The sequence below is a fragment of the Pinus tabuliformis genome, chromosome 7 (assembly GCF_031772625.1).
Source record: "Pinus tabuliformis cultivar Carrire ecotype Pingquan chromosome 7, CPIR1, whole genome shotgun sequence".
In the NCBI taxonomy this organism is placed as follows: domain Eukaryota; kingdom Viridiplantae; phylum Streptophyta; class Pinopsida; order Pinales; family Pinaceae; genus Pinus; species Pinus tabuliformis.
The window spans coordinates 834,773,813-834,917,991 of NC_142293.1; the positions used below are offsets into that span (position 1 = coordinate 834,773,813).

The 144,179-nt window shown below is 38.8% G+C and overlaps 1 protein-coding gene across 2 annotated transcripts; it reads left to right on the plus strand.

The window, feature by feature from the left end:
* Positions 1-13,136: 13,136 nt before the first annotated feature.
* Positions 13,137-106,801, plus strand: LOC149250203 (transcription initiation factor TFIID subunit 11-like). 2 transcript variants are annotated; one of them, XM_089458954.1, is made up of 3 exons: positions 13,137-13,318; positions 17,030-17,140; positions 105,647-106,801. In XM_089458954.1, exon 3 carries the CDS (start codon positions 105,674-105,676, stop codon positions 106,325-106,327), a length of 654 nt encoding a protein of 217 aa, XP_089315080.1. In that variant the 5' UTR covers positions 13,137-13,318; positions 17,030-17,140; positions 105,647-105,673; the 3' UTR covers positions 106,328-106,801. The 2 variants fall into 2 exon arrangements, with proteins under 2 accessions (XP_089315080.1, XP_089315079.1); XM_089458953.1 differs by having other exon boundaries at positions 17,042-17,140.
* Positions 106,802-144,179: the final 37,378 nt, after the last annotated feature.

Here is a 144,179-nt window from a genome sequence, read left to right on the forward strand (position 1 = left end):
TGAAAATTCCAACCAAGTCAAGGACTTCCACGTACCACTTGACTATAGATTGGGCTGCACCAAACCTCTCTTTTATCCAATCACCCTAGCACCATATTCCAAGCATGAATGTGGGATCTCATGGAATGAACCAAAATAAAACAAAACCAAGGCTTCCAGAGGACAAACCACCTCAACCCTTAATCACAGTGATTTCACCTCTACGATTTGGAAATCATTAAAATAAACCAGCTTTGTCTTTACCCAAGTTGTACAGGGCTCTAGGAGCTAGTAACTCAACCCACATCCTTCCAGGGCTCTAGAGTTTTTGTTCCAACCACAACTCCAGGAACTAGTAATTCAACCCACCAAGGTCTCTAGAGCATTTGTCCCAACCAACGACTCCAGGAACTAGTAACTCAACCCAAGTTGTTCCAGGGCTTCCAGAGTGTTTGTTCCAACCCACATCCATAAGGAACCCAAGCACCAATTAAAAAACAAGTGGAAGAAACCCACAACACCATGGATATCTAGGAAATGGCAAGGCAACGCTAAAACCCACTATCAATCTAGGCAAATATCCATGCCAATGACAACACATAACCAAAGACTCACATGCATATACCATACATCCAGAAATCAACAAGGAAATCACGCATGCAACGTGTTACCTACAAAGCAATCCAGTTGTAGTTGTTGATCCCTCTGTTTCCTTGCACTTCCCTACTTTCCTTTGCCTTCTTTCTCCAAATCCAAGTGAATTCTCAAGTGCTCCAAGAATGCTCCAAGATTTCTCTAAGTGTGCAAGAGTATGGGAGAATGAGAGAATGACTAAGAGAGCCAAAATTGAATTGACAAAAGCTCAAACTGAAAAAAGTCATGAATTGATCCTCATAAGCCTTTTTATCATTAAGGCCTCTATTTTCTTCATTTTCCTTCAATTTCCTCTAATTTCATTAGCATGCAAATATGTGTCTCTTCACCTTCCTTTCCTCATATTTTCCTTTATTTTCATAAATAAATGCTAATTATTTCCTCTTTTCCTTTGTAAATTTCCATAGCCATTATTAATTACAATTGATGCCCACTAAAGTCTTTTGTCCAACATTCAACTTGGAATACATGTCCCATGACCTTGGTCTTATTTTATTTACATAGAAAATCAACCAGGGATTGTTGCAAACCCCTCCCCCTTGGGGAAACACTGTTTACGGTGTTCAATGACACCTATGACCAAAAAACAACTGAAAAACAAAACATATTTCCCATGGAGCTTTATAACATAGCTCGATGTAGTATTTACAATGACATCCTGTTGAAAACAAAACAAACATACCGCTTATTGGAGCTTTATAACACAACTCATTGTGGTATTTACAACAACATCCATATACATATACATATACCAAAAACCCATTTGTTTGAACCAGCAAATAATGAAGGATATAAAGACCACATATGATCAACCATCTCCCATGCTGCTTCATCGGGCCCAGAGTGCTTCTACTGCAACCTGCTTGATTGCTCTGTTTCGGAGCATGAGTTATTTTCATTGCAATATGCATTGTGATTCTAGTTGGAATTCTCCCTCTGGTTCTACTTGCAATACAAACCAGTCAATCACATGATCAACATCATGGATGTATCCCTTAAGTAATGAAACATGGAAAACATCATAGACTTTTACTGTTGGAGGCAGTGTAAACCGGTAGGCCACTGGTCCAATCCTCTCAAGGATCTCAAAAGGCTCGCAATATCGAGGTGCCAACTTAGCAAATGATCAAATCCTCAAGGAGCTCCTCTTGGGTTTGACGTGCAAGTACACATGCTCCCAACCTGAAACTCCTTAAATGCCCTGTGTTGATCTGCATAACTCTTATTCCTGTCCTGTGCTGCCTTCAAATTCATCTTAAGAACCTACATTTCCTGTTTCATCTCTACCAACATGTTCAGTCCAATCAACACCTTGTTCATTGGATCACTCTAGCTGATAGGAGTATTACAACTCCACCCATAAAGAACCTCAAATGGAGTCATCTTCGAGGATTCTTGATACCCATTGTTATATGCATACTCCACCAATGGAAGATACTCTTCCCACTTTCGATGATGATGCATGACATACATCCTCAACATGTCCTCAAAAATCCTATTGACCCTCTTTATCTACCCATCTGTTTGTGGATGATAAGTTGTACTAAAAGCCAACTATGTCCCCAAACCTACCAACAATTCCTTCCAAAACTTGGAAGTGAACTTGACATCTCTCTTGATATAATCTTCTTGGGAACACCATGAAATCTCACTATCTCCCTGATGAAAATCTGAGCTACCTCACTCGCTGAATCCGTAGACTTAATTGCAATGAAGTGCACTACCTTACCTAATATGTCAACCACAACCATGATGGAATCATACTGTCTCGATGTCCTCAGCAAATTGGTAATGAAGTCCATAAAAATGACCTCCCATTTCCATTTTGGAATCATAATCGCCTGTAGTAAACCACCTGGATGCTTACACTCTGCTTTTACCTGCTAGCATTCCAAAAATCTAACGAAAAAATCAACCACCTCCTTCTTCAAGTTCGGCCAATGATAGAACTTCTTAACAGTTGTCCGAGTCTTCCAATATCCCGATTGACCTGAATACGACTTGACATTGATTCCCTCAAGATTAGCTTCTTGAGCTCATTGTCATCCGACACATAAATCATGTTCCTAAATCTAACCAAGTTATCTGCTGTGAGATGATACTCCTCATCTTTATCACCTTCCATCTCCTACTGTAACATGTGTCTCAACTGTTGATACCTGTCATCATACTACCCAGCCTGCAAGTTTGTCCCATAAGAAATCACTGTTGCAATGTGATTCACCTACACTCTCTTGTTGAGAGCATTTGCAACTTTGTTCTCTTTGCCCTTGATGTACCTGATCTTGAAGTCAAAATCATTGAGGGTAGCCAACCATCTAGATTTCTTGAAATTCAGATTGGGTTGGTCAAACAAGTACCTCAGTCCACTATGATCACTCATCAAGACGAACCTCCTTCCAAGAAGATAATGCCTCCACATCTTCAAGGCATGAATGATATCTTCCAACTCAAGATCGTGAGTCACATAGTTATGCTCGTGCTCATTCAAATTCCTTGAATCATAGCATACCACTTGTCCTTCCTGCATCAAGACTCCACCAAGTCCTCTCTTGCAAGTATATGTACAAACCACAAACTCCTTATCAACGTCTACAATCTTCAAGACCGAAGCATTTGTAAGCAAATGATTCAATTGCTCAAAGCTAGTTGTACACTCTTTAGTCCATTCAAACTTATTTCCTTTTTGTTGCAAAGATGTAATAGGATAGGCAATCAGTGAGAAGTTCTTGATGAACCTCATGTGGTAACCTATTAATCCCATGAATGATTTGATCTCATCAACATTCCTAAGAGTTGGCTACTCCATGATAGCTTTAATCTTTTTCGGGTCCATTGTTATGCCTTCCTTGGAAACAACATGACCCAAGTAGTGAACTTCAGACTGAAATAAACTACACTTGCTAAGCTTGACATACAACTGATGCTATCTCAACAATCTTAATATTGTTGTCAGGTGCTCTCCATGCTCTTCCTCATCCTTAGAATATATCAATATATCATCAGTAAACATTATCATAAACTTGTCAAGATAAGGACACAACACATTATTCATCATGCACATGAAAGTAGTTGGAGCATTAGTAAGACCAAAATGAACCACCACAAACTCATAATTCCCATACCTGGTATGGAATGTGGTCTTGTAAATATCTTCTTCTTTGATGCACACCTAATGATATCTTGATCTCAAATCAATCTTTAAGAACATTGTTGCTCCCTTCAACTGATCAAACAAATCATCAATCCACGACAAAGGATACATGTTCTTGATAGTCACCTTGTTCAACTTCTTGTAATCAATGCACAACCTAAGAATATCGTCTTTCTTCTTTAAAACAACACTGGCCCACCGCAAGGTGACACACCTGGCCTAATGTATCCCTTATCAAGCATTTCCTTAAGCTACAACTTTAACTCCACCAACTCTGGAGTGCCCATCCTGTAAGGTTTCTTTGATGTTGATACTGCTCCCAACATCAACTCAATAGAAAAGTCCACTTCCCTATGAGGAGGCAACTCTAAAATTTATGTTGGAAATACATCCTAAAACTGTTGCAAAACATGATACCTCTTCAAGACTTCAACATCCTCAACATCCTTCCCTTTGTCATTGGAAATATGAACTGCAAACAATACATCCTTTCCTATAACCGTGCTTTGTCTGCATAGCTGTAACCATTCTCGCTGATGTAGGCTTTTCTTTCCCTGTAAGATTCTTCTTTCCCCATCATCAACCAGACACTCAATAGCCTTATCGTAGCAATCTACCATAGTCCTATGAATGTACAACTAATCCATGCCCAAAATCATGTTGTGTGAACTTAAAGGAAGCAAATTTAGATGTGTTGATGTAGACATACCATTCAACTTAAATGCACAAGATCTCACCCAATGATGAACTCTTTTCTTGGTCCTTGTAGCCAACTACACCAACCAAGATTCTGCATGCATTTCTTTATTCAAGCCACACTTATCCATCAAGTTAGGATTGATATAACTATAGTTATATCCAGGATCAATCAAAATAGAAACAACTTGGTCACAAATCTTACCTTCCATCTCGATAATAGATGTCTGATGATCAACCTAGTTATTATCCCCTTCTGCATCAATCTGAGGAATGCTTTGACCTATATCCCCAACTATTTGCACCTTTCGAGCACTATAAATATGAGGTCTTCCACCCTGATGTTGTAGACAATCTCTTTTGCGATGCTCTCCACCACCAGTCCAACACTGCAAAGGCTTCATGCCATCGCCTTTGCTATGCTCCTCGGGGCTGAGACCCATGTCCTATGTCAACTGCATTGAACTTCTTATACGGTGTTGCATTCTCCATGTTACCTACATCCCGAGATCTTCCTCGCTTCTTATCCCACTTTCCTTTAATCTTATCACTCCCCTTCCAATCATGCTTAGGCTCAGACTTACACTTAGATTGCTCATAACAATGCTTCAACTTTCCAATGAATTCCTCCAATGACCGAGGTTCATCAAACTCAATCCGATCCTTAAATGTTAAAGGCAACCCACAGATGAATCTGTGAACCTTTATCTTCTCATCCTTAAGATATAGCACATACCTCAACAACTGAAACTTGGTCGTATACTCTTCATCTGTCATGGATCCCATCTTCAACTCATAGAACTCCTTATCCTTTCCATTGTAGTATCTCTCAGACAAGTATTTCTTTCTGAAAAGTCTTTTGAACTCATGCCAACTCAACTCCTCTATCTTGATGCCTCTGACACACTTCACATCTTCCCACCAAATGTTTGCTTTCCCTTTGAGACTAAAAATAACTATCCTAGCCTTCATATTTTCTGAATAATCATGTAGCTCGAAGAACTTCTTCATCCCAAGTAGCCATGCTTATGCATTTTTCAGTTTCTTCAGCTTTCCATCAAAGGTAGGAGGCTTGGCTTTCTTAAACTCATCTGGAAAGTATTGCATCTCACTCCTCCTATAAGGATGATGGCGATGATGACCATGATGTCTCTCTAAATCAAAACTATAATAGAACCCATAACCAATACTTCTCATGTCAGGTGTATCCATCCATCTACCACCTCAAACTATGTCATTCCTATCTGACCTATGCACTTCGTGAGACCTACTACCATATGCCCCATTTTTCCTTTCCTCTAGTCCATAACTGATTCTTGGTTTTTCCAGTCTCTGCAAATCTCATAAGCTTTGAAGAATCATTGCATTGACCTCTGTTTTCTTTTCATAAGCTCTGGCAAGCCTTTCTTGTTGACAAAATTATCCTGTCATTATCTGTCTTGCAGCTTCTGATTTTTGCCTCCAGACTTCTGAAGATATCTGCTATGTCAGAAGAGTACTCTTCCCCATGTTGCTTATTTGATTTGTAAGGAGAGTCACGTGAACTATATTCCACCATTCTACTTGTCATCTATGATATTCTTCTTCCTACAAACATACCATGTCACATAAACCAAATATAAACATAATCAAACATACCTTAGTGAAGTTCACAGGAGGCTATTTCGTCTACACAAATCAATCCATATTAACACAATATACATGTATATACACTCATAATGACACCAAAATATCGAGTTATTGACATCATGCACGATAACTCAAATTGTAACATTGACGATATAAATGGAAACCATAACCACTATAATGCATGCATGCGACTGACAGGCATGCACAACAATCACATCTTGCCCATCTAGTCCAAGTGTTTGAACCTGGAAGTTATGATACTAATATGTAACCACCCCTCCAACATTTACCCAAATTCACAAGTTCATTGGGGTAAACATGAGACGAGTGTCACTATGAAATGACCCAACCAACAATGTTCCAATTAAGGAAGTGGGGCGTACAAATTGACCACAAACTGACATCCTACAAGGACTACAGATCACTCGGGGACTGGACAACCACCCTAGGTGGTCAATCCATGAGCTGAAACTCTTCTCCACTAACCTAGCACCCCAATTGCATGCACAACAAGGTAAGGATGCAGTTATAGGCCTCCAACTGCACGCATAGGCTTGCTTCGATGCATTTATAGCCTAAATTCCTTAGTTCAGTGCCTGCAATCCTGAGATCTAAGCCACTTTTCCAGGCTAGCCTCTAGACCACCGCCCAAAACTTCTTGTAACTTTCCAGAATCATATTTAACATAATGGCAAAGCTAAACATTCAAACTTGAATAAACAAACCTAGAACACATTAGAAATTTCGTCAAACATATGGAAAACATGTAAGCTACAGGTCATGAATGCATATCTGATCATAAACTGATAGTCTTCATCTAAGAATCACCAAGAAGGCTCCAAGCTGTCTTTAACTAACTGCAATAAAACTTGTTAGTCCATGCACTCATCAATCATTCCATAACTTATCAAAACATGTCAAAAACCATAGATGGAATACATCATATGACTAGTAAATAACCAACATAGAAACCATGGCAAATTAGCCATAACATCACCATCATAATTAATAAAAATGCTCATTGATCACAACAGGAAAATATCTCATATTAACATGTGAAAATGTCAACCAAGTCAGGGACTTCCACGTACCACCCGACCATAGATTGGGCTGAACCAAATCTCTCTTTCAACCAATCACCCCCATGCCATATTCCAAGCATGAATGTGGGATATCATGGAATAAACCAAAACAAAACCAAACTAGGGCTTCCAGAGGCCAAACCACCTCAACCCTCAACCACAGTGATTCCACCTCTACAGTTTGGAAATCACTAACATCAACCAGATCAGTCTTTACCCAAGTTGTATAGGGCTTCAGGAACTAGTAACTCAAGCCATAACCTCCTAGGGCTCTAGAGTGTTTATTCCAACTATGATTTCAGGAACTAGTAACTCAACCGACGAAGGGCTGCAAAGCATTTATCCCAACCAACAAATCTAAGAACTAGTAACTCAACCCAAATTTTTCTAGGGCTTCCAGAGCATTTGTTCCAACCCACAACCATAAGGAACCTAAGCACCAATCATAAAAACAAGTGGAAGAAACCCACAATACCATGGCTATCTAGGAAATGACATGACAAGGCTAAAACCCACTGTCAATTTAAGCAAATTTCCATGCTAATGACAACACATAACCAAAGACTCACATGCATATACCATGCATCTAGAAATCAACAAGGAAATCACACATGCAACCTGTTACCTGCAAAGCAATCTAGTTGTAGTTGTTGATCCCTTTGTTTCCTTGCGCTTCCCTGCTTTCCTTTACTTTCTTTCTCCAAATCCAAGTGAATGCCCAAGTGCTCTAAGATTTTTAGTGTGCAAGAGTATAAGAGTATGAGAGAATGAATGAGAGAGCCAAAACTAAATTGACAAAAGCTCAAACTAAGAAAAGCTGTGAATTGATCCTCATAAGCCTTTTTATCATTAAGGCCTCTATTTTCTTCATTTTCCTTCAATTTTCCTCTAATTTCTTTAGCATGGAAATTTGTGTCTGTTCACCTTCTTTTTCTCCTATTTTCCTTTATTTTCACAATTAAATGCCAATTATTGCCTCTTAGCCTTTGCCAATTTTCATAGCCATTATTAATCACAAGTAATTCCCACTAAAGTGTTTTTCCCAACATTCAACTTGGAATAGATGTCCCATGACCTTGGTCTTATTTTATTTACATAGAAAATCAACCAGGGGTTGTTACATCTGAATTGGTTTTTATCTTGCTAATGATATCGTCCATTCATTTCTCTTACAAAGTAGATTGTCTGAACTAGTGCTTACTTGTTAATGATATTGTCTCACATTCAAACATTATAAAACTAATTGATGCTCATCTTCCTCCTCATTGCTACAATTCTAGTGCATAGTTTAGTTAGTTAACATACTCAATTTTTTGAACGGGTTGTAGAACTAGCCCATTGAATGTTCTTACAATGTAGGTTGTTTGAACTAGTTCTTATCTTGCTAATGAATTTGTTTATTCATTGTTCTTACAATGCATTCTACCTCAAGTTCGTGCATTGTTAAAATAATTAATACTCATTGTCCTCATTTTTACAAATTTACTATATACTTTAGTAGTTAACATATTCAATTTTGTGATGGGGTTGTGACTAGCCCATTCATTGTTCTTACATGATAGGTTGTCTGAACTTATCCTATTAATGATACTATTTCATGTTCATTTTTTTTTTGTCTCTCTTTCTCTATATTCAATGCCATCAACATGCTAGAAGAATTAAGAAGCAAGTGTCTTGTTTTTGTTGGGGATGCCATCAATCGAAACTAATGGGAATCCATGCTTTTTCTTCCAAGTGAAGTTGCTCCCAACGGAAGATGAGTGTATGAAAACCATCATCAAAAAATTATGAAAAGGAAAGAGGATTCTATACATTCATGTTTATGATAAGTCTATCGTGAATTAAATAATGTGGGACATGTATCTATTCTATTTGCATGAATGTATAGTAAATTTTAAGAATAAAAATCTCATACCTTTGAATTCTTTATTTGGTCCTTGAATGAAAAAATGCCTTCATTCCTTTTATGTAAATCTAAAAGCTATATTTTTCTATTTCCCCATCGAAATTTGTGATTCTTTCAATATGTCTATAGAATTTGTGAAATCGGTCTAGGAATATCATTGCACAATTGAATTCTATGTTACCCACTTCTTGGTTCAAGAGGACGAGGCTAGAATTGGAAAGAATAAGAGACAAAAATTGTGAAGCAACAAGATTAATACAACTTCCTCTAAGTGGAAATATGTTGATATTATGATATTAATTTTGCACATTGGTGGGCTCACACCAAGACATCATAAGGGTATTCCTTAGAATCTCTTCAAATGGTAGAACTTAGTTTTATGGACGCTCGGGAAATTCTTAACTATATTTGTTTGCAAGAATTTTAGGATGTTGCAAAAGTATTTTCTTCTATATGCATCATGGTACACACTTGTAGACTATAGAAAGGCTCATGTATTCTTTTAGAGCTATTCACCATCACATTTCTGTTGAGACAATTTGACTCTTTGCTTGCACTACTGGGGATTCTATATTTCTCTTGCAATTTGTCTACTATGACCTGATACTATACGTTTGGATGGAAATAAGGGGTGGGCAATGGAATTTAGGGAGAAGATGTGTGGGTGAATCCTAGCCTATCTTTGATGACACATTAGTTGGTTATTGTCTTGTACAATGAAAATAGTGGAGGAGGTAATAAAACAAATGAAAACTCCAATAACTTTCTTTAATATCACAAAGCTGAAAGAATTTCGAAAATATGTTCACCCCTCCGTGTATGGTAGAGGATTGGTTGAAAATAAAACCATGAATTCTCAAGATTGCAACCATTGGTGCCTGTGGGTAATTATTGGGGTTCCAACTGGTAGTGACTCTGTGGAGTCCCTAATTCTTGAAATGAGTCGTTGTGTGCTTTCTTAGGTTTGAGAAAGAAAGCCATTCCTAATTCATGAAATAAAAAATATCTTTATCTTTCCTGAAGATATCCAAACTTTGATTTATTAAATCCTCTAGCTTAGAGATGTGTTTTAACTACTTATTGCATGCCTTCTTAGTTTTGAGAAAGAAAGCCATTCCTATTCATGAAATAAAATATATCTTTATCTTTACTAAAGATATCAAAATTTTAATTTATTAAATCCTCTGACTTAGAGACGTGTTTTAACTACAAATCACCACATCATGTGTTTTAATGGTTTCCATTAACTAACTAATTACACAGACACTGAATGCAAACTGTGTGTAGGGCTACGTTAACCAACACAAATCATATCTTACGAGAAATGAGGCTCCTTTGATGGAAATGCTGATGCAAATCATGTATTGAATTGTCCTCGCCACAGGGAAGGGGTTTGATCGAAGAGCAAATGCTACCATGGGATGGTGGTGCCATTCAAATTCAAATGGCATTATCTATGACAATTTTGTCTAGACGACTATTTCTTGTTGGAATTTGGCCATTGTTTTTTCAGAAAATCTGATTGTGGGGGTGTTTGAATCACTTTTTTTATAATGGGGTTGTGACTAGCCCATTCATTGTTCTTACATGATAGGTTTTCTGAACTTATCCTACTAATGATACTATTTCATGCTCATTTTTTTTCTCTTTTCTCCATATTCAATGCATCAACATGCTAGAAGAATTAAGAAGCAAGCAGCTTGTTTCTATTGGGGATGCCATCAATCGAAACTAATGGGAATCCATGCTTTTTCTTCCAAGTGAAGTTGCTCCTAACGGAAGATGAGTGTATGAAACCCATCATCGAAAAATTATGAAAAGGAAAGAGGATTCTATACCTTCATGTTTATGATAAGTCTATCGTAAATTAAATAATGTGGGACATGTATCTATTCTATATGCATGAATGTATAGTAAAATTTAAGAAGAAAAATCTCATACCTTTGAATTCTTTATTTGGTTTTCGAATGAAAAAAATGTCTCCACTCCTTTTATGTAAATCTAAAAGCTTTATTTTTCTATTTCCTCATCGAAATTTGTGATTCTTTATATGTCCATAGAATTTGTGAAATCGGTCCAAGAATATCAGTGCACAATTGAGTTCTATGTTAGCCACTTTTTAGTTCAAGAGGGCAAGGCTAGAATTGGAAAGAGTAAGAGACAAAATTTGTGAAGCGACAAGATTGATAAAACTTCCTCTAAGTGGAAAGATGTTGATATTATGATATTAATTTTGCACATTGGTGGGCTCACACCAAGACATCATAAGGGTATTTCTTAGAATCTCTTCAAATGATAGAACTTAGTTTTGTGGATGTTTAGGACATTCTTAACTATATTTGTTTGCAAGAATTTTGGGACGTCGCAAAAATATTTTCTTCTATATGCATCCCTATTTTGATGTTATGCTTGCTTTCAGAAGGGAGTTGATGACATGGGCATCATGGGTACACACTTGTAGACTCTAGAAAGACTCATGTATTCTTTTAGAGCTATTCACCATCACATTTCTATTGAGACAATTTGACTCTTTGTTTGCACTACTGGGGATTCTATATTTCTCTTGCAGTTTGTCTACTATGACCTAATACTATATGTTTGGATGGAAATAGGGGGTGGGCAATGGCATTCAGGGGGAAGATGTGTGGGTGAATCCTAGCCTGTCTTTGATGACACATTAGTTGGTTATTGTCCTGTACAATGAAAATAGTGGAGGAGGTAATAAAACAAATGAAAACTCCAATAACTTTCTTTAATATCACAACGCTAAAAGAATTTCGAAAAGATGGTCACCCCTTCGTGTATGGTAGAGGATTGGTTGAAAATAAAACCATGAATTCTCGGGATTGCAACCATTGGTGCCTGTTGGTAATTATCGGGATTCCAACCGCTAGTGACTGTATGGAGTCCCTGATTCTTGGAATGAGTTGTTGTGTGCCTTCTTAGTTTTGAGAAAGAAAGCCATTCCTGATTCATGAAATAAAAAATATCTTTATCTTTCCTGAAGATATCCAAAGTTTGATTTATTAAATCCTCTAGCTTAGAGATGTGTTTTAACTATTTATTATGTGCCTTCTTAGTTTTGAGAAAGAAAGCCATGCCTATTCATGAAATAAAATATATCTTTATCTTTACTAAAGATATCCAAATTTTAATTTATTAAATCCTCTTGCTTAGAGATGCGTTTTAACTACAAATCACCACATCATGTGTTTTAATTGTTTCCATTAACGAACTAGTTACATAGATAACATCGAATGCAAACTATGCGCAGGGCTACGTTAACCAACACAAATCATATCTTATAAGCAATGATACTCCTTTGATGGAAATGTTGATGCAAATATATTATTATTATTAATAATAATATCCATTTTTAAGGTCACGACCAACCCATACACCAATTTGTGTATGAGACCCCCTTGTTTATGGGACAAGGGACCCACCTCCGCGCAGCGATTTGACTGCTAAGTCTACGAAGGCATACATACTCTACCCCCCTCTGGTTTTGAACCTGTGACCTCTTAGGAGGAAACACATGCTCTTAACCATTAGGCCCACTCAAGCTGTCCGAATTGTCCACACCCCACAGAAGGAGTTTGATTGAAGAGCAAAAGCTACCATGAAATGGTGGTGCCATTCAAATTCAAGACATTGTCTATGACAATTTTGTTCAGATGACTAATTTTTGTTGGAATTTGATCATTGTTTTTTCATAAAATCTAATTGTGGAGGTGTTTAAATAATTTTTTTTTGTTTTTTTAATAATAAATTCAACATCATCAAAATCTCTAGGTTACAACTGTAAAATTTTAGTTGCCATAGGTTTTGGGGTTTTGGGTGGACTGAATGTATTTTTACTTTATTGTAACACTTCTACATCAAAATCAATATTTTACAAAATAAAAAAATTCTTTATTGGAGTAAAAAAGTTACCATCAGCCCAAAATGATCGCCTCGTTACGCAACACGCCTTTTGAAGGGCTTGTACGGCCCGCCTGAAAGCAATGTGAAATTGTATTGAAAATAGGGGGCACAAATTCTTTAACGAAAAAATAGTATTGTATTTATGCGCTTCAGTACAGAAAATAGGGGGGGCACAAATTCTTTAACAAAAAATAGTATTGTATTGATGCACCTCAGTAAGGAGCCCCGGATAATCGAACCCCATCGATGTGAAGAAGAAGAATAAGGCGCCCCAAAACTGTCTATAACAGAGTAAGTAGTAGTTGTCATTGCTGTTCCACATACTGCTTCAATACCCATTTCACTGCATGTCTTAAATTTACCAATTTGTATACATTCCAACTATGTATGTTTTACTCCTTTCGAACTCCATTGCTCCGCTATTACGAATGTTATCCGAGCTTTGCTATTTATTTGGATTTGGAAGTTCCTGTTTGGAATGTTCTCTGGAATCCCATCCGTTGCAGATATTTAGTTTAGAGGTTTGCCCCTGTTTGGAAAATTATATTTGTCTCCAAGGCCAGAGCCAGAGAAAAGCATTTGCAATGCATAGTAAGCATGCTTATTTTCATTGAATTTATGTTGGAAGGATGCAACTCGCAGCTTTTCTTGAAAACCAACTAAAACCTATACGCAATTTCAATTCATTTCGGTCGTGTGTATACAATAAAAAATCACCTGGCCTGATTCTATAGAATTTTAATTCATTCACATCTGGAATCATTCCATTAAATACAATGTGGTTCATTTGGTTTCTTCCATTACATTTCAAATTAGGTTGGCTCCCGGCTCTGTATGTGCAATTTAAAAATCAGCTACGCTTATTGGATACAATTTTAATTCACATGGGATCTGTCTATACAGTGTGAAATAATTTTGATTTACTGTATACAATTTCAATTCATGTGGATTATCTCATTTACAAACAATGCCCGTTTGTTAGCTTTGGTTTTTAGTAGATTATTGGAGTCAAAATTGATCAGTCGAAGAGATAGAAGGTGCATTGTTTTCTCCTATTACAGAAGTATCCGGAGACCTGCACGTCTACCCCTTCCAGATTAAAATAAATTGTCCAGACTCCAAGCTATTCTCAAAAGATCACAAATTACGACCTTGGCAGAATCCTTTTACTTCTTATCTATCCTCCAGCTTGTTCTTATTTTATGTTTGCTGTAATTCATATTAGTTTGTTAGACAGGTTAATTTACTCCTAATGTACTAGTGACTGAAAGTTATTATTCTGCATTTACCATATCTCTTACCTGTTCCAAAATTCTTATCTCAAGACCAGATCTTTTTTCTTCCATGATTTGTCAATGACTTCATGGGCGGAGCAACTATCCTTTGCCCTTGTTGCATTCCTGTTCTTCTCCAAGGCTGAACTTTCTTGTTTATTTACTTCTGGATATTTGCTCAACTCAGATGATCTTCATCTTCCATCTTTACAATATCTAAAAGTACTTGGATTTTGTTCTCCCGTTTATCAAAGGGATTAGATTCACCTGGGTCATTTTTACCTGGGTTTTTATATTCCTTCCCATAAGTGAACACAGGTCTTCTGCTGCATATTTCCCCCTGGCATTCTTCTCCTACTGGATCTCATGCCTTCCATGTGGCAGTAAGGCTATCACCCTCCCAAACGGTTTTCTCCTTTTCTGTCTTACTTCTTCAAGACTGTCTCCTGTCTTGGTTTTCTCTCCAAGGAAATTTCACTCCTTCGGCTAATTTCTTTTGAGCAGATTACTGCCATATGCCTATATTTATGACAGGTTCTGCATCTGAATACCACATTTTTCAAGATCCAAATTTGGTTTCAGTTTACTGACACAAATCTATTATCATTACTTTTGGTCTATTTGTACATTAGCTTGGGCACAGGTACCCTTGATTTTCTCCGTTGGACTCTCACAGATTGGGATGTGCTTTCCAATAGGGTTGCTAAAGCCTGATACAAACTTTCTTGACTTAAAAAAGTAGGGGTGAATTTGGCAGCTCCACCCATATTAAGTAGGCAATGTCACGAAAGTGGCAGAATAAAAAACTGGCAAATCATGGCTCTACGTAAACAGCCCCCTTCTAAAACCGGTGTCTGTAAGCTGAATCTCCAAATTCAACAAAGAACCCTCTAGAGCACCGGTGCACCAAATGTTTCATCGACAAAAACTCATACCAAAGCTTTCTAATTGAGTCTAGCAGTGGGCCCTGGCCCAGGCCACAAGCTGTTGAATCGAAAGATCAGAGCAAAGTCTATCACTAAGTAACATGACTAATAAAATGGATTAGATTGCAGTTCACATTGGATGTTTGTATAATAAATTGAGAAATCAATCCTGTGTTGAATATTCAAGTGAAATGTTATGTTTTCTTCATTGCATTTTTTGATTGTGTGCTTATAGGTCAGGATTATGTTGTTTTTAGTTGGCTTCAAATTTGATTTTTCATTTTATAAGGTCGATTCCTCAGCATAATAAAGAGAAGAACATCTGGATTTATAGGACCTATCAATAAAGAGAAATGATTCCCTAGATAGCTGCTTCATATAGTGAAATTAAGTTTGTTTATCTAGATACAACTTGAACTAGTTTCCAAGAGGGGGTCTATCTTTAAGTGGAAGGCGTACTGCCCCACTCTTGTTAGATTCAAATGATGCTTCCGAGGATGGAGCTAATGGCTAAGTCTGCCACTAAATCAAGCTAGTCTGCCAGTCCTTCCAATGGCTTCCTAGTTTTAGGTGTTCATATATTCTCTTTGGTTCTTATCCCAACCCAAATAGACAAGAAGAGAATAAATAAGTGCTATACATGCGAAAAAGAATAGATTAATTTTCCTACTTTTTATATTGGTAAGTGACATACATAGCCAAAAGGATTAGGATACTTGTACTGTACTATTGGTGTCGGACAAATACCTTCCAGGGTTGTCAAATCCTTTTTATTGGTTTAAAGGATTTGTTCTTGTCAGATATGCACTAGAAAGTTGTAAACTGTTGGTGTTCCACATTGCATGTAATACATGGTGTCATTCGATGTTGCATTTCATTCAGTTTGGTTGAGACATTTAGAATCATTGAAACAGCCATTTGATGCCCTAGCTATCCATGAGACTTTAAGACTAGCTATCCATGAGACTTTAAGACATGGCATGATGTTACTTGTTTCAATAACAATAGTGAATTGATTCTGCATGGTGTTGTTGAAGTTTGTATTCAAGAAGGATCTAGTTTAAAGATTGCTTGAATGTTTTGGTTGGTTTCTTTGCTCAACAACAATTTGTGGCACACTTTTGACATGCATTTTACATTATATCTAATATGTTATAAATGACATGCTCACATTGCATGTCAACAGTAACCGAGATCTTATGCTCCAAGAATGTATCACTAAATAGGCAGGGATCTCCATAATTAATAAGGTCCATGGTTAAGTATAGGTTATGGAAAATACACATCACCTGAATTGCAAAACAGGTACTTTTCAGCTGCCATGATTTGCTTAGCAATACTAGGTTGCTTAGTGTTTGTAGCGAGGGAGGCTAGATTTTGAAAAAAGAACTCATGTAAGGTATGGAATTCACTTCGAACAAGGATTGGCTTATGACTCATAACTGAAATCTTTGGATCATTCTTGTTTGTCGATATTCTCATTTATTATGTTCTATGGCATAATAAGTTTTGAGTTTTGAATGGTGTAAACAGAACTGGAGGAGCTGGAATTTTCATCAAAATAACTGTTGACACTAGATGATTGCTCTACAATTGTCATTAGAGTCCTAGTGGTTTATTACAAACTTCTAACTTCATAAATTTTCCGAAGCTTCTAACTTCATAAGTTGTACAGGAAATAATTGTCTTTTATAATAGTTTATTTTTATGGCTAATATGACAAACAACAAAAGCATATTGTTTGTTTGCTTAACAAGTATAATATAAATTGAAATATATCTTATGCCATTTTTCTGGTGTAGCGAATTTTGCAGGTTTTAAAGATAATTTGGAAAGAATAAAAAGTGGCAAGGTTGTGCCAAGGTTTGGATTGGTTTAGTGTGTCGATCATCTTGATTCCCTTGGAGCAATTGGTATGCATATAGTAGATTTTTTTTTTTCTCTTTCTCTGCATTGTTTTCAATAAAATTGAATGAAAAAATCTCTTCTTTACTTCTAATACTTTGAGTGCCTACTCGTTACAATTAAAAACCTTGGTTAGCTTATTTGTTTTTCACTATTTCTATAAACTTTCTTTGAGATTGTTATGGTGTCCATACTCTTTTAGGGTATTTTATCTGTGCTGTGCTATGTCAAACAATATTCCCCTCTTTCAAGAATTTTTCAAATATTCTCTTCTTAGATTTTTTTCCCTTGGAAATCTTAATCTCCTTATTAGACTGAGAACCTTTTCCATCTTTATGATCAAGATCCTTTGTTTTCCGCTTGCCTTTCTTGTTATCATCCTTCACTATAAGCGTATACAGTGTGGAAGGCTTAAGAACCCCAATATGTATGAGCTTATTGTGCTCATGTATTATGGACTCAATGAAATCATCCCAAAATGGCATTGTCCAATTCTTACCCATGGAGAATTTAGCAGCATGAATTGAAAAGACAAAGATAAAATATTGACGACCTAGTTTAGAAAGTACAAAAGGATAAGTTGTTCCTCCTCCCTATCAATTCCACAATTTTTGGCCTATGTCACCATAGTCTTGAACTTGGAGAAGTCTTGTAGGGTCTCAAAATGGTTGGGATCTAGAGAAATCAACTCATTCTGCAGCTGATATGTCCTCTGATGTCCTCTCAACTCGTCTTGCTTGCCAAACAATCCCTCCAGTTTTATCCAAACTTCCTTAGGTGTTGAGCATAACTGAAATGAAAGAGTAGATAAAGTGAAATAGACAAACAAATTACTCCATAGGCTTCATTCATCCTATTGAAGTATTTGATTTCTCATTGGCTGATGTAAGCTCAATTTCAGTACCCATTGGAATCCTATAGAGTCCCTTACTGCGCAGCAATAGAAGGATCTTTGGCTTCCAGTCAAAGTAAATGAAAGGAATGAGAATGACAGTGAGCTAGTCCATTCTTTGTTGGTTGTTCTAACTTGTAAAATATGCAATAAAATATCAATAATTTTCACAAACTCAGTTATTCTCTGATACCATGCTGGATTTAAGCACAATCATAGGATCTAAATTTGAAAAAATACTCGACTAGCTACATGCAAAACAAGAAAGAAGAGAGAATAAAACTATCAAGAAATTGACTAATAAACCAAGGAGAGAATTTGAATTACTCATAAAGTCTGATGATATATTATTGTTTGACATGAATACAGTATATAGACTCTCCAAGAGGAATAGCCAATTCGAATTAGGTTGGGGTTCCATGTGCATGCACTTAGTATAACTCAAAAGCACTTTTCCTAGTTGGCAAACAAGTCAAAATTAGACTAGGAGACCCAAAATTAGCAAAATATCCTAAAATGGAGTGAATTGGAAGTAAATTAGAATCAATTAGAACTAATTAATAACACTCACATGCAAAAACTTTCCAGTTAAATTCATTTAAACCCCAAAATAGGAGCAAAAGTAAACTAACAAAGGGAGGAGAACTGCTAAAAATTAGGAAGTGTGTACTCACTCTAGTAAGGTCCCATGCGTGAGGTAGTACAAATTAATGGAATGGAATTATCCATGTTATCCTCCAACCAGTATCCAGTCAGCACCACATGTCATCCTAGGTGGCACCCCTACTAAAATTGGATCTGCTAAAATTGAAAACCCTAAAAACAGAAAATTTGCCAAATGATAGGGAATGGCTAGTAATGCATGAAAAGTGGTCATATTTGCCCCTAATAATGTATGAAGAGAATCTGTTGATGGCTAGAGCGTAGGTTCTGATGAGGTCCTAATGAACTAATGAGTGCAATGTACCCCAACAAGACTTTCATCCAAACATCTCAATTCCTTGTGTTGTATCCAACGATAAAATCATATGGGAGCATCAAGGTGGGTGGTCTTAGAGCAATGTAAATACATTGTATTGTAACAACGATAAACTATACTTCTAGCACTACCTTGTGTAACGGGCTGTACAATAACAATTTTGTGAACTATACTTTGAGCACAACCTTGTGTGATGGGTGCTTCTTATGGTTTACCATTGCTGTTGCTATATGACAATGCTTTGGTTGGGGCCTATTATGACACTTTTGTAAATTGCAACTTTACTGAATTTCATGACTGCAACCATGTAAATTGTCTTATTGTAATTGGTGTTCGATACTCTTGAAACACTATTAATTGTCTATGTCATGACATCACTTGGCTTCAGTGGGCGCTACATGTGGCATCATTTTGTCAAGTGATTATGTACTTCCTTATCCACTTCGTTGTATCTTAGTACATAAAAATAGTATTGCTGGAAAACACAAGTTGCACATGGCTAATGTCATAAGAATCATTATGTATGAACTTAGTGTTAGAACACAACAACTAAACCAAGTAAAATTGTAATTAGTCTCTTTTATGGGAATAATAGCAAATTTATGACTTATATTAGGTCCCTAATAGTGATACATGTTTCCTCAAAACACCCAAAACTTAGCCATATCATGCACCATTTGGGGTTTCATTTTTAAAATTTAGCCACACGAAGACCATAAAATTCATCTCCTTTGTGGTTACTAACTTTTGACATTGAAGTTGATAACAAAAGACGTAGGAACCTCTGAAATCAGATTCGTTCTTTTTTGGCCACGTGTCCGAATCTTGCGAATCGGATTTGATTCACCCTAAATCGTGTCCAAATTTCGTGACACGTCGTGTCCGAATGGGACATGATCGAATCTGGATCGTGTCCCGTTCAGACACAACGTGTCACGAAATCCGGACACGAATCCGGCAAATTGGGACCCACGGGCCATTAAAAGGGTGAAATTGCTCATTTTTTTATCATTTTGTGTCATTCCTTTTGCAAGAAGTGAGCTGTGGGTTTGCTGTTAGAAGTTTGGAGCAAGGAGCCAAGGGTTTGGAGCGTTTTCAAGGAGATTCAAGCAATAGGTAAGTGCATTTCCTCTCTATTTTTTTGCATTTGTATTACAACAGTTTGTATATGCATTTCTTTTACAAATTTGTGCATGTTTTGTTTATTTTTTTACAGTATTCATGGCTCAATCAAGGGCAGCAGGTAGGGGGCAAAGGAAGGGGAAGAATGTCCCCATTGGAGATGCCCCTCCTCCCCCAATATCATCAGAGTTTGCTGCAAGTAATGTTGAGGGAAGACTTCCTCCTAAAGGTAACATTGAGAAATATCCCTTGTGGAAATATGTCACAAGAGAGGATGGGCCAAGCAGCAAGGGGAAGGGAGGAGGCAATGTGAATTGGAGATGCAACTTTTGCCACAATACTTTCACAAGCACATATTTTCGTGTGAAAGGCCATTTGTTGGTTTTACCAGGTTGTGGAGTTGGAGCTTGTACACAAGTTTCTTTACAAAAGAGGAAATAAATGGAAAAAGAGTTCACTGTTGGTATGGCAAATGTGGCTGCAAAATAAAAAAAAACCAAGAATGATGACCCCTTTCCATTTTTGAGGAAAGACACCACCAACTTTCCATTTGAGAGTTCTATTGGGGGACAAGCAACAAAAAGAAAGGCGATTTCACTTGGTCCAATGGACAAGATTTTTCAAAAAGAGAAACAGGAAGAGCTTGATCTCACCATTGCCTTTTTTTTCTATAAAAACTTCATATCCTTTAATGTTGCACGTTCACCTCTATTTATTGAGATGTGCTGAGCTCTAACTCACGAGTCACGGGTGTCCATCATGGTATGTGCCTCCTGGTTCAGAGAAGCTTAGAACCACATTGTTGATGAAGGCAAAAAAAGAGGTGCAAAAAATACTTGAGCCTATTAAAACATCATGGCCAACATCTGGGGTTAGCATTGTTTCTGATGGATGGACAGATCCAGCACGACACCCACTTATCAACTTCATGGTGTCTTCCTTGAATGGTCCAGTTTTCTTAAAAGCAGTGGATACACTTGGAGAATACAAGGATGCACAATTTATGGGTGAGTTGTTTATTAAAGTTATTGAAGATGTAGGTGTTGATTCTTGTGTGCAAATCATTATAGATGATGCACCTGTTTGCAACGCTGCTGGCATGATTGTGGAAGCTAAATATCCACAAGTGTTTTGGACACCTTGCATTGTCCATTCATTGAAATTAGCACTGAAATCCATTGCTTCTGATGTGCTTTGGATTGGTAACATTATTGAGGATGCACGACATATCCGTAACTTTGTGCAAAATCATACAAATGCCCTCACTATCTACAAGGAGTACAACAATCTATCATTGTTGAAGATTTCTGATACACGGTTTGCCCCTTCATTCATCATGTTGAAGAGGTTGAGGGAGGTCAAGACCGCTCTTGGGGCCATGGTTATTTATGAGTTTTGGTCTTTTTGGAGAAAGACAGATCAACCAACCTCTAAAGGAATGAAGGACACAGTGCTAGATGATGTTTGGTGGGAGAGGGTAGATCTAATTATTCTGATCATGGACCCTATCATTTCTTTGCTTCGATTTGCAGATATAGACAAACCCATCCTAAGAGGTTTATGAGGGATGGGATTCCATGATTGAGTCTGTGAGGAGCATTATTCTACAGAGTGAGTACCCTGAGTATGAGACATCACCAGAGGCCTTTTGTGGTACTATACAGGATATTCTTGTCAGCAGATGAGACAAGAATTGCGCACCTTTACATTGTTTGGCTCACTGATTGAACCCAAAATACTACATCCACGAGTGGTTGAATGGTGGACCTTATTGTAGATTCCCTCCTCACATGGATGGTGAAATCTCACAGGGGAGGAAAGATGCATTCAGGTGGGTTTTTCAGGATAGAGCATTGCTTGATGAGGTGGAGGATGCCTTTGCAGAGTTTTCCACTGGCACTGGTCGATTTGCAGGATATGATGTGATTAGAGACAGGGGGCTAAGAAGCCCTATTCTTGGTGGGAAAATCATGGGGCAACAAGCCCTCCTCTTTAGTAGTTAGCCATGAGGCTCCTCTCTCAAGTGACTTCATCCTCTTGTTGCGAGAGGAATTGGAGCACATATGGGAATTTGTATAGTGTTAAGAAGAGCAGGCTTGAGCAGTCCAGGGCAGAGACAATGGTGTATGTGCACACCAACCTTCGTTTTATTTACAGGCAGAGGGAAGAGTGGTTGAAGGGAAAGACAAAGATGTGGGATGTCTTTTCTGATGATATGGGTCTAGACAACAATGTTGAATTGGCATTGGCCAACATGGATCTCAATGATCCAGTGCTAGAACCTGTTAGATTTGATGACGGTGATACTGTAGAGGGGTCATCCTCCACACTAGCAGATGCAGAGGCAACTATGGATACAAGGGAGGAGGAGGATGTAGAGGAGAGCAGTGGTGACCATGATGATGAGTACAATGATGTTGATTCTGATGATGACTATGAGGATTGATGACTCATGAGTCATGGGCTACGTACTGCCTTGAGGCTTGTATACTTGTAGTTGTTTTGTATTTTCTATTTCTATTTGCCATTGGTATTGCACTACCTATGTAACACATTTTGATTTTGATGACTTAATGAGAATACTACAACTGTCAGTGTCTTTCTCTTACTATCTTGTCTTTCTCCTATTGGATCATTGATGAATTGAATTTGTATTATGATTTATCATTTATGAATTTAGAATTTATGATTCATTGATTTATCATTTATGTGAAATGTATTTGAATTTTGTATGTACTATGCATGCTACAATGTTACTAACTTACTTTGTCAACAATAAAACTTACATCTAGATGAAGATCTATGTTTGAAATCAATGAATTTGTATCATTAATGAGAATTTGTGTAAGAAATATCTAATTTTTAATATATATATATATATTTAATAAAATAATATATAACGTATCCTAACGTGTCTTGTTCCGGGGGGTCAACGTGTTCGAATCCGACACTCGAATCCCCGTATCCTACAAATCCCGAATCCCCGTGTCAGGTTACTTAAGTAGGAACCTATATATTATTATAAAGAACTAGGGAGTAGAGGGAGTCCATACGAAAATTTTGTCTATGCCTAGTAAAGTGTTCCAATGGGTTGAGCTGCCTCTTGTGTTTCAAGATGCAAGAGTTATGACTGGTGAACACTGAGTGCTCTTATACAATTTCAATATCTAAGAATGAAAAACAAATATGAACCCCGTTTAAGAGTAGTAGCACTGTATTCATTTTAAGGTGCAAATTAACTTTTAGTAAATCAGGGAACTAGGTTCTATGGATGGGTCTTATCAATCATTTAGTAAAATTTTTGTTGTAGGCAACTAATGCTTCCCCTATTTGTAATTTGACACTAACATGATGTTGGCATAATTTCATAGTTGAAGTATAAATGGTCATAAGTTTCTCACACATTTTTCAAGGTACAGAGTCACTTGATTCAAATCTAATATGAAACCCCATGCCTGAAGTATCAAATAAGGAATAAAAATTGCTATCTACGATCTCTAAAATCTTATAATATTTTCGTGGCACAATCATGTTATCCCTTTGCATTTGAACTTTGAAGGCTTCATCAAGATTGCATTTTGTGATTGCGGACTAGGCTTAGGTAGAAAGATTGGAGGAGGATGGATGCCCCCTTTTGTCTTGGCTTGTATGATAAAGTTAGGTTTTGTTTATCTTGCTTTTCTTTCTCTTGAAATGTGTTTTTCTCTTCAACTTTGCAATCTTTTCAAATATCTAATTTTCATGTTTTTGGTTGACAAAATAACTATCTCTTTCTTTGGTTGATTTCTATGTGAGTTTGGCTTTTTCCTCCTAACTTTTTGGAAGCCAATTTGAGACAACTTTTGGCTTTGGTGGAGTGACAATGTTGGTTAGCACCAAGCTTCTCTCTTCTTGTGATCGCTTGATCATCACATGGGAAGTTGCAACTAAAAGTTCGGTTTCAAAGCAAACTTTGCATTTGTAGGTGTTAATCCAAAATCTATTTACAATTATAATATCCAATGCTCAAGATCACCATCTTTGGCAACCTTTTACTTAGATCCCCTCCCACACATAATTGGATACTCATTTTGTCTTCAACAAATGAATGGGTAGATTTGAAGGTCTTGCCCGTACTAGAGTGGTAGTATAGGTGTCTTTCGAGATTGAATTATGGAAATTAGGGCTTCAAAGAGTCCCGCTAGAATCAAGGCCATTCTAAGATGTTCTTATCTTCAATGTTTTATCCATTTTATTAGAGCCTTTGAAGGCTTCCCAGTCCCATTAAATTTGCAAATCAATGCATTCTCCTTGGGATCCTCCAAGGATTCTAGAACTCCGTTTGAATATATGCTTAAAACTTGGACCTTCTTTGATTCATCTTCCCTAAAGGCTAAAAGTACTTTTGCAAGACACATTTTTAGACCACTTTCAAAGGTGAGAAGGGCCTTTACTATGATTGTCCACATCTTTAAATGATCTTGGATGTGTTGAGAAATTTACAAAGCCTCCAACATGGGGCTCAATAGGACCCCTTCTTGTGCCATGCACCATATCGATTGCTACAAGAAAAATGCTGGTTGTTGATGAGATTTTTTTTGATAAATGCTTCTTATATCCTAATGTGACAAGCATGCACCTTTTAGATATAAGAAAATTATTTGTCTAAGCAAAGGCAAATTACAACATTCAACTACTCAAGCTTTTGTTGGCCAAGTAGCCATGAATGAGGGGTATCTATTTTCGCCAAAGTTATCCATTGCCCAACTCCAACTGTTTTCACTTGCATTGCAACAAATACGAGGATGAGCACAAGTAGGAGCATATCATTGGAGAGGCTTCAACCTTGTGGGGGCAATATTAAAACTCCACTTTCATTGACTTGACGATCCATTGTTGTCTTTGATGAGAATTTTAAAGTGGACTTTGAAATCTTTGCACTAGAAGGTTTGGGGCTTGTGTTATTCATTGCACGCCACTTTAAACAACCATTTGTGGAGAGCCCAATTTAGGAGCTTGTGAACATGAATCCTCCATTGGCTGTGCATTTGTAGATGTCTTCACCTTGTTTATTAGGAAATATGAAAGCACTCCTTTGTCTTGAGTGGGTTTTTTTCTTCTTTCTTAGCTGTTGATGGGGCCTTTGTCAATGTCAAAGAGGTTTGCCTATGGGTTGTTAGAAACACTTGCCAGATGGGAGAAGCCAAAAGATCTCAAACAAAATGATTGGCTTTTAGTTTGAAATGATAAGATGAAATTCTAGTGCCATGGATTAGTAGTTGAAGAAACTTTGGATTGGGAGAAACCTTTGCCTCTTGCTGCAACCCATTGCCAATCCCATTTTTTGCCTTATACATTAATAACCATGTTCACAAAATTGTCCACACTAATTTCTTTACAAAGTATTTTGGTGTACTTGGGATTTTAATGTGAGGCTAATTCCTTGGCTTCCATGGTTTTCAATTGCCCAACCTACTAGGCTTATAACACCCTATGTTGTAGTAATTTCCTATTGTGCTATCAACTTTTGCATTTTCGAGCAATCGTCTGTAAGATGGCCATACTATTAAAGTCTGTCATTTATTTGTTTCGTGTGTTTATGGATTACTTTGATATTTTCTACATTCCATCTAAATAATTTGTAGAGTCTACTGTTTTTGATATTTGCATAATATTTCAACCTCATTGTGAAGATTATCCAATAGTGCTTGAACTTCAAAATGTATTCCTAAAAGATTGTCAAGATTACTTTTAACCAAGTGAATTATAGTTGAATTAACATGTGGATTGTAGCTAGCTTCTAAAATACATTATTGAATGGCTACATTAAAATTAGTTAAACTAAAGATGCCATTGTAAGAACTATTGGTTAAATAAGAGATCCGTCTTACCCCATATGTCTCTCTAGGGAACTTTAATGTTGTATGCTATGAAGAAACATGATATCTTTTCATTGTTATAAACTAATTGAGATAAATATCAATGGCGGAAATCCATCGTTGTCGATAGGTGATTTATTTGACTGGAGCTCAAGCATATATTAGGATTGATTTAAGTTTAGATATTGCTAAATTTGGATAGGGTCGGGTATCACCTTGGACTCATTTATTTCTTAATGGATTGGTAATGGGCCCTATAGTGTACATTTAAGGCACAACGCTCAGAGTAGGGGTTGTCTCTCCGATCCCTACCCACTCCATTTAGACTCTCTCCTAGCTAATTCAAGGGGGCAGCCCCTAAAATCGATGATGAGGGGAACTTGGAACAAGTAGTCCTATGAGAATAAGGGCAAGGCAATTACTTCTTTCAGTAACTTGAATTAAGGATTATTTAACAAGTGTGATTATGAGATGATCAATGTATATGTTCACAAGATGAATCTCAATTAGATCAATAAGACAATAGTCAGATAAACAAATAAAGACCAGTGCCTTGATAACAATGATCAATAAAGATGTAACACTTCCAAGAGATAATATTTCAAGTTACATGACAAGTAATGCTGCAAGACAAATGTTAGTATGGAAGATATTGAAATATGAGCAGAGAAATACAACTTGCGAGATGAATGAAACTTGTACTTTAGAAATATGCCTCAATGAGATATAGCAATTACAGTGAACATGCAAGTGGAAAGTTTACAAGTAAAGATATGCTCACAATTCAATAATATGGCAAGAGGGATGATGTTAGAATGAATGCAAGACTAAACTATGTGAGATGCAAAGATTAAATCTAATATGTAAATGAAGTGCAAATTTCAATGCAATTAAAACAATATGCTTCAAATGGAATGCTTAGGATATATGAAGATGCCAATCCACTTATAATCGATATTATTTCAATTTCAAAAGTAAGATTAGTTTAAGGCAATAACCAAATGAAGCAACAAGAAATCACTGAATGAAACAAGAGATGGCAATTAGAATTAGGTGTTGGAGAAACAATTCAAAACGCCTTTAAATAAAAGTGTCTTAGGATTTTATTTATGTTAGACAATGAAACCAAGTAATATTTATGATGAAAACACAGTTAAACAATGGCAAATGAGATTGCTAATCAAATAAGATTGAACAAATAGAACATCTTATGACAACAGTAAGCTAATAGTGAATTATTTATACCCAATGTGTCATTTAATGAGCAGTAAACCTTCATGACAATAGTAAGAAAAACTTTATGACAACAATAATATGACAATGAAAACAGTGAGCTATCAATGCTATCTTTATGCCAAAAATTTACCGAAAATTTTCCAAACTTGCCCACATGAATTTTCAAAATTTTCAACCTGTTATGATGTGATTTCCAGAATTATATCAGATCTGATATACTTATTACAGTCAGCAAATAAAACATGAAATATGCTTAATGATGGATGTCCAACTCAAGAAATTAATTCCTTAATGTATTAGACAACTTAGGAATTGATTTTAGGCTAACCCACATGAAATTTTGCCACTGTTATATTTCACACTTCAGAAACATAATTATTCAGAGATAACAGTCACCCAAAAATGTAGATCTAGGCCAAATTTTTGATACCCATCAAACATAAGTGACTTATTAATGTATTTAACAATTTTTTTATTTTTATTTTTTATATTTTATTTTATTTATTTATTTTTTTAGTTAATTTCATACCACTTAGATGTGTTTTTCACTACTATTAGAAAGGTTTATGACTGCTGTAGCAAACAATGAGGAAAAATAGGGTTTAGATATCAAATCCTTAGAACCTAGGCCTTAAAGGTCACTTGCCCAAGTTGCATTTTTTTTTTCAATACCTGAAACACAATTTTTTACCAATTTTTTTGCAAAACCCACCAATAACCAGCTTCAGAAAATTAAATATTTAGATCATAAATGGAGTAAAGAGAAAAAATGGCCAATGAGGACTAGCACTAGTCCTAATAGGGCTAGCGTTGGGCTGAGAGAAGGTAGATCTGGGCTTAGGAGTCCAAAACTTGAGACCTTTGTTCTGAAAAAATTATTTTGCTTCAGATCTTCAGATTTGTTGCAAAATCTTCAATGGCTTGCCTTGTAAAAATTTTGGAGACTAAATCTTATTTTCAAGGGCCTAGATCCAGCTCGATCCATCTCTTTCCACTTGATCTCATCTGCACAAATGAAAATAAGAATACCCAAAACCCCAATATGTACACAAATTTAAAAAATAATTGAAACCCCAAAAACTCCCGTTGCAAAACCAAGATTAGAGAAATAAAATAATTTACGAGATTTATTTTACAAATATAATCATATCTATACAAATATTATATAGATTTACTAGATCTAAGGAGTATGAATCCAACTTCGCTCCCAAATCAGTAGAAATAAGCTCTTCCTAGCCAGATCTATTTAATGAGCACAATATATAAAAGATAAATGAGTTTAAATGAGGCACTAGCCAAGAAACTCTGCAAGAAAATATTCGTTAGATAAATCTTGGGATTCAATCAGGAAGGCTCTTCAGTTCTTATGCTTTGGGAGTTGGCTGGTCCAACCGAGGACTTCTCCTCACGCCCAAGTTTTTGAATATAAAAGATCTTTGCACACTCAAGATCAAGTTATTAGATCGATAGAGATATAAAATAACAATATAGTCCTCAAGAATAAGAGATACCTGCTAATTCAATTAAATTAAAATGTTACTTTAGATCCAATAACCTATGCAAGATACCTGTTCAATAAGTTATTCCACGAAAGCTAATAATTAACAACTTCTAAAATATATTTCAGCAGAACATTAGGAACAGTGTTACCATAAGAAGTAGGAGAGAAACACCACCATTAATGAAAACCCCAAAGACTTTGCGTTATTATTATTCTAGAAAAATTACAAGAGAGCTTCGAGAGTTAGTACACGATTCAAAGATTGGATCATTTGTGAGACAAATGACCTTTAATTTATAGATAAATTCTCCAAACAGCTAGTTGGCTTGATCCCCGTCAAAGTAATCTCGACTGTTGATAAAGATTTAATTATCTTTTAATCTCCACCGTCGAAATATTTATTTTTTGAGGAATTTTCGAATTTATCTTTTAATTCCTTTTTAATTAGCTCAAAATTAATTATTTTGAGCTAATTTCCTCAAAAAATTGACTTTGACTTAACCACCAAGGCCCAAGGGTCCAAAATTTCTTGAAATTTTCAATATTCCCTTGGTGGGGGACCTCCAAAAATTAATTTCTCTAGAACCCACGAATTTTTTATTTTGGAGAATTTATTTTTCCTAAGACTTAATTTTGACTCTAATTAATTAAATTTCTGGCTTAGGATTTTTAATTTATTTTTGCTAAAAAATTTAATTAATTGACATATGAGGGGATTAATAATTTTTTCCAACCCTCTAATATTTTAGCACCATGGTTAAAATATTATTTACATAAGATAATTACATCTAACCCATGAAGGGGGAACACCCGTTCGTTATAGACCCTCAATTATTTACCTAATTCTATAACTCAAATATGATCTAGTAGATCAAGTGATTTGTAATAAAATAATTTAGCTAATTACTTAAAATTATTCCCAAATCACTTTACAGAAGACTCGACTAGAACACTAGGACTTACCTAAGATTTTGATGACAAAATCCACCCTAGCTTTGGGGTGAGGTTGGAGGAAAATATTTTGCCGATCATTTGTGTTTAGAAACACAGATGAATCGGTGAGACGAAAAACCTCATAGGATGAAAATCGTCATCAAAATAATAGTCTTACCTAGGTTGTTACATACATTATGGTCTTACTAAGATCATTTACATTATAAACTTGCAGAATGGGTTTACAACTTTGACAAACTGATGACTGATGAATCCAAGATGATCTGAATGCTCGAACATGATGGAATTTATTTGGGAAAATGTGTATTGTTATAGGGTAGTTGACATAGAGTGGTCAACATCTGGCTCTACTTGGGGACACGTTGCTTCACTGAAGGAATGTGAGTATCCATAATTTTCACCCAGGCAATACACAAGTTCATATAAATAGCGTCCATCTGAATATAATCCAAAAATCATCATATAACATTAAACACATGAAATAGAAACTCTGTATCCAATAACAATTCTTCTAACATGAAATATAAATCTAATCTAAAGACAAAAATGAAATGCTGAAATAACAAGGAATAGGGTTATAAATACAATATAGAGGATGCCCTATGACATCAGATGTGTTCAATGAAGTCCTTCTTGAGCATATGCCCGCTCTTTGGCAGATCCATAGGTTGTTTCTTTGATGTGCCATGTGCAATCCTAATCATTTTAGGACTCTGACTTATCCCAATGTTGTGTTTTATATGGACATCAGATTTGTCAAGCCTCTTTTGTTTCTCTTCTTCTTCATACTTTTCTTTGTGGTGGGCTGTGTGATGCTGATCATGTAGAACATTCTGCTTGATTTTGAAAATTTTCAAATGAAGTATCCAAGATATTCGTGACATGCTTTTCTTCATTTTGCATTTGTTTTGTCAAGGGTGATGGATTGAACTTATATGTATTAACCTGATTTCCTGCAGTTTCCCTTTTATTCGGATCACCTTCAATTAACCACTTTTCAATGGAACAAATGACCTCCTCATAATAAGATGGAGCTTGCTTCAGCAAACAGGGAGGCTTATGATTTGTTGACGACTCTTTATTATTTGACTTGGGTTGGAACTTCTGTATATGTGATCTTTCCATTTTGTCCAACTTATTCTGAATAACAATCATTTGATTAGAATGCTTAACTTTCATAACACTGATTCCCTTAGCATGATTTTCTTCTATAGTCTTTATCATTTTATCATTATTCGCTTTCATGGCCATGAAACAATTTTGCATAGAATTCATTTCTTTGACATGATTTTTCTCTATGGTAATCAAATGATTTTGCATGGTAGTCATCATGGTTTCCATTTCATTAGCATGTTTTTCTTCTATAACCAACAACCAACTGTGAAGAGATATCTGACCAGTTTCCATGTCCTTTATCATTGTGTTATGATTTACTTGAATAACACTCATTTCTTTCTCATGATTTGCTTCCATGGTGATCAAATGATTCTGCATGGTGGCTATCTGATTAGAGTGATTAACTTCCATGATCTTCATTTCCTCAACATGTTTTTCTTCTATAGCCAACAACTTGTTTTGCATAGAACCCATTTCCTTGGCATGATCTGCTGTTAATCTAGCTTCTATGGAACTCATTTCTTTCTCATGATTGGCTATTAATTTTGCTTGATTAAGTTCCATGTTCCTGATGAGTTGAGCCTGGTTAACCTCCATATTCAGTTGCATTCCTTTAACCATTTGAGTTAATTCCTTGATAAGAAAATTTTCAGCTTCTTTAGTCTCCTTTACTTCAACTTTCGCTTTGACCTTTCTCTTATCTCCATATTTATCTTCAAAGGCATCAATGATTGATTGTAGAGAATCAAAAGTGTTATTGGGGAACTCAGTGAACCAATCCAAAGCATCATCACCTAAGGTGAGAATGAAAAGCTGCATCTTCACATCTTCATAGTCGGTATATGGGCGACACTTGCTTATGCAAAGATTGACATTCTGGATGTGAGTCTCGGTAGTAATGGCTTTGTTACCTCGAAAAGGGGGCACCTCATCGATGGCCTCGCCAACTGAAGGTGGGAAATCGTGTGGAGCTCCCTGAAAGTTAGTAAAATCACAAGGAGCAAACAAGTCATCCATGATGACTTGCTTAAAGGGAAAAGGAGGGGCCAAATGGATGCTAGAGAGAGAGATCCTTGCTCAAGAAAATCAAGAGATCCACAAGAAGCGAGCTTCTAGCAGAAATTCTTGTAAGAAATGAAAGAAGTGGAGTCGCCACTTGAACATGAATCTAGCTCCAAGATCCAAAAGGAAAAAACCGAAAGGTTAGTCGAGGAGAAATAGATGGATATCAAGGAGGGCTTTTTGTTTGAGAAATAATGGATGAATAAGTGGAGTCGCCACCCAAACAGGAAACCAACCGAAATGTCCAGGTGTTAAAGGTGCAGATAGAGAAGATGAAAGGATTAGTGAGAGGAAAAAGATAAGGTGATGAAAAGATGGAGTTATACAACGACGCCAAAAAATGTTGTGTTGCTTGACGGGCTAATGAATGGCAGAAAAGATTAGATGATTAGAAAAATGTCGTGAGGATTGAGGACAGAAAAAACTCTATCACCGACAACAACGCCAAAAAATGTTGTCGCCCAAAGTTTACACTTAAGGTGCAACGCTCAGAGTAGGGGTTGTCACTCCGATCCCTACCCACTTCGTTTAGACTCTCTCCTAGCTAAGTCAAGGGGGGTAGTCCCTAAAAACGATGATGAGGGGAAACTTGTTGGAACAACAAGTCCTAGGAGAATAAGGGCAAGGCAATTACTTCTTTCAGTAACTTGAATTAAGGATTATTTAACAAGTGTGATTATGAGATGATCAATGTATATGTTCACAAGATGAATCTCAATTAGATCAATAAGACAATAGTCAGATAAACAAATAAAGACCAGTGCCTTGATAACAATGATCAATAAAGATGTAACACTTCCAAGAGATAATATTTCAAGTTACATGACAAGTAATGCTGCAAGACAAATGTTAGTATGGAAGATATTGAAATATGAGCAGATAAATACAACTTGTGAGATGAATGAAACTTGTACTTTAGAAATATGCCTCAATGACATATAGCAATTATAGTGAACAAACAAGTGAAAAGCTTACAAGTAAAGATATGCTCACAATTCAATAATATGGCAAGGGGGATGATGTTAGAATGAATGCAAGAATAAACTATGTGAGATGCAAAGATTAAATCTAGTATGCAAATGAAGCGCAAATGTTAATGCAATGCTTCAATGAGATGCAATTAAAACAATATGCTTCAAATGGAATGCTTAGGATATATGAAGATGCCAATCCACTTATAATCGATATTACTTCAAGTTCAAAAGTAAGATTAGTTTAAGGCAATAAACAAATGAAGCAACAAGAAATTACTGAATGAAACAAGAGATGAAAATTAGAATTAGGTGTTGGAGCAACAACTCAAAACACCTTTAAATAAAAGTGCTTTTAGGATTTTATTTATGCTAGACAATGAAATTAAGTAATATTTATGATGAAAGCACAACTAAAAGATGACAAATGAGATTGCTAATCAAATAAGATTGAGCAAATAGAACATCTTATGACAATAATAATCGAATAGTGAATTATTTATACCCAATGTGTCATTTAATGAGCAGTAAACCTTCAGGACAGTAGTAAGAAAAGCTTTAGGACAACAACAAACAAATGTTATGACAATGAAAACAGTGAGCTATCAATGCTATCTTTATGCCAAAAATTTACCGAACATTTTCCAAACTTGCCCACATGAATTTTCAATTTTTTTTTTTCAGCTTGTTATGATGTGATTTCTAGAGTTATATTAGTTATGGTATACTTATTACAGTGAACAATAAAACATGAAATAGGCATAATGATGGATGCCTAACTCAATAAATTAATTCCTTAATGTATTAGACAACTTAGGAACTGATTTTAGGCAAATCAACATGAAATTTTGCTATTGTTATATTTCACACTTCATAAACCTAATTATTCATAGATAACAGTGACCAAAAAATGTAGATCTAGGCCAAATTTTTTATACCCATCAAACATAAGTGACTTATTAATGTATTTAACAATTTTTTCAGTTAATTTCAAACCACTTAGATGTGTTTTTCACCACTATTAGAAAGGTAAACGACTGTTGTAGCAAACAATGAGGAAAAAGAGGGTTTAGAGATCAAACCTTTAGGACCTAGGCCTTGAAGATCACAAGCCCAAGTTGCCAAAGTTTTTTCAATATCTGAAACACAAATTTTTACCATTTTTTTTGCAAAACCTACCAATGACCAGCTTCAGAAAATTAAATATTTAAAGCATAAATGGAACAAAGAGAATCTAGGGCCAATGAGGACTAGCATTAGGCCTAATAGGGCTAGTGTTGGGCTGGGAGAAGGCAGACCTAGGCTTAGGAGCCCCAAAACTTGAAACCCTTGTTCTGAAAAAATTATTTTGCTTCAGATCTTCAGATTTGTTGCAAAATCTTCAATGGCCTGCCCTGCAAAAATTTTGGAGACTAGATCTTATCCTCAAGGGCCTAGATCTAGCTTTGATCTAACTCTTTCCACTTGATCTCACCCGCACAAATGAAAATAAGAATACCCAAAACCCCAATATATACAAAAATTTTAAAAAATAATTCAAACCCCAAAAACTCTAGCTGCAAAAACAAGATTAGAGAAATAAAATAATTTACAAGATTTATTTTACAAATATAATCAGATCTATACAAATAATATATAGATCTACTAGATTTGAGGAGTATGAGTCCAACTCCGCTCCCAAATCAGTAGAAATAAGCTCTTCCTAGCCAAATCTATCTAATGAGCACAATATATAAAAGATAAATGAGTTTAAATGAGACATTAGCCAAGAAACCTTGCAAGAAAATCTTCGTTAGATAAATCTTGGTATTCAATCAAGAAGACTCTTCAGTTCTTATGCCTTGGGAGTTGGTTGGTCCAATCGAGGACTTCCCCTCACGCCCAAGTTTTCGAATATAAAAGATCTCTGCACACTCAAGATCAAGTTATCAGATCGATAGAGATATAAAATAACAATATAATCCTCAAGAATTAGAGATACCTGTTAATTCAATTAAATTAAAATGCTACCTTAGATCCAATAACCTATGCAATAAGTTATTCCACAAAGACTAATAATCAACAACTTCTAAAATATATTTCAGCAGAGCATTAGGAATAATGTTACCATAAGAAGTAGGAGAGAAACACCACCATCAATGAAACCCCAAAGACTTTGTGTTATTAAAAAATTTCAAGAGAGCTTTGAGAGCTAGTACACGATTCAAAGATCAGATCTTTTGTGAGATAAATGACCTCTAATTTATAGATAAATTCTCCAAATGGCTAATTGGCTTGATCACCATCAAAGTAATTTCGATTGTTGATAAAGATTTAATTATCTTTTAATCTCCATCGTCGAAATATTTATTTTTTGAGGAATTTTCAAATTTATCTTTTAATTCCTTTTTAATTAGATCAAAATTAATTATTTTGAGCTAATTTCCTTAAAAAATTGACTTTGACTTAACTACCAAGGAGCTAATTTCCTTAAAAAATTGACTTTGACTTAACTACCAAGGCCCAAGGGTCCAAAATTTCTTGAAATTTTCAATATTCCCTTGGTGGGGTACTCCAAAATTAATTTCTCTAAAACCCACGAATTTTTTGTTTTGGAGAATTTATTTTTCCTAAGACTTAATTTTGACTCTAATTAATTAAATTTATGGCTTAGGATTTTTAATTTATTTTTGCTAGAAAATTTAATTAATTGACATATGAGGGGATTAATAAATTTTCCCAATCTTCTAATATTTTAGCACCATGGATAAAATATTATTTACATAAGATAATTACATCTAACCCATGAAGGGGGAACACCCGTTTGTTATAGACCCTCAATTATTTACCTAATTCTGCGACTCAAATATGATTTAGTAGACCAAGTGATTTGTAATAAAATAATTTAGTCAACTAGCTAAAATTATTCCCAAATCACTTTACAAAAGACTCGACTAGAACACTAGGACTTACCTAAGATCTTGACGACAAAATCCACCTAGCTTTGGGGTGAGGCTGGAGGGAAAAACTCTGCCGATCATTTGTGTTTAGAAACACAGATGAATCAGTGAGATGAAAAACCTTCTAAGATGAAAATCGTCATCAAAATAATAGTCTTAACTAGGTTGTTACATATATTATAGTCTTACTAAAGTCATTTTTATTATAAACTTGCAGAATGGGTTTACAACTTTGACAAACTGATCACTGATGAATCCGGGATGATCTGAATGCTCGAACATGATGTAATCTCATTGCGAAAATGTGTATTGCTATAGGGTAGTTGACACAGAGTGGTCAACAGGCCATATTGATGGGGGGAAATGTCTCGTCAAATAGCAACATGATTTAATCGTTGACAACTAGCTTCGATGGGATTTAATGGTTGAGATAAATATAATTAACTAATTTAAGCTTCAAAGCACTCTACTGTGAAAGATATGAAATAAAACAACCTATGGTTTAGCAAACAAGATTAGTCCAAATTCACGAGAGCATAACATCACAAACTATATTAACTGTAGAGAAAGAAAGGCTAAGTTAAATGATAGAAATCGAAATAACTAATCTATATGAAATTGATAAATGGAAATAGTGGTTATTCTAGTATGCAGAAGAATAGATACATGTACAAAATAGTTCAACAATATGCAAATACATGCTACATAAGTCCATAGAGATCACTATTCAGAATAATCCTTATGTGAAAGCATGGAGCATACTAGTATCTAAATTAATTTGCATAATCTTGGAATAATAAGAAAGGAACAGATCTGTTGATAGGTGGTTGTCATTGATGCCAACGCAAGCAGCATCAGGAGATGCCTCGCCTTTGTTGACCAAAATGACATGATAATTCATGGTTCTTCGAGTCCGAATCATCTTTGTTGGATTCTCCTTGTTGAGTTGATTTCGGTGGTATGTAGCACACCACGAGAGGCCTCACGGTTTGTAAGTTATGCTTGTTTAAAGTTGAAGGACCCAATTTGTGGGTAACAATCCCAAAGGAAGATGATGTGGCAATCCCTCATTGGCCAACATATCATCCGCGTCAAGGACTTTAGGCTTTCATCCAAATTTTATGGCTAACGCATTTCTTGAAGGGCCTTAAAGACTATTTTTATATTTACAAGGGGTCTTTGGCTTCAAAGAAAAGTCAAATCCTAACTCCTAAAAGGTAACAACTACATCTTAAATGAAATTTAAATTTCAAAAAAGTATTTCCTTCCTTAAATCCGTCCAATGGCTCACCTATTGAAGCCCTTTTCAATCCAAGAAAAAATCTATAAAAGGACCTTCAATTAGCCTTCATGTGACATGAATTGAATGTTATCTTGTGAATTGCACTCTGAAATACTTCGGCCCTGTTGAAGATAGACACATCAGACGACAGGCTTGGAGTTTTTTCTTTTCACTTGACTTTGTTGGTATTCGTTGGTCACGTATGCAGGAAAAAGGAGTGTTCGGCCCTCATTAGGGCATCAAGTTCTGGGCTTTAGTATCTTGATGCAGGTCTACTTGTGTGGGATTTTTTTGTAAACCTGGTCGCAGTGAACACACCAATCCAAGGTCATATTCTGGAACATTTTCTGCACTGTTTTGATGCTTGTTTGGATCTCTCTTGAGATATAATACTTCAGGCTTGACGTTGTTATTTTCTGAGCATAAGGGCTCTTTCTTCTCTGAAGATTCAGACCAATTCTTGGTTTCTAAACCCTACGGTCATCATCATTTCAAGGCCTATTATATCACTGGAATTTCCGAAAGATGCTTTCCTACCAGGTCTCAACCCTCTAGAACATCAAGGTCTGAAGCAAGGGCTTATCTCAGCAAGGCTTCTATTTTATATTGTACCACCATCTCAACCTGAAAAGAATGTGGCTATTGGTTAAATCTCCACGACCCTCCTTCTATGCCCTTATCACAGTTTGAATCAAATTCGACAAAGGCATTCTGGGCATAAGTTTTGTGTAAGGTTACAGGTCTCTAAGGTAAGCTCCAAGGCCAGCGAAGATAGTACATTTACAGGTTTCTATGGTAAGCTCCAAGGCCAGCGAAGATAGTACATTTACAGGTCTCTAAGGTAAGCTCCAAGGCCAGCGAAGATAGTACATTTCTGTGGCCAGTGAAGAAGAGTATTGCTTGTTTGGCAGACCTCATTCATTACACAATTCTAAAATAGTGCGAGGTTATTTGAAGAGGAGTTTAACGTGATATACATACCTATTCCAGTGCCTGTCAAACAAGTGAAACTGACCTAAACGACAGTCCAAACTTGATGACAGTATAGTGTGGAAGCAGATCAAAGCAAATACCCTTAAAATTGAAGAAGATGGTTTAATAACAGTCTTGTTTTTTAGATTTTGCTCCCATCTTCCCCAATAAGATAAGAAGATTGGAAAGGTCTGATTGGTGGCTATAATAGTCTTGTGCACTAATGACATGGCCAAAACAGAGATGCCACTAATGATGTCTAGTTACAGTAATGAGGAACAAGCACATTGTTTTGATACAATAATCAAGGATCCACATTAGGTTTCGCACAACAGTGCTCTCCACTCATCTATATAGAAAAGGTTTTGATTTTATTTGCAGCATTATAAGAGGCAAGGTTACATCATTATAGGCAGTAAGGGTTTTCACATCTAATTCATCAAGGATCTTAGTTTGAACTTTGAAGTGGCAGTGATTTATCTACATTGTGTTCTATCATTCGATTGCAGTTGTGTTGCACTGACCATATTCAAAGATATGGTTTGAGAGACTTCATGGCATCTGACTTAAGGTCTACAGCAGTGAAGTAGCTATATCATCTTGCAGCAGTTTATGTCAACATGCCTCGGTGAATCATCTTCAACAGATCAATCATCAGTAAGGATATCATCTGACAGAGGTACAACTGTCTGCACTACAATGGTATCATATGTTACAGATGTGTGAAAGGAAGAGTCAATTGTTTTATGACTTGTAAGGGTTTCCTGCCTTCATTATTGTAAAGCTTTTTTGTAAGGGCTTTCATATCAGAATTTATTGTAAGTAGGCCATTGTCCATGGTACGAGAGCCTATAGTAGAAGATTGTTCATTGTAAGTGGGTCATTGTCCCTGGTACGGGAGCCCACATTAGTGTATCAAATCTATTATCATTTTCAGGGAGGTTAGGTGGTGGGCAGGTGATTGAAGACACCTTCAAGTTGGAGCTTGAAAACACTTTAGGGTGGTAGGGTGGTGCTAGGGCAAGTTGAAGCTTGCTAGGGTGTTGGAGCATCCTTTCAGCTGATAAAATCGGGTCGTTGGAACGTCCTTCTAGTTGGAGCTGGAAAATTGAATGCTTTTCTAGAGTACTAGGGAGTTGGGGCTTCCCTTTTTAGTTGGAGCTAAAGCATTTGAGGTACTCATAAATTATTAGAGAAGCGTTCGGTGGTTTTTGTCCTGAAGGGGGTTTCCACCTAACAATTCTTGTTTCTACTGTCTACTGCTTATTTATGTTTTGAATTGATGCCAAAGATTAATTAATGCTCTGAAAAGATTAATAAGTTACTAATTACTAAGAAACACTGATTCACCCCCCTCTCAGTGTTTCCAACATTTGGAAGTAGAGCATGTTCCTTCACTAGCAGTTTAACAACTGGAAGGAGATCATGGAATGGAATAAGCTAGGAATTCTAATATTTAATGGGAACAACTATGCATTTTGGACTGGAAAGATAAAGGCATATCTTTAAGCTCAAGGATTTGATGTTTGGAATGTTGTTTTGACCGAATACAAGGAACCTTCGACTCACCCTTCCGATGATGATGACCAAAGGCTTTACGAGAGAAATGCTAAACCTAAAAATGCCCTCATGACTGGTGTGACAGATTCTATATATATATATATATCAAAATAATGCACTGCAAATCAACAAAAGAAATTTGGGACAAACTTGAAAATACATATGAAGGAGACAAGGAGGTAAATAAGGCTAAGCTCTAGACTCACTGAGGACAATTTGAGCAGCTAGAAATGAATGAAGAGGAAAACATTGCAGTCTACTTCCTCCGTGTTGATGAAATAGTGAATGCTATAGAAGCATTGGGAGAACCAATGGAAAACAAGGTAGTTGTCCGAAAGGTTCTAAGATCTCTTCCAGAGAGATTTGATGCTAAAGTCTCTGTGCTAGAAGAAAGAGATGATTTGGAAAAGCTCAACATGGACCAGCTGCATGGAATACTTACGACATATGAAATGAGGAAAGAACAAGATGGTCCATCTAATCGAGAAGTAGCATTCACAACATCCAAGAAGACTGGGAAAGACAAATAGGAATCAAGACCAAGCTCCAGTTGTTGCGAAGAAGAAGAATACTTAGATGAAGAAATTGCTAACTTTGTGAGAAATTTGAAAAGAGGAATAGGTAAGTTCAAAGGTAAACTTCCATTAATATGTTTCAATTGTGGTGAGATTGGTCACTTTGTAGCTAAATGTCCTCATAAGAACTCTAACCACGAAGATGAATCACATACGAAAGGGAAGAAGGTTCAAAGAAGATTCGACAAGCAAGGTAAGAAGAAAGGCTAAGAAAAGCTTTTTCTCTAAAGAAGACAACTCCTGATCTGAAGAAGAAAGTGACACTGACGAAGAAAATGACACAGGAAGAGTACTATTCATGGCTAGGGACAACAGGAAGGAAGCACCTGAAGAAGAAGAAGGAGATGAAGAAGAGATGGATGAGATCGAATTTCAAAACGAGATGGTTAGAATTATAAAGGATCTCAAGGTTGAAAGAGGAAACATCAAATCTCTCGAAGTCAAATTGAAGATAGCAAAATAACATGCCAGAAACCTCAATAAGAAGAATGAAGAATCAAAGGAAGCCATTATCAGCCTTAAAATACAATTGGAAGAAGCCAAAAAAATTGAAGATTTTCTTAGAAGAGAACTTGAAGAAAGCAACAAGGCAAAGGAAGATTTAGAAGCAGAGATAGTCTATTTGTTAAAGAGAAATGTTCAACAAAATTTTGCAAACAACTCCAGAGCATTAGATGAGCTCATCAACAGTCAAACACCGTATAGTGACAAGACAAGATTGGGCTACAAGGAAATGTTTGTAAAAGGCTCAACCTCTTCCATGACAGAAAAGGGAGATGGACAAAAAACTTATGCAACAATTGCTAGAGGATCTATTGAGAAGGAAAGAGGATTCCCAGCAGAACAAAAGGTTCAAGATCAACAAGAAGGATTGTGGAGAATAGTATCACGAAGGTGGTCTCCCCCTCTCAAGTATCAAAATATCTTTCTTGGTGTTTGTTATTCATGTGGAAATTTTGGACATAAAGCTGTAAATTGTCAGGCCTATGGTAGGAACAAAAGCAACTTTGGAAGGTCTTTCAGGAATGATTATCCCAGAAACTCGTGGGAGGATTACAGGAAAAACTACAACAGGTTTGGTTATTTAAGCAATGAAGTAGAATGCCATAAATGCAACAACTTTGGACATTTGGCTAAAGATTGCAGGTTAACCGCTCCCCCAAGGGAATCACAACAAAATCAAAATGCTCAAGTCTAGAGGAAGAAAACTAAAAGATGCGCACTTGCCCTAAAAGCTCAAAGCAAGAAGAATGTGTGGTATGTTGATAGTGGCTGCTCAATGCATATGACTAAAGACAGGAATAAATTTATATCTCTGAAAGAAGGAAATGATGGAACAATGTCTTTTGGAAATGACGGATCTGCAAATGTTATAGGAATAGGCATAGTCAAGCTTGGAGGCAAGGATGCTACAACAGAGGATGTGCTTCTCATTGAAAATATGAATCATAGTCTGCTAAGTGTAAGTCAAATGTGTGATCAGGGACACACGTTGCTCTTTGATTCAAAGAAATGTGAAATAAGGAGAGAAAAATCCGGCAAGTTGGTGGCTACTGCAACTAGGACTCCAAATGACATATATACTTTGGATGAGACTATTGACAAAGGTTGTTTCTTGGCAAAAGAAGATGAAAGTTGGCTCTGACACAGACAGATGGGACATATAAACTTTGATAACCTTGTCAGAATCAATAAAAAGGAGGCAGTGAGAGAAATGCCGCAGATCTCAATACCAACAAGCACTACATGTAAACATTGCAGGCATGGAAAACAGACGAGTTGAATTCAAGACCAAGGGAGACTCTACCTTAAAACCATTGGAATTGATACACACTGATCTATGTGGACCGATGAAGACTAAAGGACTAGATGGTGAACAATACTTCATGCTAATGATTGATGACTATACCAGGATGACAACAATCAACTTTTTGAAGAAAAAGTCCGAAGCATTTGAATGTTTCAAAATCTACAAGGAAATGGTTGAAAATGAAACTGATTTGAAGATCAAATGTTTGAGATCGGATAACGGTGGAGAATTCACCTCCAAAGCATTTCAACACTTCTATGAGGAACATGGAATAAAGAGATAGTTCTTAGTAGGTAGGACACCACAACAAAACAAAGTCGTCAAAAGGAAAAATAGAACAATAGAAGAAATGGCCAGAACAATGTTGAATGATTCAAAATTGGACAACAAATTTTGGGTTCAGGCAGTTGATACAACAATGTACATTTTGAACAGAGGATTGCTTAGAAGCAACTGTGATAAGACTCCATATGAACTATGGAGGGGAAGACCAACGAATGTCAAACATTTTCAAGTCTTTGGAAGCAAATGCTACATTAAAAGGGAAGACCAGAAGACAAGAAAATTTGACTCTCGGGTAGATGAAGGCATCTTTGTTGGTTACTCACGCAAAAGAAAAGCATACAGATGTTATAATCAGAGACTCAACCAGATAGTTGAAAGCATCAATGTAACGTTTGATGAAGCTTGTGGACCAAAGATTGAACAAGGAAGCTCGTATTCAGGCAAACCAGAGACGCAAAGGGCAGAATTAGAAAGGGTCAAAGAGCAAGTGCAATCAAATGAGGAAACAACTGCCAACCGGGAAGAGACAAGAAATGAACAACAGGTACCTTCGAAGATTCCTAAGAAATGGCATCAAAAGAGCCATCCTTCAGATCAAATCATTGGGGACCTCAATAAAGGCATAGGTACTAGAAGAAACTTACAGTTATGCATGCAAGAACAAAGAAGCTAGTCACGATGAGCATTGGGTAGCAGCTATGAACGAAGAGATGGATCAAATTGAAAAGAATGATACTTGGGAATTGGTTCCACAACCAAAGAACAAAAATATCGTGGGCACAAAATGGTTTTCAGGAACAAGTTGAATGAGGATGGATAGGTTACCAGAAACAAGGCAAGATTGGTTTGCAAAGGGTATGCGAAGGTTAAAGGAATAGATTTCGAAGCGACATTTGCACATGTCGCCAGGATGGAAGCCATTAGAATGTTCTTGGCCTATGCATGTTCAAGGAAGATCAAAGTGTATCAGATGGATGTAAAATCAACCTTTCTGAATGGAGAATTAGAAGAAGTATTTATAGAACAACTTGAGGGATTTTTGCTCACTGACAAGAAGGATTATGTTTGTAGGTTGAAGAAAGCATTATATGGTCTCAAACAGGCTCCTAGAGCTTGGTATGTAAAGGTTTAACATGACAGTTTGACCATTATCGAAGTATATGTGGATGACACAATATTTGGGAGTGAAGATGAAGGTTAAACAAGAAGTTTGCAGCATATATGCAGAGTGAGTTTGAGATGTCACTACTTGGAGAATTGACTTTCTTCTTGGGACTTCAAATATCTCAGGAAGACAAGGGCATATTCATCTGTCAAACCAAGTATATCAAAGAAATGTTGAAAAGGTTTTAGATGGAAGATTGCAAACCAGTCAACACCCCAATGGTGACTTGTTGCAAGTTGAGCATGGATGATATATCCAAAGATGCAAATCAGAGGATGTATAGATCAATGATTGGCAGTCTACTGTATGTGACAACTTCTAGGCTAGATGTGATGCAAGCAGTTGGATAGGTGGCACATTTCCAAGCAACACCAAAAGAATCCCATGTTGTTGCAGTGAAGAGAATCTTTCGATATCTCAAAGGAACAACAAATTTTGGCTTATGGTATCCAAAAGGTAATGACTTAACTATCACAACTTATACAGATGCAGATTGGGTAGGAAGCGTTGATGATCGTAAAAGCACCAGTGGAGCAACTTTCTATCTAAGTGGTTGTCTTGTTCTTGGTTGAGTAAGAAGCAATCCCCAGTCTCCTTATCCACAACGGAAGCAAAATACATCACGGCAACAACATGTTGTACTCAAGTTCTCTAGATGAAACAAACGTTGCAGGATCTTCAGGTGAAGTTTAATGAGACCATTCCCACATTTTGCGATAACACTAATGCCATTAGCATCTCCAAGAATCTTGTCATGCTTTCAAAAACAAAACACATTCCTATCAAGTATCATTTTGTTTGAGAGCAGGTTGTAGAGAGGAACATAAAAGTGGAATATATTGGGACAAGGAACAAATCGCTGACATTTTCACAAAACCTTTACCGTGTGAGACGTTTGAGAATCTTCGACAAAAACTTGGGATTCTCCCAAGTTCTCATTAAAATGATTTTTATTAGCCAAGCAGACAAGGGTAGCAGAGGTAGGTTATAGGCACACAACAACAAGAATATTGTTAGGGGGAGTCACCCTTTGCCATTGATGTCAAAGGGGGAGAGAAAGCAGGACATGAAGATCAGAGGCATGATGTCAGGGGGAGCAGTGATCACAAGGGGAGTACGTATGTTGCCATCAATTTCAAAGGGGGAGATTGTTGATAGGTGGTTGTCATTGATGTCAACCCAAGCAACACCAGGAGATGCCCCGCCTTTGTTGACCAAAATGACATGATAATTCATGGTTCTTCAAGTCCGAATCATCCTTGTTGGATTCTCCTGCTGATTCTGGTGGTATGTAGTACACTACGAGAGGCCTCACGGTTTGTAATTTATGCTTGTTTAAAGTTGAAGGACCCGTACAGTGATGTGTGGTTTAACGGTAAGTCAAACGGGCGAAGCCCGGGAGACCAAAGTTCAAATCTCATTGAGTACAGTGACCTGCTGTGGTGGCGGCTAGAGGGGCGGACCCCCCCTCCCGCGGGTCTGCTCTTGCTAAAATCATAGGATCTTAGCATACCCGACTTGCAGGTGGTTGGTTATGCTCTTGGTGTTATAGTGGCAGCCATGAGGTTTGATCCTGGATCTCCCGTGGATTAAACTTGATAGTTACCGATTCACCATGTGGTTAAAAAAAAAGAAAGTTGAAGGACCCAATTTGTGGGTAATAACCCCAAAGGAAGATGATGTCGCCATCCCTCATTGGTCAAAATATCATCCACATCAAGGACGTTAGGCTTTCATCAAAATTTTATGACTAACACATTTCTTGAAGGTTCTTAGAGACTATTTTTATATTTACAAGGGGTCTTAGGCTTCAAAGAAAAGTTAAATCCTAACTTATAAAAGGTAACAACTACATCTTAAACGAAATTTAAATTTCAGAAGGGGAATTCCCTCCTTAAATACCTCCAATGGCTCACCTCTTTCCTAGCAGGTCTCGTTCCTCTAAAACATCAAGGTCTGAAGCAAGGGCTTATATCAGCAAGGCTTCTATTTTATATTGGACTGCCATCCCAACCTTGAAAAGAATGTGCCTATTGTTTAAATCTCTGTGGCCCTCCTTCTATGCCCTTATCACAGTTTGAATCAAATTCAGTGAAGGCATTCTGGGCATAAGTTTTGTGTAAGGTTACAGGTTGCATTCTGGGCATCAGTTTTGTGTAAGGTTACAGGTCTATAAGGTAAGCTGCAAGGCCAATGAAGATAACACATTTTTGTGGCCAATGAACAAGAATATTGCTTGTTTGGCAGACCTCATTCATTACAGAATTCTGAAAATGTGTGAGGTTATTTGAAGAGGAGTTTGACGTGATATACATGTTCTAGTGCCTGTCAAACAAGTGAAGCCGATCTAAACAACAATCCAAACTTGATCACAGTATAGTGTGGAAGCAGATCAAAGCAAATGCCCTTAAAACTGAAGAAGGTATGGTTTAATAGCAGTCTTGTTTTGTAGATTTTGCTCCCATCTTCTCAAATAAGATAAGAGGATTGAAAAAGTTTGATTGGTGGCTATAATAGTCTTATGCACTAATAACATGGCCAAAACAAAGATGCCACTAATGATGTCTAGTTACAGTAATGAGGAATAAGAAGATTGTTTTGATACAATAAGCAAGGATTCACAATAGGTTTCTCACAACAGTACTCTCCACTCATCTATATAGAAAAAGTTTTGATCTCATTTGCAGCAATATAATAGGCAGGGTTACATCATTATATGACAGTAAGGGTTTTCACATCTAATTCATCAAGGATATCAGTTTGAAGTGGCAGTGATTTATCTACAACAGTTACTTCAGTGTTCTATCATTCGATTGCAGTCGTGTTGCACTAACCATATTCAAATATATGGTTTCAGAGATATCTTCATGGCATCTGAATTAAGGTCTACAACAATGAAGTAGCTATATCATCTTGCAACAATTTATGTCAACAAGCCTCACTGAATCATCTTTAGCAGATCAATCATCAGTAAGGATATCATTTGACAAAGGTACAACTATTTACATTTCAATGGTATCATATGTTACATATGTGTAGAAGGAAGAGTCAATTGATTTATGACTTGTAAGGGTTTCCTGCCTCCATTATTGTAAATGTTTTTTTGTAAGGGCTTTCTTATCAGAATTTATTGTAAGTAGGCCGTTGTGCCTGGTATGGTAGCCTACAATAGAAGATTGTTCATTGTAAGTGGGTCATTGTCCCTGGTACAGGAGCCCACATTAGTGTATCAAATCTATTATTATTTTCAGGGAGGTTGGGTGGTGCTAGGTAGGTGATTGAAGTCACCTTCAGGTTGGAGCATGACAACACTTTAGGGTGGTAGGGTGGTGCTAGGGCAAGTTGAAGCTTGATAGGGTGTTGGAGCATCATTTCAGCATTTGCTGATAAAACCAAGGCGTTGGAGCGTCCTTCTAGTTGGAGCTGGAAAATTGAACGCTTTTCTAGAGTACTAGGGAGTTGGGGCTTCCCTTTTCAGTTGGAGTTGAAGCATTTGATGTACTCATAAATTATTAGAGAAGCATTGAATGGTTTTTGTCCTGGAGGGCGTTTCCACCTAAAAATTCTTGTGTCTATTGTCTATTGCTTATTTATGTTTTGAATTGATGCCAAAGATTAATTAATGCTTTGAAAAGATTAATAAGTTACTAATTGCTAAGAAATATTGATTCACCCCCCTCTCAGTGTTTCCAACGCCAAGAAATACTGATTCACCCCCCTCTCAGTGTTTCCAACACAGAGCTAATTCAATTTGCAAAAGAGGCCACTTTACAAAGAGTAGTCCAAATACACATGATTCTCCTTTGCAAGATTTTGGCTGTGAATGGCTTCTAAGCATTCAAAATTCAACAAAAATCGGTACAAAATTCATCAAGTGTGACCCCAATTACAAAATTTCCCAAACCTCCTATAACAAAACATGTTCTATCCCTTTTTCTTAGGTCACTTCGCTCATTTATAGAATTACTGTAGCCTAATCTTCTCATGAGATGGAGTGGGCCCATTCATGAAACCAAATTGGTTTCAGAATCTGACAAATAACTAACTGAAACCAACTGAATTGGCTGGAGGTGGCATAGAAGATGTGCTTCCTTTGCTAGTTATGTGGTTATCCCATTCTCTATGAATTTTTTGATTTTCTTGGCACATAGTGGGGGCATTTGTTCCAGTGTCATCTCGCTCTCTTCCACGACCCAAGCAATATATTGATGTGCTTCCTTTGCTAGTTATATGACTATCCCATTATCTATGGATTTTCTTGATTTTCTTCGCACATTGTGGGGTTATTTGTTCCATTGATATCTTACACTTTTCAACGGTCCAAGCAACAAATTTGAGCTCCCTTTTGACGATCTTCCTGCAAAACATCAAATAAAGGACCTCCTCTAATGGGGAGACAAGGTAGTCTAAAAGGGGTAATTGGTTCGATCAATTCAATTGTTGCATTGTGTTTGCTTTCTCCTCCAATCGTTGAACCAATTCTTCAAATTCCTTTAGGGCTTGGGTTGGGTTCAATCCAACTATGGTGGTTGCATCGATTCGGTGACGAGTTGCTCAATAGTTTCCCACAAGCTGGCACACCCCCTCGTTATTGCATTCAAGATTATATCTAACTTGGGGGTGGTCTCCCTTTAAGAGTCGAACAGGGCTTAATGTCTTATCAACTCCATTCGACTCAATCTAGGGATGCCAGTCAAGTTCTCCTTGAAATTTGATAGGTATTCTTATTCCTCTACTAGTCTTATTGAACTTTATCTTGCTCAGCTTTATGTGACTTCCATCGATCTCGGAGTTCGATTACATCTTAGTGGCAAACTTGTACAACTCTCATTTGACCAAAGAATGCTTCTCGAGCTCTTTTAAGATTATCAGATGTTGTCAAAGCTAGAGATTGGAATTCCTTCAAACTTTTTCATTTTGCATTTTGGGAGGCTAACTATCCTTTTAATGTGGATAGCTTCTGCTGATGTTGGTCTATTATCTCTTGTAGACCCTTCTCATGCAACTCCATAATTCTCGCCCATTGTATTATTTCTTCTCTTAGGGTTATGGTTTTCATGTTCATAAACATTGTAAAGGCTTTTTGCTTGAGCTTTTGAACTTGTAAAAATTCCTTTTGTTTTATCTGCTCTTTTAGGGTGGCAACTAAGCTTTGCAGTTGGTATAGATTAGTAATTAACTCTTTGACATAAGAGGCTTTTGATTGAGTGAATGCTCCCAATATCAAAGTTGTCTGAGAGGGCTCTTTGTTTGGGATTTGGTACTTACCGTTTCTAATTCTGGAGGAATGCCCATCTTCTTTCACTTCCTACACCTCTTTATAATGATACATTGTTGTTTGGAGTAAAAGTACTCCTTGAAGGATACTATGTGCTCCTCGATGGCATTTGTGCCGTTGACTTCAAGGCCCATAAGCATGTGTGTTTTAACAATTGTTTTTATTTGTGTGATAGGGTTAGTAGGCTCTTTGCCTGCTCCTTAGAGCTTGTCTTCTTCATGTCTTTGGAGCGCTTCGGCTTGTTCTTGTCTTTTATCCTCTTCTTTCTAACGAGCATATTCAAGCTTCTTCTTACTTCTGCTGCTCACCTAACCATTTCTTCCCTTTTCTCTCATTCCTTAATCGCTGGCATTTCTTGTTATTTGTTCTTCTTCTCTTCTTTTGTTGCTTTGGCTTGAGCCGTAACCTCAACTTCTTTCCTCTTCTTATCCATTTCTACCTGAGCCCTCAAGAATTTGGCCTTTTCCTAATCCTTTTGTTCTTGCTCGAGCCTTGCACATTTGGCACTCTTCCTTTTCTCTTCATCAAATTTTCTTTGTTTTTCGGCTTCTAAGGCCTGTTGTTGTAGGTACCTTTGGCCTTTTGGCATGTTGTTAATTATTTCCTTAACTTCCTCATAAGACTAAGCTCCTTGAAATATGTCTTCCTTTGGCGATCCTTGATGACCATAGGGCCAATAGAATTTGATGTTTCGACAATGATCGATGACTACTTTTTTCGGATCCTCCATTTGTAAAGTTTAAACTTTTCAATATGTTTGGCTTCCAAACTCGTGTGTTGGTTGTTCTGTTCTGTATATACCTCGAGGTTGATAGGGTATGATGGCCAAAGTGCTTATTTCTTTGAGCTAAGAAGGTGATGACACTAGCTATGGCTATTTAATATGCAATTTTTTTATTAGAAACCTACCTAGGATGAATTTTGGTAGTAGATGAGGAGCCTTTAGTGACATCGAAAATGTGAATGAACCAATATTGTTTCTCTATAAACCAATTGTGAATAGGTCTGATTTCCTCTTGGATTTCTTTTAATAGTCGAGTAGGGGGCTTACTGAAGAGTAATTGATATATTGGGGCCATGAAACCATCATATATATATCAACAAATTGAGGCTTGACATTGGCCCACAAATCTTTGCAGTAAATGTGGATGGGGGATTTGGCAGGAGTACATTTGTAACCTATGAGGGGGAATGTGCACCTTGTGCATACGAGGTCGACCAGAAACTATCGTTCTACGTGAACTCTCCCTTGGCCTATCAAATGATGTAGTTATGGAGGTTCTTTGAAATGATCATTGTGGAGTTAAAAACTATGCCCTTGTTTGTGATTTTATCGATCAATGACACTCATTTTAGCTTGAGGTGGGATGCATCTATTTCTTCGTCGAGTTGACTGACAAGGTGGATGGATATATCCCCTTGTCCTTCATAGTGAATGCTAGTCAGCCACTCCACCACTCCTCCAAAACTTCCACTAACGAGGGACACTTTTTCGTATAGGTTTCTAGGAGTTCTCTATCTGATTGTCGTTCTGGGGGTTGGAGCTTTTGTAGGTGCTCGATTCTTCCCCATTGTCACTAATCATGGTGCGGGTTCCAATCTCAGTGTGTTAAGGAGCCACTTAGTTGTTTCATGGCATGGAAGAATGGTTGGCTTGGTTGTTATGAACTTGAAGCTAGATTTTGTGGTGTTCTCATAGGCTTCACAATCCACTTTTCTTTCTTGAAGGATTTCTTCTTCTAATTTTCCTCCAAGTAACAATTTTATGCACCCTTTGATCTTCGGATGCTTGACATGTTGGAAAATTTGATAGATTGCAAACCAATCTAGGGAATTGGTGTGTCCAGTGGTTAGGGATGTATCTAAGAGCATTCCTGTGTTGGGGTTCTTACTTTTGTCCATCATTGGACTTTGAGATGGCCTCCCTATAGCAACCTTTCCTTTGATAGGTTTTATCATGGCAACTTTCGAATTCCTGCAAACAAGGTGAACCACAAATAATCATGATAGAGACTTGATAGCACAACAAAGAAGTCATAAAGCATTCAGGGTATAAGCAATTGAACCTATTGGGGATGATTGAAGCTAAATTCAACTTATTGAACCTAAGAAAGCTTTTTGTTAGTGAGCTTTGAATGAAAAGAATGTATTTTTGCTTTAAATCATTTAGGAAATGGAAATGTTTGGAAATGACCTAGCTATGGCTTTATTGCCAAAATTGAGGTGGTAGTGACTTTCCTATGAAAATGTTTTGTCATTCTATATTAATGGAGTGTATGTTAAGGCAGAGTGCACCTGTTGGCAAGATTTTAATTGTGGTGCCAACATTAATGGTGAAATTTAAATCTCCTAGTGGCGCAGTTCTCATGTAGGACACCTGACGATGAGTGTGAGCATTGTTGATGTTTGTAGCTTAGGCAATTACTTCTGCATAGTTTTTAAGTGTTTAGTCGTGTAGAAGTCACCTAATTAACCCTTAGAAATTACTTCAATTATTAAAGCATTGATCTTTATAATATATAGTGAATTTAATGAAATGCAAAGGTTATATGCATTAGTGAATTAGATGGATCTCAAATGTTGATCTCAAGTGATGTTGAGATTTGATCTTAACCGTCAATATCTTTGGAGATTAGGGTTGTGGATTCAATCAATAACTCAAACTTATAAAAGGAAGGCTAGGCTAAGGGAGAAGACACATCTTTGAGCACAAGACATAGTGAGATAGTGAGATCTCAGTGATTGGGTGAAGAAGGACTTTCATCCAAGTGTGTAGGGTTCAAGGAAGAGTGCAAGGGACAGTGAGGGAAGGATCTAGATCAACCAATAGATTGAAGGATAGGTCAAGGGTTTGATTAGCTGGATCATTTCCAGGTTTTGTTGTATTTGTGTTTTTCCTCAAAGAGCCATTATATCATGATGGGACCCCTTGTATGCTGTAGATTATTGTTAATGAAACAACAAATGTTGAAGGGGAAAAAATTATGTGTGCATGTGTTTGAGATTGGTTAATGTTTTTTTTTGTTGTTATCTATTTTATTTACGTGTTAAAATCTCATCCATGGATTTTATTTAGTAGATTTGCGTAATATCTACTAGGAAATAATTAATCAAGTTGTTGGGTTTAGAAAATTTAATATGGTACCAGGGCATTTTCTCTGAAGAAAAACCAATGATAGCAGAAATTAACCGTATGAGTGGTAGAGTGCAAGTAGTTGAGATAGAGAGTTGGTTGTACACGACCATAGGAGCTGCTAGCAGTAATTGCGTGTGGGACAAAATTGACTAGATGCATAGCAAAAATGTTGGGTTGCATGCATAGCAAAAGGATGTGTGGAGGGGGGAGGGCACAAGTAAAAAAAGTAAAGTGAAAGAAAAGGCTAGCCGCCAAGTGAAAAGGCATGCAGAGATGGTCGACTGTACATTGCAAGTGACCTGTGCACGTGAAAAGAAAACCACGTTGTGTTGCAGGGTGAACATAAGTACTTGTTAGAGCCATTGCACATAGTCAGCTGATAGGGAAAAGGGGAACATGAGTGTACAACTGCTAGCAAAAAAGTGACCCAAGCACCGCGTGGGTGCATAGATGGTAGCGCATAAAAAAAAGGAGTGTCGCAACTATACATAGAGTACATGAGTTGTATCGGGTGGTCAAAGCAAAGGACATATATGGCATAGATTGTCAGGGAAACCACGCGTAAGCATAAGTGCAATTTGCAGATTACAACCAAGAATGATTGGTGGAGTTCAGTGTTCAGAGGGAGAGAGGGAGTTCATATTGGTCAAGAGTTTAGTAGCAGTTAAAATTTTGGTGGGTGTTTTAAAGGATCTAAACACTGATCCACAAGAATATCTTAGCAGATCTATAAACCAACAACTGTGGGTGATAAAATGACTTAGCAAATGATGAATTTTTTAATCAGATCTAGAGATGGCAACAACTAATTTGAGATTTGAAGATTGTTTGGATGGAGCATCAAACTTCCTACCTTGGAAGACAAGGGCTACCTTGCTACTGAAAGAGGATGACCTTTGGAAGATTGTTAATAAGGAGATTCGACAACCAACCAATGCAACATAGTTGGCAGCCTATGAAAAGGACATTAAAGCTCAACAAATCATCATCGATGCTATGAAGGATCATTTGATCCCTCACTTGGTAGAGAAGAAGACAACCAAGGAGATGTTCAAGGCTCTAGTGGCCCCGTTTTAGAGTGATAACATGAACAAGAAGATGATCTTGGGAAAAAAAGCATAGATCCATCCAAATGTCGAAGATTGATAACATTAGCAGTTACTTCATGACGATCACCTAGACATGGGATCAACTTGCAGCCATTGGGGGGAAGTGGAGGATGTAGAGCTCATAAGTGTGGCAATAAATGTTTTCCCAAGTCATGGGAACCATTTGTCACACAAATTTGCACTTGGGAGAAACTTCCCAATTGGGAGAGGCTTTGAGATGACTGCACCTAGGAACATACTCGGGAAGAGTCTATGCATAGTAGGCAACGACACGGAGAGGAGAACCTAGCCCTAGTCTGTATGGTCAAGAAGGGCAAAGGGAAGGGTTCCAAGGGTAATAGTGAGGGGGCAACCTCTTAGCCAGGGAAGAAAAAGGACTTGAGCAAGCTCAAGTGCTTCATTTGCCACAAGAATGGGCACTATTCATCACCATGTTTGGAGAAGGATAAAGGGAAGGAAAAGATGCAACAAACAACAACATCAATAGAGGTTCAACTTGATGAGTTTGTAGTGAAGTTTGAGAAGGACTTCTCATTTGTCTCCTGTCTATCTAATAGCACCATCACTGGGAGTGCTTGGTACTTAGATAGTGGGGCATCACGTCATATTACAAAGGCACGAGAGCTATTCAATAGTTTGATAGAGAGAGACTCAAATTTACATGTGGAGCTTAGTAATGATGCTATGTATGCAGTGAAGGGTGTTGGAATGATTAAGTTCCAGCTAGAGTCAAGAGGGATGTTGGAAGCCAAGGACGTGCAATTTATACTAGGACTATGAAGAACTTGCTCTCAGTGTCAATGGAGGATAGAGGATAGAGGATATGAGGTCATGTTTAGGGTGGGTAGGTGTGCATTCGTCTAGAGGAATCTAGCCTAGACACAATAGTGGCCATCAGGGTTAGAGAGGGAAACTTATATAGGTTAAGGGGAAAAGTTGTTTAGTATTTGGTACATGATAATGACAACCTATGCAAGTTGTGGCATAGGAGGTTGTGACACTTACACTATAGGGCATTGTTGATCTTGAGGGAGATTGTCATTGGCATCTTAGATTTCAATGTTGAACAATGGGACATGTGCAAAGGGTGTGCACTTGGCAAGAATGCTAAGGTTGCTTTTTCTAGTGAGAGTAGGTCCAAAGGGATCTTGGATCTCATTCACTCAAATGTACGTGGATTGATGTCAATGGCATCAATGTAGGGAGCAAAATATTATGTCATAGTTATTCATGACTATTCCAGGAAAACTTGGATCTTCTTCATGAAGACCAAGAATGAGGTCTTTAGTTGGTTCCGAGAGTTTAATGCCTAGGTGGAGAACCAAATAGGCAAGAAGATCAAGATCTTGAGGTTAGATAATGGGGGAGAGTACACCCTTAGTGAATTCAAGGATTTCTCCAAGGAGGAAGGGATAAGAGAGAGAGATGATAGTCTTGTACAACCGTTAGTAGAATAGGGTTGCAGAGGGAAAGAGTTGATCCATCCTTTGGGAAGAGGCTTGTAACACTACAATATACGTGTAGAACATGAGTTCTCATAAGACTTGGGGGACGAGACTCCAAAGGAGGCATTCACTGGTTGAAACCAAAGATAAGACATGTGAGGATCTTTGGTTGTCTTATGTGCATCCAGGTTCCTACGAAGAAGAGGACAAAGCTGGAGCCTTCAAGACCAAAAGGGCATATTTGTTGGGTACAATGAGATCTCAAAAGCTTACAGTATCTTCATACTAGCACAAAGGAAAACAATTGTGAGCAAAGATGTTAAGTTCGAGGAGAACTTGGCATCTAGGAAGTCTCATGAGTTGTCACTAGTAGTGACAGAGGACAAAGAATAGGAGGCTCCAAAGGTAAAAGAATGCTTAGAGGCTTCTATTCATGGAGTCAACATTCAGGTAGGGAGGAGTTAGTAGCTCTTTCTAGTTCTGTCGGGAGGCCCAGGTGGTTTGAGTAGACATTGAGGGACACTCGGGAGCATGTTGAAGCTCCTAGGAGCACATTTAGGGAGAGCAGGCCTCCAAAGAAGCTTTCGAACTACATGGCATTGATGAGTAACATTATTGAAGAGACAACAAACTAGAAGGCTTGGAGGAAATCCATGGTGAAGGATGATGCATGGGACATTGTGCTAGGACTGGAGGGGAAGCCAGTTCCAGGTGGTTCTTCTAGAAGTACCTTCCTCGCTAACAGGGATTATTGTTGTTTGTAGTTCAGGCAGGTACTTTTGGATAGGGCTAAGTGTCGAGGCATGTGAAGTTGCTTAATTGACCCTTAACCTTAGCAATTGATAAGAAAAAGTGAGTTAATCTAATGAAATGCAAAGATTATTTGCATTAGTGAATTATATGAGTCTCAACCGTCAATAACTTTGGAGATTAGGGTTGTGAATTTAGTCAATAACTCAAACTTATAAAAAGAACGCTAGGATAAAGGAGAAGACACATCTTTGAGCACAAGACATAGTGTGATAATGAGCTCTCAGTGATTGGGTGAAGGAATTTCATTCAAGTGTGTAGGGTTCGAGGAAAAGTCTAAGGGGCAACAAGGGAAGGATCCAAATTGCCAACAAATAGAAGGAATTGACAAGGGTTTGATCAATTGGATTATTTCAAGGTTTTTGTTGTATTTGTATATTTACTCAAAGGGCCATTATTCCAAGAAGGGAGCTCTTCTATGTTGTAGATTATTGTTAATGAAGCAATATATTTTGAAGGGTACATATTTTGTGTGCATGTGTTTGACTTTGAGATTAGTTAATAGTTTCTTCTGTTGTTATCTGTTTTATTTATATGTTAAAATTTCAGATGTGCTTTATATTTAGTAGATTTGCGTAATCATCAGCTAAGAAATAATTTTCTAGGTTGTTGGGTTTAGAAAATTTAAGCTCGGGATGAGGGATAGGTATCAAGTACAATAATGACACTTCTTAATTGGTTGATGAAGTGGGTGGCTAGATCCACATGCTATTAAGTGTTACGTAAGTGTTCATTGTGAGAGGGTCCACAAACACAACACAACACTAGGATGGCTAGTGGATCATTTGAGGCGACTGGTCATTGGAATAGAAAATGAACTAGTTTCCCTAAGGACCCATTAACGGTGTTGGACCTGCCAACATTCAGGGGATCTCTACGGTATGAAGTCCCAACTAGACCTCACACAGTTTGGTGTAGGAGTCCCATCCGGTACGATGGCCCGGTTGCCATTATCTTAGAGATTTGCCTTAGCTCTTGTTATTCAGCACATGAGAGTGTTATGCTTGTATCTTCAAAAAGCGAAGTGAGTATGCCTAGTGAGTGTGTAATGTAACTTGTGTCCGAGTTCTCTTACTGTAGAAGGAGAGTGTAAAAGTGAGCCTCTAGATGAGAGGTAGTAGTACCACCCAGCGGGAGACGCACACGAAACAACAAGGGTCTGACCAACATCCAACGGAGTAGTCCACGGCAGACCACGACAGATGCGACATTTGTTAAAACCAAAGTGCAAGGGGAAAACACATACACCATCCAACAGAGTAATCCACACGGAGGTGACGGTCGTTATAACCAAGAAAACAAGAATGGTTTGTCTAATGTCCTGCGGAGTAGTCCACACGGATGAGACAACAGTGATAAACAATACAACACATTTTCAACAATGTAAGTACTAAAATAACCAAAGTAGTTCAACTATCTTAGTACAGGTTAAGCAAACATGCATTACAAATGTTTAAAGAGTAGTCTTACAAACATCTAAAAAACATGTGTGGAAAATGTGCTGGCATGAATAGGCTTTTTGAATTAAGCAAAAGTCCCAAGACACATATGTACACCATACATCACTAGTCCCAGTAGTGGGACATTGGAGCCACTCCTCGCTCCTCAAAGAACAAACTACAGACTCTCAAGGCTATGTGGGAGGAGCCAAGGTGAAAAGTCCTTGCTCATACAATGGGAGGGGTATATATAGCCAAGGGTGATGCTTGACCCTTGTGACTCTTGGACTACCCTCATGACTGTTCAACTTCCCATGACTTTTCAACTGACATGACTCTTTGACTTCTTGTGTGCGTCCATTGGACTTCACTTTACATTACATTCAGTTACAATGGATATGGCCCATAATGGTGATGTGGCTGAGACAACTCATGACACAACTCGACATGACACTGTTGACATGTATTGGCTGACTGTGGTGTCCATGTCAAGCTGCTGCGTTGCTGAGTGATGGATGTACTCTTGGTGTGCTTTGTCTTCTCCTCCGCATGGCATAGTGTTGTGGGGTCTTCGATGGTCTTGGTCTTGCTTGATGGTTCAATGCATGTGTTCCTTTTGCTTGTTGCTTGATATGCTTGGTACGTCTGTCCAGCTGCAAGCAAATCTTCTAGCATGTGCACTCCTCCTTCATCTCGTTCGTCGTCTCGCCATGGTCTACCAGTGTACCTATTCCTGCAATTCACTCATGACAGGACGACATCAAATCCAAAACCTCCTAGTCTAGCATGATGCATTGTTCTCGTGTTCCGGGTGACAGGGAGGGAGGACAACTCACTGAGACAGCGTAGAGCGCAACTCAAGTTGGAATGAGGCATTCCGGGAGGACAACCTGCACTGTTGGGAAAACTACACAGTGATCACTAGGAGGCAGGATTGCGCAGTGAAAGTCACTAGTGTCAGTTGCAAGGTGGGACCCTGAGGGGGCTAGTTTCTGTGCAGTTTTCACGGGGAGGATAGAGCGGGGCTGCAGAGAGACTATTGGGCAATTCTGTGCATTTTCCAGAGGGAGGATAGAGCAGGGCTGCAGAGGGACTACTGGTCATGACTGCGCAATTTCCAGAGGGAAGACAGAGCAGTGTTGCAGAGGGACTGCTAGTCATGACTACGCAATTTCTGGGAACAGTGCAGGACATTCAACAGGGGAACTGCCAGACATGTTTGCGCAATTTCTGGAGGCAAGGCAGAGCAAGGGTCAGCTGGGCAACTCTGTGCAATTTTTGGGGAACAGTGCAAAGCAAGACAACAGATGACCAACTAGGTATGCTTGCACAATTTTGGGGAACAATGCAGACCTGGGTCTCAGAGCAGTGCAGGCTCCTGGCAGGCAAGGAGGAGGGTTGATGACTGTGCTTGAGAAATGCGTAGTTCAGTTGGACAGGGAGGTAGTTTCTGTGTAATTCTGGGAGGCAGACGGGCTATTGCTCACCTTTGGGATTGCACATTGCAACTGACCTGGAGGACAACCTCAAGCACTGTGTAGTTTCGAGCAGCAAAGCAGGGTCACTGAGGGCTGAGATTGTGCAGTGCAGCTCAGTCGGGGTCCAGTGGAAGAGGGTTGTCCGGTCGGGCAAATTTTCAGGAAAATGGCTAAGTGTCGAAAGCAAGTGAACTTGTGCAGACTGACATTATGATCATACACTTAGCATACTTGACGACGAGACAACATAGACCACCATGACAAGACATGCCCTTCGTGAGACTGTCTTGGCGCTGAGAGCGACAAGCGCAACACTTGAGATAGACATTCAGACCACTGTGACGACACTTGCGCGACAATGTTTACAACTTTGTGTGTGAGTACGATGGATGTTTATATAGCGAAGAAAACCCAAACACACAAAGACAATCCTTCAAACTCACCAGAATAAGATCACAAGCATGAACAAGTAATCAACATGTCGAAAGACGACCGTTGGTCAAACAAGCAAAAAGGTGAAAAGACTTCACAAGAGCTCATGGGGTGAGCTCGAGTGTTTGCAACCATTAAAGGAAAAACCAAGGAAGGCTCTGAAATTTTGATGTGGGCCAAAATTTTGGAGGGTGCTGCAGCCGTAGCAACACTTGGCAACACACTGGTTGAATACCAACTTCTCTGTTTTGGTTGATTTTCAGCGCAAGGCCTTGGCCTTCCGGGAAGTATTGATTCGTTGTGCAGATCACTTCGGCCTCCCCACTTACCCCGCAGATAGACACAGTTCACCTTGTATTGACTCAATTGAACACAACACAAAAATTCAGCTAGATCATAATGTTTCAGAGCGGGAAGGGTAATTTGGCTTGCAAGCTTAAGATTTTCAGAGTATAAGTTTTCATCTTTGGTGTTGCTTCACTGCCAGCAGGCCTAGATAGTATCCTGACGGAGTCACGCAGGAACACAAACATGGCTCCATTGCCAACGAGCCTGGACAGTACCCCTATGGAGTTGCTTGCTTCACCTCTCTACGCAGGAAGCCTTTCTCTTCTTTTGTCTTTGTTATTTTTTGAAAGAGAACTGTGCATAGGCACTTATTTATTTTGAGACGCAAGAGGGATCCTGACTTATTGAGAGCATAAGAGGTTGTTCCTTTAGAGAAGCATGTAAGACCTCTGATTCAGGTTTGCTCGTTTAGATTTTCCCCTTCTCCGTTTCTACTAGTTGGATAAGCTTGAACACACAGAGCAAAAAACTGAGTATAGGCATGAGGTTCCCCAGACTGGACACGGGTTCATGGTTTGACCAAAACTTTCCTCACAGACAGATTGTATTTTCCGTCAAGACTTCATTAGCCAAAAGTTACAACCAAGCACAAAGAAGACGGACATAGGACTGGCCAAGTGTTGTAGTGTCACAAGACTCTTTGAACTTCAACCACATGCACATTCAGAAGCCGACAGTGCAGGACAACACTTAATTAAAAAACAAGCAACAAAACAACAAAACAGAGCAAATAGGCAAAGCAAAGAAAAAAACAATAAAGCAAAGTAGAAAAAGCAAAGCAAATAACAGAACAATAATGAAAGAAGTATGTACACGGTGCGGGGCGTGGCCCCAGATCATTGAAAATAACATTTTAAGTCTTGGCCATTGATAGGGAGAGTGTCAAATCTTCTCGTCAAGTGATTGTAAACGATACGTGCGTTGGCCAAGCTTCTCGTGAACAGTGAATGGGCCAATCCACAGGGATTGAAACTTCGTATGTTTGCCTTTGTCTTCGTGGGGTTTATCCCACCTCAAGACTAAGTCACCCACAATGAAGCTGGTACTCCCTGCAGACTTCTTGTCGAACCATCTCTTGATATGGTTCTGGTGAAGTGTGAACTTTTCTTTTGCTTTCACCCTTTCTTCCTACAGCTTATGTAATGTGTCCATCCTACACTGAACCAATAGACACGACTTGCCTTGGGATTCTTGGGACAACTGGAGAGTAGGCAAGTAGATATTCGGCGGGAGGATGGCTTCTTTTCTGTATACCAGGAAGTAGGGGGAGGTATTCAAAGAGGGTTTGGGTGTGACTCGGTCAACCCATAGAGCATTCACCAGAGCGGAGTGCCAATTTCGTTGTTCAGAGTAAATGGTCTTTTTTATGATGCAGATAAGATTTTTGTTTGTAGACTCGGCAAGACCATTTCCCTGTGGGTAGTAGTTAGCTGAATGCTTTAACACAATACCATTTTGCAATGCAAAGTCATAAAGTTTTAATGAAGAAAAGTATGTTGCATTGTCAAAAACAAGTGATACAAGAATGCCAAACCTCGAGATGATGTTCTGTCTTAGGAAGCTGATGACTTCCTGGTCATTCACTTGTTTCAGCGGAACTGCTTCTGTCCACCGCGTGAAGTAATCTGTAGTAGTGTTGCTTTGACGAATGTGGGAAAATCTCCCCAATGATGTCCAAGCCCCATTGTTGGAATGGTTCGTCCATTGCATCAGGTTGCAGCGGGGCTGCCAACCTTTGTTTTTTGCTGGCACATCTCTGACAGACCAGACACTTGCGAGCATAGGCATGTGCATCTTTGAATAATGTAGGCCAGTAGAAACTGGCCCGCATGACCTTGTGCGCTGTTGTGTTGCTCACAAAGTGACCCCCAGCTGGTCTGTCATGGAGATCACGTAACACCCTTTTTGAATCCTGTGTGTCCAGGCACCTGAGCAAAATGCCGTTGTGATGTTTTTTGTAAAGCACTCCATGCACCAACTGGTAAGATAAAGCTTTCAGTCAGAGTGCCCTCTTCTGCCACATAGAGAAGTGAGAGGGCATGGTGCCATGCTCAAGGTACTGGCGCACGTCTGCGTACCAAGAGTTTCCGTGCGAAGTGGGGGGGGCTCGCTCAACATTATACATTTCAATTTCTTGCTCCCAACCGACGAGCTCTACTTCTTCCTCTTGCACATGTACTGCTTCAACTGCTAATCTGCAAAGACCGTGACCCTTTATGGTGTGAACTAGCTTGATGTCAAGATCATACTCTTGTAGTCCAGTCATCCAGTTCGCTCGCCTTTCACCTAGCTCTTGCTGAACAAGTAGTGATATGACTGCTGGGTGCAACATAAAGACAATGCAATGATTTTTCAAGAGGTAGGGTCTAAAATGTTTAACCGCCTTGTATACTGCGTATGCTTGTTTGTCCACGGCGGGATAGTTCAGTTCAAGTCCTTGCAAGCTCGCGCTCATGAAAGAGATGGGTCGTTCATTGTTTAACTCGTCTTTCTGAGTGAGCACAACAGCGAGTGAAGTGTCAGAAGCAAACATGTAGAGCAAGAAATCTTTGTTGAAGTTTGGGCTGTACAGTGCAGGTGCCTCTGCTATAGCTTGCTTAATCCGGGCAAACACTTCCTTTTCCTTTTTTCCCCAACTGTACACTGCATCCTTCTTGGTCATCTCTTGAATGGGTTTGACAATCTGCGCATAATCAAAGATGAACTTTATGAGGAAGTTGATCTTCCTTAGGAAGGATTGCATAGCTTTCTTGTTCATGGGATGAGGAATTTGCGTGATGGTCCGGACTCTGTCCAGATATACCTTGATCCCACTCTTGGCAATGATGTGCCCAAGGAGGTTACCCTTAGACACTGCGAAGACGCTCTTCTTGGGATTCAAGGATATCTCGTACTTTCAACATCGCTCAAAGATTTTCTTGAGATGGCGCAAGTGGTCTGACCGCTATCTAGAGAAGACTGTCACGTCATCGAGGTAAATCACTACGCTCTGTCTGGTGAGCCCACGGAAGGTGATGTCCATTGCGCATTGAAATGTAGCACTTGCGTTTACCAACCCAAACAACATTCTATGGTAAGCGAACGTACCCCACTTGGTACGAAATGTTGTTTTCAGTATGTCAAGCTCTGCTACCAGAACCTGATTGTATCCTGAGAAACCGTCTAGCAAAGAGAACATCTCTGCTCTAGATATTGTCTGTAATATGTGCTCCATAGATGACATTGGGTAGTTATCTTTATCCGAGGCACGGTTCAAATTTTGGAAATCAACGCACAGGCAGATCTCCCCGGACTTCTTCCTGACAGGGACTAAGTTTGAAACCCATGTGGAATGACGAACCTTGTAAATGATCCAAGCATCCAACAACTTAGTCAATTCTTTCTGTATGAGGGGCTCAAGTGATGGATGTACTTTCCTTAGCTTCTGTTGGAACGGCTTGGCCCCTTCTTTGATTGGAATGACGTGCTAGATTATTCACGTGTCATATGTTTTCAAGTCATCGTATGTCCACATGAACACATCACGTACTGTTTGAACAGGCAGACAAAAGCTTGCTGCTCTTCTGGTGTGCAACATGTACTGAGATTCACGAACTTTGGATCTTTTTCTGTTCCTAGGTTGATCTGTTTGTACAACATTGTGGAACTGTGGGTTTTGGCATTCATTGGCCCTTGAAAGCGGTTCTTCAAGTCATACAACTTCTCAAGTGATACCACACCCTTGGGGATGAGGTTGCCTTTACTGTCATTAGCTGCACTCTGTAGAGACTGCTCGTGCTCGTCTTCATCTATCGTTGTGTCCTTGAAGACGTCAGCGTTGGCCATGAAATGCAGTATCTGTTGATCATCATAAAAAACACGTAAATTAGTGATGTTATCAGGGATAGATGGCTTATACAAAATTTCAACAGAAAATCTATTCCTAAGCAGTGACATCCTAGCAGCTGCATTTGGCAGAGCATCTGTGGCTGCATTATGCATTCTTGGTACAAAAATAATATTGAAAACTTGGAAGTTAGAGATAAGTTGCCATACCTCTTGTTGATAACTTTTAAGACAGGGTGAAACATAGTGTATGGTGTTACGTACTTGACACACCACAATCTCTGAATCACCTACCACTTTAAGCACAACAACGTTGAGGCTGATGGCTTTTTGTAAGCCCAAAATGAGTGCTTCATACTCGGCAGTGTTGTTCGTGCACTCGAACTCCAAGCAACTTGAGACTAAATGTTTCCTTTGCAACGGGTTTGTCAAAACACAACTGGCTCTAGAGCCCTCCTGTGTCTTGGATCTGTCAAAGTATAGGGTCCACATATTATCTGTACAAGGACCGCTTGCCGCGCTAGTACTACTGTCACTACTACTATTACTGTTACAATCTATGGTACAAGTTTCATTTTCACCAGTTGGGCAAGGAAGGAGACCCAACTGTGTGTCTGGTGGGGTTGGGGCTGGCTGTGCGAGATAACACCCTAGCTGTGTTTCCAGAAAGAAATTGCCGAACATAAGTTTTGCAAAAGCCAACGGTTCATTTTCACCATTCAAGGGAGTAACGTTATGTTTCATGTATCTTTTCGACAACACCTGGATCTGGTTGTTTCTGCCCTTGTGTGGAAGCCATAAGTGTGACCAGTCTGTAGCAAAATACCCTTGCAGCTTGCTGGACCAATCTTTGTTGAGCAATAAGACATATGCTTCCGGGATGTCCACAATCACAATGTTAATGCATTGATGAACTCGTCTGTCGGATGATAACCGGATGATCACATCCCAAAGTTCACCAATGGCTGGCACACATGTTCTGTCAAGTTGGATGATCTACGTAGTTGTACTACTCCATTAAGCATTGATCCTCTTAGCAATGGAGAGTGGCATGACATTGACTGACGCACCAGAATCAACCAAACAGTTGTGGACATTGAAGTTAAATATTTCGAATGACAACAAAAACGGTGGGCAGAGTGATTCCTCCATGCGAAGCGCGTTGAGCACGGATGCGAGTGAGTCAGGAGACTTGCTTGGTCCCTTGCTGGAAGAGGCAACACTATCCGTGGAGGTTTGCCCCAGTGCGCGCAAAAGAATATCGACCCGTGATCTTGGTTAACTCGTAGAGAGAGATGTTCACACGGGTCTTTTTCATGTCTTCAACAATGTTGTAGTCCAGAGCGGGAAGACTCACCGAGATGTCTGGGGGTAGACTTGTGTTCATGTTGTCCGGTGGGTTGCTTTTGTCTTTGCTGCTCACGGACGTGCTTTTAGCTGTAGCTGTCTTCCCGGACTTGCCTTGTGTTTTCTGTTGAGATGACCGGTAGATCAACTGTTCTAAGCAGATGTTGTCTTACTTTTTCTCTCGGTATCTCAAAAATAGTGGGGGCCCCTTGACTCCTCAAACTGTATCGACTGTTTTTCTTTGGGGCCGGACGGTCACTCAGAGGCTCCTTCTCAGTGGTCGTCTGCTGGGCAGTGTGAGCACATTGATACATGTTGATTACATGCCCAACACTTGGAGCTTCATCAAATGCAACATCTTCTTCTTCGTCTTCATCCTCAGGCCGAGCCTACTCACTGGTTGTGAATTGATCAGTCAACTGTGTAGCCAGAGCGCTCATTCCTTGGTTCCATCTTGGGCAAGTCTTCTCTGAATGTCGTTTGCTATGGAACTTGCAATAATGATCTGTCACGATTGCATCCAGGCTAAGCACAATGTTAGAACCCTGCGTATATTTGGTCGGGTGACTGCTGCTGCTGCCCGAAGCTGAGTTCTTTTTCTGCACAAATCTAGGAGGCCTACTATTCACAATTGTCTGGCTCGTCCGCTACTTGAGTTCGGAAACTTCGGTTGTCAAGGACTTGACGAGATGAGTAAGGCTCTCAATTTCACTTGCTTCCTTTTCCTTTGCCTTACTCACAGTAGTCTGAGACCTCCTGCCCGTGTCTTTGGAGTCCTTAGTTGATTCGTCATCTACAATGACTCTAATAGCGCGTAGGTCTTTCTCCACAGCAATTGCCTCTTGGAAATTTTCCAAAAGTGTTGGTTTCACAGCTCGCTTAACGAACTGTGCAATGTTGGTCGGCAGTGCAGACGTGTAGTAGTCAACTGTGATGGAGTCGTGAGGTTTGGTGTCTGCTATGAACTTGTTCAAGATACGATTAAACCTCTGGTTAAAATCTTTAACTTTTTCTTTCTGCTCCATCTTGAGACTACCCAACTCTTTTAGCAACATGGCAGGGGTTTTGTCTTCAGCAAACTTCTCAAGGAAAATTCTCTTGAACACTCCCCTAGTTTTGAATGGAGTTCACAGGAAGGTTGTGGTACCATACAGTTGCTTTGCCATCCAAGGTACATGGAAACAATCTACATGCAACGTTGTCATAACGTACCTCGAGTGTCTGCAGATGTAGGTAGAACGTGTCTAAATGATCTTTTGCCTTCACTGTCTTGTCAGGGTCATACTTTGTTAACAGCTTCTCTGCATGCCTTAGCATCTTGTGCAAGACACCCAGGAGTGCCAATGGGCCCTGAGTCATCCATTCTAGATTTTGATCAGCCATGTTGTCCTCTTCTTTGTCCTCCTGCTCTTCTTCTGAATATGAGGGTTCAACCTTTGAATCTATTGGTTCGTCTCCGTTTCCGCCTCCTTCGCTGCCTTCGTCGAAACTTGAGCCGATGAGTAAGAGGTTATCTTCTTCTCCTTCTTAGAAGAATAGAGGTTCCTCTTCGTTTTCAACAACTTCTGCCAGCTCTTCAAGAGTGGCCAGGATTGCATCTTCAACAAATGAGATTACCACTCCAGTGGGAGTAGTCTTTTGCTTCCTCTGCGAATAGGGAAGAGTGTGTACTCCTGGAATCAGTCCAACTTTAGCAAATTGACGGGTGATGGGACGAACATCGTGGATGTGTTGATACGAAATTTCTTGTTCGGGTCTGGGAGGTGAGGAATAACCAACTTCAGAGTTGCGCGTAGGGGAGAGGGAGTTCGTGTTACTGCCTTGACCAGATGATAGATAAGTGGGGTTGGTAGGACATTCAGCCATAAACTGCTGGCAACCCTCTTTCTAGCGCCAAAAATTTTGACGGTGCTGGATCCACCAACATTCAAGGGATCTCCTCGGTTTGAAGTCCCCACTAGACCTCACACTATTTGGTGTAGGAGTCCCATCCGGTACGATGGCCTGATTTCCATTATCTTAGAGATTTGCCTTAGCTCTTGTTGTTTAGCACATGAGAGTGTTATGTTTGTATCTTCAAAAAGCGAGGTGAGTATGCCTGGTGAGTGCGTAATGTAACTTGTGTTCGAGTTCTCTTACTGTAAAGGGAGAGAGTAAAAGTGAGCCTCTAGATGAGAGGTAGTAGTACCACCCAGGGAGAGACACACGCGAAACAACAAGGGTTTGACCAGCATCCAACGGAGTAGTCCACAGCGGATGCGGCAGTCGTTAAAACCAAAGTGCAAGGGGAAAACACATACACCATCCAGCATAGTAGTCCACACGGAGGTGACGATCGTTATAACCAAGAAAACAAGAATGGTCTGTCTAATGTCCTGCGGATTAGTCCACATGGACGAGACATTAGTGATAAACAATACAACGCATCTTCAACAATGTAAGTATTAAAATAACCAAAGTAGTTCAACTATCTTAGTACAGGTTAAGCAAACATGCATTACAAATGTTTAAAGAGTAGTCTTACAAACATCTACAAACATGTGTGAAAAACGTGCTGGGCTGAACATGCTTCTGAATTAGGCAAAAGTCCCAAGACACATTTGTACACCATACACAATCCCAGTAGTGGGACATTGGAGCCACTCCTCGCTCCTCAAAGAACAAACTACAAACTCTCAAGGCTATGTGGGAGGAGCCAAGGTGAAAAGTCCTTGCTCATACAATGGGAGGGGTATATATAGCCAAGGGTGATGCTTGACCCTTGTGACTCTTGGACTACCCTCGTGACTGTTCAACTTCCCATGACTTTTCAACTGACATGACTCTTTGACTTCTTGTGTGTGTCCATTGGACTTCACTTTACATTACATTCAGTTACAATGGATATGGCCCATAATGGTGATGTGGCCGAGACAACTCATGACACAACTCGACATGACACTGCTGACATGTACTGGCTAATTGTGGTGTCCATGTCAAGTTGTTGCGCTGTTGAGTGATGGATGTACTCTTGGTGTGCTTTGTCTTCTCCTCCACATGGCATAGTGCTGTGGGGTCTTCGATGGTCTTGGTCTTGCTTGATGGTTCAATGCATGTGTTCCTTTTGCTTGTTGCTTGATATGCTTGGTACGTCCGTCCAACTGCAAGCAAGTCTTCTAGCATGTGCGCTCCTTCTTCATCCTGTTCGTCGTCTTGCCATGATCTACTAGTGTACTTGTTCTTGCAATTCACTCATGACGGGACGACATCAAATCCAAAACCTCCTAGTCTAGCATGATGCATTGTTCTCGTGTTCCGGGTGACAGGGAGGGAGGACAACTCATTGAGACAGCGCAAAGTGCAGCTCAGGCTGGAATGAGGCATTCCGGGAGGACAACCTGCACTGTTGGGAAAAAACTGCGTAGTGATCACTGGGAGGTAGGATTGCGCAGTGAAAGTCACCAATGTTAGCTGCAAGGTGGGACCCTGAGGGGGGAAATTTCTGCGCAGTTTCCAGGAGGAGGACAAAGCGGGGCTACAAAGAGACTGTTGGGCAGTTTTGTGCAGTTTCCAAAGGGAGGACAGAGCAGGGTTGCAGAGGGACTACTGGTCATGATTCCACAATTTCCAGAGGGAAGACAGAGTAGTGCTGCAGAGGGACTGTTGGTCATGACTGTGCAATTTCTGGGAACAATGTAGGACATCCAGCAAGGGAACTTCCAAACATGTCTGCGCAATTTCTGGAGGCAGGTGATGAGCCCCAAATTTGGTAACTTGTTGGGCTCATTTGGCCTAATTATTCTTGTTCAATCCTTCATTTTTCATAGCTTATGCATTATTTTTCAGTATGTTTATGTCATTTGTGCGAATAAGGGTAGTCACTCTTCCTAGGTGGCTAACACGTGCTCATTTCAGGTTTTTTGACACATGTTGGAGCAAAACCGAGCAATCATGGTCTAGAAGACAGCCAAGCTTGGGGTGAGGATTCGTAGGGGGGTTGTCTATGGCATTAAATAGCCTTCCTCGGGATCTTCACCCCCAACTCCGAGCTCCAAAGGCCACCAAAACCGGATCTAGAAGGCAGCCAAGCAGATTTTGGAAGGAGCTGTCTACTCACAGTTTGGGCAGCCAAGTCCCATAGATTTAGGAGGCCAGCTAGGGCCCTCGTGGTGTGTAAATGTTAAGGCCCAAGCCTTCATCAGGGACTTTTGGAAACCATTGCATATTTTGCACTACAGTGCTGTTAGCTCTACTTTGTTCTCTTGTAGCCATTTTGGGCATAACTCTTGACTTATGACTATTTTTTGATAATGAGAAGCAGTCCGATTTTATATCAACTCTGAGTTTTCTATAGGAGCCATAGCTCTTAGGGTTGGGCCCAACCTGAGAGCCTAGGGCTTCCTTTTTGTACTGTTACCTTTCCTTTATGCATCGTTGTTCTCCTTTTATGCATTTGAAACGTATTTCTGTTGGGCAGATTTAGTTGTGTTGGTTAAATAGGTCACTGTTTATGAATAGAATTGCTTCAGATGTTTAACATGGATTGGTAGGATAATAACAGGAAGAAGCTCCAAAAAAGGGTCAACAACACTCTCTGTTTCACCTCATCCTTATTGGATCAGGGGTTGGAACTGAAGAAACAGTGCTGCCCCAACAAAAACACTAGTTTGCTTGACCATGCAATCCTTAGTGTATTGTTTTTATTTGCAGAAGTTAGTTATGGGTTCAGATCTCTGAAATGTTTCTTTGCATGATTGATGTACATGGTTTTCTTTCCAAATAAAGCTGCTGTTCATTCGTTTTATTGACAGTTAGATTAGATTAGCTAGGACTTTGATTATTTGTAAGACGTTGTTGATTCGGTTAAAGGTACATTGTGTAGGGCTTCTCTACCTCTCTCTCATCCGCCTAAGCTTCATCAGAGCCAGCTGCTCCATCTCCTAGCTAGGTTCCTCGTCTCACATCTGTCCTCTTGTCCACGTAACCCTACCTTTTTGTGCAGTCATTGTTTCAGCCTTCTTTGAGCCAATTTAGCCATCTACACCTTCTAACCACTCCATCCACCAGTCCCTGGGCCACTTCAGACCCCTATCCTACCTCCATATCCATTCATGCATCTTCCCTCACTCACCCATCCTCCAAAATCCAATTTTTAAACATCCTGTAGAAATTTTTGAACATCTTGACACCTGTAGAAATTCCTGAACATCCTGTAGAACCCCTGCAGACTTCCTGTAGAAGCTCACAAATGAGGTTTCTTGATAGCCAAACCGTGTGAAACTATTTGGAAGGGTGTTAGGGACTCCTTAGACCCTCTCTGAACCTTCCCGACCTCTTCCAAGCATTTCTCCTCCTTGATCCCCCCCTGCACAGTCAAAGAACAGTGAAAGCATATGCATGATGAAATTGACGACTTAAGCAAAAATACAAAAAGTTGTTTTCTGCAGATAGAGGTAGTCTAGACACATGTATTTTACCTTCATAGAAGTAATGGCATCTCTTTCAGTAGTTTGCATTCTCTCCTTTGCATCAGTAGGACTAGCTGGTAGAATTAGGGTTTGCTAGGGTTTGCGTTTTCTTTCAGTTTTTCAATCTCTTTTCGCAAATAGATTAGCTTCCTTCGAGTTAGCTTTCATCCATCAATTAAAAAGCTTCTTCTAAAGAGCTCATAGAAGTTGGCTTAAGCCCCTAGCGGACTTGTGCCAGCTGACCAAGTGACAGCTGCGGCAAGAGCTAGTACTTGTGCATACAGCACCGTCGCTTCCAAGTTTGTTACGAACTACCGGGTTGATAAAAGTAAAGAAGGGAGTCCCAAGAGTTGCAACATTATTGCTGCAATACTGGAGCCCACCATCTTTTTGGCGCCGTTGCCGGGGAAGTGTCAGAGTATTTGTGATTGCTGCTTTTCTTCTATTTTCCTGGTCTCGCCTTCTGCTAAATAGTTTATTTCATTTCCATTCTGCAATTTCATTTCTGCAAAAGTAAAGTAGACACTTCCTGCTTTCATAGATTAGACTTTCAATTCTGCAAGCGTAACATAGAATTTCAATTTTGCAAGCGTAAAATAAAATTTCAATTTTGCAAGCGTAGTCTAGTATCTCTTTCTCGCAATTTGATTTCAGCAGAGTAGATTAGTCATTTCCTGCTTTCATTTCAATTCCGTATTTTCATTCCCGCAAGATAGATTCTAGTTAGTTGCAATTCCATCTGTTTCAGTTTTGCAGGTACAAGCAGAGAAAAAGCAAAAACAACCAAAAATCCTTTCATGCCTCGTAGGAATAGAGATAATACCGGAAAATTCCTACCCAACACCCCCACCACTTCACAGTACTAGGTCTTCCATCTGGACTGTGTTAGGTCATACCATTTCTCGCCAGGGATTACAGGGGGATCCTAACAAAATTGCTCTCATAAAAAAGGTTCCATCTCCTCAGAAGGTAAGAGATGTTCGGAGTTTCTTAGGCTTAGCGGGATATTATAGAAGATTCATTAAAGACTTCAGTAAGCTAGCCTCGCCATTGTTTGGCCTCTTAGCAAAAGATGTTGAGTTTAAATGGACTGACGACTGTTAGAGGGCTCTGAATGAATTAAAGGATAAGTTGGTGTCCGCCCCGATCTTAAGAGGTCCAAATTGGGCCCTACCTTTCCACATCCACACTGATGCCTCGAACAAAGCCATAGGGGCAGCCTTAGGACAAGTCGAGGAAAAACTTCCATATGCCATATACTTTGTCAGCAAAAAATTATCCAAGGCAGAATTGAATTATACTGTAACTGAGAAGGAGTTCCTGGCCGTGGTCCATTCCCTGAACAAGTTCCGACACTACATCACTGGCTATCAAACATTTGTACATACTGATCATGCTGCAATTAGATATTTAATGAATAAACCTGATGTGAATGCTCGTATTATTAGATGGTTACTTTTGTTGCAACAGTTTGATTTGACCATCGTTGACAAACCAGGTAAAGAAAATGTTGTTGCTGACTTCTTGTCTAGATTGGATTTACCTGCAGGTGAAGAAGGAACAGTGGATGACCAGATGCCAGATGAACATCTGTTTGCTATCTCAGTACTCTCTCCCTGGTTTGCTGATATAGCAAACTACCTGGTCTCAGCACAGTTCCCTCCGCATCTATCCTCAAAGGAGAAGAGCAGAATCGTGAGGAAGAGTGCCTCATTCACTTGGATCGGGGGCAACCTGTTCAAACTTGGCCCCGATTAGATCTTAAGGCGTTGTGTAAGGGAGGAGGAAGTCTTTGACATCCTCCTAACCTATCACGATGGGTTGTGTGGAGGACATTTTGCAGCCAAGAGGACTGCCTTCAAAATTCTACAGGCAGGCTACTATTGGCCCACTCTTCATCAAGATGTCAGAAGATATATCAGCCAATGTGACCGATGCCAAAGGATGGGGAAACCGACTCCAAGGGACGAAATGCCTCTCCAACCTCAAGTGACTCTTGAGCCATTTGAGAAGTGGGGTATGGATTTTGTGGGTCCTATCAACGCTACTTCAAGGCAAAGGTCTTACATCATTGTGTGCACAGACTATCTGACAAAGTGGGCGGAAACCAAGGCAATCAAAGCAGCAACAGAAGAAAAGGTGGCAGAATTTTTAAGAGAAAACATCTTCTACAAATTTGGCTACCCAAGAGAGTTAGTCACCGATCAAGGAAGCCAGTTCACCTCCAACTTAATTGAAGACTTGCTCGCTCATCACAAGATCAAGCATCGGACTTCCACCCCATATCATCCTCAAGCAAATGGGCAGGTGGAAGTCACCAATAGAGCATTAGAAGGGATTTTGACTAAGGTGGTGAGTAGCAGCAGAAAGGATTGGGCAGATCGCCTGGTTGAGGCCACTTGGGCCTACAACACCACTTGGAAGACCACAACCAGTTTCACACCTTATGAGCTGGTCTATGGGAAGAGAGCTTTGCTGTCAATCGAGTTTGAGTACAACACATTGAGGATGGCAGCTCAGTTGGACCTAGATCTCAGCCATGCTCAACAAGAAAGGTTATTGCAGCTGAATGGGTTAGATGAACACCGAATGCAGGCCCTCCTCCACTCAGAAGTGGTTCAACTTCAGAGGAAGATATGGCATGACCGGCACCTCAATGACAAACAATTCCAGCTGGGAGATTGGGCGCTGCTGTATGATTCCAGACATAAGGATTTCAAGGGGAAGCTGAGGACAAGATGGTTAGGACCGTATGTAGTGGAGAAGTGTAATGACAATGGTTTTGTCCTCATTCAGACCATTGATGAAGAAGCCCTCCCCATGCTCGTCAATGGGCATCGACTAAAGATCTATAGGAAACCTCTTTTGAGGCAAGAGTTCAACAAAACTGTGGAAAAATCAGTGGTGGTCATAGAGAAGGGTTCTGCCTTTGTTTTGGGCACACCCTGAGCATCATTATACATAAAAAAAAAAATCCTTGAGTGAAAACCTTTCTGAGGCACCCAAGGCAGATGGTAGGGGTGAAAACCTCATTGAGGCACCCCTGCTGTCTCTCTGAAAAAGAATTGGAATAAAAAGATCCTTGGGTGAAAACCTCTCTGAGGCGCCCAAGGCAGATCGTAGGGGTGAAAACCTCATTGAGGCGCCCCTGCTGTCTCTTAAAAAAAAAAAAAAACAAAAAGAAAGGAAAAGAAAAAGAAGAAAGAAGAAACAGAAAAAAAAAACAAGTTCAATCTCTGGAAATTGTTGCAGGTTGCAGGAACACAATGCAAAAAGGAGGCCTCTCAACTCAAGGACAAGGGTCCCTACCAAGCTACCAGGCAACCTCACATACACCCCCTCCATGGACACTCATTTTTTCCAAGGTTTGGACGCAATCTGGTCATGGTTTAGCCTTCTACAGGAAGCTACAGGACTTTCTACAGGAAGTTCTGTATTTCTACAGGAAACATCCTGTAGAGCCTTTGGGCGGGCCAGGACCGATTATGAAGAAGAATTTGAAGCTTGAAGCCCGTTGAGGAGGCATGCAACCACTCTTTTCTTCCATCCTCCACTTGTTTCACCTCCTTTCACCACCTTTGCTGCCATATGGTCGAATATACCTGCACAGTCATACCAGAACTTTGTTTTCTCAGATAAAAAAATTTTGTTTTTAAGGAGGAAATAAAGCATGCAGAGGCTCGCACGCTTTACCTGTCAAGGCAATCTCAGGACCCTGCACCTGTGAACGCGACTCAATGATCTCGGCATGCACCCCAGGAGGAGAAACGGCTACAGGATGTCCTACAGGAATCCTGTAGCAGCTGATCCGGCTGGAGCACATACCATGGAGACACCAGCAGCTCATGAAGCCGGTGCATGCAGCATACACCACCAGGAAATCGGGTCTCAAGGTCTCGTAGCCAGCAGCAGCCAATGAAGAGGAGCTCCAACACCCGTACACGAAGCAGCAGCAAGCAGATCCAACATTCCTCGTCCTGAAGCCTGAAAAAACCCACGTCCACGGCCGCACAGGTAAGTGCCTATCCTTATTTCGTCAAATTACATAAGCTATACTCTAAATGTGCATGACTGTGAGAATGAATGGATTGAACAAGTCGGGTAGCCATTCAACTGGCCACCACAACCAGTCCGACGGCCTCGTCGGATCCGAATGGCCTTGGTTATGTCGAAAAGACGGGCAATTGACACGTGGGAAGCGTCCAGTCGGAGAGAAGCGGCAGTATAACAGGAATGGCGGCGGTGAATGCAGAGGGAAGAATTCGGCGGTCAGGGACATGCCGCGGAATGATGGCTGTGACGTCGGCCAACGGATCGACTGGGACAGCTCACCCCCGCGCCATGAATTCCGCAGCAATTCAAAATCGGCCGGCTGAATCACTTATGATACACTGCAGTCATTTACTCACAACCGTTTTGCAGCCGAGTACGCGTCCTCAATCCTCTGCAAGTTGTTAGCCCGAGTTCTCGGCCTGTTCCAACGTCCTGTTGCTGCTCAGAAAGTCCAGAACCACTGTAACGTTCTCCAGAAGCCATGCATGATTTCTACAGGAAGCTGCGCTACAGGGAGCCCGACATTACGGAGAAGCTTGGACTGTTCACGTCGAGGGTGGCAATTCTTAGTGAGGTAGGCCTGAACATAACTTTCCCATGCAAATGATTCAAAAGGTGGTGAATTCGACGTGTTGAGAGGGTAGGGAAAATGTGAATAAAGTCTGTCTATGAATTCAAAAGCCGTTTTCTTATCGCTGCATGAAATTGTCTTCGTAGTCTGCATGCGAGATTTTCTCCAGGGTTTTGAATTAAAATTGAGCCACTGTCAAGGCTCACCGGTGGAAAATTGTGAATTTCATATGACTGTGTGCATAACAGAGACGTAGCTCTGCGCTCTGTGTAGAAAAATCCCGAAGCTCTCCTTCTGTACACGAGCAGGCAAGTTCAGAACAACAAAAACAAGTTTTTTTACCATGCCGGGAGGGTTCATTAGAAAAGAGCCTTCGGACTCCAAGAAATTATGGGAAACCCCTGAGGTGGTGGACTTGTTTTCCCGTGCACACTGGATGTCATTCTGTGACAAGCTTCAAGGTCACGATGACGAAATTACAGAAGAATTCTTAAGGTCTTTGAAGCCGAAGTCAAAGACATTGGCCGTTGTCAACTTCAGAGGATTGACCCTCAGACTCACCCCACAGCTCATTAGCAGAGTAACTGATCTACCGATGGGGGTACCCTGGGATAAGGAGGAGAGAAAATTGGGTCAGAAAGCTAAAAAAGAGTTCTTCTTGCCAGAGGAACAATTTTCAGAGGACAAGAATGGAGTTCGAAGAACTAGCCTACAACCGTTCTGGAGTGAAGTTAGCCTCCAAATTATGAAGTATATTACGTGTGAGGGGCGATTTAGCATCGTGTATGGCTATCATTTCCGGTTGCTCACAGAACTTAGGCACCAAATGGACCTACCCTCCGAACAAAAATTGAGCATTCCTTACTTCCTCCTGCAATCCATGATTGAGTGTGCCACCAAACTGAGAGAGGGGACACCAGACCAGCTAGCCCATCATGGGCTTATCAAGCTCCTCGTGGAAGATGCACTACACACTTACACTGTCCCTCTCTCTTGGGAAATTTTTCGGAATATGTCTAAAGATGATGACATCCGAATTTTGGCCGAGGAGCTCACTTCCTCCAGCAGCGAGGAGAAGGAGCACACTCAGGCAGGGAAGAAAACTAAAAGACAAGAAACCCCGGGCAAAACACCAAAGAAAGAACAGAGAGGAATGCAAGAAAAAGGCCAAACTGCCAAGACAGGGGGTGGTAAAATTACACCAACACCCAGGGAGAAGAGACTACAGAGCAGGGTAGAAAGGACTGAGAAAGTCCAAGCCAGTGAGGGCATCCCTAAGGTAGCCTCAACCAAGCTAAAGGAAAAAGCACCCTCAGCCAAGCAAGCTAAAACAGTGCCATCCGCTTCTACAGGAAACCAGAAGGCTATATCTACAGGAAGTTTTAAAACGGCTTCTACAGGAAAAGCCAGAAACCAGCCACTACAGGACTTTCTACAGGAAGTCTGGAAAAAGGACAACAGAAGGAGAAATCGGCCGAAATATTAGCTATGGAGGCAGCAGCTGTGCTGGCCACCCTAAGTACCTCTCCCAAGCCAAAGGAAAAACGAAAGAGGGAGATTCCTCTGTATTTTAAAGCAAGGAGTGTGAGAATTAAGACTGGCAGACCCCAGCCTCCATCAAAAGAGCCAATCACAATTGTGGATACCCCTACCACACCAAGGGATAGGTCCCCCTCCAAGACATCCATTACTTATGAGCGGGGGAGCCCGAAAACATCCTCATGGAGGGAAAGGATGGAGAAATTGAACCCGGAAGCCTCTCTACAGGATGCCGAGGCAGTTCTACAGGAAACTTTGGCTAGGCTGAAGGAAACTGAGCAGATGGAGGAAAGAGCAGCTAAGTCACCACAGGAGGAGGAGAAGACCGAGGTCATCGTGGAACCAAGCCCCCAGCCCAGCTTGGGCTCTTATTATAACTTCTTGGAGGCTGGCAAAATTATTCCTCAAAAATTCACAATGCCACTGTTTCTAGCACTAGAGGAAGAAAGAGTATGAACCCACACTTGGATGAGGATCGCTAAATCCAAGGGGGTAGCAGATATAGGGCCTCTAGAGGAAAGGCTCAAGGAAACACAAAGGGAGTTGGCAAGAGTAAGGCATGTGGAAAGCTCCCAACAGGCCAAGTTAAGAGAAGAGAATGAGCTGCTTAGACAGCAGCTACAACTGTAGGGACAAAGGAGAGAAGAGGACACAACAACCAAGGACACCACAACAGAACCGCAAGAAAAAGAAGGAATGCAAGCTGATCTTGAGGAACTAAACCGGCAACTACAGGAAATGGAATTGCAAGCAGGCATAGAGATACAATCTTTGAAACCGCAGATGCAAGAAAAGGAGGCACAACTGGCCTGCATGACCAGTTGGGCAATGGACGCTCTGCAATGTAGGTAGCCGGCCAAATCCTATGGCCTGTACCTAAGGGATCAGTGGCTGCAATTCCAAATTAACACATTGGCACAGAGGGGTATCTCCCAAATCCAAAACCCCCAGCAGTTCATGGATTTATGTAACAGCAGTTCATTAGAAGACAAGGCCAAGCTATCAGAGTTCTACCTTCATAATTTGGCCCTTCCAAATGTAACCTCATGGGACCCCAATACAACAGTAGGTGATATGCAGCTGATGGCAATGACCTCATGGTTAAACCACGAAGAAAAGAGAGCGGCAGAGGTCAGAAATGTCATGAACCGAGAACTACATGAACCACTGCCAGAGTTGCAGGAAGCGCCCCCCCCCGGATCCGAGGCCGGAATCGCGCCCCGTACGGAAGCGTTCCGGAAGCGACAGGCGAAGCGCGATTCCAATTTTGGTGAAGCGCGGTTCCGGTTTTTTTTTGCGCTTCCTGGTTTTTTTGCGCTTCCTGGTGTTTCACGATTCAGTATATCATCGATTTGTGCATTCATCCTTTCGCTGAGCCAGGTTCACGATTCAGTATATCATCGTTGTCTGGTGTGTGCTTCAAGCCTATCCATTCTTACCTGAGCCGTCACGATTCCTTCGTTTACCTTGCCGCCGTCACCATACCTCATCTAAATTTCTCTGCGGCCTCTCAGTAGATGGTTCAGTTCTGAAAAGCGCAGGTTATATGATGCGTAGCTGAGGGTTTCACGCGTTTTTCATCGAGCCCTTCGTTGTTGCACTCATTCAAACATTGCATTGATATTCATGTGGTTTAGTTCCCGTAGGTTAGCGTAGTTCTTTTTTATTGCATTAGATTTAGATTCGAATCTTGTATAGTTTTGTTTTGATTAAGTTTTTTTTTTTTTTAATATGTTAGCGTTAATGTTTTTGTTTAGATTTTAGCCATGTTAAAATTTAGATTTTTAGATTTATGTTTTAAAAAATATAAAAAATAAAAATGTTTTTGTTAGATTTTAATTTTTTTTTTTTTAGTTTTAAAATTTTCCTTAGTTTAGAATTTTAGTTTTAATGTTTTAGTTAAAAATCATTTAATAAAAAAAAATATATATATATATATATATAAAATAAAAAATGAAAAAAAAATATATATATATATATATATAAAAATATATATATATAACAGACGCTTCCGCGGACGCTTCGCTTCCTAGATTTTTGGAAAATGACGCTTCCGCGCTCCGCGCTTCCGCTTCGCTCCCGCTTCGTGCAACATTGACCACTGCTGATTAGAGCAGAGCTAGGGGACCCCACAACATTGATATCAGCCCACCAGCACCTAGCAACCAACTCTCAGGCTTTATTAGAGTACATGGATCGGCAGGCTCAGGCCATAGCACACTTCGAGGATATGGAGCGATTATTAGGGGACAATTGTGTTCATGCTTGCACCCGTAGGTGGAACACATTGTCCCACAGCCTCAAAATCAGGGAATATCACACTCCAACTAGAATGAGGGAGGCCTTGGCACAAGTGCCTCTCTACAAGAAGTCTATGCAGAACCTCCAGGCCAGCTGGATCGGCCTCAAGCTAAGTCCACCTTTGCTTTTGGGATTGTTAGAAGGAAGCACAGAAGAAGAAGAGCATAAGCAGTGGGAAGAGGTGGAAAGGAAGGCCGGATTCCATGACAGTGAGGAGGATACTACTTCAGAAGCCTGGGATGTGAGGGTGGCGATTAAAGCAATGAAAGATGAGGAGCTGGACTAGTTGCTCAGAGGATGAGCAACCCTTTTAGCAGGGGGTGATGATGAGCCCCAAATTTGGTAACTTGTTGGGTTCATTTGGCCTAATTATCCTTGTTCAATCCTTCATTTTTCATAGCTTATGCATTATTTTTCAGTATGTTTATGTCATTTGTACGAATAAGGGTAGTCACTCTTCCTAGGTGGCTAACACGTGCTCATTTCAGGTTTTTTTGACACATGTTGGAGCAAAACCGAGCAATCATGGGCTAGAAGACAGCCAAGCTTGGGGTGAGGATTCGTAGGGGGGTTGTCTATGGCATTAAATAGCCTTCCTTGGGATCTTCACCCCCAACTCCGAGCTCCAAAGGCCACCAAAACCGGATCTAGAAGGTAGCCAAGCAGATTTTGGAAGGAGCTGTCTACTCACAGTTTGGGCAGCCAAGTCCCATAGATTTAGGAGGCCAGCTAGGGCCCTCGTGGTGTATAAATGTTAAGGCCTCAGCCTTCATGAGGGACTTTTGGAAACCATTGCATATTTTGCACTACAGTGCTGTTAGCTCTACTTTGTTCTCTTGTAGCCATTTTGGGCATAACTCTTGACTTATGACTATTTTTTGATAATGAGAAGCAGTCCGATTTTATATCAACTCTGAGTTTTCTATAGGAGCCATAGCTCTCAGGGTTGGGCCCAACCTGAGAGCCTAGGGCTTCCTTTTTGTACTGTTACCTTTCCTTTATGCATCGTTGTTCTCCTTTTATGCATTTGAAACGTATTTCTGTTGGGCAGATTTAGTTGTGTTGGTTAAATAGGTCACTATTTATGAATAGAATTGCTTCAGATGTTTAACATGGATTGGTAGGATAATAACAGGAAGAAGCTCCAAAAAAGGGTCAACAACACTCTCTGTTTCGCCTCATCCTTATTGGATCAAGGGCTGGAACTGAAGAAACAGTGCTTCCCCAACAAAAACACTAGTTTGCTTGACCATGCAATCCTTAGTGTAATGTTTTCATTTGCAGAATTTAGTTATGGGTTCAGATCTCTGAAATGTTTCTTTGCATGATTGATGTACATGGTTTTCTTTCCAAATAAAGCTGCTGTTCATTCATTTTATTGACAGTTAGATTAGATTAGCTAGGACTTTGATTATTTGTAAGACGTTGTTGATTTGGTTAAAGGTACATTGTGCAGGGCATCTCTACCACTCTCTCATCCGCCTAAGCTTCATCAGAGCCAGCTGCTCCATCTCCTAGCTAGGTTCCTCGTCTCACATCTGTCCTCTTGCCCACGTAACCCTACCTTTTTGTGCAATCATTGTTTCAGCCTTCTTTGAGCCAATTTAGCCATCTACACCTTCTAACCACTCCATCCACCAGTCCCTGGGCCACTTCAGACCCTTATCCTACCTCGATATCCATTCATGCATCTTCCCTCACTCACCCATCCTCCAAAATCCAATTTTTAAACATCCTGTAGAAATTTCTGAACATCTTGTAGAAATTCCTGAACATCCTGTAGAACCCCTGTAGACTTCCTGTAGAAGCTCACAAATGAGGTTTCTTGATAGCCAAACCGTGTGAAACTCTCTGGAAGGGTGTTAGGGACTCCTTAGACCCTCTCTGAACCTTCCTGACCTCTTCCAAGCATTTCTCCTCCTTGATCCCCCCCTGCACAGTCAAAGAACAGTGAAAGCATATGCATGATGAAACTGATAACTTAAACAAAAATACAAAAAGATGTTTTCTGCAGATAGAGGTAGTCTAGACACATGTATTTTACCTTCATAGAAGTAATGGCATCTCTTTCAGTAGTTTGCATTCTCTCCTTTGCATCAGTAGGACTAGCTGGTAGAATTAGGGTTTGCTAGGGTTTGTGTTTTCCTTCAGTTTTTCAATCTCTTTTCGCAAATAGATTAGCTTCCTTCGAGTTAGCTTTCATCCATCAATTAAAAAGCTTCTTCTAAGAGCTCATAGAAGTTGGCTTAAGCCCCTAGCGGACTTGTGCCAGCTGACTAAGTGACAGCTGCGGCAAGAGCTAGTACTTGTGCATACAGCACCGTCGCTTCCAAGTTTGTTACGAACTACCGGGTTGATAAAAGTAAAGAAGGGAGTCTCAAGAGTTGCAACATTATTGCTGCAATACTGGAGCCCACCAGCAGGGCAGAGTAACGCAGCAAGGGTCAACTGGGCAGCTCTGCGCAATTTTTGGGAATAGTGCAGAGCAAGACAACATATGACCAGCTGGGCATGCCTGCGCAATTTTGGGGAACAGTGCAGACCCAGGTCTCAGAGCAGTGCAGGCTTCCGACGGGAAAGGAGGAGGGTTGATGACTGTGCTTGAGAAATGCGTAGTTCAGTTGGACAAGGAGGCAGTTTTTGCGCAATTCTGGGAGGCAAACACGCTGCTCACCTTCGAGATTGCGTAGTGCAACTGACCTGGAGGACAACCTCAAGCATTGCGCAGCTTCGAGTAGCAGAGTAGGGTCACTGAGGGTGTAGATTGTGCATTGTAGCTCAGTCGGGGTTCGGTGGAAGAGGGTTGTCTGGTCGGGCAGATTTTCAGGAAAATGGCTAAGTGTCGAAAGCAAGTGAACTTGTGCAAATTGACATTGTGATCATGCAATTAGCATACTTGACGACGAGGCAACATAGACCACCATGACGACAAGACAAAACATGCCCTCGGTGAGACAGTCTTGGAGCTGAGAGTGACTCTTGAGATAGACCTTTAGACGACCGTGATGACACTTGTGCGACAATGTTTACAGCTTTGTGTGTGTGTACGACGAATGTTTATATAGCAAAGACAACCCAAACACAAAGACAATCCTTCAAACTCACTAGAATAAGATCACAAGCATGACCAAGCAATGAACATGCCGAAAGAAGACTGCTGGTGAAACAAGCAAAAAGGTGAAAAGACTTCACAAGATCTAATGGTGTTTGTAACCATCAAAGGAAACACCAAGGAAGGCTCCGAAATTTGGATGCGGGCCAAAATTTTGGAGGGTGTTGCAACCGCTACAACAGGACCCCAACAAAGGAAGCCCAATAAGATGAAGGTCCAACAATATGCCTTGTGGATTAGAGACACATCATGATATCAGGGACTCAAGTTTCTTGGCGCCAAGTAATGTGGGAATATCGTTAATCTCATTGGTGTTGGTAAGGCCTTCGTTTCTCATTGTGTAGTGGTAGATATGTATGTAGATTGTTAGAATGTCTGATGAGAGAGTTGTTAAAGCAAGATACTTTAGCTACTTCCAGGGGGTGTACAAAATTGTCATTACTTTGAGAACTATTTTTTTGCAAAATGAAGGTAGCAATGTCTGTCTCCTCCCATTTGTTGAACTCAAGAGATATCTTGAGCATAACTACTCTCTTTAACGGGGTGCATCACTGCATCATGCCTTAATGCATGTCATTTGTCTAAGCAAAGACACCCTAAACCCAAAACCAACAAAACTCTCCTTGAAGACATGGTTTCAAATTCAATGCAGGGACATGAACTTCCTTATAACCCTTCCTTATGGTTACGAGGGAAGCCATTTTGACCTTTCTTCTAGTTTTAATTTCCTTTTCTCCATTTCCAAATCCAAGAGCATTTTTGGCCTTTCATTTGCCTTTAAATTGTGGTTTTCTCAAAACACTACCACCACCACCTCAGCTTGCTTGTGGGTTTCCTCCGTATGCATTTCTCATCGTGTTGCATGTTTGGAGGGGTTTTGCGTTTTCACCTAAGACCTACAATGTTAGTGATGGAAATTAAAATGGGAGAGTATCTCTTTCCTGTTGATCAGGCACTCTCACGACATAAGATGATTCAATGGGAGATGCAGAGGATGACTTGTAACTGGTGTTGGTTATGTGTTAAGTAGTTCATTTGGGTGTGAACACTCCCCTAGTGACTTGTGTGAGAGAAATCAGGCTTCCCATGTATCCCTTATTCAGATATGGTATTCTTTTGAGAGAGAGAGAGGACATGTTAGTCCACTATCCTTCACCTGGATTGAGGACTATCATCATTACTCTACCCCTTCAGATGATTGGGGCTTCGTTTGATGCATTGGGAAAATCACGAAGATCCAGTAAATTTGAGGAGGACAGATCACATTGTATCTCTTGTGTACTATGTACCTTAGTAATGCTCAATGGCATGAGGCTTATGTCATAGTTTGCATCTCGAGGAATGTGAGGTTATGTGTGCCAAAGGTATGTGGCATATCAACATGGAAGGGGATAATGGGGAATATTGGTAGCATGCTTAGCTAGATGTGAAGAGTCAAAGTAAAGGAGGGTTGTCATCAATGTGACATGTGGCTAGGACATGTGTCAAATGATTGTAGAATTAAATCAGAGGCCATAGATCCACATAAATGCTTCGACTATGAAAACATGCTAGTTGTTCACGTGGTCAGTGGACAAGAAATTGGAGCATCGAATTATTGGGACAAAATTATTGTGGCACAATAAATATAACTTGACAAGAAGAGGCTTAGAGCGTGAGGCTAATAGTGTGCCATGAGGACAAGATACATGTTGCATTGTCCAAGAGTTGAAGAGTTATGGCATCAAGAGGTCTGAGTAGGGAGCTAGGTAAGGAAAAGGCCCAACATAACAAGCTTGATGAGGGATGCCCCTGCTAGCACAACACATACGAGACACACGCCATAAAAAGAGTGAGTTTGAGAGGTGGCATTGAGGCAAAAAGGTGAAGCATTGAAGCAACTTGTTCGATGAGCCTGGTAGCGGAAGCTTGCTAACCCTACGTGTGGATGGCCAATGGAGAGAGCAACAAGTCATTAGGGTGAGATTATTTGAGCATTAGTGAACCACTCGATATCAAAAGCCCGCTGGCCTTACATGTGGATGGCTTGTGGGAAGTCAGACTCTTATGAAAAAAGATGATCAACGACCCATTTTGATCCATCGCTAAAAAACTAGAAACAAAAGTTGACAAAGATGAGGCTAAAAAGAGATCAAAGAGAAAAAAGCAATAATAAAAAATCAACAATTGCTACATGATTCAAGAATTTCAAAAGGCAAGGAGGAGTAATCAAGTGGTACCCTGAGAAATTGGGAATGTTGAAACTTTTTTTGGGCCCTGTTGAGCCTTCAATAGGTCCTCAAATGGTTAAGGTTATCCTTGATTGGCCTCCATCTAAAAGCGTGATTACAATCAGTGCTTTATGGTGTTAAATAGTTATTGTCAAGAGTAGTTAGCTTGATACTAATCCCATGAAAGAAAGGAAGAATTTTAATGGATACCATGTTTGTGTTGGGAGGATTCAACAGTTGATTAAGTAATCAACCATTATACTCATGTGAATTTGTTTGGCATTTATAAGGGCTATTTCATCATCAAGAGGGTATTAAATATTGCGTGGAGAGTTTACTTCCTTGATTTATGAAGGAGAGCCTTAATTTGAAGACTTTGGAGCCTAAGCACCTATTTGCCAACCTTGAAGTATACTTGGGTGTTTGGTGCACATGATTTATGGATAGAGGCACCATTTAAAGGCTGAACATGTACCTTGTGAGTTCACTCGCACACTTGGAGCTCACTAATTTGCTTTAGAGGATGTTTTGGGAGTTTAATTGATGGACTAGTGGTTTAGAACAACCCTTGAAAGTGCTTTTGAAGGCAGAGGAGACTCATCATTTGGAGGTTTTCAGAGGTTGGGCATTGACTTGGAGGCCCACATGTTCACATAAAAGGAGGCCTAGGGTCATTGGAAAACCTATTGAAGTTGGACAACCCACTTGAGGGTTCGTTTTCCCACATTTGGAAGACTTATCTAGGCTGCTATGACATTATGTAACTCACAATGGCCATAACCATGAAGTCCACATGTTCACATTAGAGATCTCTTATGGCATTGTATGTGATTGAAAGACCTTTGGAGGTCAGACATTGCACGAACACATGTTTGTTTCTCTTGATTTGTGGATAAGGATAAATTTTGAGGGCTCATGCCCCTCAACGTTTGTATATGTGGCATGATTCCCTACTTTTGTATATTTGTAGATTAATAAATTAAGGAAGATGGTCTTTTGCCCCACCTTAGGCTGTAATAATTGATTTTAGCCTAGAAAATTATTATTTGAGTGTGAGGGAAGTTGAGAACCTCCTCCATAAATAGCAACGCAATTCCTTTGATTTTGGCATGGTTGGGTTTTGGGGTGAAATCCCTTAGGAGGTATGAAATTTCTACGATTTTTCTCTCTTGTAATTGGGCCATGGATGGACAAGTTGAGTTACTTTTCTTGGATGGAATTGGGATGCGATTTGATCTCTTTTCATGGATACTTATGGTTCATCTTGGATGATGAATGGTGAAGAGTTAGTTTAATTGCCTTATCTTGGCATTATGTTCCACTGGTTTATTTTCCCTCACTTGTTTGAATTTAGTTATCACTCCAATGAAACCCTAGAATTGTTTGATTCTTAGTCTCCATATGCCAGACCCCCACCAATATATATATATATATATATATATAGTGATCATTGGATGCATTGATCTTCTACCCTCCATCGCAAGTTTTTGTTTGTAATCTTTAAAATTGTTTGCTAGGATTTCCAGGACCATTCTTTAATTCCTCAACGGACCAATTTGAGACTATTGGTTGATATTAAGCCTTTGGTTGACCTGTAGGAACTTTTGAGCCCTAATCATGGATCTATCAACCCCTAATAATCTTATCTTAGGGAAAACCCCCCTTGAATTGGAGGAGAGCTAACTATAAGTGAGAAAAGGTTGCTAAGGTGATAGTGGCCTCCTTCTAATGTGCAATGGGTTTTGCACTTGAGCTTGCAGACTTTATCTTGAGAAGTGCAAGATTTTGTTATAACATTTTGATGTCATAGTTGGGGATAAAGTCCAAGTCACAGAAGATGGCAATGGATGAGATTCGAAATTGAAGATCTTTCCATCCAAGTGACTCCATCGAAAGATCAAAGTCCTTGTTCTTATAGATTTTGGAATATTTTGTGCTTGTGAGGTGAGACAAGCACGATTGTGAAGGCATTGATAACTCACCTTGGTAACCCCATTGTTAAAAACGTACTAAATTTCATCTATTATAAATTTTTAATTTGTATGGATGAAAATGGCTCCTTGGGATCTATGTTGGAAAATGGAAGGTGGCAGCTATGAATTCAAATTTTCCATTTTCTTTAATACTTGCTCGTGAATCTTATTTATCTTCTTGTGTTTCTTTATTAGACCTTTTCATCAAACAAATATCAAGCTCAAAAACAATAAAAACAATGGACACAGATATTAGGCTCCAAGCTAGGGAAAAACCCCTCCAAGGGGAAAACCCATAAAATTTCCTCTTCTTATAGAATCTACTTCAAATGAGACAACAAAGACCCAAACCCTAGACCAAGTCATCCTCCAAGTACCAAGTCAACCCTTCAAGAAATCCTTTCAAGTAGATTAGATCAACAAAGCTTGATCTTGCTTCAACCAATTTCCAGCTACAACTCTAACCTCTAGCTTCGACCCTGCAACTTCGACCTGCAACTATGACCTTCAACTTTGGCATGCAACTTCAGCCCTGTAATTGTTGTAGAAACCCTAATCTTGTTTTTCATGAGATCCTCCTTTGAGCAAGAGAGATCCTTCCAAGGTCAACGAGGTCAACACAAATTATATACTCTTCTGGCAACTTGATATTGCAACTCGCTCTCCTGTAATTTAGACTTGCAATTTTGGCCTTTCTGGAAGCTGCAAAAACCTTATATCTTCGCACGTGTGAGAGAGATAGATCCCAAAAAAAATCTTCTTCCTTCTAGATCTTCACTGTCATTTTCTTCTCGCTTCCCAGCTATAGATCGAACTTGTGAGTGAGTGAGTGCCAAATGAGGTTGAATCTGCTCCTTTATATAGCCTTTCCAAGGGGTCGAATTCCCTTCTTTAGGCCGACTTGTACTTTGGAGGTTTCCAAGACTTTCTAGACACAAAATAAATTCTTTCACAAGTTACATTTTGCCTGAAAGGGTCCTATAAAAATGATGTTGACTCTCTTGACTCATGACAACAAATGTTATGACCTAACAAACCCTAGAAGCATGAAGAACATGCTTTTACCTAGAAGACCATTAATAAGGATCATGAAACCCATGCTTTAAAATAATAGCTTTTTCTTTTCTACTTTTATTTGTTACATAAGATACATATTGAAATGAGTACAACAACAATTATGAAGACCGAAACTAGTTACATTTCGAACACTCCCTCTTAACTAGGGAGGTATTCATAATTCTATAACCAGTACAACATCATTCTCAAACTGAAGAGTTCTCATAAGAATAGTCAGATTGATAAGCCATCTGTAAGCATCAACATTATGACCAACACTGTCTTTGAGGCCTAACTAGACTAGTTCAAATTCATTCAGGAGCATTATGCTAGGAGGCTTACGTGTGATACTGCAGTACCTCTACAAGGCATATACCCCATTGGGATGTTCACAAGGTATGTCCTCTTAGGACTATTCTGATCTTGGATTTTAATCTCTAATCCTCAAAGAATATCTGTCCTCTTCAACCACTTTTATCTTGGATTCTTGTCCCATCCTCAAAGAATGTTGGTACCTTTCCTTTCTTGGATGTTCTATCCTCAAGGAAACCACATATGCTTATCCAATCCTCCACCATTCTCTTTCCAAGGCCTTCACTTAGACTTACGACTGTTAGTCCTAGTCAAGTGCATGACACATGAAGAAGAAAATGCACATGTGATGTCCAACATCACTCCCTCTCAACCAGAGAGGATATCCGTATTCCTTTTTATGGAATAGATCCTTGCTTCTTCTCAAGGAGACTCCTTTACTCCCTCTCGAATCTAGAGGAGATTCCTTTCACTTCCTTTGAATTGGGAAGTCACAACCACAAGCTATCTAGCTTGTTTCCATAAGAGTATCAGTCACCTGTTCTTTATGGAGATAGTTGCATGGCTCCCTCTTTCCTTCGCATCTCATTACATCGAGCTTGCTTCCTTTCGGGGTATCATGGAGCCATCTTCTTCCTTCAATCTTGTGACAGGGTCCATGTCATCAATCTTGCACATCACTTTCATCTTGTCATCATTAATGAAGGCATTATATTGAGCCTTTCCAAACTTCAAGTTGTTCATAGCTTCCTCATGAACTTGACCTTCATGTTATCTTCTCGCACTGCTACCTTTGAACCCCAAGATGAACACATCTTGACTTCATAATTGCCAAAATCATATGTTGTGCTTGCCCAAAATTCATCACATATTCCTGCAATAATCTTCCAGGTAGCAAGACAATATGTTAACCAGATAACTAATAACAAAAATATTAGGCTTACCTCATCGTGATGGCTTTCTCATCAAGGCATCAACATCCTCACAATTACACCAACCTTCCTTCATGCATCAGAGTGCCCAAGGATCGATGTTGATAACGATTCTATATAATCTAGTGAGAAAGTCTTGATCCTTTATTCATTCTAGAGTAAGTCAAATTCTTCTTTTAAGCATCATATAACCATATTAATCATATTTTATGACCAACTTCTTTTATAGGATTTTGTTCACATGAATCCTACCCAAGATATAAGTTACCTCAAAATATGCATTTCTATGCTTCCATACAATCATCTAGCCATTAGTCATTAAATGAGTCTGTATCTAATACTTAAAAAGAAATAGATTTTCTTTCCTTTAAAAGATTGCAACCTAACCAACTGCATTCCTTCATCCTTCAAGAGTATTGTTTCCATATTATTTGGCATATATACTAACCTTGTCATAATGCTTCTTCCAAGAGCCTTCCAAAATGATGATTCTTATAGGATCTTGATGATCCACCTAGCAAAAATGACTACCTCTAGCATAATGTAAAAATGACTACCTCTAACATACTGTTTGACAATGTATGGATGAATATTATGCAAAATTGTCCCAAGCTTCTCATTCTTGAAAGACTAGATGATTCCTACAAAGCAACTTAAACCAAGATTCTCTTAGAGCAAACAACAATGCATGCTATTCTAAAGGAAAGACCAACTTTCTAAAGAACCTAACAGGGAGGATGCCTTCTTCAATAGTAAAGATCTTTGACATCTTCTTTCTTCGGCTTCTTCTCAGGTTCTCCCATTTCTTCAGCTATGTGAGCTTCACTTATTTCCTTTCTTTTGTTGTTCTGCTTGTTTGGACAGTCCCTCTTAAAGTGTCCATATTCATTGCACCCAAAACATTGAACCTTGGACATATCTAGCTTCTTCTTGGACCTCCCAGCCTTCTTCTGTTTCTTGGTCCTTGCAATGAAGGCTTGAGACTGTTCATTTGATTCGATATCATCCTTTGCCTTGATTCTTGTTTCTTCCAAGATGCATTGAACCCACAACTCATCAAAAGGAGTTGAGTCTTTCTTAGAGTAGATGCTTGTTGCAAAACTGCTCCATTCTGGTGGCAAAGCATTTAGTACACATATGGTCATTTCAAAATCAGAAATTGTCTCCTCAAGCCCCTGCAACTGATCTCTTATTTGAGAAATCTTCATAAGAAAGGAGGCCATGTCCTCATCCTTCGATTTCTTCATTTTATATAGCTTATTCCTCAAAGACATCTTTTGTCCTAATGTACTTATAGAGTACAAATTTACTAGCTTGTCATACATAGCCTTAGAAGTCTTCAAATTAGCAACAAAGGGAACTAGATGATCCTTTGTGCCCTTACTTCCCCTTTCTTGTATTTTGCTAGCTCATGAGTCTTGTCTTTGCTAGGTTCAGTAACTTCACCGAGGACATATTCCATTACTTCATGTTCTGTAAGTGTCAGGTCAATCCTTTTCTTCCATGCTAGGAAATTTGTTGAGCCAACGAGCTTATTGCTTTCCTTTTAGAAAGAATCCATATGACCTTTAGACCCAAACATAGAGCAACAATATGATACTTGTTAATCAAGAGTCTTCCTTCTCTGATGATGTCTTCAATTATCTTGAGGCTTTTAAGATCTTCGAAGAGGCTTCAAAGATACCTCCAACAACAACTTCAAAGGGTGATGAAGAAGACCAAGATTTCTTGATGTTTCCTTAAAGGATGTTTTCCAATGAGCCTTTGAATAGATTTCCTTCCAAGACAGATCAACAATTTCTTGAAATCTTCCTCTACAGGCCCTCTCTTGATGAGAGCTTGATGTAGTCCTCTTCAATGAAGGCTTGATGTAGTAATCCTTTTTCTAGATCAATAGGTCTTCTTTTTACTTGTGTCCTTTTGCAAATGATTCCCCTTAGCAAACCCTTATTGTGTCCACAAGATGATCCTTCTAGCTGCCTTCTTGTTCACCTTAGCTCTGAAACCATGTTGGAAATTGCAAGGTGGTAACTATGAATTCATATTTTCCTTTTTCTTTAGTACTTGCTTGTGAATCTTATTTATCTTCTTGTGTTTCTGTATTAGATCTTTTCATCAAAAAAATTTCAAGATCAAAAACTGTAAAAGACAATGGACACAAATATTAGGCTCCAAGCCAAGGAAAAACCCCTGCAAGGGGAAACCCAGAAGATCTCTTCTCTTCTTATAGAATCTACTTCAAATGAGACAACAAAGACCCATACCCTAGCCCAAGTCCTCCAAGTACCAAGTCAGCCCTTCAAGAAATCCTAAGTAGATTTGATTAACAAAGCTTGATACTGCTTCAACCAACTTCCAGCTACAACTTTGACCCCCAGCTTCGACCTTGCAACTTCGATCTTGTAATTGTTGCAGAAACCCTAATCCAGTTTTTCAAGAGATCTTCCTTTGAGCAAGAGAGATCCTTCCAAGGTCAACGAGGTCAACACAGAATATATGCTCTTCTAACAACTTGATATTGCAACTCACTCTCTTGTAATCCAGACCTGTAATTTTGGCCTTTCTGGAAGCTGCAAAAACCCTAGATCTTTGCACGTGTGAGAGAGAGAGCCCAAAAACAGATCTTCTTCCTTCTTCTTGCCTTCTAGACCTTCGCTCTCCTTTTCTTCTTGCTTCCTAGCTATAGATCGAACTTCTTCTTGAGAGATCGAACTTGTGAGTAAGTGCTAAATGAGGTCGAATCTGCTCCTTTATATAGCTTTTCCAAGGGGTTGAATTCCCTTCTTTAGGTCGACTTGTAGCTGCTAAGGCCGACTTGTACTTTGGAGGTTTCCAAGACTTTCTAGACACAAAATAAATTCTTTTACAAGTTACATTTTGCCTGGAAGGGTTTTATAAACATGATGTTGACCCCCTTGACTCATGACAACAAATCTTATGACCTAACAAACCCTAGAAGCATGAAGAACATGCTTTTACCTAGAAGACCATCAATAAGGAGCATGAAACACATGCTTTAAAATAAGAACTTTTTCTTTTCTTGTTTTGTTTGTTACATAAGATACATATTGAAATGAGTACAACAACAATTATGAAGACCGAAACTAGTTACATTTCCAACAACCTGCATGTATTGTATCCTACACTGGATATTAAGAATATCTTGGGATGCCTAAATAAGCCTCCTCTAAAATTTTGTTAGGCGCTTTCTAAGTTTGAAGGGGACCCTTTTGTTGTTGTTCTACATGTCTTGTTGCTTTTGAATCATGTGTGAAAATTTGAGGACAAATATGAGGATACCATGATGAGAGTGTTCATTCTTTCTTTGGGACAAGGGCATAATGATTGGTTCAAGCCCACTTGCATTTCCAAAACAATTTCTTCTCTGAAAGCCTTGAATGAAAGCTTTATTAGGTTTTGTGGCTTTAGATTGCAGAAGTATGAAGATACCTAATAATATTTGTTTGCAGCCTTATAGCAGGAAGGCCTCTTTTCACTCGGTTAAACAACACAAAATAATAGACAAGATATGAAAGATAAAACGTTGAATACATCCTATTCACAATGATATACATATTAATACATTTTCCATGACCACTGGATTCATCTTCCAAGGTCTCTTGGACTCCAATGATTCTTCATATTCCACACCCAAAACCCTTACCGGATTAGGTGTCCAACATTCCCCCCTTAATCCGAAGGGGCATATATGAGTCCAAGAAGAGAGTTGTAATACAAAAGTGGTAGCCAATGGTTGAATGTGCTCTCTCAAATGAAGGTATAAGGTGGGAGAACTCGAGGTCTCAACTGATGATGGTTTAAGGATGACCACCAACACTAGAACGCTTAGTGCAGTTCCTGGAACAGTTCCAAATCTGGTTAGAAGCTGAAGTCTTTTGCTAGAGGAAGTGCTCCCTAATGTTTTGAAAAGGGAGACCATTGGGGTCTCAACTTGGAACGCTTGATGTTGTTCCTGGAACTCTTCCAAATCTGGCTAGAAGCTGAAGTCTTCTGCTAGAGGAAGTGTTCTAAAAAAGGAGACCATTGAGGTCTCAACCTGTGGTGGTTTAAGGAAGGTCACCAACCAAAAGCATGCTCATGGGCTTCTCTGTCTTTGGCTACAACTCTGAATCTAGGTATGGCTGACTCTAGGCTCAGGCAACAGGTTCAGGTTGTGGATCAGGCTCACTTGATTTATCTTTGAAGCCTGTAGATAACCATCAATTCCCCCCCTATCAGATACAAGGTGAGAAGATGAAGAAAACTTAACTGCAAGATGTGTCAAAACTTGAGAACAAATTCTGTGGTATGACTGAAATATCTTCTTGATTGCTAAAACCCATTGCCAAGAAGCGATCCATCCAAGGTGAATCTTCGTTCTTGTAGGAGGCTTGTTTCTGAAGCTTTTTTTTGAATGGTGAGTGTGCTTACCGCAATGCTCACAGGGGTGAAGATCAAAACAATGATCTTTCACATGGCCAACTTGATTATAGTGTTGGCATTTGACAATCTTGATTGTGAATGTGAAGGTGCAGGATTTGGAATAGGTGAAGATGAACCGTTCTGAACAAATCTAGCACTTTGAAATTTGATGGGCTTTGAATAATCTGGAATATGAAAGGACACCATGTCATATCCAAGACCGATTTTGTTCTTGTTGTTGACAAGCTCTTTGCCAGTTCTGATGATGGGCTTGGGAACTGTAGGTTGAATTTCTGCATCTGCATGCAAATCTACTCCTGAAATTGGCACTTGATGGGGATTAATGATTTGATCAATTTCTGGCTGCTTATGGGAGTTAACTTTAGACTGAAAAAGGGGATTATTCTGAAAAAAAACAAGTTCAGAATGATGTCTTTTCCGCTGAAGCTAATCTTCTTGTAGCTGAGATTCGAGCTGCAAAAAATCAATCTTTTCTTGTGCACCTTGCAGACATATTTGAATATCAGAGCGTCCTTGCTGATTTTAACTGTGCTTTCAGCAGTGGGCACAATTAGAGTTCTTAATAACTCTAATAAATTGTCAATATGAGCCATTTAAACTTCAAAAGGTTTTTTGCAACTCAATTCATCAGCGATAATCCAAAATAAATAAAAAAGAATCAATTGGAAACCTGTGCAAATCAATATTTAGTGCACTCATATAGCAAACCAAATATTAAGTTGGCTAGCAAATGTTGCAGCGAAAATTGAGATTAGAGCTCTCTTTCTTGAACAAGATTGCTTCACTCTAGTACGCCCATTAAATAATGAGAAAGATCTCCAGCTATTTGATCAGATCTCTTTGGAGAAACTGTAACCATAATTTCAAGCTGGTCCGTATGCATTGATGAAGTTCATTCTTGAAAGAATAAGGGTGAAGCAAGTTGGTGCAACAGTTATGACTGGTCCTATACTTGCAAGGCTTACACAATAATTTTCAGATGCTGTTAATGCAAGAGTTGTGCCAACAATTGCAACTCACTGACAACGTATATATCATCTTTGCTAGAGAGAAGACAAAGGAAGAGGGGCACCTGCTTATAATTTACTTACAATCAAACTATTGACAAATAACAGTGAATCACTAGATCTACCTCCTTGTTGTTCTCTTCTACCAATACCCAAATGTTAATTTTAGTTAACAATGGTATGTTCTATGCTTAGCACAATTTACTTCAATGTTCCTTAGCAACCCAATAACAATTTCCAATTTCCAATAGCAATCACAATAATCACATTGACAGTAAAAGCAAATAGAACATGAAACAAAATGCAGAAGACAAGCCAAGACAAGAGGACACCAGATTTGGCAGATGCCAGGGAAAAACCCCAATGTGGGGAAACTCTTTGATCGAATCTTCTTATTATTATATCAAATGTTCAACACAGAGAGAGAATACAAAAGTCAAATTGACTTGCCCAATTCAAAGTCGAAACAACCCTATAAATTTTTACAGTCAACTGCAGTCAAACTTCAACCCTAACCAAAAAAGTCAACGCTGGTCAAAGCAGCAATAGAATGTCCTCAAAACAACTCGGTATTCCCTAGTCGAACTCGGCCTGATCAGGAGTTCAAAGTCATCCCAAAACAGTGACAAAGTCAACGCTCAAATTGTTGTTTGAAATCTGCGGTCAACCTGCAATTTTGGTTGCAATCAAAGTGCTCAGAATGCCTTGATTTCTATGCCAAAAGATGTGGCCTGCTGAGACAGAAATAACCCCAAAAAATCAAAGTCAAATGATGCTTGGAAGGTCACAATCAACGCTGGTCAATGCTGGTCAAATTGCAGAATTTTTGTGATTTTCGGCCTTGCAATTTTGTCCTCGTGCCACACATGGGAGAGAGAGAATGCCCAATGATATACGAACCAATGAGGGAAAGAGAGAGAATATGTGAGAGATGAAGATGCAAATGAGGTGGGATGACACTTGTATTTATACAAGTCGATGAGGGTGAAGAGTCATGTCTATTGGGCTTCATGAGCCTACATGATGATGTGGCCGACTTGAACAAATTGTACATGAGTGGGCATAAATTCAAAATCATACTTCTGCTTGTCCAAATGAGATGATCTTTATATCAATCTTGGTCCTCTCGAAAAGAGGAATCTAATGCAATCATCATCTCCATCAAGAGAGTTATCCCAAGGTGGAATTTGGCCCTAGTTGCCAATTTTAACACTCCCTCTCAACTAGGGAGAATTCCATCTGTCAATCCATCCATCATCATCGATCATCATGCCATCCTGTCGTCATGAACCATCTCTGTATCTCATCTTTGCTCTGCTGAACACTGATATGAATAATGAAGAAGAATCGATCAAGAGTGAGTCACAAGACCTTACCACTCTCCATTGAAAAAAATCAGTCTAGAGGTAGAACCTCAATCAGACTTGATCCCAGATCAAGTGGTTGGACACCATGCATCCTAGACATAGGGAGTGCGACAGTACACGATGCGTCCATCGATAGTGCTATGGTCCCTATCCATTTTTCCCAACTCATTGGCCAGATGAGAGGTACTTGCCATGAGTCCCAGACTACATGGGTAGGATGTATGTTGGGATAGCAACAGGAGAAGGTGAAACTTTGTCCTGTTCATATGCCATAAGAGAAGGTGAACCGCTCATCCTATGCATATGTCAATCATCGGGGAAGGTGAGCCACTCACCCTACACACATGTCAACCATCATGGCGTATCATAGGGGAAGGTGAACCACTCACCCTATATACAATGCACCAATAGGGGAAGGTGAACCACTCACCTTGTATACAACGCACCAATAGGGGAAGGTGAAACACTCACCCTGTATAAAACGCACCAATAGGGGAAGGTGAACCACTCACCCTATGGTCACTCAAAGCTCCAAGAAGTACCCCAAACCCCCACAAGCTCCCAAAGCTCAAGCTGGACCCTCATGGGAGGGTCTTTCCACGACTCCAAGTCTCTCTCAGAAGGTTAAGAATTTGACCTTCCCCAAGGGCTTCGTGAGGATATTTGCAACGTGCTCATCAGCCTTGATGTGTTGGAGCCTTATTGCTCCCCGCTGTACCATATCTCGGATAAAGTGGTAACTGAAATCAATGTGCTTGGAGCGTTTGTGGAATACAGGATTCTCTGAAAGGAAAATCCCACTTTGGTTGTCACAGAATATCACAGTGGTATCCAGCACGTGCTCAAATAGCTCACTAAAGAGCTTCCTCAACCAAACAACTTCACAACAGGCCATACTAGTTGCAATGTATTCGGCCTCGGTGGTGCTTAGAGCAACCGATTTCTGCTTCCTGCTCATCCAAGAAATTGAAGCAGACCCTAATGAGAAGCAACATCCAAACATGCTCTTACGATCCACCACAATGCTAGCTCAGTCAGCATCCGTATATCCATGCAGCATCAAATTCCCGGTAGTGTATATCAGTCCACAATTGATTGTGCCCCGAAGATATCTCAAGAGATTCTTAGCAACAATCCAATGTTTGTGATGAGGCTCAACCATAAATTGACTCAATGTATTCACAGCGAAGCATATGTCAGGATGGGAGTTTACCAAGAACATCAGGGCCCCCACAAGTTGACTATATTCGGAAGGGTTTGCTAATTCGGGCCCAACAACACTTCCACATAGCTTCTTGCAATCCACCATCCCATATCTCTCAAGCACCTTCACAATGTATTTTCCTTGAGAAAGGAAAATCTTACCCGGCTTTTGCCAGACCTCCAGGCCTAGGAAGTAGCGCATTAAACCTAGGTCCTTCATCTCGAATTCGGAAGCCAACTACCCCTTGCATTGATAAATGAGAGGGTATGTACCTGTCAGAAAGAGATCATCTACATAAAGGACCAAAATGAGAGGCATGTCCTTTTCAACATTGAAATATAGATTAGGATCAACTTTGGTCCTTGTAAATCCTAGCTTCATAAGATAGCTATTAATCCTCTCATACCAAGCCTTGGGGGCTTGCTTCAACCCATAGAGGGCTTTCTTCAACCTACACACGTGTGTCCTTCGATCTTATACTTCTAACCTCAGAGGTTGTTCCAAGTAGACTTCCTCCTTAAACGAGACATGCAAGAAAGCAGTCTTAACATCCATTTGGTGTAGGATCCATCCCTAAGAGGTAGCAAGAGCAATAATCGATCGGATAGTGGTATATCGGGCAACTGGTGCAAATATCTCGTCATAGTCTACTCCTTCCTTTTGAGAGAAGCCTCGAGCAACTGGTGCAAATATCTCGTCATAGTCCACTCCTTCCTTTTGAGAGAAGCCTCGAGCAACGAACATGGCTTTATATTTTTAACACTCCCATCAGCTCCATGTTTGATTTTGTAAATCCATTTAGATGTAACCACAGACTTGTCCTTGGGCCTAGGAACCATGTCCCAGACATCATTCTTCATGATTGATTCGTATTCCTCATTCATCGCATCCTTCCAAACTTGGTGCTTTACGGCTTCTTCGAATGTACATGACTCAGATTGAACAATAGTACTCATAGCAACAAGGTACCCTTGATACCTGTTTGGTTTCTTACTTTCACAAAATTTCCCTCTTGGAGCAATGTCCTTTAGCATCTTTAATAGTATCCTTGAGCCATAAAGGTCTTTTTCTTGAGGTAGAGTGATCTCCGGGTGGTGGATCAATGGGATCCATCAAGCCTTCAACATCGGGCATAGATTCATCTGTTGCAGATTCAACTTGTTTATCTGCAACATTATCATTCTCCTTTCCTGGAATGGGGAGATCTTTGGCTTTCCCAAGGGTAGTGTCTTCATCGAATGTAACATCATGGCTTACTTCCACATCTCGTTGACCAAGCACATAGATTCTATATGCCTTTGAATTTTCATTGTAGCCCACAAATGTTCCTTTCTTCCCGCATGCTCCCAACTTATTTCTCTTCTCTTTAAGTAACATGAAAATACACGGGACAACCAAATATTCTAAAATGAGAAACATCAGGTTTCTTACCAGTGAAAACTTCTTCAGGTGTCTTGAAATCCAATGCTTGATGTGGACACCTATTTTGAACATACACGACAATATTGGCAGCTTCTCCCCATAAGAACTTTGGTAGACCTAGATCATGGAGCATGGCATAGGTGGCTTCCATGATCATTTGATTCTTCCTTTTAGCAACTCCATTTTGCTCAGGAGTGTATACAACGGTTGTCTCCCTCTTAATGCCAGCCTCTCTACAGAAGTCATTGAATTCATTTGATTCATATTCGGTTCCATGGTTGGTCCTCAATATTTTGATTTTCTTCCTTGTTTGATTCTCCACCAAAGCTTTGAAAGAACAGAACCATTTGAACACTTCATCCTTCTTCTTCAAGAAATAGATCCATGTTTTGCGAGAGAAGTCATCCACAAAGATAGCATAATATAAGTATCCTCCCAATGATGTTATGGGCAACATACCAGATAGGTCAGAATGGACCAGTTGAAGAGTATTAGAAGTTTGACTTTCGCTTGAAGGAAATGGTTGCCTTGTAAGTTTCCCAGTTGCACAACCTTAACAAACTCCTTCATGATTCATGTTGAATTCAAGCATATCCGTGACCATCTTCCTTACCCAGGTAAGGCTTTGTAATGAAGGTGGGAAAATCTCCGATGCCATAATTCAGATTGAAGAGAAGTATCGCAAGACATGGCTCCCAAAGGACTTCCTCCAACTTGATAAAGACCATCAACCCTAAATCCAAGTGTAAATGCATCTTTAGGGTTTCTTTTCCAAATACATACCTTTCCATCAATGAATGCTACCTTGAAACCTTTATCTTCCATCGTAGAAATAGATACTTCTTTTTCAAATCAGGCACATACAACACTTCTTGTAGATGAATGGTTTGACCTTGATTCAAGTGAAGAGTGATAGTACCTATGCCTTTTACGAGATAGGTGGCATTATCTCCAAGTATGATCTCCACATTTGTCTTCTTTTCAATCAAATTTGAGAGGGCCTCTTTATACCTAGTGAAGTGCCTTGAGGCTCCACTATCAATCAAACAATGATCCAACGTATCTGGAGGAGAGGCAGTAGATAAAGCGGAAATAAGATAATCATAAAACTCATTTTGTTTTTCTACAACATTACTTTCCTCATACATGGAATTTCTTGATCTTTTGGGAGGTCGACCATTTCCATATCGAGCAGCGGGAGCATTCCTTTTTCCTTTATTGTTGAACTTGTTGTTCCTTTGATTGCCATTGCCTTTGTAATTGTTGTTGTCATCATCCCTTGGAGTATCCTTCTTGTGAGGACACTCTCTCGCATAGTGGCCAAACCTGTTGCAATTGTAACACCTTCCTTTTCTTCTTTCTTAGAATCCCTACTTAGATCCTTGACCTTGTTTCCTTGGACCAACATTGTTCTTCCTCTTATCATGAACGGAGAAAGCAGTAGGATCATTTCCATTTGAAGGGTTATCTCTCTCCATCATCCTTGTTTCTTCTTGAGTGCATCTAGCCAATAATTCATCGAAACCAAGAATCTTATCATTGTTGAGGATGGTCATTCTCTTGCTCTTGTAAGACCTCCAAGTGCAATGAGAGTGAGCTCCATGTCAGCAACAACTTCTCCAATAGATAGAAGGTCATTATTGATTTGTGTGATCCTCATGAAGTAGGATTGGATAGACTCCCCTTTGTCCATTTTGATGTCCTTCAACTTGTTCTTGAGAAAGAGGATTTGATTTGCATTGTTCATTTTTAACATCCCAACCAGCTTGTCATACATATCCTTAGATGTTTCCACATTAGAAATATAGGCAACCAAATGCTTGTGAATGGAGTCTATGATAATTCTTTTAGCTTTGACCTCACCTTTCTTGTACTTTGTTTTTGCAGCAGCAGGTGCATTTGAAGTATGCTCCACCACTCTTCCCTTTACATAGTCCATTGCATCATGCTCTTCCAAAGTCATGTCCAAAGTCATCTTCCATGCACGATAGTCAGATTTGTCCTTGAGCTTTTCCTCAGATTTGAAGTAGGAGAGAGAATGTGTGAGAGATGAAGATGCCAAATGAGGTGGGAGGACATTTGTATTTATACAAGTCGATGAGGATGAGGAGTCATGTCTCTTGGGCTTCATGAGCCTACTTGATGATGTGGCCGACCTGAACAAATTGTACATGAGTGGGCATAAATTCAAAATCATACTTCCACTTGTCCAAATGAGATGATCTTTATATCAATCTTGGTCTTATCGGAAAGAGGAATCTAATACAATGATCATCTCCATCAAAAGAGCTATCCCAAGGTGGAATATGGCCCTAGTTGCTAATTTTAACACCAAAGCTTCCACAAATTTTATAGCTAAAAGTGAATACAAAAGGTCAAGTGCCAACGGGAATTTTGTAACGACGAAGGTTCGTAATTCTTATTGTTCATCACCCTTTTGCAGTTTCATGCGACTTTTCAACAACAACGCATCTGAAGCCCTAAATTATGGTCCACTCAGGCTCTGTGAAAATTGCAAGTCTGATCAATATTGAATGGATGCTTCCTTATGAAAAGTGGACACCAACAATACCAAAGCATGTATGTGGTTCATACTCACTGCGAGCTAGTCCTACAACATCCTCATGTCTACAATCCCAATTCACTGTTTGCTTACAGTGTATATAGGCTGGTCGAACTTATTCCTCTTCTGCCTGTGACAGAGGCATATATGGGCTGCCTGTAGAGTCTCATGTGGGTGGAACAAGTAAACGAACGACTAGGACTCTGGAGCTACAACTACTTATGCACAACTCTATGCAGACAAAGAGAGAGAGGCCAAGCCTTGGCCTATGCTCGCTTGTGTGTTAGTGTGCCATTTCTTCTTGAGATAGCGGTGTTGTGCACCCGCAAGACCTTATGGCTCATGGGTCTCGAGCTTGTTAAAGCTCGACATACAAGGAGAGCACTTGCGACTATTGCAAGACGAATTATAAAGTAACATTCATTGATTGCAATGTGGCTTGAGGACTTCTCTTGCTCTTCGACTTATTACAATAGCATTACTGGTAAAGTACCTTCATTTCCTTGACAGAAAGATTCAAGCAACGCCTAAAATTGGTGCAATTGCGAGGAAATCATCCTATTGATTTTGATGATTTTCGAAAAGTCGTGAACATGAGAGAGACTAGTTTGCATACTCGGCTATGATTTGGCAAAGTGTTGTGGTATGTTATATGCAACGAGTTTGAAAAACATACTTGTCACATGCGTTTTGATGGTGCATCCAACACTGGCAAGTGTATAGAGTGCCCAAAATGGTAGAGTGGGCACATAAACGACGGGGTAAACAGGCCCGAGGAATAGTCTGCTTGAGAAGTGCTCAGGTCAAGCACAAACACGAGTAAAATAGTGAGGTGTGTTAAGTCAAGGAAGCGTTAGGATATCCGATATAGTACGTGACTTGTAACATTGACAAAAAATGGGCACAGACAGTTTGACTAGAGACCAGGCAAGGAAGTAGTTAACAAAGGGACAGGTCTGCACAATTGCAGAGAAATGCCCAAAATCACTGGGCCACAAATCAAGTAGACAGGGTATGGCAACAATTTTGATGAGCAGAGGGCAGAACTGACACGCGCAGTGAGGCGACAAAACCAGTGGCTTAGATTTGAGCAGGACAGGAATTCGCTCGCTCTAATACCATGTTAAACAACACAAAATAATAGAGAAGATATGAAAGATAAAATGTTGAATACATTCTATTCACAATGATATACATATTAATACATTTTCCATGACCATTGGATTCATCTTCCAAGGTCTCTTGGACTCCAATGACTCTTCATATTCCACACCCAAAACCCTTAGCAGATTAGGTGTCCAACATTCTTTTTGAAGGAGATGAAGGTATCCAATTACTTGACTTCATATGCCTCCCAAAAATATATATATATATATATATATATATATATACATATATGACCTAAGGCATTGATCTTCTATCCTCCATCACCATTTTTTCTTTATAATCTTTAAAACTGTTTTGCTAGGGTTTCCTCTCTAAGACCATATGGTAATTCCTTGATTTTGTGTGTTCGTGGACCTATTTGAGAGTATTAGTTGATATTAGCTTTTAGATTGACCCATAGGAACTTTTGAGCCCTAATCTTGGAACTATCAAGCCCTAGCAATACTATTAGGGAAAACCTCCAAAAATATCAGATTATGGCTCAAAAGTTCCTAATCTTGGAAGTATCAAGCTGGAGCTATCCTATCCCAGGGAAAACCTCAAAAATATATGCAGATTATCATATAAGATAGCATCACAGCTTTGCCCTTTACTTGAGCAAGCTTGGAGCTTCAAGTCCTGACAATTAAAGGGGAACACATTCTGGTTTGAGAACATGGTTTAAGCAAGTTGCTTCAGGGCTCTGGCCCTCCCTTTTCTAAATTTAGATCATGTAATCCAAAGATCAGAAAACTTGTGTTTTTGATATACATTAGAGTTGTAAAGACCTAAACTAAACTGCAAATATCAAGCCTTTTGCTCCCTTGGGCCCCATTGATGAGGAAGAAGGCTCTCCTTATCTTCATGGCACTCAACCATGTTGGAGGCTTTGCACATTAACGAATTTCCCCCCCAACATCCAATCAATTATTCAACTTCAAAATATTGCTCTCCCCATTGCATCATTCAAAGCACCAATGTTATCAAAGACTAGGGTATGGCCATCCAACTTTAGCAACCGCCAAACCAGCCTTTTCTTCCTCGTGTATATAATTGTAAGTAATAAGCCTTGATGAAACAAGGGTTTTTTCTTTAAGAAATAATTGGGCAATTTATATTATATAAAGACTATAACAAAAACGACAGCTAGTGTTAAATCCCTCCTGTAGTGTTCATAAAATTTCAAACTTAACTGCATTACAATTTTTAACCAGACCTACAACAAGCCTGCAAGATAAAATAGCTCGGTTTCTAAAGAAAATAGCCCAGATTTCCTCAGTACTGTATACCCCATAGGAGATGCACAAAACTCATGCAAAATACATTAAAATTACCAGTGTGCGCAGTGCTGGAAGCATGCTCCAGGCTTGTACTTGTAGGTTCAGTTTCCTGCTCAGCTGTTGCCATCTCTTTGTCAAATTGACTCACCATTTCTTTGCCCTTCATTTGACCTCTTAACGAGCACATTCCCATCCTCTAACCTGACGCTATACACTGGTCCCTTTTGAGCAAATTTAAAGTCAGGTCACGGAGCAGACTACATTCTGTTTCGACCACTGTTATCTGCTTCATTGAATCCATCAGGGAACCCATTATATCAGCCATCTGTATTAAAGTCTGCTGTTCTAATTCATGTTATTTAGAAACTAGGTTGAAGATAGAGGATCAATTACAATGCACTTGTTCTTCATGGCTTTGAAGAGCCTGATGAATCTCTTGGGGTTCTAAGAATCCATTTAGTTCCTAACTGAACCAGAATCATCAGCAGAAAAAGAGTGTCCACTGCCTCCATTGACCAAACCTTCCTGTAACACCCACCAACAAAAATACCTCTGTGCCCGAGTGACCTCAAACCAGATAATGCCATGAACTTCCTTTGCGAAACTGACCAAGGAGCACCAGATACTCTATGAGCTAGAAGTTCGCCAGGGGGTAGGTTCCCCTGGCAGCCGTCTTGCTCCTAATAGACTTTGAAACAGAAAACAAATGCCCAGGACACTAAAAACAAAGTTTGAGGAACACCCAGAAGAACTGGATACAGGTAGAAACCATTATCCCACAACGAGCCTGGAAAACAAGCACCAACAAAAGATAAACGTGTGAAATTAAATATTGGAGCATGTAGCAGATGAACTCCCATCTCTTCATGTTGAATTGTGTGGGTGAAGAATAATGGCTGGTGCACCATGTGCCAGTGGATGTTTACCATGAGTTTTCCCATGCACCCATTTAGTACAATGCAATGTGTCATTAACTTGATGAGATTTAAGGCATGGATTGTAGTTGTAATGTTCCGTTAACCACAAACTCCCAACTTTTAGTGTCACTCCATAATTGGCTCATCGATCTGTCTAATTGTTGAGCTCACACAATACATGATAGAAGGATATGGAGATAAAAGGAATTTGCATCTCATTTGCTCCTATCCAGATTCCAGAATTGATCCTAAAGAATAATCAACTGGCTCTGAATTATGTACCATATGACTGATATTATTTGTGTAATCTCCTATGACAGTAAGAGATTGCATGTTCAGTGCCTTAGCTACTTGAAGTCCTTGCCATATAGCATAGGCTTCTGCACTGTTGTTGGAACCAATACCAAAGTCCCAAGCAAAATAAATTCTAGATATCCCTCTGGGATCCATGATGATTTCCCCCCGCTGCCACCCACTTCTGCCACCCCTTTGATGAATTAAAGTTGTGCCCTAAGCAAAAAATCAGTAACTTTTACTACTTGCAAACAAGCTGTCTTCAACTCATTAATTGTCTGACATGTGTTTGACAGTGACCTTTCTACATGGGTTCAAAGATCCCACACATTACATGAGAAGTTTTTCCTTTTGGGGATGCAAGGGAGATACCAAATGTAACCTCACCCATCTATTATGTCCATTCCGTCAGGCTTGTTCAAAAAATCATTCATTGTCCTTGGTTTCTGTAGAGGCACTTTGCCTTATTGCATAGAAGACTCTGCATACAGGGGCAGTTGAGGTGGTGGTGACCTGGTTTGCATGTTTGCATTGCCGAAAGGTTGAGAGCTCGGAGGACCAGTGCTTGCTCCTTAGTTGCCATTGGGGTTGCTTGTGAGAGGATTCTTATACCATAGGTGGACGTGATAATTTGAGACATGGCTTGATGTTGCAATTGCTTAGCGATCTTTGAGCCTTTCTTTGTAACCACAATCCAATCATCCTAGCTGTTGTCTGAATTCTATGGGGTTTGATTTGCTTTAGGGGCCTGGTGTTTAGAATTTCTGGGGGGATTTTTGGCTACATGGGGGCAGACATTGATGCAGCAATTGTGGCTTTGGCAGCAGAAATAGGTGTGCTTGGATGATTAATAACTGCACAGGTTGGTGGATGATTCTATCCTCAACTTGCATATCAATGACTCCTTTAGTAGATCTGCTTTTTGGGTCCAGGTTGAAATGCCTTCTTGGGCTCAGAACAGGATGTGCAAGCGTCTCGACTCTCAAGAAATTGCTAATATTCCACTGGTAGTCTAGGGGACTCTACCCAAACTGGGCAATGAAGCAAAGAACACTTCACTGAGAAATACTCAATCCAATGAGAAAAGACAACTTACGCATATGGAGCCCTTGCTGTTGGACAGCCATGCAATGTGTGGTAAGTAGGTTGTACAAGCTCAACTCAAATGAGCATTTTGCAAATCAAAGTCAATCCTTTTTGACTATAGATTGTCAGGACGAGCATGAGTAAAGAGTCTAAAATCTGATTTCAATGGACGTTAATGTTCTCTCAATATATTCTAGAGATATTGAGAGGTAAAAGACATTTTTATAGCTATAATTGTAAGTGGCTCAATTTATTTGAGAAGCCTTTTTTGACTTCTAGAAACTCTCAGTTTGTCTTTTTAAATCAGGCTGGTTGGCTTCGGGCTCTAATTTTGAGGATGTCTTTTAACAAATATTTCAATCCACAGTACTTAATCTGGCCCTTTGCTTAACGTGTTACATTGTTCTTATATTTGACTTTAGTGAGGCATCTTTGTTCTCAAAACCTCCATAAATACCGTAGGATCAATCATTTTTAGATTGTAGCGGGAGGAATCTTGGATGATGTGTGCAGGATTTCTCATTTTTGTAGGAAGGCAAATATGTTCACGGGTTTAAATGTTATAGATGTTTTGTAGATTCATTGGCATTTCTTAAGAAACACTTGCGATGAGTTGGGAATATTTCCTTAGGAAGAATTATTTCTACCATAGATTTCCTAAATCTCAAGTCTTTCACAGGAAAATTTTGATTTTTTTTTCTTACCCTTTTATTGAACATTTTTTGTTTTCTTTTCGTAGTGCATTTTGTAGTGTTCTTGAGGTGTTGGCTGGTTGTAATCTATTATTTTCAGCTCTTACAAGCTTGTGGGTTGTTACTTTTGACATATGATAGCACCTAGAAGTCTTGTTTAACACTTTTTGAGTAGTTGAGTCAAATTGTAATGGAATTTAGGTCACTAGTGTAATTTCTCTCACATTGGAGACTTCAGGGAGTTGTGCCAACATGTTTGTTTAGAGGATTTTACCAGAAATTCTCAATGAAATTTGGCCTCCATTGTTTTACGTGAACCCATTGTGTCTCTAGAAACATGACTGAAGCTGCAGACATTCATACAGAGAGCATATAAAATGGAAGTGTTATATGCTTTATGTCCCATTTCACAATATAGGGTTTGTTAGAAAGATGCATTTTGCCTATATGGTAAGACTAATTTGGAAAATGCAAGGAGGCTGAATTACTTTCACAAACGAGTACATTTATGTGGCGATATGTAAGGGATTGTTTCGACAGTCTAAACTAATGTGTTTGTTTTAATCTAATTTTTTTCTGATTTGTTAGTCTGTGTTTCACTGAGTGGTTTAGTTGACTGTTTTCATTTCAATAATACAAGTGCATTTGGTTTGATCTGTAGCATCAAAGGGAGCGTGGCAAAGATTTTATGTTAGTGGAGATGAGCATAGACCCATTTGAGATTGGAACAAATGATTATGACACACCGCCAGATTCTCCGCATGGCATAGAGATAACGACAGACGTGGGGAATGAAGAAGATGCTCTCAAGGAGGACATTAAAACTAATAACAAGGGGGACATCTCCCCTACTGCTACCCCTATCAACAGTGATGCAGAGGACGATGATGTGGTTTCTCAACCGCCTCTGCTACACAATGCCACTGCTTCAGAAGAACCCCCCAAATCTAAAGAAGAGGAGGAGGAAAACATGGATGTCGAACTCGGCAAATACCAGTCGGGGGATCCCGATAAAATTGAGAAATTCACGACCGTATTGGCACAACTAACACCTGATCAGATGAACAGGTATGAATCCTTCCGGCGAGCTGGCTTTCAGAAGGCAAACATGAGGAGGGTATTGCAGAGTATAGCGGGGTGCCCCATCTCCCTTCCCATGACCATAGTCATGTCGGGAGTAGCCAAGATGTTTGTGGGGGAATTGGTGGAAACGGGGCGGATGGTGATGACGGAGAGGAACGAAAGAGGTCCCATTCGTCCTTGTCACATGCGAGAGGCCTATCGCCGCCTTAAGTTGGAAGGCAAGGTGCCAACGCGATCAAGGCCTCGCCGCTTTTACTAGTTTCAAATGAAATGCAATTTATTTATGTTGGTTATTATGGTGGTGCTGTGAATCGATTTTGAAGAAAGAAATATGTAATATCTGCTAAAAATTTAGAGGTCAAAATTTTCTGTTAAGGAGGAATGCAGTTATAAAATTGTGACATTGCCAATAGAAGTGCCAAAGTGATCAAGGCCTTGCCTATTTTACTAGCTTCAAATGAAATGTTTGTTATGATGGTGGTGGGAATTTTTATTATGAAAACAAATCCTGTAAAAGTTCAGAGGCAAAATACTCTGTTAAGAAGGAAATGCACTGTAAAATCAGGGCATTATTAATAATACCTCCTGCTCCTTTTCGAAAACTAAGTTCAACAATTGCCTCTCAAATATTAATCTTAAGTTGGCTTGGACCTTCCATGGAGAATATTGGTGTGGAAACTCCCTTCTCTTAAGGGGAATTGATATATGATTTTTTTTGGAACTGTTATGGTTATGCAATTGATTCCCAATCTTTCAGCTAGGAGTAGCTGAAGATTTACCATAGATGTTCAGATTTTTGCTATTATTTCTTCTAAAAAATTGCTGATTATGAAAGGTTTATTATGCACAACCCTATCCTTCTCCAAACAAATCGTTGAAATATGCATTGGTAGAGAAGCAGGGTCACTTTCAAAAAGGCTTTGCATAATTTGGTCAAAAAGAATATTCTACAAGAGAAAAGATGATCAGAGAGATATTTTGAGTCGATATCATGGATTGGATTTTGAGGGAAGGAATTATCAAATAATGTTATTTTCAGGAAGATTTTGAATAATTTAGTTAAAAAGAATATTTCTATAAGAGAAGGATTAGGATTATCAAAGAGATATTTTGAATCAATATTATGGGATGGGATTGGATTGGATTTTGAGGGAAATGATTCAATATTATGGATTGGATTGGATTTTGAGGGAAAGGATTATGATATAAATATTAAATATTTTAAAATGTTATGGATGAAATAAATTTTACTAAATTAAAATGGTTTTAAAATGGTCTAATAAATTTAAAATGGTTTTTGTTTATTAGAAGAAAAGTGTTGCAAGTGATATTGGTAGAATATTATGGATTGGATTTTTAATTTAAAATGGTCTAATAAATTTAAAATAGTTTTTGTTTATTAGAAGAAAAGTGTTGCAAGTGATATTGGTAGAATATTATGGATTGGATTGGATTTTGAGGTAAAGAATTATTATATAAGTATTAAATATTTTAAAATGATATAGATGAAATAAATCTACTAATTAAAAATGGATTTAAATGGTAATTAGAAAGTGATATTGATAGAATCTTTTTCAATTAAGAACAATAAATTTTGTAAACAATATAATAAAACATTATTATTAATGATGTTGAAAAGCAAATATTTTGAATCAATATTTATAAATTTTGCAAAATATAATTTAAGATATTATAAATAGCATTTGTGGAAATATTTTAATTTAATATTGATAAATTTACAAGTCGAAAAAATGATGTGATAACAGTGATGAAAGACAATTAAAATTATCTAAATTGTTCGCCAATAAGAAATATTAACAAATTAAATTAAAATATATTTAAAGATAGATATAAAGAATATTGAAAAATGATAAAATAAATTAATTGTAATATATGTGAGAAATTTGAGAAAACACATTTAATCAATATATATAAACGAGTCTAACTAATATATGAAATGATCATTTTCCAGAAACTTATTCTTGTTAATTTTGTTCAAAATCTGGTAGAGAAATTTAAAAATCATAAGTTTAAATTGTTTAATCTGCAAAGATTGAGTGCCTTAGGGGTTTTTTAGGGTGTTGAATCTATTTATGCATTCAAAAGTGCATTTTAAACAACAAAGAATCACAATTTTGTTAGAAATTGTATTGTCGAATTCCGACCAAACAACCATTTTGTTTATTTGTTACCATGCCTATATATATATACCTGTAATTGGGTGAAGCTAGTAACAATAACCTACATGTCAATATTGGTAGGAACTTGTGACTTGCAAGGGAAAATATGTTCTAGATACACTCCCATAATGATCATTTGGGACTCTCATGTTCGGGAGATGCCTACCCCTTGAGCTACATCACAATAGACCAAATACTAGCCAATCAACATGTACAAACTCCGCCTATTTGGTTTTTGTAATAAATTTCTAATCTACATGTTTGATCAAGCTAAAGGGGTAGACCTTCAACTAGAACGAGAAATCTTTGTCAGCTAAAGGGGTAGACCTTCAACTAGAACGAGAAATCTTTGTCTTGTATAACATTTCTTCATGAAGGAAGGTGAGTCATCTATCAGCGGATATTTTAACCATTTTTGCGATCATGTACTTTCATTTAATGCTATGGGTAATACTAATATGGATCACGGGACAAACTAGATGATTGACAAATTTTGATTGTATTCATGTTTCCACACTTCACTTGGGAGGTTAGTCTTTAACTCTAGTTTAATGAGACCTCCTCTAAGGCCTAACATATGAGAAATGGGATGATTTGAGTGACAGGCATGAGGTCTTACTTGGAAGGTAAGGTATTGATATAATTTGAGGTAAATGTTGAGGTCTTAAAATGTTTTACCTCAAGTAAGAAAGTATGGTTATCTCTTATCTTGCTTAGATACGGAACAATCTTATTTTAACTATAATACATTTATTTTACAATTGATTTCCCTTTTTAAGATAGCAAACAATGCATGGAATATCGAGTAAAAAATTACATCAAAACACCCTTCCTTTACACACAATAACATAAAAAAGTATCAAATAAAAAAGCATTTTGAAACAATAACCTTATTGATCTTGGTAATATGTATAATATCATTATTGTATATTTCTCACTAACATTTATGTTTCTTATACATAGTCATTAATCAACATAAATATAAACATTCACGCATGGTTTTGCTAAACTCAACTCTATCCCACATGTTTACCATGCTTGAGAACGTCAATTTCTTTCTTGTGATGCATAATGATCCTGCCTACATCTATATTTGGTATTTGATTTACTCAAGTTACATTGATGATTTGATTTTAGATTTCTAGATTGTTGGTTAGTTATGAAACTTGACCTACACCACTTGAACTTTTCAACCCTCATGAGATCCATGCTTTTTAAAAATGAGTATGTTACACCACTTGGATTGTTCAACTCTCATGAGATCCATGCTTTTTAAAAATGAGTGAGTATGTTTCATATTTGTAACTAATTTAAATATGCGACTTCTCATTTTGGGCAATCCAAACCTCCCCATCTAAACTAGTCCTTTTTCTACCCAAAAAGATAAGAACTAAAAGATATTCTTTCAAAATACCCCAAATTTCTAGTTTGTAGAAGCTTATGAATTCCATTTTATTCTCTTATTTTGAGATGAATATGATTCTCCATTTTTATTAGATATTTTGTTTTATGAGTCTACAAAATCCATAAAACATAAAAACTTTTGGATAATTATTTTAAGAATTGAGCACATAAAGAAACTTAGATAACTTGAAAGAGTTTTCTATATTGTATTAAATGAAAAAGTAAAAACATTTTCTTATATAGGATTACAAGCAAGTTGACTCAATCCACTTTATGAATGTGGGATAGATGGAGAACACAATAAAGTGAAATAGGACATAAAATTATAAAATAACATAACGTCAAATTGACAAAGTCTAATATCTAAATGATCATCATAACCAAATATTTACTGCAGCAAAAACAAGGAAATTACTACTCCACCTCCAAAGGGAGACACAAATACTTGAGAAACATGCGAGCAACTTTGGACTTATGTTATTCAAAAATTTGAAACCAACCAGGAAAATCCAAACAATAGATTGACATGGATAAAACAAGGGGATAACTACTCATATGATAGAACCTATAGGCAACGACTCACCAATGTATATCGACTCATGATAGAGGAATGTTGTATCATCCCAATTTTAATACTCATCTATTGTAATGCAATTGTACACATGTTAAATAGGTCGGAGAGCCAATATGTTTTGGGTGGGAGAGCTTGCATTGATTAAAGGCTAGAGACACTAGTATTGTAATATGTGCATACATTGATTTAATAAAAATACATCCTTGGCTATGATATGGGAGTCAACATAACGTTGGAGGGTTATGATTCCACAAGAGAAGGGGGGTCCAAGGGAAAGCCCATGTTATTTTTTTAAGTTAATGTGTCAATACCCATTTATCTCCTTTGACTTAACTTCCAATCATTGAATGCATGCAAGAAATTGGTGGTAGAGTCATCTTGACACCTAGTTATGATAGCATGGGTTGTGTACAATATTTTTTGCGAAAATTGAAAGACAAGCAAGCATGGGAGAAAAGAGAGGAAATTTGAGTGTAGAGATGATATTGATTTGTTGAACTACAAGAAGAGAAGGAAAATAGAGGCTTGGTGTTGCAAATGGGAGCAATCATATTTTATGTGAAAACAACCATGAGAGAAACTATTATAGGTCCAAGTTATGACATGATTTTCATGGAACCCAAACTAAGAGATCCTTGGAAGTCTATGTTGGAGATTTGGAGGGGATGGAAACTATCTGAGAGACTATGGTGTACAGAAGGAAGTCTAATCCCTTGGGTTGTGGAAAAAAATGGGGAAGAAAGTTGGAAAATTGGAAATGTTGTAGACATTATAGCTTGATAATAGAACTAAGAATTGCGTTGAGAATGAGGTTGTAATGCATGTTATGATATTTCTTATGAGAAATAAACTAAGAGAAAGTGAGCATGTTGTTGTGAGTACTCTTGTTACAATTGAGAGATTCCTAGAGCCCCCAACTGATAAATTCTTGGTCAATTTGTGCAGGAGCTCTGAAGGGGATGGAGGTTGTCCGATGGATCATGATGTAGAGAAGGACATTTGATTCATTGGGTTATGTAGAATGATGGGGAAGAGAGCTAGGCAGTTGGAATTTTTGTTATAGTTGTGTCACTGTGATATCGCTAAGTATTGGGAGGTTGAGTGAACCATATCTAGCCATAGGAGTTGTGTCCTTGTCAACCCTAGCTTAGGGGTGGTTGCTATTGAGAGAAATGGAACAACATAGTATATGATTGGGAGGAACGTCCATTGTGTGCAACTAATTGGTGATGTTTGCTCATGAAATAACTGTTCTAGTCATTGTGTTATTTCCCGTTAAATGTTAAGTTTAATTGTCGTGTTTTAATTCATGTTTATGCACTTCAATATTTCATATGTTTGAGTAGTTGCATTTGCACTTGTTTCTTGTGGTTAATTGTAAGAGTTTATTTATTATGCTATGCAAATTTGTTTTTAGAATGAATAGTATTAGAGTTGTGCTGAGTCAAATTTGTAGTAGTGTGGCCCATCAAGGGAGTTGTGTACACTACAAATTAATATCAAAGTGAAGGTTTCAACCACAAGCCTATATGGGCCAATGACAAGTGTAGATTTGACAAATTTGTGATTGCAAAGTTTTAATCTATGTTGAAATTGGGGAAATTAGTAAAACTCGTGGGATGGGGGGATTTCCAATTTATGGGTGAAATTTTGAGTTTAATTGGACTCAAGGGCATTGAATTGATAGATACTAGTGTCAGTTTGAAGGGAGGTTAGATTCAACCATGGTAGTTTAGGTTCAAAGCTTCCATGGAAATTGGAAAGGAAACAATAAAGGGTAGTTTTAAAAGTCGCTTTGTTTTTGGAAAATGTTGGAAAGTTTTAAGTTTGGGAGAAATTATGTATGGATGTTCATGTGGATTGTACCAATGACATGGATTGATAAGGCCCACGGTGACAAAAGGAAAGGGTCATGGCATGGAGTTTGGTGAATCAAAGATTGAAATCATAGTTGATCTTAAGATCAATGATCCAAATTCATTCTAGATGTAGATGAAAAGATCTAATTTAAACAAGTTCACCGATGAAGAAAAATCAAGTTTGTTGAAGAGAAAATATTCAAGTTAACTAATGAATAAATTCTTCAGTTCACTAATGAATAAAATCCATGTTCATCGAAGAGAAAATATTCAAAGTTTCTAATGAGGTAAATTTTAAGTCACTAAAAAATTCCAAAGTTTATAGAAATTTAGTGGAGTGAGAAAAACTTAGTTTGCTAACAAAGATTTTGAAGTTTAGCAAAATTTAGCAAAGTGAGGAAATTTTTTGGTTTTCCAAAGAAAACATCCAAAATCTGGTGAAGTGAGAAGAATTTTTAAGTTCACATGAAAGGTAAAAATTTGAGTTTGCCAAAGGAACCATTTTATGGTTTTGCCAAGTGCATTTTGTAGTTTGGTGAAGAAGAAGAATTTTTTGAGTTCACCTAAAAGACAAATTCAAATTTGCTGAAGGAACCCTTTTGTAGCTTGTTGAAGTGCATTTTGTAGATCACTGATGGACAAAGAATCTCGAGGATTTCCGATGGAAGAAGAATTTCAAAGTTTGTCGATGGAATGAACTTTTGGGTTCACCAATGGGAGAAATCTCCAGATCAACGAAATACAAAATCTTCAGAAAACTAATGCAAGAAATTTGATGGCCTTTGTTGGAGCAAATTTCAGTCACCAATGAAAGAAATAGGTTGGTTGCCAATGAAGGCAAAGGATGATTTTGACATGGCCATATAATGGGTTGGAAAGTGGACATCAGTGCCATGTTATCAATCACATGTCATGCCACATCAATAAGATGATGGGTTTTGAAGAAGAAGAGAAAAAACAAGTCTGGAGCCAATTTTTTTTTAAAGGTTATGTCGATAGTGTAGAGGTATACAAAAGTTCTGGTAAGTGCCATTGGAAAATTCTGCTTCAAGTCTTTGGAAAAATGCAATTAAATGGTTTTTGAAGAACATGATGGTTCTTAGTGACAAGGACTTGTATGAGATGAAATTTTTATGGGAATGTGAAAATTAGACATGAATATACCTAGTTGGTATTTTGGAAATTTGTTAGGAACAAAGTTTGTATTCGCAACAAAAATTTAGAATATTTGAAATATAAGAATGTCCATCATGGTACGAATAATATATTATATAAGAATATTTGAATACAAGTGAGATAATGGGCCCGCTTATATATCAGGTAGGTGCCCCTTCATGAATGGTCATGTACTTAGAGACATGCCTCTTCTATACTAATCATTAATTAATCATTATTATGATTTCTTATTATTATTTCTATTTACATTATTTTATATATATATTATATTCACAACATTACTTTCCTCTTCAAAAAATATTTGCTCTCAAAGCTTATCGCTGACTAAGTGTGTAATTAGTTTCTTTGCCTTTGGAATCTATTCACATCTTTCAAAATTCTTTGATTTCTCATCTTCAATGATACAAGATGATATGATCCTCCGAGTGATAAACAAAATTGTTGAATTAAAAAGGGATCGAACCATCCTAAATCAATATTTTACGAAATCTTGCGGTTACTGGATATTTCAGATGAATTTTCATCATAAGAATAAATTTTGGTGACATCAATATTCCTTGGAGCACAAGTTACTTGTCTCAGGTCTGAGTGATATGGACTTGTACACTGGTTGATATGTCTTCTTTTATGGTTTGGGTGTTGATAAGGATTTCTTGTCATTTAATTTTCCCTTATCTTATTTGTGGTAATTTATTGATTTACTTGTTATGAAACCAGCTCACAAAAAGATAGAAAATATAGATCAACGACTTAAAAATCAGCCTCTTCGAGGGGGCAACCTCCTTTACATTACACAAATGAACAATTTTTTGTTGATACAAATGACTAAACCTCCTTTCTATATATAGGAGTTTAAGGGGTCACAATATAATCAAAGCCGACATAACAATGATAATAGAAGAGCACAACAATAACAATAGTGGGCTTCTATGGGGCACACTAATAAAAATATGGGGACAATAGGGGCACGATAATAACAATAACGGCTACAATGACAATAGTAATGAGGGGATCACTAATATTATAGGGACCTAACATGCCCATCTCCTTCAAAAGAGTGTTGTCCTCAACGCTTGAGTAGTTCTGGATGCTTTTGTATAAAATTATTATCCTCCCATGTGAATCTTTAGCGGGTAAGTTCTTCCACTTGATGAGATACTTCGAAATTGATTGATTTCGTAGTTGTCGAGTTTTTGTTTCTGTGACTGCTTCAGGTTCCAATATGATTTTTCCTTCCTCGTCAAGTTATAAAAATATTGTTTGAACTGGGAGGTTGTCACCTATAACCTTCTTTAAACATGAAACATGGAAAACTAGGTGCATTCGGGTATCTGCAGGAAGCTCCAATTTGTATGCCATAGTACCGATATTTTGCAACACCTTATATGGACCATAATACTTTGGTGATAATTTATTATCCTTCTTAGCTTGCTTGAGGGACATTTGTTTATATGGTTGTAGCTGTAGGAATACCCAGTCACCTACATCAAAAATTCTTTCGCTGCGATGTTGATCTACTTGTTGTTTCATTTTATTTTGCGCCAAAGTGAGGTTATCCTTTAAGAGTTGGAGAACTTGTGGTTGATGCTCGATGTGATCTTCCACTGCGTGCACCTTAGAAATTTCTCTTAAATATGATGTGATGGATGGTGGATGATATCTATAAAGTGCCATAAATGGGGTCATTTTTGCTACACTATGGAAGGAAGTGTTATACCACCATTTAGCCAGAGGCAACCATTTGAACCATTGTGTCTGTTTATCAAAGACAAAGCAATGGAGATATCCTTCCAAACATTTATTTACTATCTCAATTTACCCATCAGATTGAGGACGATAAGATGAGCTATGATCTAACTGAGTACCGAGACAAGAAGATAATTCTGTCAAAAAATTTCTAGTGAAAATGGGATCTTTGTCGCTTACAATAATCTTTGGGTTTCCATGTAGCTTTTGAATTGTTTCCATAACTGCAGTAGAAACTGTATTGTCTTTAAATCGATGAGATAATGCACAAAAGTGTGCATACTTGGTAAGTCTGTCAACTACCACCATGATGACACTCTTTCCTTCGAACTTGGGTAAACTTGTGATAAAATCCATTGAAACCTCCTCCCAACGTTGGCTTGGAATGGATAAAGGTTGTAATAGACATGGGGTCTTAATTGTTTCAACTTTATTTTGTTCGAAAACCAAACATTCCGCCTCAAACTTTTGAATATCCAATTTAAGGTCATCCCAAAAAATTTCCTTCTTAACCCTGTGGTAAGTTTTTAAAAATATTGAGTGCCCTCCTAAGGGAGAAGTGTGCAATTCCATGAGAATATTTTGTTTGATTTGGGCATTCTTACATAGGTATAAGCGATCTTTGTACCATAACGAATCACTTTTTCTAGCTAAATGTATCAGATGTACTGGGATCTTGTTGTAGCTTTTGAATGAGTGCCCACACTTCTTCGTCATTCTTCCATTCATCCCTTGCTTCTTTTATCCAATCCGGTTGGATAATAGAAATGGCGCAAAACAATGCTTCCACATCCTCATCCTTTCTTGAGAGTGCATATGCCACAACATTTTGCTTCCCTTTTTTGTAGATGATTTCAAAGTCATAACCCAACATCTTTGTTACCCATTTTTTCTTCTCTTCTGAAGATAATATTTGTTCTAAAACGTATTCAAGACTATCATGATTCGTTTTTACCTTGAAGTGTCTTCCCATTAGGTAGGGTCGCCATTTCTTAAGTGCATGTAGTATTGCCAACATTTCCTTCTCATAAGTAGCTTTGTGTAAATACTTTTCTTTGATTGGACGACTTTTGAAAGCAACGGGTCTTTCTTCTTGCATTAAAACAACACCAATTCAATTTCCTGAGGCATCACATTCCACAATAAAGGTTGTTGTGAAGTTTGGTGTAGCTAAGACCGATGCTTGGCACATTGCCTCTTTAAGATGTTCAAAGGCCTTTGTTGCTTCTGGAGCCCATGAAAATGCATCTTTCTTCAATAATGTTGTTAGAGGTGCTGCTATTCTCCCATAATTCTTAACAAACTTGCGATAATACCTTGTCAACCCAAGAAATCCTCGCAGATGCTTTATGGATGAGGGAATTTTCCATTCCTTAATGGCTTTAATTTTTCTAGGGTCTACCTTAACACCTTCATGAGATACAATATGACCCAGATATTCCACCTCTTGTACTCCAAAGAAACATTTGAAGCTTTTTTCATATAATTGTTTCTCCTCCAATAGTTTGAGCACCCTGTCAACATGTTGAACATGATCCTTCCAAGATTTGTTGTAGATTAGTATATCATCAAAAAAATATTAACACAAATTTTCTAAGGGTTTGAAAATGGAATTCATCAAACCATGAAATGTAGAAGGTGCATTGGTAATGCCAAAAGGCATGACCAAAAATTCATAATGACCCTCATGAGCTCTAAATGTTGTTTTCGGAATCTCTTCAGTCTTCATTCTGATTTGATGATATCCTGAACGAAGATCCAACTTGGTGAAGTAATTTGATCCATGCAATTCATCTAATAATTCATCAATGACAGGAATGGGAAATTTATCTTTAATAGTGACCTTGTTGAGCTCCCTATAATACGGACACATGCGCCATGATCCATCCTTCTTATGCACCAATACTACTAGAGTAGAGAAAGAAATTTGACTAGGTTGAATTATACCAGCCTCTAGCATTTCTGCAACCATACGTTCAATTTCACTCTTTTGGGCATAGGGATATTTGTAAGGCCCGATGTTTGGATGAACACTTCCTGGAATAAAATGAATAGCATGATCATGATCACGAATAGGTGGGAGGCCTTTGGGAGTCTCAAATACCTTGGAATGATTGCCCAATTTTTTTTGGAGATCCAGAGAAATAGATGATTTCGATGTGGGAACCTCTAGCAAACATAATTGTGCAATTACGCCTCATTTTTTTTTTTTAGAAGCTTTGTCATTCCGTTAGAGCTGATTATCTTTCCTAGTTTCCCTGCTATACCCCTTAATTCAACTTCCTTTCCTTCAGAACAAAATTTCATGAAACGTTCTTGAAATTTAAAAGCTATTGTACCCAAGGATTGTAGCCATTGGACTCCTAGTACAACGTCAGCACCACTCGTTGGAATGGAAAGAATTGGGCTATTCAATACATATTCTCCCATGGATAGCTTGATATTATGGCACTTTCCAGAGCACTTTATGGTTCCTCCACTTGCAACCATCACTTGACACTCTGGTGCTAGATATAGGAAGCAATTCAATTCCTTGGCTATCTTACAATTAATAAAATTATGGGTACTGTTTGAATCAATCAACACTATTACCTTTTTCTGCTTGATATGTCCTTCTATTTCCAACCCATGCGTTACAAGATATGGTCAAATTCATTTCTTCTTTCTCTAGGGTTTGTTCCTGGTGTATATCCTCTTCTTTTGACGTTTCTTTTTCCTTTTATTCCTCCTCTTCACAATATATGTAAAATAATTTCTTCTCAGCACACTTATGACCTTTAGTGTATTGTTATCACAACTCTAACAAATCTCTTTTGCTCTTTTTTCTTCCAATTGTTGTGGTGTCAACCATGTAGGTTGTGAAAGGCTGGGGGAAACAACACTTCCATATTTATATTTGTGAGTGGTAGGCTTCCTTGTTGCCATAATTTTTCTTGCCAAACTAAATGCCTTCTCCAATGAATCAGGTTCCCAAAGGCGAACCTCATGTTGGATGTTATCCTTTAAATTCCCTATGAACACATCAATCCTATGCTCATTTGGAATATCTTTTACCCTTATATTCAATTTTTGGAAGTCCTCAATGTGCTCCATCATTAAACCCTTTTGTTTGAGATTTATTTCCACTGGCTAAAAAAGGTGTTGCTTTTTGTATCTTCATAATGTGCTATTAGTTCTTCCGTAAAAATTGCCCTAGTGACAATTTGTTTACGAGAGCAAAGCCATCGATACCATGCAAACTGATTTGGTTCCAAATATAAAGTTGCAATGCGTACCTTGTATGTTTTGCACATTATGGAGATTGAAATATTGCTCCATCTTTAGTATCCATGTTACGGGATCCTTGCCATCAAACTTCCTCATATCGATATTTGGAACATGGTGGGTCTTCAATACAACATTAGAGTCTATGAAATCATGATTAACATTTATTTTGTTCTCATCATGAGTTTCCTTTACTACCCTTTCCCCATTAGTAAACATTTCTTGTAGCAACTTTGTCAAATATGTCTTCAAATTTTCCATTTTGCCTTCCATCTTAGCTTCCACGTCATTCATCTTAGCTTCCATGCCTTTCTTTAAACCATCCATATTAGATTCCACGTAATTCATCTTAGCTTCCATGCCTTTCTTTAAACCATCCATCTTATATTCCACGCCTTTATTTAAACCATCCATCTTAGCTTATGTTACTTTTTGTGAGAGTGAATTTTGTTGCACTTGGTCTCATAATTTTGATATATCATGTTGCATTTCTTCCTCTTCTTCATGAGTCATGCTAGAGATTTTAGGTTGCTTACTAGGTGTTTCCATTTTCTTTCTTTGGGGCATCAATTAATGATAATTATGCTTCATTATGCCCTTTGAATTCCTTCAAACTAATTTTTCAAACCAAACTATGCAAAATTAAAAAAAAAACTACACACATTTTTTCACTTTGTAGGAGCTCGATATTGAATTTGATGTATATTTGAAATTTCAGATCTCCAAGGTTTAACATTGCGCACTGTGGTATCCCTCTGAGTCCTCTTTCCAATGCCACCAGTTTGATCAAAATTGGATTATCCAAGAAAGAGTTATGCCCAATCTCCCAAGATGACCTGATTATACACTTTTTCAGTAGAGCGAACTTGTACAAAGTGCCACGTCTCACTGTTTCAACCTTCAGACCTAAAAATGATGCACAAAAAAATGTAGTTTGTCCTCTTTCTGTAACTTCTTACGAAATTTCAATCTGATATTCAGAGAGAAAGTTATGACGATTTTCCAAAGGTCACCTGTTTGGGATGTAATTCGGGAGCCTGCAAAAACCCTAACTTCCTTATATCATATCTCTGAAAATATAGCAAGACAAGATCTTAAATTTGGACCCAAGGATCATTGAGATTTCGGCTCAAATGGGTTTTTTTTAGCTTCTTAAACATCTCAAGAAAAAAGTTATAGCAAAAATACCATGATGTCCTGTTTGGAGCAGCGAAAACCTAGAATCCAAAGCTCTGATACCAAATGTTATGAAACCAGCTCACAAAAAGATAGAAAAGATAGATCAACGACTTAAAAATCAGCCTCTTCGAGGGGAAAACTCCTTTACATTACACAAATGAACAATTCTTGGATGATACAAATGAATAAACCTCCTTTCCATATATAGGAGTCTAAGGGGTCACAATATAATCAAAGTTGACATAACAATAATAATATAAGTGTACAACAATAACAATAGTGGGCTTCTATGGGGCAAACTAATAACAATATAGGGACAATAGGGGCACAATAATAACAATAAGGGCTACAATGACAATAGTAATGGGGGAATCACTAGTATTATAGGGACCTAACATTACTTGAGGTATTGATGTTGTTGAGTTGGTTGCAGAATTTTCACTTAGAATTTTTATTGTTTGAATTACAACATTTGAGTATGTGTTGGCTTCAATCGGGTTTGGACTAGTTTGAAGTGTGAAGTTAACGGGATATGTATTTGTTCCCTTCAACTTGAATTTCTACATTTGAATATTTCGACGCTTCCTTCTCGATAAACTATTGTACCTTGTTTTCCAACGACTTCTTCTCCCTCTTAAGCTTCTTAATTTGCATCTTTTTTCACTATGGTTCTTGAGGCAAGTAACTTCTTCGTTTTTGTTTGTGATAATGTTTTCAACTTCCTTCTACATATTTTTCATTGATTTATGGTTTTATTAAAGAATTACTTTTGAGATATCTTTTACGTCTTCTAGTGTTATTGAATCTGGCTTCAATGTAACATCCTGTAGCGTTATTTTTTTCATTTTGTAGGAAAATGTCAAGAAATTCTTTTTCGTATTTAGAATGAAGTACCCTAGTGATTCCATTCAGGTCAATCCCATAATTATATCACTATTTTCACAAAATAAGGTTTTAATAATGAATTGCAAGACAAAAGTATAGTCTTCAATACTTAGTTGTAGATTGTTTATGTCATATTATTTTTTATTCATTGAATCCATCGTTTGAATTATATTCTATTCAAGAATAACTAATTTGTTAAGACATTCAATCTAACATAATTATTCTCATCAGTAGGATCGATAGAGATTATAATATCATTTCCTGCAAGTGATCCTTTAATTTTAAATAGTGCACTAACACTTTTACTATAAGTTTTAGGGATTTTTCCATTTCCGTGACTGGTCTCCATTTCACTTTCGTCCATAATTCACTATTCTTTTAACTTAGACTTGATATTTCAGGGGATATTTGTTGCCTTATATACATTATTAATTATTTTTTTCCCAGACTTTGTACTAAGCTTTATTAACTTTTCCCCTTTCGCTTCACAACTCATATATGTGTATTTTAATAATACCTCCTTCCCCTCTTTCTTTTTGAGTTTTAATTTTATAAATCAAACTTTTTAAGAAGAGTCTTTATATTAAAATACCTTAATACTTTTTTATGAGCCCCTATTTTTTATTAATTAATGTAGTATGTAGTGGTAGTGATATACCATACTGACGCAATGGTAAAAATATATACGAATCAAATCAATTTTTTTTAATAGATCAATCTTTTTTTGTTCTGCTGCTAAGTTTCAATGCAATTCAACTTGCAAATAATTAATCTGCAAGGGGCATACTAGCGAGAGTTTTAGGTTTGAAAGGGGTGTGGGTGAGTCGCAATGAAAAACTGGGTTGAACAAAAGGAATGCAATTGTTGTGCAAGATGATGGTTGTGTGGGTTGATGATGGAAAATTTTATATCCTTGACATATTAGTGTCGGTCAATGGCAATGCATATGGAAGGCAAAAATGTAGGTTGGTTGGCAAGTTGGCGGTATCTAGGGACATAAATAGTAACATCATTGACAATTTGTCGCTAAGTCCCCATGCTACAATTGAAACCTAAGACTGCAATTGAACAATGCAGACCCAACTATAGGTTGAGTTGTATTTTGCGGGTTATACAATTTCATGGGTGTGGAACTTTTTTCTTGGTCTCACCAATATGCTTTCCCTAATTCCAGTTTGTTTCATATCATCATATAAACGTGATTACGTATATGTACTTGTTCCAGGCACTGAAACATAATACCAAAATGTGCGGCAATATTGATGATGATGGCTTTGTGTATGTCGAACAACGACTTGCAAAGGCAGTGGCAACGACCCGTTTGTGGAGGATGTAGCTATGTAATTGTTTTTTTTTTATATAATCCTTTTTTTTTTTCTAAATTTATATTTTTAAACTCTTTTGTGTTGCCTCTTTTTTATAACACTTTTTTTTTTCTTTATATATATATATATATATATTTTAATGGCCAAAGGCTTGGCAGAAAAATGTAGAATCTCCAAAACTGTGGGAAATGCTTTGATCACAACAACAACAATATTGATAGAGAGTTGATGGCTAAAAGCTTAGATTAGACTGGTTCTATGCAACATTTGAACAACTAGAGGGTCGAACAACTCTAATAAAAAATGTTACAAACAAAGTTTGTATTTGTAGTAGAATATTCAAAGTATCTGAAATATAAGAATGTCCATTATGGTATGAATAATATATTATATAAGAATATTTGAATACAAGTGAAATGATGAGATGGTTAGAAATGAAGGTCTACTTATATACCTAGGTAGGTGCCCCTTCATGAATGGTCATGTCCTTAGAGACATGCCTTTTCTATACTAATAATTAATTAATCATTGTTATGATTGTTTATAATAGTTTCTATTTACATTATTTTTATATCTATTATATTCATAACAAAATTCCAAAGGGTTTGGAGTGGAGGTACCAAAATAGGGAAACATCCACTATTTTGGGCCACTTTTGGGCAATTTTTGAGATCTTTAGAGAAATGTAACCTTAGATCACAAATCTAAAAAAAAATTTACTCAAAATTTTACCTCCTCGCAAATATTGATAACTTTTCCTTAGTGAATTTTTACCAAATTTTCTTAGTTGGAGAGAGAGCGAGTTTCACTAAAAATTCTAGGTTTGGAGAAAATACATAAGTACAAAGTTGAAAATTCCATTCTCATGTAGAATTTGACTAGTGCATGAAATTACCAATTGGAAATTTGTTGTGTATTAAAGATTAAAAATAATATTTGTACTCAACATAGGTTTTTATTTGGTTCCTAATAGATTTTCCTCCATAGATGGTAGAAGTCAGCCTCTGAGAATAATTGCCACAGTGAGATAGATATAGGAAAGGTGTAAACTTACTAAATTTGAAAAGGTCATGACTTTAGCTTAGAACTCAATGAGGCATGAGTATAGCTCTAGGAAAGGCTATCCAAAGGAAAATATGACATAAGCTTTAATTTCTCCAAGGAAGTATATAGTTGTTTTGCAAAGATACATGAAAAAGGACAACTAGGCTTCATGAACCACGTAATTGATTAGTATGAAAATTTCCAAAACAATGTTAATTTTGGAAAAAAAAATTCAGATAGTGGAGGCACATGCTAGATGTGAGTAGTGGGGAAGGACGACTATAGGTTCTCATGCCAATTCCTATTCAATGGTGTAGGGGCACATTTGGAAATGCAACAATGTGACAATTAAGGAAAAAGATGGTTGTATATTTATCAGTTGGATGGTGCTAAGGAAAAGTAGGGACACTTAGGGAGAGAATATTATGTCAAAAGGTATGTCATTTATTTGATCTTAGAAGTTGGTGTTTTGAGAAAGAAAGAAAAGAGGCATACCTAATATTGTGTAGAAATTAATAAGCACAAATGAAATTACTTGATGAAAAGTAGTTGTGAACGTCATGATTAGCATAGCTAGTTATTGTGAACAACCAAGCAACCATGAAAAAGCAAGAGGCATAGAGCAAGCTAGTGGGTGAAGAGTGCTACTGATATTCCTAGGGAGGTGATAAAAGTCTCCTTAACTCTGAATATAGAGACAAGAACTATTGATGAGATTGCTACAAAAGAGGAAAAGGATCTCATGAGGTGATGTGTTACTCATGGGACGAGTGAGTCATTTCTATGTGAGAACATAGGAATCCTTGGAAAAAGATATAAGCCATGAAATAACAACTCTTTTGTTATAGTGTGAGAGCAAGGAAATTTCTTTTATTATCATAGTGCACGGTGGAATCATGGTACAAATGCAAGGAATTAAGAGGATGGAATAAGGAGGGTCTAGTTATTTTCAAAGCACCAATGGATAAATACAATAGCCAAAGGGGAGGAATTCGGTCTAAAGTGGATAGAATAGTACTTCATAGGGAAGTCCTTGATGAAGTGAAGAGAAGTATTTAAAAAAATGAGAAAAATCAATGCGCAACTAGATGTAATGGCAAGGGATGTTGTAATGAGAATAGTTAACTTCGTTGGAACATATCACAACATTCATGAAATGAAATGACATAATGTATATCATTGAATTGTGTTGTAAGGTTTTGATAGAATAAAGTTGGGATATGATTGCTTTAGTATGGTGGCTGCTATTGGGGTTACAATGCCAACCTGATGTATCTGCTAGAATTGCATGAAGCCCAAGTTAGACTTGATAAGAAGGTATGCAAGGGAGAAATAGTGCATAGAAGAGCAGAGTGAGATACATGGTTTCAAGGATCTAGAGGGATTAAAGGGAATCCAAGGATGGCATAAGAAGTGGGAATAACGAGTCTTGGAGAGCATACTGAAAGTGTTTTCAAATGCATATAGTGGAAATAGAATGCATGAACATTAGTAGCCATGCCAAGAATGAATTCTTAATGCAAATAAATGTGCATAAATGCATGTGGGAGTTCTTGGGAATATGTATGACATGCTTACAAACTAAGGGTAGTTTATTGTTGTATATGAAATAAAGTTGTTATTATAATTGAAAGTTGTTACGATGAATTATGTATCTATGAATGGTTTATAATACGATTAAAAATGTTTATGATGTTGTTGTATATGACAACCACCTGTAACACACACCCCTTACTACCTTAACCCAAACAAGGTACAAGGAGGTGGTTACTGTTCTTACCCAACCTTCAATGTTTTGTTATGGAGATTGGCGGTAGAGGCCATTTTGTCACATCTGATTAGTGATCCTCCTATTGGGATCAATCAACATCCTATCCCCCTTGTCACCATCTTGCACAAAGCCCTAAGCATGTTCCCTTCATCCCCAAAATTTTAGCCCTAAACTGCATCATATAGGTTAGTTTTAGGACCAATGCTCCTTGTATGCCTACTAGGTTGCGATCACTTACAAGTTTCCCCACTGTGGCTTGTGTTGGTCACCAACAGGTTGCTCCCCTTTGCACCTGTGTTGGTTCTAGAAATCTAGGAGAATGATCGGGATTCCGGAAGCTTCCCCTTCTAGGATTTTCCAGAAGTTGTTTTAACTACTTACCTTTGATAAAACATTCAGATCCTATCCTTCCCTACTTTGGAGTTTTCACCACTTATCCTTTGATCCTATCCCTCCATAAAAGGTGGATCTCAAGCCCTAGATTGGTAATTGGATAAGAAATCCCAACTCACCCTACTTCTCTATATATTCCTAGCCTTTTATGTGGTTGGGGGTTGGATTTTGGAGAGTGGTTCTGCCCTTATGCTGTTGTAGTAAGTGGTCATCATCTCATGCATTTAGGGTGATTGGAGGTGCATATTGTGACAAGGAAAGGACAAGTCAAAAATTTGGAGGATATCTTTTACAAGATCAACTGCTACTTATGGTTGCAATCTCCTTATATTTATATTAATGCAAATAATTCATTGTTTTCCTAGATGTGATGCTGTTATTTCATATATTTGAATACCATGTTGATCTATTGAATGAAGTATTTAGATGATACTACATAAATCTCGTAGTTTATTGGCTTGTGTTCTCTGATCGTGCAGGTTCTAATTTTGGCATTCGGAATGGGAATTGGAGCTTCCAAGCTGAAGAAGGATTGAAGTGTGCGAAGGATTCCAGGTAGGCCTCACTCTTTCATCTATTTACTTTAAGGAAAAGCATTCTTTTCCTTGTCTCTCTGTTGTTCTAGGTTAGCCACTGACCTACGGGAGATACTTTTTTCTGCAATCGTAAATCCCGTATAACAAATTGGTGACTCTGCTGGGGAATGGAGTATTCCCTTGGTGGTTTCCTTATCCATTGTGTTTGATTACCTCCTTGATAAACCTTTGTTGTATCATCCAACCAAGAACAAACCTAGGAAGTGATTTCATTGAGCCTTTTTTGCAATTTTTGTGTCAGAATCCTCTTTCCCAGGCCCAACACACCCCCTGTGCCTTTGACAGAGCGTTGCACCTCACCCTGGCCCACTCTGTACCAACATTGCAACGCACTGGTGCCTCTTCTGCACCAGTGTTGGCCCCTGTTTTTGCATGAATTTTTCCTTGGTTCTTGAGCCTCTCTTTGGTCAGCCTACTTCCAACTGAACTTCCCTGAGTCTTGAGTGTCTTGTGGTCTCTCTAAAGCCTCCATTTGGTTTGCATTTGTTTTGTTTTCCTTTGGTAAGAATTGGTTTTTATTTTTCTTTGTTCTTATCATTTGGTTGTTTGCAAACTGATTTCGTTTGATTGTTGATTGCTTGGATGAATTATTGTTTTAGTCCTCATTCTGAAAAGTGTAATTGAATCAGTAATTGAACATTTGCATCTTAGTTTTCTTCATTTTGAAAATTAAGTGTGGTGAAAAGAAAAATTTTGAATTGGCATTTAGGGTTTTGCCGGTGCATTAGCATAGGAATAGTTGCATCAAAAGGGAAATTGCACCTTACATCATGTTTACTGGATATTGTGTGCTGCATCTTGATTGTTCCTTCCCTTCCTTAGCTAGATTTTCATTGAAAGATAAAATATTTCTATTTTCTCATGCTAGATTTTCATTTTAGGATATTCAGGTGACATTCGTGGTGAGCCCCAAAAATGAAACACAATCAAAGATAAATAGTAAAATTTATTGAATCAACCTAAGGATCATTTGTAACATTAACGAAAACATTTATAGGTCTAGGCTAGAGATGTGTTCCAACATCGTCAAACGTATGAGTTGTCGTTGTTTTCCAACGTTTCATCTTGGGGGTGAAATCTCGTTCCACATATGTGAGTGTATAGGATCATACTCCACATACCTTTAGGTATATTGGTGGCGCTCCATGCACGTAAAGTATATGGGAACGCTCTCATCGAATGATTACTCATTAGAAAACACTACTATGGAATGCGCTCCCACATACCGTTGCATATATTTTGGGAGTCCCCAATAGGTTGTTATCCATCCATAGGTAACCAAGTATGCCGCCTTGTATACCGTGATACACCAAACACAACATTCGGGGATATTGGATGTCGTACATTAAGTCCTTGGTTCGCCAAGGTGTATATTGCAGTTCATGGTTGCTTGGTAATCCTTTATGCCTACATTACCCTCTTTTTTATTTATTTCTTTTTGTGTTAGTAATTTTTTTTATCCAACATAGAAGAACAAAATCCCCCACCCCTTCGTTCACGTAGAATGAAAAATAAGCCTCCTCTTCCTCCAAAGGCTACTCCTAACCATTGTCTAAAGCATAAGAAAATGAAAACTACCAAATCAAGAACATCAAGAACTACTTATGGCCCTCCTCCCGATATTGATAAGCCAGAATCATCTGTCCCTTTGAGTTCTGAACCCAAGATTACATCTATTCCTGTTGGTGACACTAACACCATTGAAACATAAGTCCCTAAAACTTTATTACCTAAGGTCATTGAATTTGAACTACTTGAGTCATAAACTTTGTTTCCTGAGGTTATTGAACCTGAGGAGCCTCAACCATCTTCACTTGATTCTTTGGGGCCTTCCTCTTCTCTTCCATTATCTCAGAAAAAACCAATATATATTGGGTGTAACAGTGAACCTCTTCCCTACGGACTTGTGGGTATTGAATAAATCCCCCAAGAAAAGCCTCGTCCTTTTACTCTCGTTCATTGGGAAGGACTTTATTTTTATCAAACCAATCCTCTTCCGTCTCTTCAACCTCTGACACAATCTCCTTTACCTGATTCTTTGGGCCTACCCGTAGATCTCTCGCAGAAATCTTCATTGTGATTGTTAACCATGACTGGAACTGATTCAAACTCCCAACCTGTGTCCACCACTATGGTTGAGACATCAAGTGTTGCTTCCTCTTCTACGTTTGGGACATCACTAGAAACTCATTTGTATGGTGTCTTATACGTCCCGCTTGGTTATCAATCATTATCTGGTACCTTTTATGGTGTGACTTCCAGTCCTTGGACCTCTCCCATGTCATCCAATTTGGGAATAATGTCTGGTACTTCTCTTATAAATGCCACACAATCTTCTCCTCTTCCTCCACCTACACCTACAATAGAGCAGCAAGTTGGCCCTTAAGTTAGTGGGCAAAGATACCCTCAATAAGCTAACCCTCTGTATGTTGGGTACCCTCTATCTGGATCACAATTTCCTCCATCACCCCCTCCTCTTATGGTAGGGGGGAAATTGTTGTTGGTATACCTCAATATGGTAACCTATCTCGCCTAGCTACCAGTCATTATCTGGTACCTTTTATGGTGTGACTTCCAATCCTGCTTGGCTATCCGTCATTATCTGGTACCTTTTATGGTGTGACTTCCAGTCCCACCTGGCTATCAGTCATTATCTGGTACCTTTTATGGTGTGACTTCCAATCCTTGGACCTCTCCCATGTCATCCAATTCAGGAATAATGTCTGGTACTTCCCTTATGAATGCCACACAATCTTCTCCTCTTCTTCCACCTACACCTAAAATAGAGTATCAAGATGGCCCTTAAGTCAGTGGAAAAGCTACCCTTAATAACCTAACCCTCTGTATGTTGGGTACCCTCTATCTGGATCATAGTTGCCTCCATAATCCCCTCCTCCTATGGTAGGGGGGAAAACTGTGGTTGGTATACCTCAATATGGTAACCTGCCTAGTTATAGTTCTCCTTATCCTAGAATGGCTACTAGTTTTTGGAAACCTACTTTACCCATTCAACCTGGTTCTTTTTGGGGTCGATTGCTGAATCCTCAAACTGTACCGTCTTCATCACAAACTCCTATCTACCCATCAACACCTCAAAAAGCTAAAAGACATGTGAGCCAACCTTTACAACCTATTCCAACGGTGTTTGGGTCTCCCCAGATCCTGGTTATTCAACCTATACAAGGTCCCTCACCTTCTCAATCACATGTAGAAGGTACTCCTCAAGTTTTGGTAGGTCAAATTCTTCAAAATTTGGCATAGTCTCAGTGAAACTTGTACCAGGGGGTAATGCAAACCCCTTATCAAGAAACAATATGGATCATATCAAGTGCCTTTTCAAGGCCAACAAATCCAAACCCAACCATTCCAAGAGTTTTATCGCCATCCTTCGGTTGGGCAAAAAACTCACTTGTATGTTGGTTATTAGAACCCTCCATATTCTGGTAATCAGGTTCCTTATTATCAGAACCCTCCTTACCCAAGAATGCAAGTGCATGTTTCCCAGGCTATCCCTTCATATCCAGGTCATCTGCCTCCGAACTTTAATCGGTAATTTCCTTTTGTGGCTACTCTTGAATTACTAGATTTAACTCGGCTTACTAATGACCCCATTGCTCATTCACCATGGTGGTCGATTATTCCCACTAAGTTTCCTTCTAATATCCCAAAATTCAAGAAGACTCGTCGACGCATGTTATGATGTATCATCTATGGTGTTCATCCAACTCCCTTAATGATGATTCCATTCGAATTCGTCTTTTCCAACGAATAATTACTGGTACTGCAGCTAAATGGTATATTGAGTTACCTAGAGCATCATTTCACGACTTCATCACTTTAGCCACTACCTTCCTCACACATTTCCAATTGCCCATCAGATACAAAACTGGAATAGAACTATTGACTAACTTCAAACAATCAGAGTCTACTGACATTTCAGATCACATTCATGAGTGGAGATGTCATCGTCGGTTGGTCAAGACTTATGTTCCCGATCAATTTTTAGCAGAATGGTTTGTCAAATCTCTGTTAGCTCCCATAACAAAAGATGTGGCCAAAGGTGGAGTCGTGACCGAAGAGAAAGTTATTGCTCATGCTCAATATTTAGATCTAGTTTATACCCAATTGGGCACGCTCTATGATAAAATACCAAACGCTCCGAGACCTTCGAATATTGTTCCTCCTCCACCTGGTAAAGAATCTCATGTTGCCAATGGAATTATAGGTTTTTCCAGTTCACAGTCGACGAGTAAACCATATGGTATTTATCTCACCGCTCCTACGCAAAACCCTTAATCCCATCCTCCTACGACTTCTGCTTTCAAGATAAATTTTGTTTCATAAAGGTAAGTCTCAACAGCAACCCGGAAGCAAGAAGAAAGGTAAAGGTAAGAAAAAGAAATATTCCTCACCGCAGGATAAACTAACAAATTCATTTTTTGATGAGAAACGAAATCCTTGGTACCCATGCTTGATTTGTAACTAGGACCACTTTACACATGATTGTCTACACCGTGATGAAGTGAATCAGTTTCTTAAATCATCTGCTTCTCCTGTTGTGCTGACCAACTCATTTCCAAATCAAGAGACTCATATGGTTGCCCAGGATGCTTCTTCCTCTAACACAGTTTTGATGCTTTCCTCCTCAAATATGAAATCTGATGTCATGGTGGCCACTTAGAATAAGGACTATGGTAATGTGAATCCACCGAACGGTCAAGATACTAATCAACCTGCCAGTTCAACACCACCTTCATTTGATCCTGTTCCACCTCCATTTCCTACAGAATTAACTATCAAGCCTCCGAAGGGTGTTATCCATAAGTCTACTTTCAACCCTCATTCAAGAGTTGCTCAAAATTACAACGTAGTTGAAGACTTGCTCAGTCTCCATCAACTATGTCGACTCTTGAGGTGTTGCAAAACTGCCCCACCCAAAAGAAGGCCTTGTTGTCAACTATCGGATGTGTGGATCCGTCAGATTCCAACCTAGTGGTTTTCTCTCATGAAAAATATACCCCTCGACTTCCAGCTTAGTTAGATTTTATGATTCAAGTCGTTGTCCATGGTAAGAACATTCATCATTCTATTGTGGATGAGGGAGCCTCAACCTGCATCATGTCTTTGTCTTGCTGGAAGGCGATTGGTTCACCCCAACTGAGTTAATCAACCACCACATTAAAAGAATTTGATAGAAGCACATATAAACTTTGTGGGATTTTGAATTCCCTCCAACTGGAACTAGGGAGAAAAGGCATCTATGTTGAAGTATAAGTTATTGACGGACCTCTTGATTATAATCTTCTACTGGGACATACATGGGTTTATGCTATGGTTGTTTTTGTTTCGACTTACTTCTGAATGATCACCTTTCGTCATAAAGGCAGGATCGTGGCCATAGATCAACTCACCTTTTTCGACTCTGATTCCAATGTTACTGGAAGTGTCCCTCTTGTAGGGAAGCCCTACATTCCTATCAGCATGTCAGAGTTGGATTGTTGAAGGACTCATCGCTTATGGGAACCTTTTCGCTCCCTCCTCCTCTCCTTTCCAGCTCCTCCCCTTCGATTGCCTATATCAATATGATATCATCCTCTACGATCTTGGCTGATCCATGGATTGTACCTGATGAAACTGACATCAAAATTTTTGGTGATTGAATTCCACTTAGCCTTGTTGAGCAAGATTACAAAGCCATCTATTCGACTTGTGTGATCCATAATTTTCTTCGATCAATTGGGTAGATCGATCATTGGATTATGGCACGCCCTCTGATCCTTTCTCGTGTATATTCTCTATCGACAAAAGCATCATGGAGATCATGATGTCAGAAGACGCATCGTGGGACGAACATCATCATCGTTCCTCCTTCCCGTATACCATTGAAAATAATCTATGTGGTGTGTACCTACCTAATTCTGTCGAACCCTTTACGGTTATGTCTCCATTCATGAGATTGACTCTAAAAAGAACTTGAGAATATTGAAGAAACGACTCCTCTTGATATTTCGTTGAAACCAGGAATAGTAAAAAATATATACATCAGAGCATCTTGTTCTTAATATGAAACTGAAATTTATTGAGCCCTTTTTTGTGAGTTTAGAGATGTCTTTGCCTGGACATATGAAGAAATGTCAGGTATCGACCCAAACGTAGTGGTACATGGAATTAAGATGTATCCTAATGCCAAACCTGTCCGACAGCGTCTCCGTTTGTCCATCCTAGGAAGGCTGCTGGGATAAAAAATCAAATCGAAGAGCTTCTTTGGGCTGGTTTCATATACCCTGTTCCTTTAATTGATTGGGTATCGTACATTGTCCCTATCATGAAGAAATAGGGCACGATCCTAGTATGTGTTGATTATCGGGATGTAAATTGTGCTTGTCCAAAAGAAAACTACCTGACCTCGTTTTTTGATCATATTGTTGATGAATATGCTAGCTTGCAATATTTATTCATTCACAAATGGTTTCTCGGCTATAATCAAATCAACATTCTCCCAATGGACCAACCTAAAACTTCATTTATTTGTCCCTGGGGTGCTTTTGCTTATAGAAAGCTCCCTTTCGGTTTAAAGAAAACGGAGGCCACATTTCAACTTGCGATGGGTTACGCTTTCCACAACATCAAGCATATCATGCAACCCTATTTGGACGATCTCCCTTCTCACTCCAAGGATTGGGTTGATAACCCCGTGCATTTGCGAGCCATTTTTATCCGTTGTAGACATTATAAAATTCGACTTAACCCACACGACTGTGTGTTCTGTGTCGGTTCTGTTCGACTTCTTGGTTTTTTTTATTTCGAAACAAGGAATTCATATTGATCCTTTGAAAGTCCAAGCAATCATTGACTTGTCTACGCCTTCTTCCTTCGTTTAGTTAGAAAGACTCCAAGGGAAAGCTAACTTCCTGAGGAGGTTCATCGCTAACTACACTGAATTGACCAAAGGATTTACTCGCTTACTGAAGAAAGGGATCCCCTTCCATTTGGATGACGCTGCACGAAAAGCGTTTGATGCCTTGAAAGATGTATTGGTTCAGACATCTCTCTTATATCTCCTTGACTATCCGCGCGACTACTTCTTGTATCTTGTTGTCATCATCTCTACTATAGCTATTGTGTTGGTCCAAGAAGATGATATGGGGACTGAACATCCCATTTATTATCTGAGTTGGAACCTCAACAATACCGAGATCTGGTATACACATGTAGAAAAGTTAGCTTTGGTGGCCATTCAAGTTGTCAAGAGATTTTTCCATTACATTTTGTTTTAGAAAACTATGGTCATTTCAGATTGCAACCCTATGACATACATATTGTCACGTTAATTGTTTGGGGGTGAATACTCCAATGGAACGTTATTCTCCAAGAATTCAATTTGGAATTCATCAAATCCAAGTCGAAGAAATCCTTAGTTTTTGTTGATCTAATGTGCAATATCACTTTCGTTGATGCTGAATCTACATCTGAAAATTCCATCCTTGACGAGTCATTGTTTCTGATCTCGTCATCTGACCCATGGTAAGTATATTTTTTGATCTATCTCCAGACCCAGAATTTTCGACCTAATACCTCTCGCTTCGAGCAGTGACGTATCTGGTACCAATCCCAAAGTTATGTGCTGATTGGCGACACCCTTTACCGTCATGGTATCGATACGATTTTATGGAGGTGCGTCGCTCTTGAGGAGGTTGAGAAATTCTTAAATGAATGCCCGATGGACATTTATCTAGTTATGCTACCATGCAAAAAATCTTACGTGTTGGTTACTCTTGGCCCACCATTTTTTGCGACTATATCCTCGCAGTCCCGAAGTGTCATGCATGTCGGATCTATGATTGTAAAATCCACGCTTTGCCTGCTCCGTTGTCGTTGTTGCTCGCTTTGTGAAATGGGGCATCGACTTTATGACATGTAACCTTCACTCAGCCAGGGGGCGTGGATATATCATCGTTGTTGTTGATTACTTTACTAAGTGGGATGAAGTGATGCCTACATTTAACAATTATGGCAAAACGATTGCATACTTTTTCTTTAATAATGTTATTGCTAGGTTTGGTGTTCTGCAAGAAATAGTTACAGATCACGAGAAGAATTTTCGGAACCATATGATGATCGAATTAGCTTCCAAATTGGGACTTTCACATGAAAATCCCATTCCCTATTATCCTCAGGCTAACAGACAAGTTGAGGCTATCAAAAAATATCTTAAGACTATGCTTCAACATATGATAGGGGTCCATAAATCGGACTAGCACTTGCTTCTCTTTGCTGCCTTGTGGGCATACCAAAACTCAATTAGGACTGCTACGGATTCATACCTTTCTAGTTGGTTTATGGTCTGGAAGAAATCCTTCCCATTGAATGTGAAATTCCACCATTGCAACTAGCTATTGAACTTCTTCCTTCTACTTCCGCAGAGGAGGATTGTCTTTTACATCTAACTCAATTGGATGAAACCCGACGCAATGTTGCTTTAGCGAATGAAGCTCATAAAATACGCATCAAAGAGTAATATGACAAAAGTGTCAAGCCTAGAGTTCCATCCTATGTGGCTGGGCCCATACATTGTCAAGCGTGTCCTTGCAAAAGGGGCCTATGAGTTAGTAGACCTCGATGGAGTTCCACTGGCGTAACCTAGAAATGGGATGTAACTCAAAAAATACTATGCTTGTTCCCATGTATAGTACACTATGTACCTTCTATTTATAGGTGTGTTGAGTGTGTTTGCAGTGTGTTTTTCAGAGTTTCCCATGGTTTTTGTTGATTCTTTTCACTTATGGATTGCATATGTCAACCTCTCTCGAATCATATATTGGTTATGCCTATGGTGCAAGTCATAGTAATCGGAACCTATCCTCCGCATTGTGGGCTATCTTTTCTCCAAATGGTGAGCTAGTGAGCATGCAAGGGATTTGGTTGGTCACTCTACTAACAACATCGCTGAGTATAGCGCAGTGTTTGAGCTACTATATGATACTATTTCACATGGTATCTGATGTATAGTCATTAGGCTTGACTCACAGCTCGTAATACTACAACTTGCTAATATCTATTCAGTGAGAGTGCGTCTTTTAGAAAGACATTTCGATTTCATACAATATTAACATATTTCTAGATATATGAACACATTAGCAGATGCCCTACCTAATTTTGTTTATGATAGGCATTTGCAACGAATGTAAATAACTTTCAATTCACATCACATCATATTGAAAGAAGAATAGGAACTAGGAAACACTAAATCTATATATATATATCTATATATTAAGTTTGGTTTTACAAAATGTGTGCCCCGAGACACATATGGATACACCTCCCATATAAAAACTACATTCAAAACATCTAAGTAGACAAATCAATGGTTCTCATGATAAAACGACACTGCACGAGCTATCTTGCGCAGTAATCGACCAATACGACTAGGCACTCCGATAGTGTGTCGGTGAAGTTCCAATGGAAATTAATCAATCACGGTCTCATAAATCACGTGTGCCTGTCCCTCCATGTGGCACTCCACCTCTGATAGGATTTCAACTACCTCAAGATACTATAGCGCATCTCGTCCTACCGCATTGACATGTATTGGTTCCATGCCTCCTCCTGTGGTTGTCTCTTTATGCGATGAAGATATGTAGCACCCACTGGTTGAACAAGTCTGATATCTGCATGAAAACATCAAATAGTTTAGTCTTGGGAACATCAAAAGCCACAAAAAAAACGTAAAACTTTCAAAAATTTAATGGTCAAAGTATATTACCTAAACCATCCCATTGCTCACCCTCAGGCAACTCGAGCTCAGGATCATTAAGGAAATCCATCCCAACATAAGGATAATCATCAATAATGATGAACTGTCTAGTAGCCATCCAAAGAAGGTTGGTGAAAAGATGATCGTTGATGGACCTGCATGTCAACTCATGTGTTCTATCCACCTCCTCATCCATGGGATCCTTGGATCAATGGGCTTGAGTACAATCTGCTAAGGCTGCAGTAATGGTACCCGCTCTAGAGAAAAAGAGACTAATATCGTGCCATAGCCGAAGTTATTCAACTTCCCCTCCTTTGATTTAGTAAGTTGTTCCTTAAAATTTACCAAGACACCCTCGCTCCAGTTGAATATTGTCGGCTCTAGACACTCTATCCCATACTGCATGTATGATTTTCTTGCTACATGTAGCATTGATTTGCTTACCAATCTTGCAATAATGAAAAAGATCATTCTCAAAGGTAATTGGGTCACATCCTTTATGTTGATATTTCCATCCCTGATAGGAAGGGCTCGAGGTCTGCAATAGGTAGCAATATAGTCTTTCATTGTCTCACCACCACTTCTTCCACCTAGAAGAGAGATGGGGGCACGTCACTTTGACAAACCTGTCAGAAGGAAAATATCCTCTACCTATATCTTGAGTAGATTTTCCCCAAACCTAAATGATTGTGCCTGGATATCCCATGAATAGATAAGGTATTTCAACAACTCTATATGTTGCCTCATACCCGGAAGCCAAAATAATTTTAGTAACCCATAATTTTTGAGTTCCTAGATGGTAGCAAGGTCGTTTTCCACATTCAAATATTGTTCCTCATGTTCTCTTTCTCTCCAAATGAATGCCATTTTGTGTTAATGGGTACCTGAAACATTAATAAGGAATCCATTAATCTCTTTCCCATGCAAAAAATCTAACAAAATTTGAGGCAAAATTGAAAGGAAACTTGAAGAATTGCACCCAATGCACCCCAACAGTGCTTGCCAGAGTGTTGCACCTTTGTCTGCAGTGTTTCTCTACCTAGGTGCAATTCCTTTTTCGACATAGGGGGGTGCATTGGTCCGCAGGGCATTTTTTTATGAACCCCAGGGGCCTAAAAACCTTGAATTTTTTTCATGAAAACACAAAAAATGAACTGCGTAAAGATATAGAAAGGTTTTAATTCCTACCTAGAAGTGACGACACTTGAAATGGTTCCCTGGATTGGTTGTAACCAGCAATAGGATATCGAGGGAAAAAGGGCTCCAAATGCTCACTATTGAAGGTAAAATGTGAAATAGTAAAAATGAAAAGTCATTTTGAATATTTATGGTCATTTTATCATTATTTTATTCATTTTTAGTATTTTTACCTAGATATGCTTCGTTTTTACTATGAAACATGTATGTTTAATCCTTCTTGTGGTGTTTTGAGCAGGTCGACAACTGTTAGCAGGTTTTTTTATTATGTTTTGAACATGTTACTTTGACCAAAGAGTATACTTTTATCTCTTTTTCAGACTCTATAAACCTACGAAAAAGGAACCCCCCTAGAGTCCTCTTTCAGCTCTTTTCAGACTCCCAAAATATGAAAAGATTTTTGAGCACTTGCCTTTTCGAACTTGTAAAAGTAAATGAAAATACATCTACTCAGTATAATTTTAACCCTTTTCCAGACTGAGATAGACTAACTACGAAAAAGGAATACCTTAGTTGGGCATGACTAAGAGGTTCTCTTGGGTATTATTTTCTACCTTTTTGGACCTAAGGGACTACGTACGAAAAGGGACATTTGGAGTTTTCTTTTTCGCCTCTTTTTCAAACTCTCTAAACATGAAAAAGATGTCGAATTTTACCTTCGTTGGACTCATAAAAACATAAAAAAATGATGCACTCGTCAATCATGACGGGGATGAACCACTCCTTCTTAGGGTTCGTTAAATATGCTTAGAGGGATTCATCCGAAGGATGAACTTATAGATCAAGCATATGTTATCTTCCTCAATCTTGTTAAAAAAATAAAGTGATATTGACTAGTATGGTTGGGGAAATTGGGAAACCAAGGGATTCCATTTTGCTAATGGCAGCGAGTCACTCTTGAACACGACACTCTTCCACTTCATCTCCATGGCTGTTGGGTTGGGTAATCTTATTGTCTTTTGGTTATCATACTGTTTTTAGAGCCTCCATTTTGGTTTTGGGTCAATGCAGCCAACTCCATTCAATGTTGCGGGTGTGTTCAGAAGAAGTCATTTAATTGATCTCTGCTACAATACTCTTAAGCCCTCATTTCATGTTTGTCTTTCCTGATCTAGTTCCATGTCAGCATCATTATGATAATTTTGTCATAATCATGATACCTATTTCGTGTCATTGATGGGGGATACATCAAGGCCCTCCTGCTACAGGTCGCTTCTCGTCGACATCAACACATCATCTAGGAAGTTGACTTAGAAACACACCTTTGGTACCTTGGTGCTTGCACACATCAATGGAAAGTTTTCACGCTCTCGGTGATAGGTTTACATCAATGACCTTCGACCGAATTTTTTTTTTGGTGTTCCACATCAACTCATTCATTCACACCATACGGATTATACTATAGTACCTTGAGAGACATTAACATCATTCGTGGTTTCTCTCGCGTCCGTTAACAACTTACATCATTGGTCGATAATCAGATGGTGTCTACCATGTTTGAATCCATCTCATTGATTCACATGGTTAGACTCATACACTGGTTGGTCATGTGAACGAGATAGAAGACCCTGGATCTAGTTTCATCCATTCAGGCTGCGATTTCAAAAGTTATACAAATATCACAATGTATGATGGTTGTGATCATATAAACAATCATCTAGTCATGGGTCCACTAGTTGCATCCGTTGACGTGTCATTTGATCATTGTACATGTTACGTTAGCTTATGATTTAAGTATGGCTATGCCTTCCTCAACAAACAAAGATGTCATGTTGTAAATGTATTGTAACAGATGAAGCTCGTTGGTTGTCCTTGATCCCGAATTGTCACAAGGTAAAGCACTTCAGTCATCATTCATCATCTTTGACTTTGCACTTTAGGGGGCATTCTGTTATAGTCCATTTTGTCACATTCGATCAATGAGCCTCCTAATGGGATCAATCAAGATCCTATTCACCCTTGTCACCATCTTGCACAAAGCCCTAAGCATGTTCCCTTCATCCCCCATAATTTCAGCCCTAAACTGCATCATTTGAGCTAGTTTTAGGACCAACACTCCATGTATTCCTACTGGGGTGCGATCACCTACATGTTGCTCCACTGTGGCCTACATTGGTCACCAACGGGTTGCTACCCTTTGAATTTGTGTTGGTTCTAGAAATCCAGGAGAATGATCTGGATTTCGAAGCTTCCCCTTCTAGGATTTTCCAGAAGTTGTTTTAACTACTTACCTTTGATAAAACATTCAGATCCTATCCTTTCCTACTTTGGATTTTTCACCACTTATCCTTTGATCCTATCCCTCCATCAAATGTGGATCTCAAACCCTCGATTGATAATTGGATAAGAACGCCCAACTTACCTTACTTCTCTATATATTCCCAACCTTCTATGTGGTTGGGGGTTGGATTTTGGAGAGTGATTCTGCCCTTATGTTGTTGTAGTGAGTGGTCATCATATCATGCATTTAGGGTGATTGGAGGTGCATATTGTGACAAGGAAAGGACAAGTCAACAACTTGGAGGAGCTCTTCTACAAGATCAACTGCTACTTATGGTTGTAATCTCCTTCTATTTATATTAATGCAAATAATTCATTGTTTTCATATATGTGATGTTGTTATTTCATATATTTGAATACCATGTTGATCTATTGAATGAAGTATTTAGATGATACTACATAGATCTCATAGTTTCTTGGCTTGTGTTATCTGACTATGCAGGTTCTAATTTTGGCATTCAGAGTTGGAATTGGAGCCTCCAAGTTGAAGGAGCGAAGGATTTCAGGTAGGCCTCACTCCGTCATCTATTTACTTTAAGGAAAAGCTTTGTGTTCCTTATCTCTTAGTTGTTCTAGGTTAGCCACCGACCTAGGGGAGATACTTTTGTATGCAATGATAAATATCGTATAACAATGGGGTATAAGAATTTTGACCTTTTCAAACTCCTCAAAACCCAAAAAAATAACACCATCGTGCTCGTCTCATCGACACCTTTCCAGTGATGTAAATTTTTCCTTAATTCGACTTACGGATCATGAGTTATGACCATTTTAAACTAGGCCCATTTAATCCTGCCACATCCCCAATTTCTCCCACGTGGCATCCACATAACGTTCCATGTGGCGCCTACATGGTCGCTTTGACACTATGGGAGGATCCATGTAGAATAAGCGCATCCTCTGCATAGTCACAAATTAACATGATCAGACAAGAACACAAAACATGAACTCAACTGGAGTCTCGACCTCGAACTAGCCGACCCATCCTGACTACACTACTTGCTTGACTTGCTTACTGGGCCCCCACTGACCTGACCCTTGACTAGTGGGTCCCACCTCGACTATCTCAGTTTCTTTCCTTTGGTTGGGTTGAAACTCACCTCAAAAGTTTCCTTCTAGCTAACTCGCCTAAACCCTGACCTAGCGAGTCCCACTAGGAAACTCAACCTAATCAACTATGCTAAATGACCGACCCTGTCAACTCATCCTGATCAAATTCGCTCGATAACAAACCCTGCTGGCTCATCCTAGTCGCCTTTACTCAACGACTGACCAATCGAACAACCCAAACTAGTCAACTTTCCTCGACTAACAAGACCAGTCAAATGACCCAAACTGGTCGACTTACCTCAACTATCAAGACCATTTGAATGACCCAAACTACTTCACATACCTCAAATAACTAGTCGAATGACCCAAACTAATTGACTTACCTCGACTAACAAGACTAGTCGAATGACCCAAACTAGTCAACTTACCTCAACTAACAAGACCAGACAAACGACCCAAAGTAGTGGACTTACCTCGACTAACAAGACCAGTCGAACAACCCAAACCAATCAATGACCTTGACTAGACAATGTCTGATAACTAACTCATTTCTCAAGCCATTTAAACTGTTATTCAGGCTCATGATTATTTACATACACAATCCCATCCCTTAGGAAGAATATAAGGAACCATCACCACATATTTATACAAAGAATAATATATTTTGGTGTTATGGGAAATCTAGTAGCATAGTAACCAACATGCATTATTCAATTCAAGGAAGCATATGCAAAAATGAATATATCGACCCTTCTAGGAATAACCATCATCAACAACTACACAACATTTAACATCAGTCATTCATATAGGAATCAACATTCCTCATTAATAACATTGGAAATAAACTAACACATTTAACATATGCATGACACTCAAAAGTATAGGGATTTAAGTAAACACTTACCTTATGAGATAAGTCTGGCAACTGAGATTGAGACTTTTACTCTCCACCCAGCCATATACAAGTTGCAGCCAAGGCTTTCTTGGATTTGTCACCTTTGAGCTAGATTCCAAAGCATGAGGAGGAGCATCTAGTGATGTAAACACAATGTTATTTGTTGAAACAAGCCCCCCTGACGCTACCCCACCTGCACCCACCAACTATTTAGATAATCAAATACACAAGGATCCATTTTCCTTACTTCATTAAAACATTGGTGACCAATATATCATAATCCTTATCATGACCATGAATACATGTAAGGAAAAACACTCAGTATGATTATGTAAAGATCTTAGTAACCTTCTGAGCTAGATCTACCTCATATACACAACACATACTGCTAATGAAAACACCTGCAACAAGACCACATCAATGAGCTGCCCAGACCTACAAGATGTAAAAATAAATTATATTTAAAATATCGCATTTAGTCCTGGTGACTTCATATCACCATTTAGGTACCTATCGATAATCATGCAATGGATAATAATGCGCCATCCAAACAACTCAAACAAATCATAAATACCCAATCACACAAGTTTAGTTGTCCAACTCATATCAAGGGATGACTAAAAGAGTATGAGGTAACGAAGGAATTCTTGATTGCTTTTAAGCCACTAGAGGCAACTAGAGGAGGGACTTCAACTCTCCTCCCAATTGTAGATTAATCTACACAACAATATTTCTTGTAGATAACCACCCCCGAGCTAGATTCAGAGCCTGAGTAGTGAAGTTCTCAGTGGAATATGCTCCAACCAATCAACAACCATACATGGTTCCAAGGATACCACAATGATTTCACATGCAACCCTAGTAGGACTTTTCTAAACCATTGTGACACTTTCTGCTCAACAACAACTTGTTCCCTTCTTTCTTTAGTCACGCCACCTACATGGCTTCAAACCAACACGTCTACATCTCCTCAAGTTATGATTTTTTGTTCATGCAAATAATACCCACATTACTCTCCTCAACTCATGGAGAGCGCTAATGATTGTGGTATGTCTCTTATTGTTGCCCCAATCATTCCCCCCTCTATCGTGCATATGCCTTCTTCCTTTTATTTTCTATCCCCTATGCTTCCTTTGCATGCTAACTACGCTAGCGCATCCCGTGAGAACTGGACAACCACTTTCATCGTACACAGGTACCCATATAGCGTGGAAATGCTTGTACAAGACTTGCCTTTCATTCCTATAGGAAGATAGGGAACATATTAAATGCACTTTTGAGTTTGATCGTTTCCCCAAGCAATTCCCCAACAACGTCTCCATCAAGCTTTGAATCCGTCTCCTCTCCTCAACCAATCAATGTGTTACATTTCCACATTTATATAAGAATTAAAATTCATAGCAATATTTACAAGAGGGATTTAGCAAAAGGGGTTTCCACAACATGCTTACAGACTAAGGGAGTCTATTTATGTATATGAAATAAAGTTGTTATTATGATTGAAAGTTATTAACGATGAATTTTGTATCTATGAACGATTTATAGTAGGGCTAGAAATGTTTATGATATTTTTGGGAAGATATGAAAAGCATCCATATGAAGACAAATGAGGATGGTAAATTGTTGAAGAAGAGGTTGATGGAAGGAGCATGTGAGCCTCTACAAGTTATCAATTGATTAAGTAATATCAAGTGAATTGATAATAAGATTGCATGTATGAATTTGGTAGCTTACGTTACACTAATGATAAAAGGTAATTGAGGTAAGAGTTCCTTCAGTAAATTCAATATTTGTGTTGATGTGAGCAAGGCACTCCACTAGATGTGGTAAAGGAAAAAGGATTTGAACATATAAAGTTTATTTAATGCTTGAATGAAATCATGTGAAATTTAATGGTATGCCATATTATATTGATTATGAGTTCATAATCAAGGTTAGGAGATATACTTCTATTACATAAATGATTTCCAACAAAGCTAGTGATGTGTGAGGCCATGATGTGGTTGGATACGTAAGGGGTATAACACTATACAAGTGATTACTGGTCTTCCTACTTATAAACGATGCTTGGATTGCAACCACATTGCCAATGTTGAAGATCACTAAATGATTATATTCTTGGTATTGTGTATAGGTCGAATAGGAAGGTATAAAAATGATTGAATAAATAATATGGACTATTTTTATGGTATGCTGAGGCATTGTATATAACTTCCAACTCACCATGGTGAAATACATGATATAGATATGTCGTATTATGTAGTCAATGCAAGGATGCTTTGTATAGATGTGACCATGAGTACTAACGCATTAGTTTATTAGTGGAAATTTTGACTTAATATGTAATGTTTGAGTGTGTTGATAATGTAGAGATAACGAATGATAGTTTCATTCAATTGAATATGACAAATTTTTGAAGTGATGCAATTGTTAGTGATGGCATAACACTCACTATGATAATGTAGAGATCTCAGTAATCTTATGAGCTAGATCACAAGGGGTGCTAAGTGATGGGAAATATTCACACATCATGCCTTCCATCAACACTGCAATACTTATTATTTAAACTTCTCGCGGTCTGCGATCAATAATGATGTTCTGTTAATGTCATGCTGGTGTCGCACATGCATGTGCCTTCTTATAAAGGTGCCACATGTCACACATAAAATAGGCCACACGGCTATCCAAAAAGGCTACTTTTGCCTATCACATGTCATACTATCCATGTGCCACATCAACACCATGCCCATGGCATCCATGCACATGTGGCCTTCGACATGGCTAGCCTCAACTTGGGTGCTACCTACCACGTGGACTTAGTCTTGGGTACAACCAAGGCCCCAACCTCTCGTGTATTTCATCATTTTCTTGTTATAATAAATTCTCGAGATTTTAACATGAACCTCATTCCACTCTGCCTCCACATCTTTGCATCCACCACCTTCACGCCAAAGCACAATGGAACACACACCCCAAACTAGACATGGATATATATATATATATATATATACAAGGCAATTCTCGTCTCACGATGCCATATTTCTGCCTTTGGGGCTGGATTTATTCACTCCAACAATTATAATGTTTTTGTTCCACAAACCCATATCCCTGTCTCCTTGGAGATAGATATTCTCGTCTGTTGATAGGGACGATCTCTGTTCTACGCGCTATGTCACTTCGTGCCATTCCTTCGTACGACACATGGAGACGTGGGCAACGTCACATAAACCTTTGCATTTGATGACAAAAAATTGTTTTCTCACACCTTTTGTTACGTGCCTCGCAAATACCAGCATGCCACTCCACTGTGGGATGCAGCATGACGTAAACATTTCATGGCATCCAACAGGGACTTTTTAGTCATGCGCTCTAGTTAACTCCACGTTCTTAGCCATTTTATAACTTCATCCAACTCTCTCAGCTGAGCTCAAGTTTTTCACCTCAAACATAGTCGCTTATGAATGTTCAGGACCACACTCCGACTACCTTGAGGACCAATGTCACTAAGCACGTTGCTAGCCCAACAAAGCTTTATAGAC

Bases quoted from the DNA above. Each gene is read 5' to 3' on its own strand.
- LOC149250203 (XM_089458954.1), top strand. From the start codon at position 105,674: ATGTTAGTGGAGATGAGCATAGACCCATTTGAGATTGGAACAAATGAT.